Source organism: Alosa pseudoharengus, unplaced genomic scaffold, assembly GCF_046254945.1.
Source record: "Alosa pseudoharengus isolate Yale_2024_CS ecotype anadromous, Long Island Sound unplaced genomic scaffold, YU_APseudo_1.1 YU_APseudo_1.1_scf_10, whole genome shotgun sequence".
Taxonomy (NCBI): domain Eukaryota; kingdom Metazoa; phylum Chordata; class Actinopteri; order Clupeiformes; family Clupeidae; genus Alosa; species Alosa pseudoharengus.
In genome coordinates, this window is record NW_027468565.1 from 37,071,918 (window position 1) to 37,178,188 (window position 106,271).

The 106,271-nt window shown below is 41.1% G+C and overlaps 2 protein-coding genes and 1 long non-coding RNA gene across 4 annotated transcripts; 2 read left to right on the top strand and 1 right to left on the bottom strand.

The window, feature by feature from the left end:
* The first annotated feature begins 10,113 nt into the window (after positions 1-10,113).
* LOC143138785 (receptor-type tyrosine-protein phosphatase beta-like) lies at positions 10,114-73,568 on the top strand. The gene is made up of 46 exons (XM_076299171.1): positions 10,114-10,436; positions 25,751-25,772; positions 27,666-27,707; positions 29,073-29,336; positions 29,432-29,701; positions 35,902-36,165; positions 36,266-36,535; positions 42,713-42,976; positions 43,074-43,343; positions 44,231-44,494; positions 44,591-44,860; positions 45,746-46,009; positions 46,106-46,375; positions 47,261-47,524; positions 47,621-47,890; positions 48,776-49,039; positions 49,136-49,405; positions 50,292-50,558; positions 50,655-50,924; positions 52,872-53,138; positions 53,235-53,504; positions 55,452-55,718; positions 55,815-56,084; positions 56,304-56,328; positions 57,433-57,583; positions 57,993-58,135; positions 59,477-59,606; positions 61,404-61,486; positions 62,379-62,383; positions 62,518-62,781; positions 62,879-63,148; positions 64,270-64,569; positions 64,824-64,961; positions 65,391-65,592; positions 65,757-65,875; positions 65,963-66,050; positions 66,170-66,217; positions 66,284-66,332; positions 66,427-66,579; positions 66,725-66,815; positions 67,135-67,208; positions 67,296-67,430; positions 67,698-67,814; positions 67,998-68,158; positions 68,664-68,799; positions 71,666-73,568. Exons 1-46 carry the CDS (start codon positions 10,368-10,370, stop codon positions 71,795-71,797), a joined length of 8,496 nt encoding a protein of 2,831 aa, XP_076155286.1. The 5' UTR covers positions 10,114-10,367; the 3' UTR covers positions 71,798-73,568.
* Positions 73,569-78,449: 4,881 nt separating this feature from the next.
* Positions 78,450-80,066, bottom strand: LOC143107144 (uncharacterized). Its single transcript, XR_012983761.1, has 3 exons — positions 79,964-80,066; positions 79,789-79,864; positions 78,450-79,689 (listed from the first exon to the last, which is right to left on the bottom strand). It is a non-coding gene; the product is annotated as an uncharacterized LOC143107144 (long non-coding RNA).
* Positions 80,067-82,554: 2,488 nt separating this feature from the next.
* LOC143141246 (ankyrin repeat domain-containing protein 27-like) lies at positions 82,555-98,633 on the top strand. 2 transcript variants are annotated; one of them, XM_076302410.1, is made up of 12 exons: positions 82,555-82,629; positions 84,061-84,183; positions 84,897-85,007; positions 85,358-85,514; positions 85,721-85,881; positions 86,137-86,196; positions 86,508-86,561; positions 89,261-89,326; positions 89,512-89,588; positions 95,246-95,367; positions 96,479-96,557; positions 96,950-98,633. In XM_076302410.1, exons 2-12 carry the CDS (start codon positions 84,082-84,084, stop codon positions 97,098-97,100), a joined length of 1,140 nt encoding a protein of 379 aa, XP_076158525.1. In that variant the 5' UTR covers positions 82,555-82,629; positions 84,061-84,081; the 3' UTR covers positions 97,101-98,633. The 2 variants fall into 2 exon arrangements, with proteins under 2 accessions (XP_076158525.1, XP_076158524.1); XM_076302409.1 differs by having other exon boundaries at positions 82,557-84,183.
* The last annotated feature ends 7,638 nt before the right edge of the window (positions 98,634-106,271 follow it).

Below are 106,271 nucleotides of genomic sequence, written 5' to 3' on the forward strand. Positions count from 1 at the left end.
GGTGCCAAGAGACTGAAGAGGCTGCGCTCGGCGCTCCTGAGATACACCGCTCTCATGTACACAAAGAGGCGCACGCGAGCACACACACACACACACACACTCACACACGCATGCGTACTTGGGGTAGTCTAAGGGTTTCATTTATAGTGCAGTTCACAGACAAAGGAAGAGGGTCCATCCATTTTTAGAAATAAGTAGCTGTTGTTCCTAGCTCTGTGTGATGTGTTTCTGAGGAAGCATGTGCATATTTGTGTTTGGAAGAGTGTGTTTCTCTCAAGCATATAGAAACAGGGAGAGAGACAGACAGAGAGAGAAAAGCACGTGACAAGCTATACACAATGGCCATAGCCTGACTGGATTACATTCTGAGGTTGCCATGGAAACCCTCCAGCTCCACCATGATGGGCATGAGGTCTGTGTCAGTGGATGCTGCTGAGTCTGGCACCTCTGCTGCTGTTACCTACACCTCTCTGCTCCACATAAAGAGTTAAGCTAGGCGAGCCTACAAGGCAGACTGTGCTACTTTGTCAACACTGCCTGGTCTTGATTTGGAACATGGGGGCGATAAGAAAGTGAAGCTCTGCTCCATGAATTTGGAAAACACTGAGTGCAGACCAAGGGGCGAGGCAGTGTCACTTTGGATTAATGTTCATCAGCTCACCTTTTAGTGACCCAGTCACCAGGCAGTACAAAAGCAATCATCTCTGTGTGACACACAGACTAGGCCGGGGAGACAAACACAGAGATGAATATTACACAGAAAGATAAACAAGAGAGGTGAGATCATCTAGGTTACCCATTAACCCTTTAAACCCTCGCTGCCTGCCAAGGCCTACGAGTTATAGCCTGTGGCCTGCGTGTTCTCAGCTGTTACACAACCCCGCTACGCTACCTACAACAGGCCCAGGTGCATTAGTACACAACTACCCTCTGGGACAATCTCAGCATCGTAAGACCAGAGGAGGCGTCTACCTCTAAACCCAGATATCATCTCGCTATTCAGTTAGTACTGACCTGAAAAGGTTCTCGCTACAAATGGAAGCAACCAATATATAAGGCAAATATGAAAATAAAGTGCAAGTCAGATATTCACGTCTTTAAGTCGCTTTGAATAAAAGCCTGAATAAATAATACAAGCTCTACCAAGTAGCTTGTGTGGGTAGTTGTGGATAGAGATGCATTTGCCTAAACCAGGCCATCCACTCAGATTAGCCCATAGGCCTCAGCCTGATCCATATTCCCATCCAATGTGACACCATTAATCTCTGTCTAGCAGTCTCATCCATTCTCTGTCCTCTTATCTCGGTATAAAAAAAAACCTCAGCCCTGGACACACACATCCTATGATCAAAGACAAAAATACATGTCTTTGTTGATAGTACACGGTAGCCTATGTAGGTTATAGTGGTTAGAAAATGTAGGATCAGTCAGCTATTCATAGCTTTTACTGTAGGCCTACCAAGGCAGTCTCAGGTGAAATCTATAACTAAAACAATCGTGTTTAGCCTAAAAGGCATAGCTGGCTAAAACAGCTTTTCACCACCAGCACAACACAAACAAGCATGGCATCTTTCATCATCAAGCCTGCCACTGCCGCTTACTGAAAGCCAGTTGTCCTAGTGGGATGATGATTAACATAGCTCTAAAACGCGGTTTAAAAAAAACATATTTTCGAAAGTAGCCTAATGAATTGGTTGGCTTCAGGAAAATTAAAGGCAATCTGAATGTTATTAACCTTTGTCTTATGGTGTAATTACAATTAGCGCAATAATGGCTGTCAATGTATAGCGTGCAGCATAGGCTACAATGTAGCCTAGTCTGTTTTGTAAGTAAAGAGACGCTATTAGAACAGGCTTGGACACATAGCGCTGAATGGCAGGAGATAATTAAAATTATTAGTCGAAGCCAATCCACGCAAAATCCAGCTCTATAACAACGGTGGTTAGATGACAGCTCTCACCAACAGACGGGCATTAAAATGATTCGGCGCGTCTACCGTTCGATATCATGCCAATCAGAGTAATGTTGGATTAATAGAAGATTCATTGCTTACAGCTGATGTTTTCAGTGAATTTGGGTTCTCCACAGAATTTTAAGAGGCATTCAATAATGGAATCTATGTTATGTATAGTCCAGTTAATTATGTAGCCTATTCCATGGTGCTGCGGTGAAGCGCCTTCACTGAGTAGGAAGGCACGCTACGCTAACGTCTTAGCATCTAAATAAAAAAATAATTTTAAGTCTGACAGAGCACAAGACAACAACATTTACATTCCAGGGACATGCTAGGCGAATACAAAATGACAAAGAGCTACTCACCTCAAGCTCCACAGTCCACGGAATTACCTCCCAATGTGACAGCGGACTCCGACAAGGCACAGCCATTCGCCAGTGAGTGTCACTGTTTACGAATCATAGGGTTGCGGTGCCATTGGGCAGACAGCCCAGATGAGTTCATTCTAGTGACAGTGAGCTATTTGCTGTGCGAAAAATGTATAGCCGGTAAACCTACATATGACTGCGAGCGAGGACACCAGCTACCCTATTTGGTGTGTTTCTTATGTGGGCCAATGTGTGTAGATTAAGTTAGAAAATTATCTGCATTTCCTAGGTTTTTGTAGCCTTCGCCAGAAGGTGCACTAAAAATGAACTAAGGATGAGGTCATGGTTCAGGGGGAAAAATGCCTGACGTCATTCTCGACCAATGAGAGCCGGCGGCTCAGGGGTTAGCTGACGTCAGCCCTCTGATCCCTAGATTAAAGAGACACAAGGATTTCATAGTCTGTATTTACTGAGCCTAGCAGATATTGCCGGTGTGTCGCAGAGTAGTTGTTGTGGGTCAGCTCACCTATGATTCGCTTGTGAATAAATGAGACAAGCTCAGTGAAAATTAAGTGGGTCGATGACAATTCGGTTTTAGAAATAAAAAGAAAATTAAGAATAGAACATAGGCTAGACTGTAGGGGGTTGTCATGACCTACATGTGTGTAGCCTAAGATATACACAAAGATAATAAATCAGCTCTGACAGAGGGCCTACATTACAGACATACTGTAAAGAATAGCAGCGAGTATTTGCACTTGAAAATGAAATGAAAATGAAAGTTAGACGTCTAAAGAAAATGTGGTGGTCCTGGGAATTAGACCATAAATGACACGAACGCCATCTGGTGATGGATTAATGAAAGTAGTCTAGGCAAGGTTACATTTGTGTGAGATCCTATTTTAAGATGCAAAACTAACGAAAACATAACAATCAATCAATATGAAGGTCAAAATAATAAAAATATGCTATGCCTATGCCACGCAATTCAATTGGAGTGTGGAAGTGAGAGTGGGATGAACAGGAAGAATAACTGCAGAATGAGGTTGTTGTTTTCATTGATGGTGGCAGGTGGAGGATTTGGAGTGTTTCACATGCTGCCATCTACTGCTTAAATATAGAAGGTACAAGTTTGGATTTTTTTAAGTGATGAGGTTCCTGGTTTCATAAAACTGTAATGTTGCAAAATGTGTCATAAAAAGTTAGACATTCCTTTTATAACATAGGCTTAATTATCGTTTTTGTCTCATGTAGCTAGGCCTATGTCAAAGGCGTAATTTGGGAGATATCTCTTCTTCGGAAACAAGTATAAAAAGTTAAATGTGTGTGTGGATGGGGGATAATCATGGCTGTTTTTGGTAAATTCACATTTATTTAGCCACCAACACTTTGACACTGTTCTCCAGTGAAGCCACATATCCCCTGCAACAGTTTAGCAGATACTCTAGAAATATCTTAGTTCAACCACTGCAAATGAGATACCAGTGACAAATGAAATGGGTTAAAAAAAACATGAACACTTTATTTTAATCAAGACAGTGAAGAATGAGTCATACAAAATAAACACACACAAATGGACAGGCACACACACTTTGTCATGGACTTGTATACAAACCAAACCCACGCATGCACACAAAACATGCATGCCCATAAATATAAACTAACACACAGGTGCTTGCATATATATGCAAAGTGACCGAAAACATTTTAAGGGTAGGTTCTTTCCCAGGCTAATTTGCCATGCTCCATCTTTAGATGCAAAACCAGTAGGAATCGTTCAGGGGATAACAGCAAACACAGAGAGTTTGGTGGGTGGTTAATGATTTCAGAGAATCAGATAGGCTGCAGCCTTGAGTTGTCTCATTTTAAGATTACACAAGCAGTCACCACTGCAGCAGATGAGAGAGGTCTTATCTTGATTTTAGCATTCCTTTCTGTTTGCATGGCTGGAGTGAACATGCTTTTGTGTCACATATTCTTAGAATAGGTCACTGTCCTCAAAATGTCCTGTCCTCAAAATCAGAAAATCAGAAGTTTATCATACTATGACTACTTCTATTATTATTATTATTATTATTATTATTATTATCCTCTTCAAAACACAACCTGTGAGTAAATTTTGTTGATCAATTGTGTCCAGCAGTTTCCACCTCAGGGTCTGAGTTTCTATTTCCAGTCTTGGGAAACAATCTTGACATAAATATTTGAATTGCATAAACAGCAAATATTTTCATGTTTTTCAGTGACTCTTGCATATGAAGTGAATAAGCCAATGAGCCAGGTGAGCCAATGTAACGCTTTACTATTAACATTTTATTGATGCTTGATTTTGTGTCCTTCAATCTTTTTCAATTTCATTGTGCTTTTCTGTTAATTGTCCAACCTTTTAACTATTGAAAAGTCTAGTAATGATATTTCACAAAATAAGTATATAAGATGCTCAATTATAAGTTTTTTTTTAAGTGTATCAGTGACCACCATTTTTTGACAATATGTTGTTCCTACCACACTTTCAGCTCATGAACTTACTTCTTTTGATGCCACAGAAATGACAAACTACTCCTCAAGTCATAGATAATTAAGGAGTTTCATTTATATAATTCCCACCCTATTGTACGCAGATCATGACAATACCGTTCCTTTGTAATTAAGGTAACTTCTGCAAAATACTTTGTACAGTAGCATTATGATCACTACACAAAAGTTTAATTTGTGATACTCTCTGTGTTATTGTGCAAAGATAATGGCAATGACATCCCTTTGTGACAGATAGCTATAATAATTTGTTGTGCAGGTTACTAGATGCCCATTGTTATGATTTTGGACCATCCTCACTATCCTGACATATCAGAATAATATAGTAAATTGATTAGTTCTTACATCATTTGCTGAAATCTCTTAATTTGCCACACAGCTCAACAACAAAACAAACATACATGTCTTTTCATACAATGTTTATGATTTAACGTTTTGGAAAAGATGAATATGACAAGGAAGATCTTCATGTGGATGTGTATATGTGAGTCTTGTCCCTGTTTATGTGAAATGGCCCTTGACAGGACTGCAGGACAGGAACTGGTCTCTACTGGAGTGGGAGAAGATAATGACGGTCACACCCAGACTCAGGAGATCAACGGCAGGAGTGACACAGTCTAGGAGCATCCTCGTGGGAGGTGATAGCCATCTGCCATATGGTAAAATGACACAGGTCACTGATAGGGCTTGGAGAGATACAACATCATGCAAACATCTTACAGCTGTGAACAAAGTTACATGAAATTGCAAAGAAGAAAAAAAAATAGAAAGTTGATTTATATGACATTACTTGCATGTTTGTAGAGGGAGCTGTGGTGAGCTATAAACAGACCTTTAGCATGATTCATGTGTGCAATTAGGACCAATTTGATGAGCGTAAACAACGCAAAGATAGTAATTGCCAGGGGACTCCTCTCTTTTCTCTCGCTGTTGCAATCATGAGTGTTTGCTTCAAAGCCAAACATGAGTTTAGTTACCCGCAGGGAAATGGGTGACCTCTGTCAGGGTGGTTGTACTGTAATCCCCTATTCACTACTAAAGGGGGGGGGGGTTAATACATCATCAGATTAAGCCGTCTCTCTGGAGCGGACGATACGGAGCAGAGACCTTCCCATGATGATGTTTACACAGTCTGACCTCTAAGAGGGATAGCACAGAGGCTCCTATCCACACTGAATGTGATGGGGCCCAATCACATTCCTCACTGCGCTGATTTCTTGGATGCTTGAAAGATGAGCTACCGGTAGCTACTACTGTAGCTTGATTTGTTCACGTTCACTGTTAACAAGTATGTTCAGGTAAAGACTGGCTACAGTTCAATAAATGTGAAAAGCTCAGGGCAGATGAAATTCAACTCAATTTGAAAAGGAGATTATGTGCAGATGTAGATGCTGATCTTCAAGGATTGCTATAAACCTCACACCAAAGTAGACAGTATGTTGCATGATAGTGGGTTGGCAATGCTAACGTATTAGATGGACATAGCTGAGGATTATGCCAATTCTTTGTTCAAATTATTTTTTCTGCCATTAGTTGTGCTAACATAACAGCAGAATTCTGCATATAACTGCAAAGACGTCCATTCTTCGTGAAGACATTTCATTGGATGAGATCCAGGAGATTCTTGACCCCTTGATTGAAACATAACAAGTAACACATCCTTTCTATGTTCCCTTTTCAAGGAATGTTCACATCTACTAATGCAAGATGTTATCATTTCCTAAAAGTAACCAGACATTATTGTCTTAATGAAAAGACCCAGGCAGGACTAGAGTGAGGAAATGTAAGGATGTTCCACCCAAGAGCACGCAGTGAGCTGCTACTCAGAAAGTCGAAGTCAAATGCTGCCCCTGTCCTCCATAAACATTCCCTCTGTTTCCTGTCACTGCTATAAAACACTATAAAAACTTTTTTTCTGTTTTAAAACGTATTAAGAAGGGGAATAAGTCACTGAAATTAGCTCCATCTCAGGGGTTGTATATTACATTTTATAATGCCAAACATTATATATGATACCAGCATCAAAGTACATTCATCACCTCAGGTAATTCTGCTTATGAATAGTGAACATAAAAGGCAAACAACTAACATTGTAAGGGCACAACAAACGTTTACTAATATAATATATTGTGATTGGAGGGCATGTGCCAATCCATGTGGACTGCATGGAATACCAACTAAATACAGCTCCGCTCCGCATCAGGGTCCTGTTCGTCCTGTTCGTCCTGTTGGGACTTATTTTCCGATAACCGATAACTGACCGGCAGACAATACATTATCCCTTACGTATTATATAAAGCAATACATTATCCCTTACGTATTATATAAAGCTCTATTCAGTGTTTAGGTATATAAAGCCTGGCCTAACCCAAAATATTATTCCCAATAAACCAGAGGTGACGGTTTATTGTCTTCCTTAATTACCGGTATTCATTTTAAATACCATATGAAGACATTGCCACGTGGTGAGGGATTCATGAACTTTTGGAATGTGGCTGTGTGCCAGAGTACACACTCTTGGGAAGTGCCATTGTCTCAACTGTGTGCTCTAGGCAGACCTGGGTCCCGGGTCTCTGTGAAGGACCCTCCTCTCCTGAGGAAGCATAAAATCTGACCAGCCAGCTGACTGTTGTGCTGTTGTGACTGTTGAGCTGAAATGCTCCATACCTTTTTGAGGTGCTGTAATCAGAGATCACTTTGGTATTCAAATCCAACCCTGGCTCACACATACATAGGATTAGTGGTTGACTAACTGCTGTAGGATTGGGGGTTTTGCATCTTCAAAATTCTCTCTTTTCATTTAAATTTGTGGCAACAAACTTGACAGCAAGAAATAATCTTATGAAATGTGAACAATGACAAAGATAGTGAATCTGCAATGAGATGTGAGAACAAGACAAACACAAGCATGAGAGTGAGAGTTGGCTTCAGCTGAAAATAGCATTGAATTGTACAGTATCTGTAGCAGTTTCTTTGTTAATATCTTACCACACCAACTCCCATCCCTCTCTCTCTCTCTCACATACACACACACACATCAATGTTTTTCTTTCATAGCACTGAAGTCCATAAAAGATTATAGTTGCCATAATATTCTAAAGTTAATTGGCAGGTATTTTTTTACATTTATCATACAGTAACATTAAACTTTATAGAACAGTTTTGCATATATTAAATAATTTGCCAATTTAAAATCGAAAGGATTCTACAGCTGTTCCTTTTCTAAATCTAGCTCACGGAGCTTTAGCTGAAAAAATTCTGAATACATCCCACAGTATGTGACTGAAAACGAGAATGCATTAGTTTTATCTGAACAATTTGATCTAATCTAATGGTGCAAAATCAACCTTGATGTTTCATCATCTACTGGTCAAGATATTTACATGCAGCACACATATCAAATTCACAGAGTGTACTAACTTTAAACATAAAAAACATTGTATTTGTTTAAATACATACATTTCAGAAGAAATGTGGTTTGGTTTACCACACATGTCTAAGAACTGTTGTTTAATGCAAATTATGTCTGATAGTGAGTGAAGTTCTTTAAATACCATCTGTGTCAGTGACACTGGGAAGTGTTCATAGTCAAATCGTGTGTGTCCCGTGTTTGAAAGTTCACTTACTTTCCAGGATGCCCAGTGTAGAAAAAATGCTGAATCTATCATGATGACCATGTCTTGACACATAGTGACTCTCAAGCAATGGTGTGAAACTAATTCCTATTAGTTCTCCCTCTGAGAGAGTCTTTAAGAAGAACATAATTTTGTTCATTAAACTCAGGACCCCCCCCCCCCCCCCCATGTCTGTTCACTTATTTCCACTTTAATAATGTGTTTTTTTAAAAGGCACTGGCAACATGTTGTGTTCTTGTCAAAGTGACCTAGCATAATTTCCTTTTAAGAAGCATGAAGAATCACTATTCAGAAGTGTAAAAGATTGTCCATCATATTCAGACACTCTGGCTACCATTTAAAACTGTGACACTTCTCAGCGGTGACTTGTCTGATATTTAACCCCTGTTTGCCATGAACTTTTTACATGTGAAGTTATTGAACAAGGGTCAACAAATGACCAAAATATGGTCGTATTCTGATGATTTGAATTAGCAACTGTCCAGCCCTATGTTCACACCAGCACAGCTGCATACTGGCCATTTACTGAGAAGTTTTTTTCTTTTTTTTGAAAAACCTGAAGAAGAAATGCACTTCAGAGAAATGAATTGAAATGACAAGGCCCCTTAGACAAGGTGAGTCCAGAAAAGTCCCCAAACTCCTAAACATGGAAGAAAAGCTATATGAAGCGGTATGCATTGGATGCTGTCTTACATCAGAGCCTGGAGGCATGTTTTGTGTATTATTGATTTTTCCAAAGGAATAAATGTGAACAAACACCCAGTTTTGTATCAGTCCCTTCACTGCTTGACGTCTATTACACTGGGACAAAACATGCAGTGTGGACCAACACACAAATGTACGTTGCCTTGCAAATTTACACTTGTTTTTAGAAGTTTATTAATATAAATAAATGTATATGAGAGCAGCCATTCAACACATTCTTTACTATTAATGTTTAAATGGGTCGGGGGTTCCAATGCTTAGACTAACAAATCTATTAATCCAGAGGCAGTAGCAACTGAGGTAGGAAGATGTTTTATGGCTTAATAGCTAACTCATTTGAAAGAGTACACAACTAATGCATCATTGTTTTCATAATATACCTATTTGCATTTTCACATAATGTTGTCAGGCAAAGTTACTGAATGAGACACTATATGACTGTACAAAGACTGGACATGGGATGGGTGGACTTGACATCAAAGTTTCTTTTCTCCCAATACAACGAATAAAACAGACTGAGGGCCCTTAATACAATTCTAATCGTAATTGCAATCGCAATTAACTTCCACCTGTCCTAAATGTATTCATATTCCTTTCATTTATTAGAAGATATGATCAATAGGCTGGGTCTTTTCATCGTCACAGCCTATTTACATTAGCCATTCATGGTATTGTTAAGGGACGCGCTTATGCATTCCTTGGTCCTTTCCTGCTAAGTTATGGCAAGAATGTGGGATGGCTTTTTAATTTAAGAATCCTCCAACTTCCTCTGCTCAGGACAACCACTGGTCAGTTAGACAACAGAAAAAGCCAGGAGCAGCGAACGACTGCAGCAATTTGATTACAGGCAGTATAGGATAAAAAGTAGTCTGAATTGTAAAACAGAGTGGAAGTGTAGTGAGGGTACAGCAGTGAAGGCGTAAAGAGCACGCGGAGCAATTTCAAAAAGTGACGCTAATCCGCACACTGGACTCTTCACCGCTCCTCCCAACTAGGAACACAAAACTTTCCTGTCACCAGTAGCGGTTTGTCATTACCGTTGCTGTTGTTGCGAGTTTAAATCCATTGTAGCCAACGTCTTATTATTTACTGCATTCTCATTCGAGTGAATCGGGAAATGTAAATGGCAGTTGCTTTGTAGCGCATGTTAATTTCAGTCATCTATCCAGCATGATTTTACGGCAGTTCTTCACGCGCACCGTACAGTGGACGCTGATATTCACCTGTATCCTCCTCAAGGTAGGTTTTTATTTAATTGCATGGACCTCTTGTGCCTGGCGCGCGGCGAGACATGTAGAATCTTGCCTAGCCTACAACATGAACGTATTTGTTTGAGTTGGCAAATGCACCTGTTGCGCCTGACAGGTATATGTGGACAGTAACCTAAAGTAGGCTAGTTTAATGGTCTGATTGTATACGTTATGTATGTATGTGGATATGTATGTATGTATGTATGTATGTATGTATGTATGTATGTGTGTATGTATGTATGTATGTATGTTTAATGGTCTAATGCTATGCTATGAAAATGCTCTGCTTGGAAAACGTAGATTGTGACCATGTGGACCAACTTCTGAAATCGATGAAACTCTAATGGGTCTGAGACATGTATTGGACTTATTCTGACTATGATGAGACCAGATTTGTTGCTGTTTGGTTACTAAATTTACTTGACTTATTGATCAGTTTATAAAGTAGACCTCACCTACGCCTATAATACTTTTTTGGAGTCGCTTTCATGTATAATTATGTCATGAACAGAACGTGTGTAGGCTAAGCCAACATTATTGTGGTCCCGATGGAAAACAAGTTTTCAGATAAAGCCTTAATGAGGAATGAATCAGCACAGTGAGAAACTGCTTGCTAGAAAGACACCCATCTTAAATACTCAGGAGAATGGCTGGGCACTGCCACCCATCTTAAATACTCAGGAGAATGGATCTTAAATACTCAGGAGAATGGATCTTAAATACTCAGGAGAATGGCTTGGCACTGCCACCAAAAAGATCACAGTGATGGTCAGGACAGATAATGTGTCCTAGTAGAAAAGCTGCAGCTCATGTGCTCTGGAGGCAGGGATACATGAGTGTGTGTGTGTGTGTATGTGTGTGTGTGTGTGTGTGAGAGAGAGAGAGAGAGAGAGAGAGGCAGAGAGAGAGAGAGAGTGAGTGTGGGTGTGGAGCAGCACCTTAAAGGGATTTACATCACCGCTTTCCTGTTATTCTTCTGCCTTCTGCCTTACCTCCTCTCTTCCCTGCTGTGTCTGCCTTCTGCCTTACCTCCTCTCTTCCCTGCTGTGTCTGCCGATGTGGTGGTTCACTCTGTGGTCTCCTGCCACAACATCCTCTGTATCAGGACTTTATGTGTCACTTGTGTGTCATGCTATGGTCGGTACACAGTTTGCCCGACTCTATTTCACATATTCCTGGTGCTGCCATGAATAAAATTAATTAATGTGACACCAAAAACCAGATGTACAAAAAGACCTTAGAACAGGTTAGAAATGTATCATTCACATTTCAGTGGGAAGAAAATGGTCAGCGGCAGTATCAGCTGGTTTATGCCTGCCGATGAGGAAGTTAGGCACACAATAACTAGTTCAGTCATGAGGAACATTTCACTTTTAACAGAGCTTTTGAATCAAAATAGGAAAGGAAGTGAATTATTTATTTTTCGTATCTACTTTGTAATTGACACGGCATCAGTGTGCCACATCTGGTCAAAAGTGGCCTCAATCCATTTTGGGACGTTACTTTGTCCGGGCTTAAAAGCACATCCCCTATAAATATCTTCTGAATTGTAGGGTTGACTAAGTCATTTTAATGCTGTAAATAATTTCAAAAGCAATATTTACTCACTAAAGTATTCTGTATGGATTATTTGCAGATATAATCTCTGTTTGACCTGCAACCCATATTTTAAGTTTATAAGTAAATTAATGTCAAATTGACCTTAGTGAAGTGTATGGGACATATCCTTGAAGGCATAGCCTTGAGATGGCTTTGCATATTATGGGGTGCATGACTATAATTAACAATGGAAATTCTAGTGTTGATTGTTGTAGGATAAGGAAATAAAATTCCCCTGATGCTAAACACAGGTTAACCATTCAAGCTGAAGTAGGCTAGAATTTCGAAAAGGGTTCAGATAAGGCTAGATATTTAATCCACTTCCCAGGTAAGAAAGGGAATGTGGTAGCATGGCGTGTTAGTGCTGTACAACCGTACATTTCTTTTTGATCGAATTTGTATGACACATGTGTGCTCTAGTTAACATGTCCTACAATGCCACAGTGATGCTTTAGGGTTCAGTCAATTAATCAACCAATCATGTATTAATCCTATCCCTTTGATTACTTAATGGACTTCCCACCTAAGAGTGATGTGTCTAGCCACAGAGATTGTTTGCCAAATAATTTTTTTGTTCTAAAGTAGTTTTCTTTTATGGGCACCAGCATGAATTGGATATGCAGATACTTTTCAACCCAGTTTATTGCCGTTTATGCCATACTGTACAGTCCTGCCCATATATCAAAGAATGTAACTTATTTTTACGTCTTGCACACTTGTCATTGTGTCAAACTGTTAGTTGAAGGTTTTCAAGTGTGCTTTTTAAGATTGGTCACAAAGGAAGATGCTGCAGCAGCCGTTGGTTTGTTAAGGGTTGCAGACACTGGCGCCAACACGAGTGCGACGTACTGCCCTTTCAACATTCTACTTACATCCCATTATTATCTACAACGCCGCACACCAGTGTCGACCTCTGCCGCACCTCCACTGGTGTGCGGGGTAGAATTGAGAATAATGTTGTCAGCGTAATCGAATGTCGAAAGCAGAGTGCACCGCACTCATGTCGGCGACGTTTAAATGTTTTTGGAGTTCAATTAATAATAGGCTAAACATGTAATAATAAAATGCCAGAACTCAGTAATACAAACTAATCTCATGTGGAAGAAACCAAGTCAGTCATCCTATTTTAGCTCATCTACCTTATTTTAGACACAAAGACATTCAAGCCATTTACAGTGTTTATTTCTACCATAGGGGCATTCTTAACAACAGCTGTCGTTTGGTGGTATTTTAGACTACAGGAAGTCTACGTAGGCCTTCAAACAGTAGGAAAACCTCACATTGTTCTCCAGTGGAGAGGGAGAGATGGAGGGCCTTCTTGGTCTCTGCTTGTTTCCCATCAGTCCTTGTCCAGACACACTGGCGGAGTTATCATTGCTGCATGCAATATAGACATAGATTTCACGTGCCTTACAGTCAAGACGGGGAAAGCAGCAGGGTTGGAGTATAGCCCGTATTCGGAGGGCCCAATGTTGAGGTTAGGATGGGCCACTGAGCTGATGTGGAAACTGCTTGCTGGGGTTTTTGCTGCAGTTTGGTTTGTGCTTCCTCATTCCCTGAGTTTACCCTGGGATGGATGTGATGAAGTCAGCGCTGAGTCTGACCCACAGCGTCTCTTCCTGGAATAGCAGGGCCTTTAAAGAAGGAACAGGGTCATTCTTTTTTTGTCATTGTTTTGAATAATATGGGATGAGTGATTATATAATAATTAACTATGGAAATTCTAGTGCTGAGTGTTCTATTTAGGACAAGGAAATAAATGCAGTAAATTCAAAAAGTGCCCATGTGGGCTGGCGTATGGGCAATATCGATGAATAGGCTGAGTGACCACGTGGTGTTCTCTTCTCTGCACAGTAATTATACCATCTCATTGTAGCTGTGGTCCAGAAAAGGAAATCAGCAGGAAACGTGAAACACTTTGTTATATAAGAATTACTTTTGTTAGTCAAAAAATCCCCAAAACTGAGCACAGAACATAACATATCCACCTAGACAGACCTAAGCGCACAGAGACGATCCCTATGGTGCGATGTGGCGGTGCCAAAACCCCACATCGTCACAGTATCACATATACATTCATTGTGTAATATACACTTGTGATCCCTATAGTTTACTGGCCATAGTTACGGTCTTTTTTACTGTCTCTTTCTGTATATCAGTGGAACTGTCAAACTAGCAGACGATGCAGTTAAAACATTTGACACATTTTGTTTTGGACATTTAAAGGCGCGGTCAGGGATTTCGTAGGATGTCACGTTGGTTTGTGTTTATGTTTATGTTTATATTCATTAGCAGACGCTTTTGTGCAAAAAAATGTACATTATATTTTAACCATGGACCAAACGAAATATGCCAAAGAGGTAGCTCACCCCTACTTTCAGTATTCCTAGAGAAATTCCCCGCAGGGTTTTATTTTTGTTTGGGGGCAGCTATTTGTATAAAATCCCTGACTGCGCCATTAAACCCAGTGATGTCTTTATTCCTAGTGTTTAGGAACTCAGTCAACAGATGTCATATGAGCTTTATATATGCATAATGATGCAAAAAACGCAAAATTTAAGAGGTTGATATTTGGCGGTTGCAACTTTCTAAGAATAAGTAGCATACATTTGGTTTGCATGCAATGAGTTAGAATACTTTCTACTTGTCATACCATTCCTATTTTGTCCTATGGACTTAACACTAACCACAGTACATTAAGGATTATTATTACATCAAACCATAATATAGTGCTCTAATTAGTATAATTTCAGCGTGACCAGAGAATCGTAATATACAACATACCCATGCAAAGTGTTATTCTAATTTCAAATTTGATCTGATGTCATAGCCAAATCCCATTTGATATTATTTGTAATCTCCCCCCCCCTCTCTCTCAACTAAAAGCTTTATGACAAGCTTCATAACATTCGTTTAGCAGACACTTGTCATCCAAAGTGACGTACATACAGTATGTCAATTCTATTACAAGGGACTACATTGTCCCTGGAGCAATATTAATGTCCATGTAAACGTAGGCCTATTACTCAATGTTAACAATCGCACATTATCAGGTTTCTCTGTGGTGCGTGTCAAGGTAAGGGTTATTGCCAATACGTAGGTGGTACCCAACTGGAAAAGTGAGTTTGCTGCCAGCAGTCGAGTGCCATGATAAGATCTTTTCAAATGCATAAAAGCCATGGGCAAAAGTTTAGGAAAATGTGTACAAGCCAGGACTATAAAGGCTAGGTCTCATATTCCCGAGACATGGTCATATTCAACTTATTTTAATAATTTCAGCAATGCATTATACTGTAGCACTAGACCTCTGGTTCAACCAGGGGAATAACAATGTGGGTACAGTAACCAAACACAACCTGTCCATTGAAGCATTTTTCTGTCTAAAAAAGATGCAAATCAACTGGAAATCCGACATCTAAAAGAGGAAGCACATGGTGTCTTTCTCACAGAGGTAAATTGTGTTGACAGTGCTGATAGCGCTGTGTCTGTGTTTCAGATGTTGACCAAATGTTCAGATGTTGGTACATTCCCTTGGTTGGTACACAAAAACTGACAATATTCTACGTAATATCTTTAGTCCATCATTATTGATTCCGTTTTTAATCCAAATCAGACTTCTTTTTTTTTTACTTTCCCAACAGAATGATGTGTTGAGACACTGATGTACCTTGGAGTTCAGCTTATATCTCTTTGTTTGTTTTCTTTGTGTCTTTGTCATTCGCACTATTCAGTCTGGGGTATTTTCATCTTACTGCCATGTCCATGGAGGTTAATAGTCCCAATGTCCCATGGATCATAAACTTCTAAATCTACTGTAGTCACAGGAACATCAAGCTGCTTGGAGGTAGTCTTACAGCCTTTAATATGTTTTCCTTCTGATATCCTCAGACAGCTCTTTCCTATGCTTTCTCTCGTCCATGTTTAGTGTGATGCGCCAATATGCATGAGTGTGAATGCTTTAGGAGATTAGTTTGTCTGTAATGTGGCTGAGAAGACTCTTCGGCCATACGAGTTTACTGACTGCTTTCCACTATTTAAGAAATTGTTTTGGCCATTGGCCATGTTTCCCTTCTAAACATTACCCCATTCAATTGTCTAACTACACTTGGAATAATAAAGTCACCCTTCTGGAAAGGTGGTACTTCCTGTAGTCTGAATTAGTCATCTAGGTTTTAACCATGAAATGAAATTCACTTTTGAGCATTATGTACTTGTATTTGTTTGTTTGTGCCTAGTGTTGTTGTTTTTGGATATTTAGACAAGGAGAATGAAGAAACTTCATTCATATTTAGCTAATAATTCTGCCCAAAGCAATCCTCACAAAACCTCTTGCTCATTCCCAGTGTAATACTGCATTTGAGTCACAATCACACAACAAGTCTTTACTCACAACATCGGATTCAGAAAGGGTGCTATATAGCCTGCTATAACTATACTCCACTATAAGAGCCACCATATAGTTATTCAGTAGTGTGCTATGAATTAGTGAATGTGTAGATGTTCTGAACACAGAGAAGGGCTTACATACACATGACTAAAGAGCTGGATAGAGGCAATTAAGAACAAAGGAACCAGGAAGTAAAAAGAGTTATGAACTATAGAGCTCTGAAGTTCGCCTATAAGGAACCAAAGCTGCCATCTTTGCCCAAATAAGGAGATCCGGGTGTTAATTGAAGCTAACTACCTATGGCAAGTTGCATTGCAAGTTAGCTCTGGGGTAGCAAAAATCTAAGTTTGCCGTCTTAATGTACCGAACATCACAGGAGTCACTCAATATCAAAGGCAGAGGACAAAAATGTGTTGATAATTCAAAACCCCCATGTTATTTTCCCATAGGAAAATTCACAAGATACCGGATCTCAAAGATGGCAGCTTTTTTGTAGATGAACTTCAGAGGTCTATAACACAAAGATCTACAGGGAACAGGGTTACTGTAACAGGACTAAAAAGCATATGAGTGCGTGTGAGAGCATACGGAGCTCTGTGAGTGCGTGTGAGAGCATACGGTTTTGGAAATAGACACACAAAACTATGAAACTAGATAAATGAAATCCCAAAACTATGACACCCAGATGTGAATTTCAGCAAACATGAACTGTTTCAATTATGACATTCAACTATTTTTAGATGATCAAATTGAATTATTATCTATTGCATTGACTTGGTGCCTGTGTGGATATGAAAATGCTGGTGTCAACGCAGTGGATGGTTCCTGCAATAGGAGCATCTCTTAGTGACTGCTCAAATCTCCATTAGACTGGCCTATTAAAACCAGATAAGTTGGGGAACAGTAAGCTATTCCATTGTTTGTGAGAACAGCTTGTATTTGTGCAGCATAGTTGGTGAGAGCAGGCAAAGTTTGTATGATGATGATGATAGCAAAAAATTCTGACTAAGATAGAAAGAGAGAGTACTGTGTACACATATTTTGACACTTCTACTTTTAAGATAAGGTCTAAGTTAGTACACTGCTTTTAAGCACTGGATTGACTTGAGCCTGTGTTACTGTAACAGGTCGTCTTTTAGAAGCGATCTGCCTCTGGCGTGATGAGAGTGTTAGAGAGGTGAGAAGTTAATAGATGTCAGTGACAGCGCTGTCAGAGAGCTTGACAGAAAGAGAAATGGAAAAGTTCTGGGTGGAGGCTGTGTGATCGCTGGGTGTGTATGTGTGAGAGAAGTGTCAGAAAAGGGTGAGGGTATTCAAGAAACAGTATGCTCTTTTTTAAAACAACACTTTGACACTTTTTAGGTGCCTTTTTTCAGACATCTTGTTTTGGTAGGATTTTGATATTAATTTTGATGGTACACGTATGGTCAGGGAATGGACAGACAAACACATAAGCCGTTCCCACCAGCCATCCAAAACACTGTGCAGTTCTGTGTTCCAGGCTGGAATACACTGCACAAAAAAACTGAAAGAAAATCTTTCTTGAAATAAATCTTGTTTAGTGCCGGTCTCCAGATCTTCAACCACACTTGATCCTTCCTTCTACAGTAAAACTCTCTGACCCGAGTGTGATAAGGGAAAGCTAATGCTATGTCAGTTAGGTACACATGGGAAAAACGGGAAACACTAGTAAACAGAGAAGTGCAATAGAGCAGAACTTTTAACAGCTGATGAGCAGAGAGCAAATCAGTTGCTTCAGCTTTTTTAAATGCCAATAGCAGAGCATCAAGAAGAGGTTATTATTCTCAATGCATCCAGCAGGCTCTGCCGTTTCAGAGGTGAAGTTCTCTTCAGTGGCAACTTCAGGACTTTTCAATCAATGCCCTGTTATGAACAGGTCATATAGAGGTCATATAGAGGTTGTATCTAACCCATGCGGTCACAAGCAGACCATGAATCACACAGAAAGATTTTGTCAGCATCGTGGACATTGTTGCTACACTCAGTTGTTTGTTGAGAAACAGTAAAAAAAAAAAAAACTGAATCTGTTCATGGTTTACGAGAAGTTAGCGAAAGCCCTTCGCCTCATCTTAGTGGGAGGGTTGTCATAACACCATGTCTAGTGTTGGCATGTCACACTTACAAAGCGACAGCACGTCAGCTTTTCAAAAGCGTGCATACTACTATGGGCTATACAAAAAGGGAAAGACAGGGGGTTAAAAGAATATCAAGACTTTTGTTAGAAAATGGACATACAAGTAAACTACAGGGATGAGAAACAGTAATTCCTTGGGGGACACGCTGAGAGCATCATTGGACATTTGCTGCAGGGCAGATACTGCTATCTCACGTCTCTATATCACTAACCTTACTGTTTTATAGTCTTTCTCATGTGGACTAATGCTCTTTGACTTTGGCATCTTACCAGCAAATCATGATCATATCACTGTTGCCATGATGTGATCAGCATTGATACTCTATGGGGCCCTACCTTACACCCGGTGCATCGTGGCGCTAAGCATTGATACTCGATGGGGCCCTACCTTACACCCGGTGCATCGTGGTGCTAAGCATGACGCAGGTCTTGTTCCTATCTTTCACCCAGCACAGTGAGGACTTTTCCGCCAAGCGCTCAAGTTCACACGTTTTTTAAAGGGTGTTAAAATAGCGAAAGTGACCTCAGACTCGCCCCCATGCATCTCACTTCACATGCACTTAGATTGCTATGTCTCAAAAATGCCAGATCACCATGACGATCCCCATGATGAATGTTGTGTGTGTGTGTGTGTGTGTGTGTGTGTGTGTGTGTAGGGGGGGGGGGGGTGATGATTGCATGAAAAACTGTGTGTGGCATTTGCTGTATTAGTCTTTCAGACTCTAACTAATAATAACATCTTAACATACAGTAAGCATCTCCTCAGTCTACTCATTCAAAAACTGTCAGAGAACTGATAGACACTGGAGTGGGAAATGATATGTCCAGTTGCAGTGAGTCCATATTTTCTCATGCCTCAGCTGAACAGAAGTGGGCGGGGCTGCGTGGCAGCCCACTGACCCCCGGCCTGACCCTCCGTCTGAATGGAGGGAGGAGGCAGCGCCGAGCTGAGCAGCAGGAAGAGGCCAAGGAGGCCAGAGGAGCTAGCTCCCAGGAGAGGGGCAGCACCGGAAGGGGCCAGAGTGGGAGCGGGGTGTGTGTGTGTGTGTGTGTGCGTGTGTGTGTGTGTGTGTGTGTGTGTGTGTGTGTGTGTGTGTGTGTGTGTGTGTGTGTGTGTGTGTGTGTGCATGTGTGTGCGTCTCTGTGAGTGTGTGTGTGCATGTGCGTGTGTGTGTGTGTGTCTCTGTGAGTGGGTGTGTGTTTGAGTTGTGCATATATGTGTGTGTGTGTGTGTGTGTGTGTGTGTGTGTGTGTGTGTGTATGCATGTGTGTGTGTGTATGCGTGTGTGTGTGTGTGTGTGTGTGTGTATGCGGGTGTGTATGTGTGTGTGTGTGTGCATGTGTGTGCGTCTCTGTGAGTGTGTGTGTGCATGTGCGTGTGTGTGTGTGTGTCTCTGTGAGTGGGTGTGTGTTTGAGTTGTGCATATATGTGTGTGTGTGTGTGTGTGTGTGTGTGTGTATGCATGTGTGTGTGTGTGTGTGTGTGTGTGTATGCGGGTGTGTATGTGTGTGTGTGTGTGCACGTGTGTGCGTCTCTGTGAGTGTGTGTGTGCATGTGCGTGTGTCTGTGTGTGTCTCTGTGAGTGGGTGTGTGTTTGAGTTGTGCATATATGTGTGTGTGTGTGTGTGTGTGTGTGTGTGTATGCATGTGTGTGTGTGTATGCGTGTGTGTGTGTGTGTGTGTGTGTGTGTGTGTGTGTGTGTGTGTATGCGGGTGTGTATGTGTGTGTGTGTGTGTGTGTGTGTGTGTGTGCATGTGTGTGCGTCTCTGTGAGTGTGTGTGTGTGTGTGTGTGTGTGTGTGTGTGTATGCATGTGTGTGTGTGTATGCGTGTGTGTGTGTGCGTGTGTGTGTGTGTGTGTGTGTATGCGGGTGTGTATGTGTGTGTGTGTGTGTGTGTGTGTGTGTGTGTGTGTGTGTGTGTGTGCATGTGTGTGCGTCTCTGTGAGTGTGTGTGTGCATGTGCGTGTGTGTGTGTGTGTCTCTGTGAGTGGGTGTGTGTTTGAGTTGTGCATATATGTGTGTGTGTGTGTGTGCGTGTGTGTGTGTATGCGGGTGTGTATGTGTGTGTGTGTGTGTGTCTGTTTGTATGGCATTCAGAGTCCCACATCGGAGCTATGTTAGAATGTATTCCCACTAAAGGGTGCACACTTGTCGTTGCCTGCAAGCAATCAGTAGGATGTATTATGTTAGCACAGAGTCAGAGAATGTGTGAAATGTGAAACATACTTAATCTAAGAATCTAAAAAGAATATAGCAGATGTTGTCAACAGATAAAGGAGCCAATATTGTCCTAGTTCAAGTAGCACTTAAGTGTTCTCATACAGTATTGGAACACAAGTTCAACTGGAGCCAATGTCAGAAGTAAAGTTGAATACAATACAAAACAGTGTTCAATGTTTTATTCTTCCCAAAATGTAAAATAGTCCAGACTAGCCAGTGGAAATCTCAATTGAAGGTTTCTTTTAGTGCAGTACTAGGCTTACTCCATGTTTGGGAATCTGCTCAGATAGCTGACACATCTGCTTAGTGGAAAGAGGGTTTTGAGAGGGAAGTTGGGCCTAAACCTGCCAGGGTGTAGTTAGCAACTCACATGCACATTTGTGCGAACACTGGCAACTGAGAATGAGTGGTAGGCCTACTGTACGTACAGTACTTAGTAAATATTTATTTAATATTTATATTATCTGTGGTAGCTCCCAGCCAAAAGGGCTCAGATGAAGTGTCCTGTTGTTACATTTAGTTTTATTTTATTAACAGTCACCTTGAGAGAAAGAGAGAGCAAGCAACGGAGAGAGAGTGAGCAACGGAGAGAGTGAGCAACGGAGAGAGAGCAAGCAACGGAGAGAGAGTGAGCAACGGAGAGAGAGAGGAAGGGAAAAGAAAAGAGCGAAAGAGAAAAAGAAAGACAACAATGGAACAATAGAAGGGAGGGGAGAAAAATTATTGTGCAGACAAAAAAGGAATAACTCACACCGGTAACATATCCTCATGAGAACCAAGAAAAAAAAGTGTCCAACAATTTCTTTTTTGTTGTGATTTCCTTTCTATTTAGGATTAAAAAAACATCTTACAATTTTTATTTTTTTTTATTTATTTTTATTTAAAATTTTATAGCATGTCCCCTGTGGTGGACAAAAGGACCGTTTTAGTATGAAAAGGTAGCCATGAAAATAGACAAAAATGGACAAATTATGCTTTTAGTGGTATTAAATTAAGTGTAAACTTAACCAAATATAAGGGAAAAAGTTATTTATCCTTCTAGACTACTTTATTTGCCTTTTTGGACTGTTGTATTTCTTTTTTCTGGATTGTTCATTTCATTTTCATGTTTTTCTTTCATCTGCGATAATTCATTTTTTAATCTTACTCTTCCTCACTATCTTCTTGAGGCACAGGTTCATAGTCCTCATCTCTGTTTCACTCACTCATCACCTGAGAGCTCCAAATCTGCCCCCCCCCCCCCCCCCCCCATTTATCCTATACAAATGATCTCCTACATTTCCCAAAAAATCTAAATATTTTGGTCCTGGTGTCCATTATAATGGACATTCCTAAAGTCACTATTATTTCAAAATGTAAATAACTTAACTTCTTTCAAAATTAATCATATGATTCCTGACATTTTCATTAACAAGACCATATATTGCCATCATAATGAATGCTTAATAAAAAGACACAATTTGACTTATCTCTCCTCCTTCCATAAAATGTGCTTGTTTTGATGTCAACCATTTTTAAGAACCAGGAAGAGGAGGTTCCCAGCAACCCAGCCAATCACATGATATGTCATTAGAAAGCCCAGGATGTCCTCTTTAAAAGACCACAGGAATTGATAGAATAGCTCAAAGTGGTAAAGGGGTATGCATCTAGAACTTATGTCCACTACAGAGGACATAGGTCTATGGATTGGTTCTCAGGAGTATAGAGGTGACGTAGTATTTACTTCAGCTGACGTCATGGTGAGACTTTTATCCAAATGGATTTGCATTACCATGAATATGGATATTTGTATCCCTGTGTGTGCTCCCTGCACGTTGAGCTCCTGTCTCAGATAAACTGCAGCAGAACAGAGTCATGATGCAGTTTTCCATGTATCACAGTAACTTACTTTACTTACTCCATATTCACTCACATAATAGTCAAATGTATTTCATCTCTCTCACACCCAGATATTTTTAGAATGTCCACTTGCCGGAAATGGGAAATATGTAAAGCAAATCCCTAAATAAAGGAAAGTAGGGAAATTATAGGGAAACCAATAATATATATTAACATTTAAATGTAGTCATGTGGGAATTCAAAGCCACTTATATGGTAAAATACAAGCAATGAAGCTAATGAAGCTTTTCAAATCAACAATTGACTACAACAAACTAATCAATAACTAATGAGTTTCATATTTTATAATCATAGTTAATACAAAAATAAACAGGAAGTGAATAGACAGTAGAGTTGAGTAGAGTTGAAAGACTTAAATACACAGTTCAGTTTTGTCAGTGAGCACAAATGTTGCTCCATAAATTAAATCAGCCTTTGAAGTGGAAAGTATGGTATTGATGCTGTTACACAACCACAGGTGTAAGTGGGTTTAATAATTAGCAGTTTTGTAAACAGAAGGTAATGCAGTTGTGTTAGCTAATGCCTGGAGTATGTGTTCTTAAAACTAATCATTAAAGGGCCCAAATTAATGAAAAACATTTGAGAAAAAAGGGAGTTTACATGCTTACATAGAGTTTAGATTGTGTGCGTGTGTGTCTGTGCATGCATACGCGAGTCTGTGATAGCTTGCGCAAGAACTACAGCATACCACTGTTTCATACAATCAGAGGAACCATTTATTTCCCTTGTCCAAAACATATTATGAACAGATTCAGAGGTTGTTGTACCACACGCACAACTCCACCTCATATATCAGGTGTCATTAAGACAAACAAAAACTCCGCTGGTCTCGTCACCATGTTTTCTATTGGCACTCCACTTCCCCCGAAAGTGACCTGTTTCACCCCTCCTCAAGTCACGCCATCACCAGTTTCTGCTTTCCACTTTGGCCACTATGCGGATGCATGCAAGTCATGACACTAAATGTGTATCAAGTCATTACTACACTAAATGTGTATCAAGTCATTACTACACTAAATGTGTATCAAGTCATTACTACACTAAATGTGTATCAAGTCATTACTACACTAAATGTGTATCAAGTCATTACTACACTAAATGTGTATCAAGTCATTACTACACTAAATGTGTATCAAGTCATTACTACACTAAATGTTATCCCTGAAGTCCATCCTATTGTCCATGTCATCCCATGGTGTCTTCAATTCAGCACCTAATACTGTCAGACTATGATGATGATGATGATGATGATAATGGCAGGGATAATTATGATGGTGATAATTATAATGAATAAAGTAACCACAGCAATGATATACAGCAGGGGAAATAAGTATTGAACTTGTCAATATTCGTTATCAGTAAGTATACTTCCAGTGAGGCTATTCACATGAAATTTTCACCAGACATCAATATGAACTCAGGAAATACTCAGGATACTTTGTGGAAAAGCCTTTTAATGACAACTTCAAGACATTTTCCTGTATGAAAAAAAATTCAGTTGGAGTATTCAGTATTCAGGTGTGATTTAAGCCCATTCTTTTAAACAGATATTTAAATCTTGAAGATTGCAGTGGGGGCCCTCTTGTGAATCCTGATCTTTAGTTCTTTCTACAAATGTTCAATTGGATTTTAGTCAGGGGCTTGATTTTCTTTCTCTGACACCAATTGAGAGTTTCCGTTGCTGTATGCTTTGGATTGATGTCCTGCTGGAAGGTCCACTCATGTCTAATCTTCATCATCCTGGTGGATGGCAAGATTCTCCCAGACAAAAATGGCTCCAATCATACACTTCATACACTCTTTTTTAAGTGTATGAAGTCTGCCAGTACCATGAGATGAAAAACAGCCCCACACTATGATGCGTCCAACTCCAAACTGCACTGTTGGTATGGCATTTGTACAGTTTGATGTACAGTGTCATTTCTCCTCCAAACATGGTGTGTAGTATGACAGCCAAAAAGTTCAATTTTGCTTGCGTCTGACCAGACTATATGCTTTCAGTGTTTCACTGGCTTGTCCAAATGTTGTGTAGCAAACTTTAAACAAGCTTCAACATGTTTTTCTTTAGTAATGCAGTCTTGCGGGGTGAGTGTGCATAGAGGCCATGGTGATGGAGTGCATTGCCTATGATTTTCTCTGTAACAATTGTACCGGCTGCCTACAAATCTTTCTGGAGCTTTCTCCAAGTAGACCTTAGCTCTTGGACGACTCTTCTGACTATCCTTCTGACTCCCTGGTCAGAAATCTTGCGAGGAGCTCCTGTGCATGGCAGGTTGATGATGGAGTGATGTTCCTTCCACTATAATGGCCTCAATGGTGCTTACTGGACAATTCTGAAGATTTGAAAAAAGCCTGTATCCAGTTCCATTGATATGTTTCACAAAACAAGGTTGCAAAAGTTTTGCTAGAGCTCTTTGCTTTTACCCATTGTGTGTCAGGAGAAACCTTTTTATAGCCTATCAATATTTACTAACCCAGCTTATATTAATTTGCACAGATAAGAGGGATAACAGTTGAATAACAGTTTGTTCCTTGCATTTCCTTGCCTTAGTGTACTGCTTTTTCTTAGTGTGTTCAATACTTTTTTCCCACTGTCATTCCACTTTATTACACATAACTCTACTTATTTTTTGAATATGTGTGGATTACCTGACTTAATACTAATGCCTGGTGTAAATTTCATGTGAATAGGCTCACTGGAAGCATACTTACTGAAATAAAAATGTTGACATGTTCAATGCTGATTTCATCCACTATAAAATGTCGCCTCTTTATGGTTGCATTGCATCATCTGAGTTTAATTGGTATATGTATCAGTGTCAGTGTCAAGTATAAATACTGGGTAAGGGCAAAATAAATAAAAGCACATTTTTGGTTTGCATAGGAATGAATATGCGATTCTCTCTATGAATGTTTGAAAAGTAAAGGGAAGTAGATGAGTTGACCATGCTAGCACTGCCCTCTAGAGGCCTTGCAGCAGAACAGAGCAGTGCATTCTGTGTGTGTTTTATTCAGAGTTGTGGTTTTGCCTTCCCTACAGATCTCAGAGGCCCAAAGCAATGGTAAGTAGTTAACTACCTTCTTTTTAGACTGGTAAAGAAACAGCACACATATTTACATAATAATAATAATAATAATAATATAATAATAATAATATTATTACTTGGACTTATATAGCGCCTTTCATGGTACCCAAGGCCGCTTAACAATGAGGGGGGGGGGGGGGGTTAGGGGTCAAAGGACTTGGTGAAAAGAAATGTTTTGAGGTGTTATGCGGTGATGATATGGGGTTTCCTCTTAGTAGTTGTCATCATATACCAACTTGGTGACTTTTCTATAGAACCTTTTGTGCGTAATAGGGGAACCTGAATCTGGTGGACAGTCTTGGTTGGCTTATTAAAGTGGCCTTATTGGGGAGAAGGGTCAGGGTCAGACCATACTTGTGCTTCTGCCTTCAGAAGGCTTCAGCATCTGGCCTGCCTATTTTGTCTGTAAGGTAGTTGATTGTCAGAGCTTGCACAAATGATTGCACACTGGAATTTGGCTTATCTTTGTCTCCTCGTGAAGTGATTCTGCAGTGTATTGTACGGTGTTGTACTGTGCATTGAATTGTTGTCTCTGTGATCTGTTGGGTATCTGTCTTTCATGTCGTATACCAAGGCCGTAGTCATGATGTCAACATTGGGGGGGACCAAATCTGTAATGGGGTCTGAGGGACCCCCAAACAGAAGCCCCCCCCCCCCCCCCCCCCCAAATGTATACTTTAAAAGAAATTACAAACTAGAGTATCTTTTGATAATCTCTATATTACACAGAATGTGGTTCTTTGACTTATTACTTACACCTGAAGATTTTTTTAAACTAAGGCTTAGATTCATAGGTTTGGAGCCTAATAAGATTTTGTCTTTTAATTTAGATTTTATTATGCTGGCGGCTAATCACACAATTTTAACGTAGTTTGAAAGGGACAGGATTCAGGAATAGGCTACTAAGACAGGCTGACTCACCTCATGTTACCCCTGTATGCATTATAGACTGGCTTCTGACAGAAATGACGTTTTGTGCCAACATGTAGAAACACTAGGCCTACTACAGCCTTTAATTGGTGAATGGAGGTGCAAATTCCTTTCTTTGGTTATTGTCCGCGATTCACATTAACTAGGCTATCACGTATTGTAAACGTCGCCAATTTTGATCACGTTTTGCCTGCATGGATGCGCGATTGAGTGCGCATCTAAATAATATGCAAGATGCAACAATCATTTCTAAGAGGCCTATACACGGTAATTTTTGGCATTACTACTAGCATATGAATGCATTAACGACGTGAAAGAAATGACACAGGCTTGCACAAATTCATAATTTAAAATGAAACGTTTCACTTTCGCTATCATTGCGAGAATAGGCTACAATATGGAAAATGTTCCCTTTCAGTCTGATCGGCTCCAAAAATGTATGGGAGTTCCTTAGCCTGTGCTACACCTTTCCAAGAAGTTTTGTGAAAATTGTTCCGGTAGCGTTTGCGATATTGTTGACAGCCCTACCTCACCGCAGTAGGGTGCAGTAAATGGAAGCTTTTGATAGCGCACGCCACTAACGAAAAACAGAAAATTACCAGGACAAACCACTCAGGGGTGTAGGCTACTCTGGAACCATAGGTCACTAAATTGTGCGTTATTTACGTTTGATTACATTTCAGATACGTGTTGGTTTCCTGTAGGCCTAGTATAGCGCTTTATTCTTTCTTTATTTTTCTATGTCCGAATATTGGGGGGGGGGACATTTTGGTCATATTTGAATATTGGGGGGGACACGTCCCCCTCAATGTCTATGGTGACTACGACCCTGTCGTATACATGAGTATTTCAACCAGGCTCCTTTTCCCCCCTCGTGGAACAATACATGTATCTTGTGTCTTAACTTGTATCTGACTTGATTATATTACTTTCCTTCAGTCACTTCCACAACAGCACCACCTCCCTCTGGCTCCTCCACAGGTAAGGAGAGACTCAGCACTTAACTGCGCATCTGGAGAGCATGGGTTCTGCACTGGATGGGTGGCAGTATGTCTGCACTGCTGTTAGTTGAGAAGATAAATACTGAATACAGCAGTAACAATCAAAAACAAAAACAAAGTATTTTTCACAGATGAGTCTCACAAGACAATGGATGTAGTTATTTAGCTACCATATAGGATGTTCAGGGGTGCGTTTCCCAAAACCATAGTTGCTAACTATACTAAGTTAGCAACTTTGTTGGTGGTTGCAATGCAATTTCCCATTGCCAACCAACTAAGTTGCTAACAGGTCAGCAACTATGGTTTTGGGAAAGGCGCCGGTAGTACCATTTTGTATTTTAAGAGGTGCTTTTGTCCAAGATGAAACTCAATGGAAGAGTGCCAGAGTTGACATATTGATCATTCAAGGCAACTAAAATCAGGCACATCACCCCTTTAATGAGACATAGCCATATAGAAATTCATGCCACAGAACTTGTTTCATATATTACGTCTTAATATTCCTTTAACTTCTCTCTATCAATGCAAACAGCATGAGACAGGTTGTGTTCCCCGACAGATATATCAGTAATCTTCAGTTCACCTTCATTTAAATGATGTCCTACCTCTGTTGTTTCAGGTTATGTTAAGGATTTTATCTCTCTCAGGATTCAGTCCTTGTGTCATTGCCTTGTTTGATCACAGTGTATAGTTACCTGATTCTATATACATGCCCAACCGCCCACTGCGGTCTTCTGGTGAGCGTATGTTGTGTCGACCAGTCATAAAAACTGGGTCTAATTCCAGACTCTTTTCTTCAGTGGTTCCATGTTGGTGGAATGAACTGCCCAGTGCTCTCCGTTCCTGTGGTAGTTTTGGGTCGTTTAAGAGGGGTCTAAAGACATTCCTATTCAACATATACTTAGTTGTTTAAGCGCTTATGTGTTATGGTTTATATAATGTTGTTTTTATTTTAATTGGGCTGTTAATTAATTTGACATTATTGTTTATTATTGATATTCTCCTTAATGTAGTCTTAGCATGTTATTGTTTTTATATTATTGATTGAATTGACATTATTGTTTTATTATTGCCTTTCCCCTTTTTTACATTGCTTTTTTTATTAGGCTATTGATTGAATTGATATTATTGTGTACTACAACTATTCTCCTTACTATATTTGACCTAGATTTTAATCTGTTCCCTGTTCATTTTTAAATATTATTATGTTGTTTTGTATTTATATGTCGCTTTGGACAAAGGCGTCTGCTAAATCCATAACCATAACCATAACCATAACCATACTGTATACTGTCCTTTCTTCAATGTGGTTGTGTTTAAATGTTTTTATCTTCCTGTCACCCAGGGCCAGAGACTGTGCAGCAGCTGTCCATCTCAGAACAGTCCAATAACTCCATCACAGTGTCATGGGATGCTCCTAATGGACATGTGGAGTTCTATGAGGTTCTCCTGAACAGCAGCGGCAGGAGCACCAGTAGTGGTCTACTGGACTCAAATACCACCTTCTATAAGTTTCAAAACCTGACAGCTGGGAAGATATACACAGCCACACTCATAACAAAGAGTGGGAGCTTTAGTCAAGAGTCTGAGCCAGTGACCAATGCAACATGTGAGTATTAGAATATATACAGAATTTTGTTGGTAAATAGATTGTTTTCACAAAGGAGAACGGGATTTGATTGTACAAATGAAACCTTTTTTTAGATCCCAATCCTCCAGGAAGTATCACCATAGACCATACAACTACAAAGTCCATTTCTATTGCGTGGGCTCCAGCCCCCTGGATGGAGAACTCAGACAGTTTTAACTACACCGTCACCATCAGTAATTCTTCTTGGTCCAGAGAGTATAATACCAAAAGCACATCCCAGAACCTGACAGAGCTCACACCAGGAATGTCTCACGACATCTCTGTGAGAACAACTGGACCATTTGGCCTCCAGAGCCAACGTGTTGAAGTGAACAGTGTAACAAGTAAGTGCAGCATTCAGGTATGCAGGTGCATCTCAATCTATTTAAAAACAAATATTGGTGTCAGGGATTATGTCTTTGAGTGAAATGGCATCTTCATTGCCTACCACTTCATCTAAACCTTCAACACCAGCACTGTGGAAAATGTTGTAACAAGTAGATAGAGCATTGCAATATATATTTTACTCACCAATGTTTTATTTCTCATTCAGCCTACATGAAATATCTTTCTAGGGAGTAGATTTTACAGTAGCTGTGACTAAATGATGTGTCCTTCTAACCATTCAACACATTCTTGTTAAATGGGCTATGTGTAGGATTTTCAGTTAAAAACATGGAAAATTACCTAGAAAACAGCCGTAAAATGTAAAATTTAAAAAAAAAACTAGATGTACCGCATAGCGGTACAAAATATGACCGCCGCTCAGTCCTGTACATCCGTTCCACGAAAATAAATCACACTTCAATTTGTCTCCATCTTTTACTCCATCCCCCACTCTTGAAACTTTTGTGTATGCTTGTTTGGCATGCCTGAGTGTGTGTGTGCGGCTGCACATAAAGTAGCCTACTGGCGCTGAAAAGGTGAATAGATTGTAGAATAGCCAAACAAGATTAGCATTGTTATAAAACCTTTAAAATCTCTAAACAATCACAAGTAGGGCAGTTCATCACAGTTCATCCATTGCAACTGGATTGATGAAAGGTCACTTACACCTGTAGGCTACAATGTATTTGGGAAAAGCAAAAGGTATCAGCATAATGTTATTTATTTATTTATTTATTTATTTATAAACAAAAACATCTCTGTCAGTTCCATGCCGTTTTCAACAGCTATCAAAAACAAAGGTCATTTTTGGATGAATGGATTTTTTGTGAATGTTTCTTCTTCTACATAAGATTTGAGTCATCTTTAGTTCATGTGATAAGCTACTTTATTGTCAATGCACAAATTAGGTAACAGTAGTCTGAAACGTTATTGTTAATGCACAAATTAAGTAAAAGTAGTCTGAAACGAAATGCTGTTTTACATCTAAACAGTGGTGCAAATAACTGACATATCCAAATGGGCCTTGATGAAATGCGTCGCTAGACTGTTCATACACATTTTAACGGGCCAAAGTTGAAGAGCTGTTGTCCGTTATTGTTCGTGCAAATATAGGCTGATTCATGTTCCCTTGCATTGTGTAACTGAGGTCCATGGCTAGTCTGGCTTTCACCAGACCAAGCTCAATCTTTTAAGAAATCAAAAAATAAATAGCGGGCAGATCAGGCTGGGTTCACCCAGCCTAGTCCATAGGCACCCGAAATTGTTTAATTTTCCGATTGAGATATCCACGCTCTGGCTATTCTAAATGCAAAAATGCATCAGGGAGTTATGACAAAACTGTAACTAACAAACTAGATCCTAATAGAAAGCTGTTAGCTTCCCTAAGCTACAGGTAGGCTTATAAGGTAGGCCTATTTACAACATAAATTGTCAATAGGCTATGCTGGCGACACAAATAAAATCTCCTTTGGAAACCAATGGCTTACGCCTTACAGTATCAAGCGGACTTAAACTGCCATATCGTGGCGAAAAGTTGTAATAAAATTCACGCAGCTCCATGAGTCAAGGAAAGCGCGAATGAAGTAGCCACTTCTAAATGGGACCCACTACACAGTAGCTTAAGGTGTGTTGCTAAAGCAGCCATAATGAAATGAAGGTGTCATTGTTTGGATACTTCACACACACGTGCTTTTTAATCTCACAGACTACAACTACCAAGCTGGAATCAAAGCACATCGATTCCCCTCTCACACCCTGCACGCACTTCAAACAAATAAACAGACGTCTCAGTCTCACGCATGTATAGGCAAAACTGTATCAGACCGGGGTAATGTTGGTAAATCTTCCATTGCACAGAATGATTTTTGTAGCACGTGCAACAAATGACAGTCGAAAGATACAATTACAGTGCTGCTATCAATTTGCTTGGTATAACCGCATTTATAGTTTTCTACAAATGCAATCAATCAAATTGGCCTCCATCACTCAACCAACGCTAACGGTAACATTACCTAGGTCCTTATTGATATTATAAGATTAACGTACCTGCAGTAAAAACCAAGCATGTCCGATAAACATCCTCATTATTATGACCGCCGCTAGCGAAGCTAGCGAAGCGGTCATATAGGGATTGTCAAAGTTTTTTTTTTTTTTTTTCGTCATCTACTTCCTGAAATTTTGGTCAACGATACCCGGGGCACCGAAACACCGGGGCACATGAAATTTGGTGGGTATGTAGCCCCACTAGACTTTTACGGAAAAATTTCGTTTGGTCCCCGTGGGCCACTCCCCCTCCGCGCTGGGCCCCCCGAAACCCAAAAAATGCAGTTTTTCCTAAATAACTACCTGAACCGTGGCACCGAGGATGAAGAAATTTTTATTATATGTTGGTCTCAAGGGCCCACATCAACCTAGCCCATAATCACTCATTTGTGATTTGCACCCCCCCGGTAAAAAATCAAAATGCAATATCATTCTGCTTTAATCGCTCCTCTCTTCAGTAAAGACGTTCAGAACTGCACCAAATTTTATGTGTATGATTAACCTGACATTCTCTGGGGGTATGCCAAGTTTCGTAGAATTTCATCCATGGGGGGGGGTCTAAAAAATTAAGTTATGTGTACATTTAGTGACTGTACACTCATTGGCCTGTAGATGGTGGTGCACACATATACATACACATGCACACACAGGCACCCACATACTATCGGTATTAGAACGGCCGATACATAATTACAAATTCAGTAGGATTAAAAGAAAGCCAAAATAAATATTCATCATCATCATCATCATGGCTGCATTTCCAGTATTGGCGATAAGTAGTCGTTTGTCCACTAGATGGCGCATCATTGCAGTGAGACGTAATTTTGTTGGAAGTTAATCTAAAGTGGGTTGGAAAGACACTACGCTTCCTACAAGGACAAGACTGTAGGCTACAGTAGTTTACCGCAGAGAACGTCATACACATAAATTCGTCAAAGTGAATAATTTGTGTCAACTCGCCGCAATGTAGATTTATTAACGCACCCGTGATGATCTACATCTCCATTTAAACCAGATGTTTTAGAGCGCACGTTGAGATGTTGCACGTGCTACAAAAATCATTCTTTGCGATGGATGATTTAGTACCAACATTACACCGGTCAGATACAGTTTTGCCTATGGCTATTCCGTGAGACTGAGGCACTTTTTGTTTGTTCGAAGTGCGTGTTTAGGGTGTGAGAGGGGAGTCGATGTGCTTTGATTCCAGCTTGGTAGTTGTAGTCTATGCGATTAAAAAACACGTGTGTGTGAAGTATCCAAACAATGATAACGCTTTCATTATGGCTGCTTTAGCCACAGACCTTGAGCTACTGTACAGTGGGTTGGGTTCCATTTAGAAGTGTCCACTTCATTCGCCCTTTCCGTGATTCACAGCTACGTGAAATGTATTACTACAGATATGCAAAACTATTAACTTTTCGCCAAGAGGTGGCAGCTTGATACTGTAAGGTGTAAGCCATTGGTTCCAACGGAGATTTTATTTGGGTCGCCAGCATAGCCTAGTGACAATTTGTGTTGTGTAATAGGCCTAGCATAGGGCCTACCTTATATAGCTTATAGTTTGTTAACAGTCACGGTTTTGTCATAACTCCCTCTATGCATTTTTGCATTTAGAATAGCTCTAAAACCGGGGGGCGAACACGTCGCAGGGGGGGCGCCAGTGCGTGGATATCTCAATCGCAAAATTAAACAATATTTCTATCGGGCGCCTACCATGGACTAGGCTGGGTGAAAATAAAAGATTGCGTCAAAAGATTGAGCTTAACCATGGACCTCATGGTTGCAAAATGCAAGGGAACATGAATCAGCATATTATTTGCACAAACAATAACGGACAGTAGCTCTTCAACTTTGCCCGTTAAAATGTGTATGAACAGTCTCGCAACGCATTTCATGAAGGCCCTTTTGGACATGTCAGTTATTTGCACCACTGGGTAAAACGGCATTTTGTTTTAGACTACTGGTATTTAATTTGTGCATTGACAATAAAGCTGAATATCATTTGAACTAGATGACTAAACTTATGCATATGTAGAAGAAGAAACATTCACAAAAATCCATGACATGACCTCTCTTCTTGATAGCTGTTGAAAACTGCATGGAACTGACAGGGATTGTTTTGTTTAATAATAAATAAATAAATAAATACATTATGCTGCTACCTTCTGCTTTTCCCAAATACAATGTAGCCTACAGGTGTACCTTTCATCAGTCCAGTTGCAATGGATGGACTGTGATGAACTGCCCTACTTGTGATTGTTTAGAGATTTTAAAGGTTTTATAACAATGTTACAGATTGGAGACAAATTCATTAATATGATTTATTTTCGCGGAATGGATGTGCAGGACTGAGCGGCGGTCATATTTTGTACCGCTACGCGGTACATCTAGTTTATTTCGGCTTCAAGAAGAAATGGGAATTACATTTCATGTGACATTGTCCTATCCTTATTAGACGTTCTCTGCGGTAAACTACAGTCCTTGTAGGAAGCGTCCATTGTTTTTCCAACCCACTTTTAACTTCCAACAAAATTACGTCTCACTGCAACGATGCGCCATCTAGTGGACAAAGGACTACTTATCGCCAATACTGGAAATGCAGCCATGATGATGATGAACATTTGGCTTTCTTTTAATCCTACTGAACTTGTAATTATGTATCGGCCGTTCTAATACCGATAGTATGTGGGTGCCTGTGTGTGTGTGCATGTGTATATGTGTGCACCGCCATCTACAGGCCAATGAGTGTACAGTCACTAAATGTACACATAACCGAATTTTTTTTAGACCCCCCCCCCCCCATGGATGAAATTCTACGAAACTTGGCATACCCCCAGAGAATGCCAGGTCAATCATACACATAAAATTTGGTGCAGTTCTGAACATCTTAACTGAAGATAGAGGCGATTAAAGCAGAATAATTTTGCATTTTAATTTTTTACCGGGGGGGGGGGGGGGGTGCAAATCACAAATGAGTGATTAAGGGCCAGGTTGATGTGGGCCCTTGAGACCAACATACCATAAAAGATTCTTCCTCCTCAGTGCCACGGTTCAGGAAGTTATTTAGGAAAAAATGCTTTTTTTGCGGTTCGGGGGGCCCAGCACGGGGGGGAGGGGGGTGGCCCCCGGGGACGAAACGAAATTGTTCCGTAAAAGTCTAGTGGGGCTACATACCCACCAAATTTCATGTGCACCGGTGTGTCCCGGGTATCGTTGACCAAAAATTCAGAAATTAGATGACGGGGGGGGGGGGAAAAAAAAAAAACTTTGACAATCATTATATGACCGCTTCGCTAGCTTCGCTAGCGGCGGTCATAATAAAAAAAAATGTAAAGAAGCATGCTAACCAGCTACCAACAGACTGTTCTCACTCATACCGGTAGTACCATTTTGTATTTTAAGAGGTGCTTTTGTCCAACATGAAACTTAATGGAAAAGTGCCAGAGTTGACATATTGATCATTCAAGGCAACTAAAATCCTGCACATCACCCCTTTAAAGAGACATAGCCATATAGAATTTCATGCCACAGAACTTGTTTCATATATTACGTCTTAATATTCCTTTAATTTCTCTCCATCAATGCAAACAGCATGAGACAGGATGTGTTCCCTGACAGATATATCAGTAATCTTCAGTTCACCTTCATTTAAATGATGTCCTACCTCTGTTGTTTCAGGTTATGTTAAGGATTTTATCTCTCAGGATTCAGTCCTTGTGTCATTGCCTTGTTTGATCACAGTGTATAGTTACCTGACTCTGTCCTTTCTTCAAGTATAGTTTAAGTATAAGTATATATACTCTTTTAATTCCGTGAGGGAAATTTGGTCTCTGCATTTATCCCAATCCGTGAATTAGTGAAACACAATCAGCACACAGTGAGGTGAAGCACACACTAATCCCGGCGCAGTGAGCTGCCTGCAACCACAGCGGCGCTCGGGGAGCAGTGAGGGGTTAGGTGCCTTGCTCAAGGGCACTTCAGCCGTGCCTACTGGTCGTGGTTCGAACCGGCAACCCTCCGGTTACAAGTCCGAAGCGCTAACCAGTAGGCCACGGCTGCCCCAAATGTGTTCAATGTGGTTGTGTTTAAATGTTTTTTTCTTCCTGTCACCCAGGGCCAGAGACTGTGCAGCAGCTGTCCATCTCAGAACAGTCCAATAACTCCATCACAGTGTCATGGGATGCTCCTAATGGACATGTGGAGTTCTATGAGGTTCTCCTGAACAGCAGCAGCAGGAGCACCAATAGTAGTCTACTGGACTCAAATACCACCTTCTATAAGTTTCAAAACCTGACAGCTGGGAAGATATACACAGCCACAGTCATAACAAAGAGTGGGAGCTTTAGTCAAGAGTCTGAGCCAGTGACCAATGCAACATGTGAGTATTAGAATATATACAGAATTTTGTTGGTAAATAGATTGTTTTCACAAAGGAGAACGGGATTTGATCGATCATACAAATGAAACCTTTTTTTTAGATCCCAATCCTCCAGGAAGTATCACCATAGACCATACAACTACAAAGTTCATTTCTATTGCGTGGGCTCCAGCCCCCTGGATGGAGAACTCAGACAGTTTTAACTACACTGTCACCATCAGTAATTCTTCTTGGTCCAGAGAGTATAATACCAAAAGCACATCCCAGAACCTGACAGAGCTCACACCAGGAACGTCTCACAACATCTCTGTGAGAACAACTGGACCATTTGGCCTCCAGAGCCAACGTGTTGAAGTGAAAACTGTAACAAGTAAGTGCAGTATTCAGGTATACAGGTGCATCTCAATCTATTTAAAAACAAATATTGGTCTCGGGGATTATGTCTTTGAGTGAAATGGCATCTTCATTGCCTACTACTTCATCTAAACCTTCAACACCAGCACTGTGGAAAATGTTGTAACAAGTAGGTAAAGCATTGCAATATATATTATATGTTATTCACTCACAAATGTTTTCATTTCTTATTCAGCCTTCATGAAATATCTCTCTAGGACATAGGTTTTACAGTAGCTGTGTCTAAATGATCTGTCCTTCTAACCATTCAACACATTCTTATTAAATGGGTTATGTGTAGGATTTTTATAGCCTGACATAGCCATACTCAATTCTAGTCAGAATATGAGACTGATACTGCTCCATTGGGACATAATTATGGGGCGTGTTTCAACCAATACAGGGGGGGAATGCCTCTGCACTCAATTGGATAGACCTAACCAATCAGAGCAACGAAATAGCTTACCATGAGGTGTAGGAACAACACACGAACCATCCTTCTTCTCCACAAATGCCTTAACATTGTTTTCTGGTCTTTTGTAATTTAAGTTATTGTGCTGACAATATCTCCTACAACACTCATTAGCGAAATCTAAGAGATACGTAGTAGGGTAGGCTATTAGGAAAAAACTGATAGCTTATATCCCCTTCGTTTTTAAAAATAATTCTGTTGAACACTGATGTGCTACAAACATGTTACAAACAACTGGGAAAGGCTGTCGCAAATCCCTCGAACAGGTGGTCAATCAGAGATTTCAAACGAACGAGGGAACATGTCAAAATGCAACACACTGTTTTCCCTTGATGAAACCATGAGTTTTCCCACATCTCAACTTTGGCCAAAGTTTTCAGAAATAATTGTTTTCAGTGATAAAACCTCATTAAAATAATATTGCATTTTCCATATGGGGTCTTAGAAGCAATCTGTCTCCTTCTAGCCACAGCATTTTTGTTGCAAACGATAATCAACCTAAGCATGCTCAGATGACGTGATAGACGAGGCGCTGTTGCTCCCCTGTCCATCATCGTAAATCCCGATTTGATTGGTCCGCCAGATTTAGGGCGAGCATAGTTGCTCTAGAACAGAGCAATGCCAGACCGAACTTCCCCGACCTCAAATATTGTGGGCGGGACTAAGTTCGGCTGGCACTCAGGCTAGGATTTTTAGTTAAAAACATGGAAAACAACCTAGAAACAGCCGTAAAATGTCAAATAAATTTTTTAAAAAAAAGTAAAGAAGCATGCTAACCAGCTACCAACAGACAGTTCTCACTCATACCGGTAGTACCATTTTGTATTTTAAGAGGTGCTTTTGTCAAACATGAAACTCAATGGAAGAGTGCCATAGTTGACATATTGATCATTCAAGGCAACTAAAATCCTACACATCACCCCTTTAAAGAGGCATATCCATATAGAATTTCATGCCACAGAACTGGTTTTATATGGGGCGCCAAATGTAACATGCCTTATTTCGTGGACAGAATGACTTTCGTGTGACGAAATACATATATTCATTATGAAACCATGTTACATCGTAACGCCTTTTGTCCACGGAATGCACAAATTGGTTTGCATTGTGTCCACTGAAGAGAGCACATCATTTCGTGGACGAAATTGACTGGTGGCCTTTTCCTTTCGTGGACATAATGCTGAATGCAGTATTCACTGTCATAGACGAAATGTTTGGTCAAAAGTAATTCTGTGTACGTAAATACGGAATGCACCTACACGCATCATTCTGTGCATCCTATTTCAATTTCGTCCACAGAAGTATTGTGTTGTGTTACAGAAGGCATTCCGTCCACACAATAGTAACAACTTACGAAATGCATTCAGTGACATATGCTTTCATTCTGTGGACGAAATGCATAATAGAATCATGTACAATACATTTCGTGAGTCAGCAGTTTACAAAATGACTTATGTGTCACGATAATTTCATTACGTGGACGAAATGCATAACAGAATCACGAAATCAGTTTTGTGACCTGATGCAATACATTTCGTGAGTCAGCAGTTTACGGCAAGGGCGTAGGTTTGGTCTGAGCTTTGGTGGGGACACTACCCACTAATTCCCCCGAAAAAAAAAAGGAAAAGCCACTCAACTCTTTCACCAGCCACTATAGATATATAAAATGATTAAAATGTGCTACTGTCCAACTACCCATGATTAAAATGTGCTACTGTCCAACTTGATCTATACTGTGTAGCACATAATCTGATTTTAATATGTATACATATGTAGGCTATATTTAACATTTATTTTCTATTTGGTCTGTTATGAAATCATGCATTGACCCATTTAAGCACAGCTCAGTTTTAAGAAACTTAAATACATGCATGCTTAGCATTTTGTGAAAAGAATCATTAAGGCTACATTGACAACTCTTAACCATAAGCTGCCTGTATATTCTCTAATAGGCCTATTTACAGATATCTAGGCGATGTAAGCACAGCTCAGTTTTAAGAAATGCTTAAAGCCGAAAGACCATGTTGAATTTTTCTACAATTTATTTCAAAACCGGATTACTCTGGAACAGCTAACTTATACACGGGAATGCTTTACACCTTTGTGTTTGGTAAGGTCTGCTGTTTATTCTGATATATGGGTTGTCATGTGTTGCGTGAAGAGTGTGTAGGCCTACGATATTCCACCGAGACGAATGGATGTGGAGATGGGCACAGAGAATAATTATTAAATCTCTTGAAGTTAATTTTTCTCGCGAACTGTTTATCACAGCAAATAGTGGCTATAGCACCGTTTAAAAGCTGAGAAAAGGCTCTTTCATGTGACACATGTGTGATGAGTAGCCTACTCGAGAGGTTCAACAGAGAAGAATGGATGAATTTGGACGCACTTCATATGCCTTGTAGTGAAGTGAAGCTGAAGCGCAGCGTCTCCTGCGGCTCACTGGTAGTTATTATAGGTAACTTCAAATCAGCGCGATTTACCCTTATAGGCTACTGCACATTACACGATCTGTACGAGATGATCCGCAGCAAAGTGAGAAAGTATTTAACTCTTTGTAGCGCATGTGAGCGCCCCCCCCAGATCAGTTTTGTAACCTGCTAAAATACATTTCGTGAGTCAGCAGTTTGCGGAATGAATTAGTCAGTGGGTCCCATTTAGAAGTGGCACTCGCGCCTCCCGTTCATAGAGCTGCGTGAAATGTATTGCAACTTTTCGCCTCAAGGTGGCAGCTTAAGTCCGCTGTAGCATTGCCGGTAAACGGGACAGCTGGCTGCATTCAGAGGCTTTGCAACGGCAGTGTGATTGGCAATCCGCGAACCGGTGCCAGGCCGTGCTGGACCTAGCCTAGGTCCGCGAAAAGCAACTGCATAGGCTTTCTCTGAATTATCTATGGTCTATGATCTTCAAACTATGAGCCTACGAGTAGATTGCTGGTCCACTGGACCACGATTTTAGGCTAGATTTGGTCTATGCCCGGTACTTCTGTCTGTTAATTTTGCGGCACAACTGCTGGAACCGTGGACCGAAAGAAAAAGAAACTAAATGTTTCCCTGATCAATGCATAGGCCTACTTCTTAATTCATTAAATATAGAGGCATAACATTAGCCTAGGTGGTAGTGGTAGGCTGTGAGTGCTCATTCAAAGTCTATGCGTGTCTCTGCAAGTTGTAACAAATCGCCCTTATTCAAAAGAACTGATTGCCACTACGCATTTAAGGTTATGGGCGGATCTAACAAGCAGGAAATCATTCTAGCTGAATGCAGACGAAGACCTCAGTTTATCTTAACTTAAACTGGCAAAAGGCCTTGCCTTCTTCTTAATAAGAGTGTATATTAAAGAAAAAACTCTTACAGAAAGAAACCCAAACATATGAGATTGATTCACTTTGTATTGTAATGAACGAACTCGCTGCCACTCGGCGCGCAACTGAAGACCCGACACACAACAACAAAGTTTCACAATGCACGAACAAATACCCCCCAAAGTTCAGTGCCCAACAGTCCCGACATCAAGCAGATGATTCAATCAGTCCAAAACACAAACATGATCCCCGGAATAAGAAAGAGTCGTTGCGCTTACAGTCTGTTGAGAAGTCGTTCCCTAATAGGCTACGGTTGCGAAACGCAATCTCACCAAAACACGCACGTTAGGAAAAATGCTCCTTTGCTTGCTGTAATCCAATGACTTTGGGGGAAAATGAGTGATCGCAGATAGCGAGAAAAAGTCACGGTTCAGCATGCAAGGCCTCTAACGCACGCTACTCATACACCAGCGTCTTCGCACAGGTAACTAGCGGGGGCGAGCGCTCTCCCCGCGCCTACATTTAAACAAAGTGCAATGAAAGTCACTCCTACCAAAAACGCGCGTTTAACGGTCAGCTGACATCAAATTTACATACATGACATATTAAACAGAGAGAAAATACTAATACATTTTCATACAAACAACCATGTAAAAAGGTGATTTTGGCAAACTTTACAAAGTGAAACTGACAAACTCGTGGGTAGGCTAAGCAACGATATTTAAAACAATCAAGAAGTGGATTCCTGTAATGTTCATATAAACAGTATAGCGCTTGGATAGCCTAATAAATCGCGACTTGTTGTAGGCCTAACAGTAGGCCTAGTTTGTCTCGCTGGAGTGCGCGCATAATAGGCGTAATGCCTACTTGCCCATCCAAATAAAGGGCTTTCCTTTGTTTCACGGAGCTCTGACTAACGGCAGGCGCGATTGAAGTGGCCACTTCTAAATGGTAGCCTATAGGCTACCCACTGATTAATTCATTCCGCAAACTCACGAAATGTATTGTAGCAGGTCACAAAACTGATTTCGTGATTCTGTTATGCATTTCGTCCACATAATGGAATTATCGTGACACAGAATTCATTCTGTAAACTGCTGACTCACGAAATGTATTGCAGCAGGTCACAAAACTGATTTCGTGATTCTGTTATGCATTTCGTCCACGTAATGAAATTATCGTGACACATAAGTCATTTCGTAAACTGCTGACTCACGAAATGTATTGTACGTGATTCTATTATGCATTTCGTCCACAGAATGAAAGCATATGTCACTGAATGCATTTCGTAAGTTGTTAAATTGCCTTCTGTGGACGAAATTGAAATAGGATGCACAGAATGATGCGTGTAGGTGCATGTAGGTGCATTCCGTATTTACATAGACAGAATTACTTTTGACCAAACATTTCGTCTACGACAGTGAATACTGCATTCAGCATTATGTCCACGAAAGGAAAAGGCCACCAGTCAATTTCGTCCACGAAATTATGTGCTCTCTTCAGTGTTTCGTGGACACAATGCAAACCAATTTGTGCATTCCGTGGACAAAAGGCGTTACGATGTAACATGGTTTCGTAATGAATATATGTATTTCGTCACACGAAAGTCATTCTGTCCACGAAATAAGGCATGTTACATTTGGCGCCCCATATTTTTATATATTACGTCTTAATATTCCTTTAACGTCTCTCTATCAATGCAAACAGCATGAGACAGGATGTGTTCTCCGACAGATATGTCAGTAATCTTCAGTTCACCTTCATTTAAATGATATGTCCTACCTGTGTCAGGGTAGGCGGATAGGACCCAAATGCATGACTACACCAGGCGGAATTACGAAAAAAAACACGATTTAATTCTTAATACAAACGTTCAAAGACTTACTGACTTACATACATGTGGGCTTTGACAAGACAAACAGAGAGCCGAGCCGACAGGGAACAGAGAAACAGGAGGATAGAAATACACAGAGCAATTAACAGAGAGACAGAGGACTGGACGAAACCAACGAGACAACAGGGAACAGGTGAGGAGGCAGAAATGGAGGGAAAACAAACAAGACAGGACGCACAGACCAAATAAGGAGATGGGGCGGAGACAAAGACAGGTGACAGGCAGGTAACACAAAGCACATGGGAAACAGGCAAAAACAAACACAGGACAATACACAAAATGGCCACCAGGGTGGCACAAATTCAATGGACAGGGCCAGATCCTGACAACCTGTGTTGTTCCAGATTATGTAAAGGATTTAATCTCTCTCAGGATTCAGTCCTTGTGTCATTGCCTTGTTTCATCACAGTCTATAGTTACCTGACTCTATGTCCTTTCTTCAATGTGGTTGTGTTTAAATGTTTTTATCTTCCTGTCACCCAGGGCCAGAGACTGTGCAGCAGCTGTCCATCTCAGAACAGTCCAATAACTCCATCACAGTGTCATGGGATGCTCCTAATGGACATGTGGAGTCTTATGTGGTTCTCCTGAACAGCAGCAGCAGGAGCACCAATAGTAGTCTACTGGACTCAAAAACCACCTTCTATAAGTTTCAAAACCTGACAGCTGGGAAGATATACACAGCCATAGTCACAACACAGAGTGGGAGCTTTAGTCAAGAGTCTGAGCCAGTGACCAATGCAACATGTGAGTATTAGAATATATACAGAATTTTTTTTGGTAAATAAATTGTTTTCACAAAGGAGAACGGGATTTGATCATACAAATGAAACCTTTTTTTTAGATCCCAATCCTCCAGGAAGTATCACCATAGACCATACAACTACAAACTCCATTTCTATTGCGTGGGCTCCAGCCCCCTGGATGGAGAACTCAGACAGTTTTAACTACACTGTCACCATCAGTAATTCTTCTTGGTCCAGAGAGTATAATACCAAAAGCACATCCCAGAACCTGACAGAGCTCACACCAGGAACGTCTCACAACATCTCTGTGAGAACAACTGGACCATTTGGCCTCCAGAGCCAACGCGTTGAACTGAAAACTGTAACAAGTAAGTGCAGTATTCAGGTATACAGGTGCATCTCAATCTATTTAAAAAGAAATATTGGTCTCTGGGATTAAGTCTTTGAGTGAAATGGCATCTTCATTGCCTACTTCTTCATCTAAACCTTCAACACCAGCACTGTGGAAAATGTTGTAACAAGTAGGTAGAGCATTGCAATATATATTATATATGATTCACTCACAAATGTTTTCATTTCTCATTCAGCCTACATGAAATATCTCTCTAGGAAGTAGGTTTTACAGTATCTGTGACTAAATGATCCCTCCCTTTAACCATTCAACACATTCTTGTTAAATGGGCTATGTGTAGGTAATTTTTTGTAAAAAAATATGGAAAATTACCTAGAAACAGCTGTAAAATGTAAAATAAATTAAAAAAAAATGTAAAGAAGCATGCTAACCAGCTACCAACAGACAGTTCTCACTCATACCGGTAGTACCATTTTGTATTTTAGGAGGTGCTTTTGTCAAACATGAAACTCAATGGAAGAGTGCCATAGTTGACATATTGATCATTCAAGGCAACTAAAATCCTACACATCACCCCTTTAAAGAGGCATATCCATATAGAATTTCATGCCACAGAACTTGTTTTATATATTACGTCTTAATATTCCTTTAACTTCTCTCTATCAATGCAAACAGCATGAGACAGGATGTGTTCTCCGACAGATATGTCAGTAATCTTCAGTTCACCTTCATTTAAATGATATGTCCTACCTGTGTTGTTCCAGATTATGTAAAGGATTTCATCTCTCTCAGGATTCAGTCCTTGTGTCATTGCCTTGTTTCATCACAGTCTATAGTTACCTGACTCTATGTCCTTTCTTCAATGTGGTTGTGTTTAAATGTTTTTATCTTCCTGTCACCCAGGGCCAGAGACTGTGCAGCAGCTGTCCATCTCAGAACAGTCCAATAACTCCATCACAGTGTCATGGGATGCTCCTAATGGACATGTGGAGTCTTATGTGGTTCTCCTGAACAGCAGCAGCAGGAGCACCAATAGTAGTCTACTGGACTCAAAAACCACCTTCTATAAGTTTCAAAACCTGACAGCTGGGAAGATATACACAGCCACAGTCACAACACAGAGTGGGAGCTTTAGTCAAGAGTCTGAGCCAGTGACCAATGCAACATGTGAGTATTAGAATATATACAGAATTTTGTTGGTAAATAGATTGTTTTCACAAAGGAGAACAGAATTTGATCATACAAATGAAACCTTTTTTTTAGATCCCAATCCTCCAGGAAGTATCACCATAGACCATACAACTACAAAGTCCATTTCTATTGCGTGGGCTCTAGCCCCTTTGATGGAGAACTCAGACAGTTTTAACTACACTGTCACCATCAGTAATTCTTCTTGGTCCAGAGAGTATAATACCAAAAGCACATCCCAGAACCTGACAGAGCTCACACCAGGAACGTCTCACAACATCTCTGTGAGAACAACTGGACCATTTGGCCTCCAGAGCCAACGTGTTGAACTGAAAACTGTAACAAGTAAGTGCAGTATTCAGGTATACAGGTGCATCTCAATCTATTTAAAAATAAATATTGGTCTCTGGGATTATGTCTTTGAGTGAAATGGCATCTTCATTTCCTACTTCTTCATCTAAACCTTCAACACCAGCACTATGGAAAATGTTGTAACAAGTAGGTAGAGCATTGCAATATATATTATATATGATTCACTCACAAATGTTTTCATTTCTCATTCAGCCTACATGAAATATCTCTCTAGGAAGTAGGTTTTACAGTATCTGTGACTAAATGATCTCTCCCTTTAACCATTCAACACATTCTTGTTAAATGGGCTATGTGTAGGTAATTTTTTGTAAAAAAATATGGAAAATTACCTAGAAACAGCTGTAAAATGTAAAATAAAAAAAATAAATGTAAAGAAGCATGCTAACCAGCTACCAACAGACAGTTCTCACTCATACCGGTAGTACCATTTTGTATTTTAGGAGGTGCTTTTGTCAAACATGAAACTCAATGGAAGAGTGCCATAGTTGACATATTGATCATTCAAGGCAACTAAAATCCTACACATCACCCCTTTAAAGAGGCATATCCATATAGAATTTCATGCCACAGAACTTGTTTTATATATTACGTCTTAATATTCCTTTAACTTCTCTCTATCAATGCAAACAGCATGAGACAGGATGTGTTCTCCGACAGATATGTCAGTAATCTTCAGTTCACCTTCATTTAAATGATATGTCCTACCTGTGTTGTTCCAGATTATGTAAAGGATTTCATCTCTCTCAGGATTCAGTCCTTGTGTCATTGCCTTGTTTCATCACAGTCTATAGTTACCTGACTCTATGTCCTTTCTTCAATGTGGTTGTGTTTAAATGTTTTTATCTTCCTGTCACCCAGGGCCAGAGACTGTGCAGCAGCTGTCCATCTCAGAACAGTCCAATAACTCCATCACAGTGTCATGGGATGCTCCTAATGGACATGTGGAGTCTTATGTGGTTCTCCTGAACAGCAGCAGCAGGAGCACCAATAGTAGTCTACTGGACTCAAAAACCACCTTCTATAAGTTTCAAAACCTGACAGCTGGGAAGATATACACAGCCACAGTCACAACACAGAGTGGGAGCTTTAGTCAAGAGTCTGAGCCAGTGACCAATGCAACATGTGAGTATTAGAATATATACAGAATTTTGTTGGTAAATAGATTGTTTTCACAAAGGAGAACAGAATTTGATCATACAAATGAAACCTTTTTTTTAGATCCCAATCCTCCAGGAAGTATCACCATAGACCATACAACTACAAAGTCCATTTCTATTGCGTGGGCTCTAGCCCCTTTGATGGAGAACTCAGACAGTTTTAACTACACTGTCACCATCAGTAATTCTTCTTGGTCCAGAGAGTATAATACCAAAAGCACATCACAGAACCTGACAGAGCTCACACCAGGAACGTCTCACAACATCTCTGTGAGAACAACTGGACCATTTGGCCTCCAGAGCCAACGTGTTGAAGTGAAAACTGTAACAAGTAAGTGCAGTATTCAGGTATACAGGTGCATCTCAATCTATTTAAAAAGAAATATTGGTCTCTGGGATTATGTCTTTGAGTGAAATGGCATCTTCATTTCCTACTTCTTCATCTAAACCTTCAACACCAGCACTATGGAAAATGTTGTAACAAGTAGGTAGAGCATTGCAATATATATTATATATGATTCACTCACAAATGTTTTCATTTCTCATTCAGCCTACATGAAATATCTCTCTAGGAAGTAGGTTTTACAGTATCTGTGACTAAATGATCTCTCCCTTTAACCATTCAACACATTCTTGTTAAATGGGCTATGTGTAGGTAATTTTTTGTAAAAAAATATGGAAAATTACCTAGAAACAGCTGTAAAATGTAAAATAAAAAAAATAAATGTAAAGAAGCATGCTAACCAGCTACCAACAGACAGTTCTCACTCATACCGGTAGTACCATTTTGTATTTTAGGAGGTGCTTTTGTCAAACATGAAACTCAATGGAAGAGTGCCATAGTTGACATATTGATCATTCAAGGCAACTAAAATCCTACACATCACCCCTTTAAAGAGGCATATCCATATAGAATTTCATGCCACAGAACTTGTTTTATATATTACGTCTTAATATTCCTTTAACTTCTCTCTATCAATGCAAACAGCATGAGACAGGATGTGTTCTCCGACAGATATGTCAGTAATCTTCAGTTCACCTTCATTTAAATTATATGTCCTACCTGTGTTGTTCCAGATTATGTAAAGGATTTCATCTCTCTCAGGATTCAGTCCTTGTGTCATTGCCTTGTTTCATCACAGTGTATAGTTACCTGACTCTATGTCCTTTCTTCAGTGTGGTTGTGTTTAAATGTTTTTATCTTCCTGTCACCCAGGGCCAGAGACTGTGCAGCAGCTGTCCATCTCAGAACAGTCCAATAACTCCATCACAGTGTCATGGGATGCTCCTAATGGACATGTGGAGTCTTATGTGGTTCTCCTGAACAGCAGCAGCAGGAGCACCAATAGTAGTCTACTGGACTCAAAAACCACCTTCTATAAGTTTCAAAACCTGACAGCTGGGAAGATATACACAGCCACAGTCACAACACAGAGTGGGAGCTTTAGTCAAGAGTCTGAGCCAGTGACCAATGCAACATGTGAGTATTAGAATATATACAGAATTTTGTTGGTAAATAGATTGTTTTCACAAAGGAGAACAGAATTTGATCATACAAATGAAACCTTTTTTTTAGATCCCAATCCTCCAGGAAGTATCACCATAGACCATACAACTACAAAGTCCATTTCTATTGCGTGGGCTCTAGCCCCTTTGATGGAGAACTCAGACAGTTTTAACTACACTGTCACCATCAGTAATTTTTCTTGGTCCAGAGAGTATAATACCAAAAGCACATCCCAGAACCTGACAGAGCTCACACCAGGAACGTCTCACAACATCTCTGTGAGAACAACTGGACCATTTGGCCTCCAGAGCCAACGTGTTGAAGTGAAAACTGTAACAAGTAAGTGCAGTATTCAGGTATACAGGTGCATCTCAATCTATTTAAAAAGAAATATTGGTCTCTGGGATTATGTCTTTGAATGAAATGGCATCTTCATTTCCTACTTCTTCATCTAAACCTTCAACACCAGCACTATGGAAAATGTTGTAACAAGTAGGTAGAGCATTGCAATATATATTATATATGATTCACTCACAAATGTTTTCATTTCTCATTCAGCCTACATGAAATATCTCTCTAGGAAGTAGGTTTTACAGTATCTGTGACTAAATGATCTCTCCCTTTAACCATTCAACACATTCTTGTTAAATGGGCTATGTGTAGGTAATTTTTTGTAAAAAAATATGGAAAATTACCTAGAAACAGCTGTAAAATGTAAAATAAAAAAAATAAATGTAAAGAAGCATGCTAACCAGCTACCAACAGACAGTTCTCACTCATACCGGTAGTACCATTTTGTATTTTAAGAGGTGCTTTTGTCAAACATGAAACTCAATGGAAGAGTGCCATAGTTGACATATTGATCATTCAAGGCAACTAAAATCCTACACATCACCCCTTTAAAGAGGCATATCCATATAGAATTTCATGCCACAGAACTTGTTTTATATATTACGTCTTAATATTCCTTTAACTTCTCTCTATCAATGCAAACAGCATGAGACAGGATGTGTTCTCCGACAGATATGTCAGTAATCTTCAGTTCACCTTCATTTAAATGATATGTCCTACCTGTGTTGTTCCAGATTATGTAAAGGATTTCATCTCTCTCAGGATTCAGTCCTTGTGTCATTGCCTTGTTTCATCACAGTGTATAGTTACCTGACTCTATGTCCTTTCTTCAGTGTGGTTGTGTTTAAATGTTTTTATCTTCCTGTCACCCAGGGCCAGAGACTGTGCAGCAGCTGTCCATCTCAGAACAGTCCAATAACTCCATCACAGTGTCATGGGATGCTCCTAATGGACATGTGGAGTCTTATGTGGTTCTCCTGAACAGCAGCAGCAGGAGCACCAATAGTAGTCTACTGGACTCAAAAACCACCTTCTATAAGTTTCAAAACCTGACAGCTGGGAAGATATACACAGCCACAGTCACAACACAGAGTGGGAGCTTTAGTCAAGAGTCTGAGCCAGTGACCAATGCAACATGTGAGTATTAGAATATATACAGAATTTTGTTGGTAAATAGATTGTTTTCACAAAGGAGAACGGATTTTGGTCATACAAATGAAACCTTTTTTTTAGATCCCAATCCTCCAGGAAGTATCAGCATAGACCATACAACTACAAACTCCATTTCTATTGCGTGGGCTCCAGCCCCTTTGATGGAGAACTCAGACAGTTTTAACTACATTGTCACCATCAGTAATTCTTCTTGGTCCAGAGAGTATAATACCAAAAGCACATCCCAGAACCTGACAGAGCTCACACCAGGAACGTCTCACAACATCTCTGTGAGAACAACTGGACCATTTGGCCTCCAGAGCCAACGTGTTGAAGTGAAAACTGTAACAAGTAAGTGCAGTATTCAGGTATACAGGTGCATCTCAATCTATTTAAAAAGAAATATTGGTCTCTGGGATTATGTCTTTGAGTGAAATGGCATCTTCATTGCCTACTTCTTCATCTAAACCTTCAACACCAGCACTGTGGAAAATGTTGTAACAAGTAGGTAGAGCATTGCAATATATATTATATATGATTCACTCACAAATGTTTTCATTTCTCATTCAGCCTACATGAAATATCTCTCTAGGAAGTAGGTTTTACAGTATCTGTGACTAAATGATCTCTCCCTTTAACCATTCAACACATTCTTGTTAAATGGGCTATGTGTAGGTAATTTTTTGTAAAAAAATATGGAAAATTACCTTGAAACAGCTGTAAAATGTAAAATAAATAAAAAAAAATGTAAAGAAGCATGCTAACCAGCTACCAACAGACAGTTCTCACTCATACCGGTAGTACCATTTTGTATTTTAAGAGGTGCTTTTGTCAAACATGAAACTCAATGGAAGAGTGCCATAGTTGACATATTGATCATTCAAGGCAACTAAAATCCTACACATCACCCCTTTAAAGAGGCATATCCATATAGAATGTCATGCCACAGAACTTGTTTTATATATTACGTCTTAATATTCCTTTAACTTCTCTCTATCAATGCAAACAGCATGAGACAGGATGTGTTCTCCGACAGATATGTCAGTAATCTTCAGTTCACCTTCATTTAAATTATATGTCCTACCTGTGTTGTTCCAGATTATGTAAAGGATTTCATCTCTCTCAGGATTCAGTCCTTGTGTCATTGCCTTGTTTCATCACAGTGTATAGTTACCTGACTCTATGTCCTTTCTTCAGTGTGGTTGTGTTTAAATGTTTTTATCTTCCTGTCACCCAGGGCCAGAGACTGTGCAGCAGCTGTCCATCTCAGAACAGTCCAATAACTCCATCACAGTGTCATGGGATGCTCCTAATGGACATTTGGAGTCTTATGTGGTTCTCCTGAACAGCAGCAGCAGCAGGAGCACCAATAGTAGTCTACTGGACTCAAAAACCACCTTCTATAAGTTTCAAAACCTGACAGCTGGGAAGATATACACAGCCACAGTCACAACACAGAGTGGGAACTTTAGTCAAGAGTCTGAGCCAGTGACCAATGCAACATGTGAGTATTAGAATATATACACAATTTTGTTGGTAAATAGATTGTTTTCACAAAGGAGAACGGGATTTGATCATACAAATGAAACCTTTTTTTTAGATCCCAATCCTCCAGGAAGTATCAGCATAGACCATACAACTACAAACTCCATTTCTATTGCGTGGGCTCCAGCCCCTTTGATGGAGAACTCAGACAGTTTTAACTACACTGTCACCATCAGTAATTCTTCTTGGTCCAGAGAGTATAATACCAAAAGCACATCCCAGAACCTGACAGAGCTCACACCAGGAACGTCTCACAACATCTCTGTGAGAACAACTGGACCATTTGGCCTCCAGAGCCAACGTGTTGAAGTGAAAACTGTAACAAGTAAGTGCAGTATTCAGGTATACAGGTGCATCTCAATCTATTTAAAAAGAAATATTGGTCTCTGGGATTATGTCTTTGAGTGAAATGGCATCTTCATTGCCTACTTCTTCATCTAAACCTTCAACACCAGCACTGTGGAAAATGTTGTAACAAGTAGGTAGAGCATTGCAATATATATTATATATGATTCACTCACAAATGTTTTCATTTCTCATTCAGCCTACATGAAATATCTCTCTAGGAAGTAGGTTTTACAGTATCTGTGACTAAATGATCCCTCCCTTTAACCATTCAACACATTCTTGTTAAATGGGCTATGTGTAGGTAATTTTTAGTAAAAAAAATATGGAAAATTACCTAGAAACAGCTGTAAAATGTAAAATAAATAAAAAAAAATGTAAAGAAGCATGCTAACCAGCTACCAACAGACAGTTCTCACTCATACCGGTAGTACCATTTTGTATTTTAAGAGGTGCTTTTGTCAAACATGAAACTCAATGGAAGAGTGCCATAGTTGACATATTGATCATTCAAGGCAACTAAAATCCTACACATCACCCCTTTAAAGAGGCATATCCATATAGAATTTCATGCCACAGAACTTGTTTTATATATTACGTCTTAATATTCCTTTAACTTCTCTCTATCAATGCAAACAGCATGAGACAGGATGTGTTCTCCGACAGATATGTCAGTAATCTTCAGTTCACCTTCATTTAAATTATATGTCCTACCTGTGTTGTTCCAGATTATGTAAAGGATTTCGGGCTATATTTTGGGTCACCAGCGCATGGCGTAAAGTTCGTTATTCACCGGCGCGAAGTTGAATTTGTTATTTTGCACGTTTATTTTTTAAGCATTGCGCCCAGGGGTGTGGCAATTAACAACCTAGGGAGGGACCTGGCGCATTGTCTAAAAATCGCTATCATACACCACCTAAACCTGGTCAGAAGTCAATGGCGAGTTGTTCATATGCTATTTTAAGAGCGCATGTCAACAGTCATATTGGCAGGTGCACGCACCATCCTTCTATCATTCATGAACGCACACCAGCGCACGTCCATGCAAAGCATTACAAATTGCACGATTACAATGGGAAACATAATTAGAATAAAGATATTACGAAATACTGTACATCTCATGATGAGTAGTTATTCACCATCATTTGCAAATTGGTAATGACGGTTAAAAGTGATTAGGGGAGAGGCGAGATACACGTATGGAGCACAGCTGAAGACGCACTGTCACGAGATATAAGCAACTCCTCTGCAGGATAAATGTTGTTTTATTCAGTCATTTGAGCAACATTAGGGTAAGTGTTGCTTTTTCCAGCCTATGTTTTCGATGGTAACCCATTGTCAGTCAATAGTGAAAGTAACTGCATATAACTGTCTTGTTGTTGACTGACTCCTTGGTGAAGTTAGTTTCACTTTGCCAATGAGTTCAAATAATAGACGAGTGCAAATGCGTGAAGGCTATGCTAGGTTTTAGTAAAGCATGGTTTAAGAATGACTATTCCATACGGTCTCGCAAGCAGCCTCCTTCAAATGCGCCGTTGAATGCCAAAATACCGATGCATTTATTTGACATATCGCGCATTGCGCCGTTAAAGGGAATGACAGATGTCATTCTCATTGGTTTAAAATGATGTTACGCCCCAAACACACCCATATGACTGATTAAAAGACCTAGGAACACCTTGTTACGCCATGCGCTCCACTTTTGAGAACGAAACCCCTCCCAATGTGAACTGGACATCCTACTAAATTTGAATAGACTTTTGACGAGTGACGAAGCACTTTAGATTGTCATGATAGGGCCCTTCATCTCTCTCAGGATTCAGTCCTTGTGTCATTGCCTTGTTTCATCACAGTGTATAGTTACCTGACTCTATGTCCTTTCTTCAGTGTGGTTGTGTTTAAATGTTTTTATCTTCCTGTCACCCAGGGCCAGAGACTGTGCAGCAGCTGTCCATCTCAGAACAGTCCAATAACTCCATCACAGTGTCATGGGATGCTCCTAATGGACATGTGGAGTCTTATGTTGTTCTCCTGAACAGCAGCAGCAGCAGGAGCACCAATAGTAGTCTACTGGACTCAAAAACCACCTTCTATAAGTTTCAAAACCTGACAGCTGGGAAGATATACACAGCCACAGTCACAACACAGAGTGGGAACTTTAGTCAAGAGTCTGAGCCAGTGACCAATGCAACATGTGAGTATTAGAATATATACAGAATTTTGTTGGTAAATAGATTGTTTTCACAAAGGAGAACGGGATTTGATCATACAAATGAAACCTTTTTTTTAGATCCCAATCCTCCAGGAAGTATCAGCATAGACCATACAACTACAAACTCCATTTCTATTGCGTGGGCTCCAGCCCCTTTGATGGAGAACTCAGACAGTTTTAACTACACTGTCACCATCAGTAATTCTTCTTGGTCCAGAGAGTATAATACCAAAAGCACATCCCAGAACCTGACAGAGCTCACACCAGGAACGTCTCACAACATCTCTGTGAGAACAACTGGACCATTTGGCCTCCAGAGCCAACGTGTTGAAGTGAAAACTGTAACAAGTAAGTGCAGTATTCAGGTATACAGGTGCATCTCAATCTATTTAAAAAGAAATATTGGTCTCTGGGATTATGTCTTTGAGTGAAATGGCATCTTCATTGCCTACTTCTTCATCTAAACCTTCAACACCAGCACTGTGGAAAATGTTGTAACAAGTAGGTAGAGCATTGCAATATATATTATATATGATTCACTCACAAATGTTTTCATTTCTCATTCAGCCTACATGAAATATCTCTCTAGGAAGTAGGTTTTACAGTATCTGTGACTAAATGATCCCTCCCTTTAACCATTCAACACATTCTTGTTAAATGGGCTATGTGTAGGTAATTTTTAGTAAAAAAAATATGGAAAATTACCTAGAAACAGCTGTAAAATGTAAAATAAATAAAAAAAAATGTAAAGAAGCATGCTAACCAGCTACCAACAGACAGTTCTCACTCATACCGGTAGTACCATTTTGTATTTTAAGAGGTGCTTTTGTCAAACATGAAACTCAATGGAAGAGTGCCATAGTTGACATATTGATCATTCAAGGCAACTAAAATCCTACACATCACCCCTTTAAAGAGGCATATCCATATAGAATTTCATGCCACAGAACTTGTTTTATATATTACGTCTTAATATTCCTTTAACTTCTCTCTATCAATGCAAACAGCATGAGACAGGATGTGTTCTCCGACAGATATGTCAGTAATCTTCAGTTCACCTTCATTTAAATTATATGTCCTACCTGTGTTGTTCCAGATTATGTAAAGGATTTCGGGCTATATTTTGGGTCACCAGCGCATGGCGTAAAGTTCGTTATTCACCGGCGCGAAGTTGAATTTGTTATTTTGCACGTTTATTTTTTAAGCATTGCGCCCAGGGGTGTGGCAATTAACAACCTAGGGAGGGACCTGGCGCATTGTCTAAAAATCGCTATCATACACCACCTAAACCTGGTCAGAAGTCAATGGCGAGTTGTTCATATGCTATTTTAAGAGCGCATGTCAACAGTCATATTGGCAGGTGCACGCACCATCCTTCTATCATTCATGAACGCACACCAGCGCACGTCCATGCAAAGCATTACAAATTGCACGATTACAATGGGAAACATAATTAGAATAAAGATATTACGAAATACTGTACATCTCATGATGAGTAGTTATTCACCATCATTTGCAAATTGGTAATGACGGTTAAAAGTGATTAGGGGAGAGGCGAGATACACGTATGGAGCACAGCTGAAGACGCACTGTCACGAGATATAAGCAACTCCTCTGCAGGATAAATGTTGTTTTATTCAGTCATTTGAGCAACATTAGGGTAAGTGTTGCTTTTTCCAGCCTATGTTTTCGATGGTAACCCATTGTCAGTCAATAGTGAAAGTAACTGCATATAACTGTCTTGTTGTTGACTGACTCCTTGGTGAAGTTAGTTTCACTTTGCCAATGAGTTCAAATAATAGACGAGTGCAAATGCGTGAAGGCTATGCTAGGTTTTAGTAAAGCATGGTTTAAGAATGACTATTCCATACGGTCTCGCAAGCAGCCTCCTTCAAATGCGCCGTTGAATGCCAAAATACCGATGCATTTATTTGACATATCGCGCATTGCGCCGTTAAAGGGAATGACAGATGTCATTCTCATTGGTTTAAAATGATGTTACGCCCCAAACACACCCATATGACTGATTAAAAGACCTAGGAACACCTTGTTACGCCATGCGCTCCACTTTTGAGAACGAAACCCCTCCCAATGTGAACTGGACATCCTACTAAATTTGAATAGACTTTTGACGAGTGACGATGCACTTTAGAATGTCATGATAGGGCCCTTCATCTCTCTCAGGATTCAGTCCTTGTGTCATTGCCTTGTTTCATCACAGTGTATAGTTACCTGACTCTATGTCCTTTCTTCAGTGTGGTTGTGTTTAAATGTTTTTATCTTCCTGTCACCCAGGGCCAGAGACTGTGCAGCAGCTGTCCATCTCAGAACAGTCCAATAACTCCATCACAGTGTCATGGGATGCTCCTAATGGACATGTGGAGTCTTATGTTGTTCTCCTGAACAGCAGCAGCAGCAGGAGCACCAATAGTAGTCTACTGGACTCAAAAACCACCTTCTATAAGTTTCAAAACCTGACAGCTGGGAAGATATACACAGCCACAGTCACAACACAGAGTGGGAACTTTAGTCAAGAGTCTGAGCCAGTGACCAATGCAACATGTGAGTATTAGAATATATACAGAATTTTGTTGGTAAATAGATTGTTTTCACAAAGGAGAACGGGATTTGATCATACAAATGAAACCTTTTTTTTAGATCCCAATCCTCCAGGAAGTATCAGCATAGACCATACAACTACAAACTCCATTTCTATTGCGTGGGCTCCAGCCCCTTTGATGGAGAACTCAGACAGTTTTAACTACACTGTCACCATCAGTAACTCTTCTTGGTCCAGAGAGTATAATACCAAAAGCACATCCCAGAACCTGACAGAGCTCACACCAGGAACGTCTCACAACATCTCTGTGAGAACAACTGGACCATTTGGCCTCCAGAGCCAACGTGTTGAAGTGAAAACTGTAACAAGTAAGTGCAGTATTCAGGTATACAGGTGCATCTCAATCTATTTAAAAAGAAATATTGGTCTCTGGGATTATGTCTTTGAGTGAAATGGCATCTTCATTGCCTACTTCTTCATCTAAACCTTCAACACCAGCACTGTGGAAAATGTTGTAACAAGTAGGTAGAGCATTGCAATATATATTTTATGTGATTCACTCACAAATGTTTTCATTTCTCATTCAGCCTACATGAAATATCTCTCTAGGAAGTAGGTTTTACAGTATCTGTGACTAAATGATCTCTCCCTTTAACCATTCAACACATTCTTGTTAAATGGGCTATGTGTAGGTAATTTTTAGTAAAAAAATATGGAAAATTACCTAGAAACAGCCGTAAAATGTAAAATAAATTGTAAAAAAAATGTAAAGAAGCATGCTAACCAGCTACCAACAGACTGTTCTCACTCATACCGGTAGTACCATTTTGTATTTTAAGAGGTGCTTTTGTCAAACATGAAACTCAATGGAAGAGTGCCATAGTTGACATATTGATCATTCAAGGCAACTAAAATCCTACACATCACCCCTTTAAAGAGGCATATCCATATAGAATTTCATGCCACAGAACTTGTTTTATATATTACGTCTTAATATTCCTTTAACTTCTCTCTATCAATGCAAACAGCATGAGACAGTATGTGATCCCGACAGATATGTCAGTTGTCACGGTCGGGTCTAGAACCCGGGCCGTCGGAGTGGCAAACTGACTTAACCCACTAGGCCACTGAGACTAATGACTCAAGTGCAGAGCAGACAAAGTAAGATTTACTGAGTTTATTTCAGGTTTCAGACACAAAAGCTCAGAAGATCCGAAAAAGTCAAAAACAGTCCAAAAAGTAAAATCCAAAAACATCAATCCAAGGCGTAATCCAGAAAATCAAAGTCCAGGAGCCAAGCCAGTGTTCAGATAACAAAGTTCAGTCCGAGGGAAGAAAGGCAAACAAATCCAATAGGAGAATCCAAAAGAGATACCTTAAACAGTCCGGGTCAACACAGAGGTAAAGAATCCACAGGGCAAAAACTTCCACAAATATCCACAAAGGCTTAGAGCTTGAGACACACAGGGTAATCACGAAGACTTAGCAAAGACACAGACAAAGAGCAGGGTTTAAATACACTGACACAATGAGGAAATGAGACATGTGACCAGAGACAACGAGGAACAGGTTAATTGGATAACAAGAGGATTAGGTAACAAGTGACTAGCTAGGGACAGAACTCTTGTTTTTGGCGACATCTAGTGGCCAAAATAGTTAATGCGTGACAGGACCCCCCTCTCTAAGAACGTCTCCTGACGTTCCCTGGACAATCAGGATGTTGGAGATGAAAGTTCTTTTTGAGATCTTTGTCCAGGACGTCTCGTGCTGGGACCCAGGAGCGCTCTTCTGGTCCATAGCCCTCCCAGTCCACCAGATACTGGATCCCGCCACGAACCCGGCGGGAGTCCAGCAACCGGCGAATAGTGTAAGTGAGCTGACCATCAATGATCCGAGGCGGGGGTGGGGCCTTGGGGATAGGGGCAAAGGGGGAAAACAGGACTGGGCGTAACTGGGACACATGGAAAGTGGGATTGATTTTCAGGGACCGGGGCAACTGGAGACGGTAGGTGGTAACTTTGAATGGGTAACTTTGAATGCGCCGATAAAACGAGGGGCCAGTTTGCGGGATTCCACCCGCAACGGGATGTCTTTAGAGGACAGCCAAACCTGCTGTCCAGGTCGGAACTGCAGTGCAGGCCTCCGACGGCGATTGGCCTGACGCTGGTTCCTCTTGGATGTCTGCTGCAGTGACTGTCGAGCTCGCTGCCAGGTCCTCTTGCAACGCCGGACGAAGTGCAAGACAGAGGGAACACTGACCTCACCCTCTTGTTCAGGGAACAGTGGCGGCTGGTACCCAAACTGGGTTTGAAAAGGTGACATCCCTGTGGCTGAAGACTGGAGGGTATTATGAGCGTATTCTGCCCACAACAGTTGAGAGCTCCAGGAAGTGGGGTTGTCGGACACCAGACTTCTCAAAGTAGTCTCCAGCTGCTGGTTGACCCGTTCAGTCTGGCCATTAGACTGAGGATGATACCCAGATGAGAGGCTGGCTGTGGCTCCAATCAGCTTACAAAGGCCCGCCACACACAGGAGGAGAACTGGGGACCCCTGTCCGAGACGATGTCCTGGGGGAGGCCAAACACTCGAAAAACATGGAGAAAAACAAGCTTAGCAGTCTCAAATGCTGTAGGCAGCTTGGGCAAAGGTATGAAACGGCAGGCTTTAGAAAATCTATCAACAACAACCAGAATAACACTGTTACCTTCAGAAACTGGTATGCCGGTGACAAAATCCATGGACAGATGAGACCAAGGGCGATGAGGGATGGGGAGGGGATGCAGAAGACCTTGTGGACGTTGATGTTGGTTCTTACTCTGGACGCACACAGAGCAGCTGGCCACAAAGGCCTTGATGTCTTTTAACATATCAGGCCACCAGAAACGCCTCTGGAGAAACTCATAGGTCTTCTGGGACCCAGGATGGGCAGTGAGGTGGGATGAATGGCCCCATTGAAGAACCTGGGACCTTACAATCCAGGGCACATACAGCAGTCCTCTTGGACCAGTTCCAGGATCTGGGTGTTTCAGAAGTGCCTTCTTCACAGTTGCCTCAATTCCCCAGCGGATAGGTGCCACTATTCGTTTAGCAGCAATAATGGTCCTTGCCTCATCATCTTCCCGACTAGAGGGAAGGAATTGCCTAGAGAGTGCATCTGGCTTCTTGTTCTTGGTTCCAGGGCGGTATGAGAGTGTAAAATCAAAACGAGTGAAGAACAGTGCCCACCGGGCTTGACGGGGGTTCAGGCGTTTGGCTTGTTGGAGGTATTCCAGATTCTTGTGGTCAGTCCATACCAAGAATGGATGCTGGGCCCCCTCCAGCCAGTGTCTCCATTCTTCTAGGGCACGCTTAACTGCCAATAGCTCTCTATCTCCAACATCATACCTGGTCTCGGTATCAGTCAAACGGTGGGACATGAAAGCACAAGGATGCAGCTTTCCATCCGAAGATCGTTGAGATAGGACAGCACCTATCCCAACATCTGATGCGTCCACCTCAACGATGAATGGCAATGTTAGATCGGGCAGCGTCAGAATGGCGGCAGAGGAAAAGCTTTGCTTCAGCTTCTTGAATGCCTTATCCGCCTCCTGAGTCCAAACAAAGGGCACATTGTTTTTCTTAGTCAGCCTGGTAATGGGAGCAGCCACAGAACTGAAATCTCGGACAAATTTGCGATAGAAATTTGCAAACCCCAGAAATATTTGGATCTCCTTGACAGACCTAGGAGTAGCCCAGTTACTCACTGCTCGTGTCTTCTTAGGATCCATTTCAACACTGCCTTCCCTGATGAAACCGAGGAAGGAGACCTCAGTGGTGTGGAATTCACACTTCTCTGGTTTAACAAAGAGAGAATTCTTGAGCAACCTCTGGAGAACCTGACGCACATGATGGTGATGCTCGTGTAGGGACTTAGAGAATATTAAAATATCGTCCAGGTACACAAACACAAATTGGTTAATCATGTCCCTGAGAACATCATTGATGAGGGCCTGGAAGACTGCAGGGGCATTGGTTAGTCCAAAGGGCATCACTTTGTACTCATAATGACCAGATGGGGTGTTAAACTCAGTCTTCCATTCGTCTCCTTGGCGGATTCTGACAAGATGATACGCGTTGCGCAGATCCAGTTTTGAGAAGATGGTGGCTCCCTGAAGCAGGTCAAAAGCAGTAGACATCAGAGGCAGAGGGTAGCGATTACGAACGGTGATCTTGTTGAGACCCCGGTAGTCAATACATGGGCGTAGACCTCCATCTTTTTTACCCACAAAGAAGAACCCCGCCCCTGCTGGAGAGGGGCGAATAAAACCAGAGGCCAGGGCATCCTTGATGTAGGCATCCATTGCCTTACGCTCAGGTAATGAAAGAGAGAAGATACGGCCGCGTGGAGGAGCGGTGCCAGGCAGGAGTTCAATGGCGCAGTCATAAGGCCTATGGAGTGGAAGAGTAGATGCTCTTTTCTTGCTGAACACCTCCTTCAAGTCCAGATACTCAGCGGGGACATGACATAACTCGGAGGGATCTATAGACTCTGGCTGAAAGGAAGGGCTTGCAAAGAGGCATGTAGCGTGACACATAGGACCCCATTCAAGGATAACACCTCGACTCCAATCTATGTGAGGATTGTGGCGGTTTAACCAAGGGAAACCTAAGACCACTGGGAATTCAGGGGAGCTTATTAGATGCAACGCTATCTCTTCTTGGTGATTCTCAATCATGAGACGCACGGAGGATGTAACAGAAGTCACCACCCCTGGACCAAGAGGGTGGCCATCTAAGGCGGTGATAGAGAGAGGGACGTCAAGAGGGACTTGTGGAACGTTGAGTCTGTTAACAAGGTTGGCATCAATAAAGTTTCCAGCGGCACCAGAATCTACCAAGGCATGGCAAGAGTCACTTTTTCTGCCCAAGAGATTTTAATGGGAAGGTAGACACCAGCACCGGGTAATTCGGGAGAAAAGGTGGCTCCCGTCACAGCCCTCCCTCTGCTGGACGGGACTGGTCTTTTCCCAAGAGATCTGGGCAGGAAGCTCTGAAGTGACCAGGCTTGCCACAGTAAATGCAGCATCTCTCCCTTCTGCGCCGATCCTTCTCAGCCTGAGACAAGCGAGCACGTCCAATTTGCATAGGCTCAGGATCATCTGTGGGGATTGCAGACTGTTGCCAGAGGGGAGGTGGCCCCTCGGATGTAACTGGATAACTGGTACGATTCCGGTTACGTTCCCGGAGCCGGTTGTCTAAACGTATTGCATGGGCAATCAGGGACTCAAGGTTGTTGGGAAGTCAATTGATGCCAGGCCATCTTTCAAAGCTTCAAATAGCCCATTCATAAAAGCTGACACAAGTGCTGGCTCATTCCAGCCACTGTCAGCTGCTAGGGTTCGAAAAGTGATGGCATAATCAGCTACACTGTTCCTCCCCTGGCGAAGATTTAAGAGTTGTCTTGCAGACCCCTGACCTGTGGCAGATTGATCAAAAACACGCAGCATGCCATCAGAGAATGTCAGGGCCTTGTTTCTGCCAGATGGCTGTAGCCCAGGCACAGGTCTTAACAGTCAGGAGAGTAACCACATAAGCAATTTTAGCCCTATCCGTAGGATACATGGAAGGTTGCAATTCAAAAGTTAATTGGCACTGGGTCAGGAACCCCCGGCATTGGCCCAGAGTACAGTCATACCTCCGAGGTGTAGGAAGCCGAGGTTCAGAACCCGGAGGTGGATCTGGAGCAGGAGCAGGTGGGGGACCCGGAGGTTGTGGATCAGCAGGTGGAGCAGTAGGAGGAGCTGATGGTTGTAGTTGAGCCAAGCTCTGAACTGTTTCATAGAGTTGCCTTAGAATTTGGTCATGGTGACTTAAAACATTCTGTTGATTTGCCAGTGCTTGCCCATGAGTGTCCATTGTTGCACCAAAGCTATTCAAGGCAGCCATAATTTTTGAAACTCAGTGGGAACAACGTCAAGGGAGCTTGATGCTTCTGCTGAGTCAGTCATGGCTAAGTCTTCTGTCACGGTCGGGTCTAGAACCCGGGCCGTCGGAGTGGCAAACTGACTTTTAACCCACTAGGCCACTGAGACTAATGACTCAAGTGCAGAGCAGACAAAGTAAGATTTACTGAGTTTATTTCAGGTTTCAGACATAAAAGCTCAGAAGATCCGAAAAAGTCAAAAACAGTCCAAAAAGTAAAATCCAAAAACATCAATCCAAGGCGTAATCCAGAAAATCAAAGTCCAGGAGCCAAGCCAGGGTTCAGATAACAAAGTTCAGTCCGAGGGAAGAAAGGCAAACAAATCCAATAGGAGAATCCAAAAGAGATACCTTAAACAGTCCGGGTCAACACAGAGGTAAAGAATCCACAGGGCAAAAACTTCCACAAATATCCACAAAGGCTTAGAGCTTGAGACACACAGGGTAATCACGAAGACTTAGCAAAGACACAGACAAAGAGCAGGGTTTAAATACACTGACACAATGAGGAAATGAGACATGTGACCAGAGACAACGAGGAACAGGTTAATTGGATAACAAGAGGATTGGGTAACAAGTGACTAGCTAGGGACAGAACTCTTGTTTTTGGCGACATCTAGTGGCCAAAATAGTTAATGCGTGACATCAGTAATCTTCAGTTCACCTTCAGTTCACCTTCAGTCCTACCTGTGTTGTTCCAGATTATGTAAAGGATTTCATCTCTCTCAGGATTCAGTCCTTGTGTCATTGCCTTGTTTCATCACAGTGTATAGTTACCTGACTCTATGTCCTTTCTTCAATGTGGTTGTGTTTACATGTTTTTATCTTCCTGTCACCCAGGGCCAGAGACTGTGCAGCAGCTGTCCATCTCAGAACAGTCCAATAACTCCATCACAGTGTCATGGGATGCTCCTAATGGACATGTGGAGTCTTATGTGGTTCTCCTGAACAGCAGCAGCAGGAGCACCAATAGTAGTCTACTGGACTCAAAAACCACCTTCTATAAGTTTCAAAACCTGACAGCTGGGAAGATATACACAGCCACAGTCACAACACAGAGTGGGAACTTTAGTCAAGAGTCTGAGCCAGTGACCAATGCAACATGTGAGTATTAGAATATATACAGAATTTTTTTTGGTAAATAGATTGTTTTCACAAAGGAGAACGGGATTTGATCATACAAATGAAACCTTTTTTTTAGATCCCAATCCTCCAGGAAGTATCAGCATAGACCATACAACTACAAACTCCATTTCTATTGCATGGGCTCCAGCCCCCTGGATGGAGAACTCAGACAGTTTTAACTACACTGTCACCATCAGTAATTCTTCTTGGTCCAGAGAGTATAATACCAAAAGCACATCCCAGAACCTGACAGAGCTCACACCAGGAACGTCTCACGACATCTCTGTGAGAACAACTGGACCATTTGGCCTCCAGAGCCAACGTGTTGAAGTGAAAACTGTAACAAGTAAGTGCAGCATAGTGCAGGTGGCTGCATTATTCTAATATTTTTCATGTAATTTCTCCATGTAAAAATAGAGAAAGAAGAAAGTTTCACGGTACCCAGTTTACGATGGTAATTCAGTTGGTTTTGTTTGTCATACCAGCTCAACTGGTCATTTTACCACGTGTTGCTGGTCTTACATTGCTGGCTTAACTGACCATGCCAGCCTATATTGGTCATTCTTGCATACCAGCATGACCATCTTATACCAACAGTGTCAAGCTTAGCAGGCTGGTCACCAGCATGACCATGTTACACCACATGACAGGCTGGTCACCAGCATGACCATGTTACACCACATGACAGGCTGATCACAGCAGCATGACCAGCTTCCTCAGATGGTCAAGCCAGCATGTCCACCTGGTGGCCCAACCAGCTACACCAACAAAGACTAGCAAGAGCTGGAAGAAAACCAGTAAAGACCAGCTTAAACCAGCTAATACCAGCTACCAGCATAAGCAATCCACCATCTACCATCAATCAGTCATTCACTCTTCAGTTTCACAGGAAATTTGGCAAACCTGGGACGGTGGTGTATTAGGGATTTGTGTTTTTGTGTGTTCTCAGTGTGACTGATAAAGCTGGCACACTGATCTCACCTTGTCGTAATTAAGTCACCTTGAAGGGTATCATGTGGGAGTGCATCAAAGAATCACGTCAAATGTGTAGTTAAAAGCAGATTAGTCCAGTAGATTTCCCAAAATGTTGTCATACAGGGATATACAGGAGATATCTTCATGTCACAGCATTCAGTCATTCCTTCATAGATAAAGAATGGTAGGGGAGAAATTCTCATTTTATCTAAACTCATTCATCCCAACCTGTACGTAATTTTGTATTTATTCACCATATACACTTGGCGGCCGTATTATAAACCTAATGGAGGCTAGGGGATACACTGGCGAACTTGGCTGTGAAAATTCATGGAAATTCCATCCAAGGTCAATGAAAATGAATGGACATTTCATCCAAGGTCCTTGAAAAGTCATGGAAAGGTTTCGATTTTTTTGTGAGTGAAAATGGTGTATGATGAAAATTGTTTGGGCTTTAATTAATTCTCTTTTTGATTACCTATGTTTTAAAAGACACTATGGGACTCAGAGAAGATGAGCTTAAATGTGATGGTCCAAATCGTGCACTGCACCCATTCCTGAATCTGACCTGGAAAAACCCTAAAGGACGCAACACTGGATTCAATGTTACAGTCAAGACACTCATAAACACTCGCATAGTCCATGATGAGCTTGAGGACACCTGCAATGGACAATGTGTCCACCTCATAGAGAAAAAACTTGAATACGACACTGAATACAACGTGACTGTATTCACCGTTGGACATGGGAAATGGGGAAGTGTCAGCAAAACTTGCAAAACAGGGGTCACAGGTACAATATTTGTTTTATATGAGCTCAGTCTATATTGACTTCTGTCAAATCATCATGCTACTCAGTGCCTGCAATGTAAGAGTGAGGCCTGTCTTTTGCCAGTGGAGGTACTGAGTAAAGGAAATATGGTAGAACAGAGTAATAAAGTGTAATAATCGGTAATAAAGTGCTAATGCATGCTTTAGCCTGTTACTAATTGTGAACAAATGATGAGGTTAGAAATACTTCCTGTGTACATCTCTCTCCCTCCCCAGAGCCACCTGTTGTGTCTGACGCAGGCACAATAAAGATTACTGTGATTTCCCACAATGAAATCCATCTGAGTCTTGCCCCTAGCATCTTCAATTCCTCTAATGGGCTAATAGAGGAATATGGTGTCCTTGTGTCACAGAGTATGTGCTTGTTTTACTCTGACTTCATAATGTGATTCCTGTGCTATTTTCGCTTTGACTTAATAATAACTTTGATTTAAAGACGGTTTAGATGATCATCCTAATTGCTGATATCCAATGACGTAACAGTGCCGTTTTACTTTGACCTATAACTGAACACATGATGTCACTCTACAGTACATAGCATGCTTATAGGTATACAGGTGCTTATAGGGAACATTTAACATGATCAGAGCTTTCTTGACAATTTATGGTAAAATGTTATTGTTACATCACTAGGTACCAACTGCAATGACAACTTTTGACAATGCATACTAACCCCTAAGGACATGTTTATAACATGATTATATCAATGTTATGATATAATATAAATATGATATTCGGTATGATGTTATGAGTAATAAATTTGATTTGTCACCTTTTGTGCAGGTAACAGTCCCAATTTCACCAACCTTTACTTAAATAAGAGTTATAGTGATTGGGAGAAAAATAAGGAGTTAAGCTACCTTTCTGTTTTAAACAAAAATGGAAACACGCGTAGTCAAATGGACTGGATAGATGTCTTTGTGGGAGACGGCACTGAACGGGGAGCATACAAAAACGGCCCACTGACCCCCACTAAAACATACAGGTACTAGTGTGACCAAGTCAGTGACTGACGACAACTGACAATATGGATAAGTGATACTGTATCCTCTGCCTTTTTTACCTATCATGATTTTACCCTTTGTCTGTCTTTCAGTCTGTTTATGATTGTCTTCCTCTTTCATTTGTTACTTTGTCTTTCTTTGCTAGGTTTGCCATTGTCACCTTTACTTACCTGGAGATGGCAGGTGGCTGTGTGGACATTTACAAATCTATTTACAAAATATCTGAATTCACAACCTGGTCTGGAAATCTCCCTGAAAACCCATGTATGTCCTCATCGTGTTAATCACATTCTGATTATCTCTGTTCTGTTTATGATGTGTAGTCTGCCTAACAATGACCTTTGCCCCTAGTGGTCATCACAACAGCTGTGGGGGCAACCTGTGGGATTTTGATCCTCTGTCTGTGTATTGCTATAGCTGCATTCATCTTCCTCAAGAGGTGAGGAGTCTTTTGAGTTGCATACATCTGTTCAACCTTCTGGCACAGGTGAAGGATTTTGAGAGAGGAGCTGTCTTGGTCATTATTATTATTATTATTATTATTATTATTCCTTCCAGGAGACATTCTGGAAGACCTTCTTCTGACATTCCAATTAATACCATCAGGTAATAGTTAAATGTCCAAGGTTGATACATAACTGCCTAAGAATGCATTTTGTTGTGCTGTTGAAGAGTTGACATGCTTTCTTGTCCTTTTTTGTTGTTGTTACAGAACAAAAACGTAAGTCCCCATCTATTCACCTATCTTTCAGTACTACATATGTTTAATTAACAGAGATGCTTGTGGGTGTAGTTATATCTGTATTTAACAGCAGTTTGAAGTAAAATGTTCATGTGTCACCAAGAGCCATAATTCAATTCTGTCTATCTGGTTAAACAGTAGTGTGCCTGTGCGGATTGAGGAGTTTGATGCATACTACAAGAGGCAATGTGCTAACAGCAAATGTGGCTTTGCAGAGGAGTATGAGGTACAGTCAATATAACATCAAAGTTTCAGCGGCCTCCTGTGAGACACTGACCAAAATAAAACCTAAAATATCAGAACTTTCAGAATTAATCGTTTTGTCTGAGGGAACTGGAATTGTAAACGGCTGTGTGTCCATTTCTGAAAAGGATCTTAAACCAGTCGGTACGGCCCAGTCTACAAACACTGCCAGGGCTTTGGAGAACAAATCAAAGAACCGATACAGCAATGTACTGCCTTGTAAGTGAACATTTAACCACATAGTATCTCCTATTGCCAATTGTAAAGTCTTCAGGCCTGTGGTTCTTTGTGTCTCAAAGCATGTGTTTCAATGAAAACAATATCAAAGATGGTTAAAACTCTATAAATAAAAAAAGTAATGTCAGTATATATGACCAGTTTGGCAAATGTGTCTACTAGGAATAATTTTAATCGGTTGTATGGTGATTATTTGCTTGAAAAATCAACAAGTACAACCTTGTGTACTGTAAAATTATACAGTCCTGGTGCCGTCATCCAATCAGATGTTAATTTAATCTTATGTGTTCTTGCCATGCAGATGAACCATCCAGGGTGAAGCTATCCATCCTCGGCAGTCAGTTTGATGACTATATCAATGCAAACTACATCCCGGTGACCCTATATGCAGCTTCCTCTATGTCATTTGCTTATGTTACTGGTAGGCAGTGACTTGAAGTGACGCTGAGCATTGCTTTGCAGGGTGAAAACTCCAGGAAGGAGTTTATCGCGTGCCAGGGTCCTCTGCCTGCCACAGTCAATGACTTCTGGAGGATGATCTGGGAGAAGAACGTCAGGTCCATAGTCATGCTGACCAGGTGCAATGAGCAGGGACGAGTGAGTACAAGCACAGCTCGAAACAAAATACCCACTGAACACAGAGGCATGCACACATACTGTATGGTCACACACACATCAGCACTGTAGATTGAGAGCAATGGAAGTCTCTGAAATACATGGACATTTGTGTTCTTACATATTTGTAAACAACATAACTATGAGACATAGTAGTTGTCTCATGTGGTTGTCTCATGTCATAATTATGATGAAGTGCTCATTTATATTGTGTTTGAACTGTAATTGTAATACCCTTCTGTCCTGCAGGTGAAATGTGAGCAGTATTGGCCACCTGAAAGCAAATCTTACAACAACATCATCGTCACAACAACTTCTGAAATCACTCTTGATGACTGGACACTGAGAGACTTTGATGTCAAAAATGTGAGTTAATCCTATGCACACAGATGTAGATATTTATGGGAAGGTAAGGGAGAGTTACCTGTTTCACACACATACACACACATACACACACACACACACACACACACACACACACACATTTTTATTTTCAGGGTGTCTACAGTGCATAGAGCTAAAGCATACATACATTGTGTCTGATTCTAGGTGAAGACAGCAGAGACTCGTTCCGTGCGTCAGTTTCACTACACAGCCTGGCCCGACCATGGCGTCCCAGTGACCACCGAGCTCCTCATTAACTTCCGCCACCTCGTGAGGGAGCACATGGACCAGTACTCACTCCACTCGCCCACCGTGGTGCACTGCAGGTGGGTCCCCTGGACACACACGCACCTCAGACTGCATCCTGCACCGGAACTCAAGACTGCTTCTTTCTGGATTAGATAGATAGATAGATAGATAGATAGATACTTACTTTTTTTAATCCCTAAGGGGAAATTCAAGGGTTCTAAATGAGATGTTTGGGAGGTTGCTCTGGAATGTACAGCCAAGGCTTTTTTGATCAATTCCCCATTTGCCTTATTCCTGTTACGTTTTTCACACCCTTTACCCCCAATGTCTGGTGTTTTATTGTGATTACTTGGGTGTTTATGTAGGTCAAAGCATGATCCCTGCAAGAGCTTTTCATTTCCTTGACATACTTTCCTTTTTAATGCTGAAGATTTCCTATAATCATCTCTTGGCAATGTGGCATGTGCGTCTGCAAAAAAAAGTATCGTCCTAAAATACTGGTCTCGGGCTACCGTTACTAAAAACGTACCTACAGACTCATGAATTGTGACTGTGTTCTTTATGTTTCTGCCAATTCCACAGTGCTGGAGTGGGCCGCACAGGGACCTTCATCGCCATCGATCGCATCATCTTCCAGATTGAGAGGGAAAGCGTAGTGGATGTGTTTGGCATCGTCTATGACATGCGAATGCACCGTGCACTCATGGTGCAGACAGAGGTAAGAGAGGCCCTATCACAAAAGACCTGAGGTGGACAACTCCAGCTTCAGAGAGTTCACTGCACCTACAGAACTATCTGTTTCAACTATTCACTGAACCAGTTGATTCTGCTTAGCACAGCTCTTCACCCAGGTACATCAGCTAATTTGTGAAATCACATGTGTTAAGCACACAGCTAGAACAAATAGATGGTAGAACTTCTCCTATTCCTAAATGACACACCAACTAGATTTATTACAGAGGTCTGATTTATGCACCGTTTAAGCAATGGGACTTTACAGTACTGAGAGTGGGGCAGACCTGTGACTCAGCTGACAGTCAGCTGTGTACCCAGATGGGGAACGAAGATTGGTACATTTATAATGCTTTACACATGCAGCATGAGTCTCTTGTAGATAGTTAGTTAGTAGTCAAGAATCTTTGCTTGTACCCCGATGACATTTACCCTGGGAATCCAGAGTTCTCGTGGGAGCACAATATCATTTTGCTCAGCAAGTCACTCTGGCAATGAACAATGATTCACGTTACTTTTGCCCCTTGTATTGCAGGGAACCGATCACATCTGTGTATCTGATATAGGGGGGCCAGAGGCGAGCTAAACAGATGACAGTCGTAGTGTTATCCAACTGCGTCGAAGTCCAGAATCAGTCAGTAAACATTGATCATAAAGGGCTGCATTTTGGGCTCCAGCGCATGGCGTAAAGCTCGTTATTCACCCGCGCAAAGCTTAATTCGGTATTTTGCACATTTATTTTTTAAACATTGCGACCAGGGGTGTGGCAATTAACAACCTAGGGAGGGGCCTGGCGCGTTGTCTTAAAAACGCTATCATACACCACCTAAACCTGGTCAGAAGTCAGTGGCGAGTTGTTCATATGCTATTTTAAGAGCGCATGTCAACAGTCATATTGGCAGGTGCACGCACCATCCTTCTATCATTCATGAACGCACACCAGCGCACGTCCATGCAAAGCATTACTAATTGCACGATTACAATGGGAAACATAATTAGAATAAAGATATTATGAAATACTGTACATCTCATGATGAGCAGTTATTCACCATCATTTGCAAATTGGTAATGACGGTTAAAAGTGATTAGGGGAGAGGCTAGAGACACGTATGGAGCACAGCTGATAGTCACGAGATATAAGCAACTCCTCTGCAGGATAAATGTTGTTTTATTCAGTCATTTGAGCAATATTAGGGTAAGTGTTGCTTTTTCCAGCCTATGTTTTCGATGGTAACCCATTGTCAGTCAATAGTGAAAGTAACTGCATATAACTGTCTTCGTTGACTGACACCTTGGTGATGTTAGTTTCACTTTGCCAATGAGTTCAAATAGACGAGTGCAAATGCGTGAAGGCTATGCTAGGTTTTAGTAATGCATGGTTTAAGAATGACTATTTCATACGGTCTCGCAAGCAGCCTCCTTCAAATGCGCCGTTGAATGCCAAAATACCGATGCATTTATTTGACATATCGCGCTTTGCGCCGTTAAAGGGAATGCCAGATGTCATTCTCATTGGTTTAAATGATGTTACGCCCCAAACACACCCATATGACTGATTAAAAAACCTAGGAACACCTTGTTGCGCCATGCGCTCCACGTTTGATAACGAAACCCCTCCCAATGTGAACTGGACATCCTACTAAATTTGAATAGACTTTTGACGAGTGACGATGCACTTTAGAATGTCATGATAGGGCCCATAGTGTTATCCAATTGCGTGCAGTGAGATTTTCAAATGCATGCTTGGTGCCGCTAGCCTGACAAGCCAGACCCACATTAAAATGTAGGGTCTGGGCACTCACCGTTCACAGTGCTCAGTCCGAGGGGCGGGATAATCGGTTGTCTTTCAAATTCCCTCTGCACGCAATAGGACAGCGCTATGAGTCCCATGCGTTTCCATCAGCGGAGCTAGTTGGCTATTTCAAACTTTTGCCAACTTAATAAAAGCTTAACTCGTGTCACACTGTTCGCCAACAGCAACATCCATCTCATTTGTTTTCAAGTAGCAGGGAATTCAAGCCAAACTGTTGCAACTCTGCCATCAATCATTATGTTAAGCCCGCCTAACGACTCTATACACGATTTGATTGGCCTGATAGAAGTTTAATTTTTCGAGCTCACAAGCCAACGGAGAGTTGCTAGGCTAGCCCTGGCAGCAAATTTAATTTGCTGCCGCTAGGGTGCGTCTAGATTTCTAGGCTATGGTGCCGCCCCTCGAGTTGGGCCATTACATTATTTGTGGCCAGACCCTTAATCTTTCAGATTTGGGTCTGGAATCTCCAGACTAGGTGACAATTACATACAGAAACAGAGAACAGATAAGACAAAACATCCAGATCATGATACTGTATATCAGGAATTAAAGGTGCTCTGAGCGATGTTACACGATTTCTAAGCTAAAACATTTTTTGTCACATACAAACATCTCCTCACGCTCCCTAACTCCCTGTCCCCTGAATACACTGTAAAAAATGTGGTCTCTGTAGACAGCCCAGGCTCCAAAAACGGCAACAAAAACAGCCTGGTCCAGCCTGGATCGTGAAACATAACAAACTATTCTAGCCAATCGCCGACGATATGCGCATTCATGTCAGTTTCAATTGCACGGGAGGGAGGGGAGAGAGAGGCAAGCTGGCTCGCTGTTTTGTTTGAAATATCAACAGAAGTGACCTAACATCACTTTAAGATGGAATGGCAGCAGAATAGCAGAACATCTTAAGCCAAACATGTTGTATAGTTGGGATGAATTAAGATGAATTAATTACATTCATTTGAGAGGGTCCTAAAAGTAAAGCCTAAAATTAAATAGACATGAAGTTGATAAAGGAAATTGTTTGCTGTTTTGTGCCCAGGACCAGTATGTGTTTCTGAATCAATGTGCTCTGGACGTCATAAAGTCCAGGATGGGCACCAACGTGGACCTGATCTACCAGAACACAGAAGCAATCAACATCTATGAAAACGTTAAGCCTGGCAAACTATAAGTTGAGAATGTTGATGTAGGGTCATTTGCTGGAGGAAAGGATACACAGCTAATCATAAAACTGCCTTTGCTCCAGCCAGATTGTTTTTTTAACAAGTGACCCGATTTTAAATGCTGGCCAAAGTCTGAAGTCTTACTAATGTTTGCTTAATAATTACGCAAGATGTATTTGCAAATCTAATACCATGAGAAAGATCCTAAGCACAAATAATGGTGGGTCAGCTAAAAGCTGATTCACGCCACATGATGCCATTAATTCATGCACAAGAAGAACTTTGCCCACAGGCTCTTTGCACTTTGCCCAGCATTTAAATTAGGGCCCCAGGGCTCGTATAAATGCAGGGATGTAGGATGCAACAGCTGATGGGCATCTGATATTTTTAGTTTAACTGATGGATGAAATCAAATTATACTGTTAGCTGTTTAAAAATGTATGATGGGCATCTGTTTTGGTATAAAAACCAAACCAAAAAAAGAGTGTTTTTTTGTGAAAGGGTGGCCTGGCCTGCCATGAATAGTTTGGGAACCACTCATTTAACAGAACTGGATGTCTGATACACAACTTACACTTCTTTATTCTATACTTCTAATTTGTATTTGAGAGAGAGAGAGAGGAGGGTGATGCATTGAGTGTAGACTTATTTTTGAAGACAATATCGTATAGCAACATGCCATATTATATTTGAATAGCAACATGCCATATTGATAATGGTATGCCATTGTAATCCAAAGGGATAAATCTACTGGATTCTGAAATCTCTACTTATAACCACACAAGATGTGATTTTTAATGAAGTTATAAATAATTTATCATATAATTTAATATTTCTGTTGATAATGAATAAGTTCACTGTAGGTACACTGTTGTTGTCTCTCAGAGGTACAGATAGAGCACATGTCTGTCACTGGTCATGTTATTTAAATCACTGTTTCAGTTGTATTTATGTTTTTTAAGTCTCAACATGGAGACATATTTATATGTTTCTAAATTAACTATTGCTCCAATGACTCCCAAGGTATGACTCCAACTAATGTCTGATAAATGTTCATGCACATATATATTGTAGAATAAAATCATTAGTAGACATATGCAAGCCTGAAACAGTGAAGTGTTGAAGGACCAAAAAGAATTCTCCAAAGAGAACAGCTGTGCACACGACACTTCAAAATGCCTGTGGTTCCACAAAATAACATACCATTGAAATAAACAAAGGTACCAATAATGTTGCAGAATAACGTCAGCCTTCAGGAAGCTATAGCCATCTTTTTTTATATAGAAATCCCTATCCTGGAGTAATTATCTGTATAAGGATTAAAAATCCTTTAAAAAGTTCATAATGTTAGTGTTAAAAGATACTGTTCAGCATAAGTGATGTTGGGCTTATACGTAGAAAAAAGATGGCCACAGTGTTTTGTTCCCTTCTCATTTGTACTGTACCTGTGTGCTCTTCAAATTATGCTGATTGTACTTTTTATTTGTTTTCATGTTTTGTGTGTGATAGAGATACTGCTGGAAAGTTTGCTTTTTCTTCATATTTTCTTTTTGATATAAAATGTGATTTTGGTAAATGGCTTTATTGTACATTTCTTATTTGTATTCTTGCTTTCGCTTTAGCTCTATGCACTGTAGACACTTTAGAAATAAAAAATATATTATTTTTAGGTGTTAATGCCCTACAGCCATTACCTTTTACTGTTTTTATATGAGAAAAGCATACAAATATACTGTATTTCTTTATATAAAACGTAATAAAATTCAGAAGTGATGTGGATGTGTGATATATATTTTGGACTGTTGCGTGCATGCGTGTGTGTTTTTTGTGTGCCCATTCTTTCACAAATCTCTACCACTCCCAGTCAGCTTTACAAAACCAATTTGAGTTTACCCCTTTAAGGGTGAGGGCCATCATTCTAGTGATATTTCAGTTCAGGAGCCAATCAAATTAATTCCCTCCATACCGTGCTCATGAAGCAATGTGATGATTGGCCCAAACAGGGCTCGGCCCGAGCCACTTTGGGTCAATGTGCCTGAAGGATGTATATAATTCTCTGAGTGAGTGAGCATGAGTGTGTGTGTGTCTTATTTGTATTGATGAGTACAGACCAGCTTGGTTCCTTTCTAAAGGTCCCCTGATGCCTTTCTAGACCATCACAGGATGAAGAATTAAAACCAGTGAAGACTGGCTATCATGTTGCATCTCAATGTTACATGATATTAAGGCCATCATGTTGCATCTCAATGTAGGCTATGCTGTCCTGATTGATAAAGCATTGACTAAGCTGGTAAAATTATTTGTTTTTTGTTTTTATTATAGATGCACACACTGTCTCCTTTCTGCAGTTACATTATAGTCGTACAGTATGTACAGGTTTCACAGAATGTGGTTACTCTTCATTCAGTCCATCCATACTGTATTCAGCATGTGAAAGGAAGCTTGTTTCTTTGTCCTGGGATAACTGTCCATCTTGTCTAGATTTCCAAGCTTGGTGAAAGAAAATGAAACCTTCTATGTGTGTAAGAAGACAGAAGGTGTGTGTGGGGGGGTCAACATGTGAGGGTGTGCAGTTTAAGGGGCACAGGAGACATTTAACTTAGTTTGCTACAAAACAATATTGTACCTTGTACCACAATCTACCTTGTGACACAACTCAGCTGGAGCAATACTCCACCCCACCCCCACGCCAAACCATCACGTCCCTCCAGCACCTTGGAAAGTACCAGTCAGCCTGGTCTGACAGAACATACCTCCCACTTTCTTTGTTTGCAAATATAAGCTACCTCAATTTATTCCCTTTTTATTCCCTTGCACTTCCCTCATGTCCAGCCCTAATACAAACCAGCTGATCTCACTCAAGATCTGAAGTTTGTGGCAAAACTGGCAATCCGCCCGTGCCTTCATCACAGATATCAGAAAGTGACTATCATAACTCTTTATTTGAATACATTTTTTAAATTGTTGGATAATAATAAACTCAAGTCATTCCTTTCAAGTCGTTAAATATTATGTCCACAACAATTTGGGTTTTGAACTAACCACAGCACTATCACAGCTACCACATTAGTTACTAATAATATAATATATGCCTTAGACATTAAGAAACGCTGTGCTGCCCTTTTTGTTGATTTGTCAAAAGCATTTGATACAGTTTATCATCCCTTACTATTTCAAAGATTACATAATATTGCTTTGGATGACAAGGCATGTGAATGGTTTTGGAAATATTTGTCTCAGAAGTTTCAGTGTGTAAAGTCAGGAAATGTCAAGTCAGAGTCAGAGGGCCCTATTTTAATGGTCTAAAACGGAAGTGTCTTTGCGCAAAACGCTATTCACTTTGTGGGCGGATCTCGGGCGCTGATGCTATTTTACCGGCGGGATATTTGACTGTTGCGCCCGACGCAAATCTAAAATGGGGTTGTCTGAAGTAGCTACATTAATCATGGGTGTGGTTTGGGCGTAACGTGCAATAAACCAATCAGAGCGTCATCTCACATTCCCTTTAACAACAGGCACGCTTGTTCCATAGCTGATTGCTATTATGGTGGCGTATTTGCCAGGCGCAGCCAGGAGCGTTCACAGCGCTATAATCACTGTTCAGTTGGGAACAGTTAGCTATTGATTTTTCATCTTGACAAAATGTAATACAGAATTGTCACAAAGACATACTTTCCGATGTTTTGGGATCATTCTCACTGAATCACGAGGTTATGAATGCATGGTGCTATATTTGCAATGTAGCCTACAATGTAATCTAACATTACCTCTCTATAGACAATGCATATCTTCTGTCAGTTAATCTCTTCTCTCCCGTGCTGCCGCTGGGGCATTTGGGTTAAATGGCATCGGCATGCAGTTCAACATCACGTCTCCTTAAGTCCTCTAACATTTCCTAATTTATGTCATCAACACATCAGTGATTCGTGAAAATGTGTAGGCTACGCTAGATTTATGCCTATTTTTTCACATGGACACCACACTGATTTCCCTCGAGTGGTAATATTTTTCTTTGAAATTTTGTATGGTTTACAGAAATGGGAACTACATTGTATAGATGAGAGGAGCTAAGTGTGCGTTGCGCAGCACAGGCGGCCAAGCAAGGGCTTCGTTTAAGTTGACCTAACTTTCAACTCTGCACAGTATCCCATTAACTGCGTGACAGTAGACTATTTACAATATTTTCTGTAAAGCAGAGTTTGTAAACACGTTATCATCAACTTAATTCACGCACAACATTTATTTGAGCAGGAGAGAGAATAACAATGAATGGATGCAGCAACTACAGAAATTGTACAGAAATTGTAACCATACTTGCTGCTTTCTTGTACTATCTGTTGCTGGTTAACAGCACATGAAAAGCTGATTTAAGCTAATTCACTAACTCAAGACTTCAAGGCCATCATGGATATAAAACGTTTTTTGAAAATAACGAAAGGATGGAGGGAACATAGCAAAGCTTGGAGTTATTTCAGATGGGCTACAACAAGGTAGGCAAAATTATGGTGCTTAAAACCTTACACAACGGTAAATTGGAACAAAACTAAAAGTAACTTTAGCCTTTATAGGGCTGTAAAGTTGTCCAGATTAATAGGTCGCAATTAGGCGTTGTTGTAAAGATATTGCATGTAGATGTTGTACTATATAGGCTACTAAATATTTAGGTCACCAATGCACGAACAAAACCGGGAAATGGACAAATATTATCAAGGCTTTGAATGTTTCCGTCTGTGCACGGGGGTGTCTGTAGATTGGTGTGCAACGCATTCATTCATGCAGGCCTGTGGTCATGCATGCGCCCTTAAAATAGCATCTGCATTTTCGCCACAGACTTTAGACCAGGGAGTTCCTGGTCTGTGGCGGAATTGTTTTCTGAAACTGCAAAATATCAACAGTGAACGTTTGCGCCGGAACACGCCCCGTCTTTTCGCTGAACCGCCCCCGTGGGCGCAATCGAATTCCCTAATTTACAGGCATGTACCTATGGAGGGAAAATTCCAATATGCGCTGACTGCAAAATAGGAAAGACAAACGCGCGAGTATACAAAGTCAATTGCGCCGGGACGGAAGATAGAGCCCAGAGTGTCAATCACAAAGGGCTGTATTTTCGGTCACCAGCGCATGGCGTAAAGTTCGTTATTCACTGGCGCGAAGTTGAATTCGTTATTTTGCACCTTTATTTTTTAAGCATTGCGCCCAGGGGTGTGGCAATTAACAACCTAGGGAGGGACCTGGCGCATTGTCTAAAAATCGCTATCATACACCACCTAAACCTGGTCAGAAGTCAATGGCGAGTTGTTCATATGCTATTTTAAGAGCGCATGTCAACAGTCATATTGGCAGGTGCACGCACCATCCTTCTATCATTCATGAATGCACACCAGCGCACGTCCATGCAAAGCATTACAAATTGCACGATTACAATGGTAAACATAATTAGAATAAAGATATTACGAAATACTGTACATCTCATGATGAGTAGTTATTCACCATCATTTGCAAATTGGTAATGACGGTTAAAAGTGATTAGGGGAGAGGCTAGAGACACGTATGGAGCACAGCTGAAGACGCACTGTCACGAGATATAAGCAACTCCTCTGCAGGATAAATGTTGTTTTATTCAGTCATTTGAGCAACATTAGGGTAAGTGTTGCTTTTTCCAGCCTATGTTTTCGATGGTAACCCATTGTCAGTCAATAGTGAAAGTAACTGCATATAAACTGTCTTGTCGTTGACTGACTCCTTGGTGAAGTTAGTTTCACTTTGCCAATGAGTTCAAATAATAGACGAGTGCAAATGCGTGAAGGCTATGCTAGGTTTTAGTAAAGCATGGTTTAAGAATGACTATTCCATACGGTCTCGCAAGCAGCCTCCTTCAAATGCGCCGTTGAATGCCAAAATACCGATGCATTTATTTGACATATCGCGCGTTGCGCCGTTAAAGGGAATGACAGATGTCATTCTCATTGGTTTAAAATGATGTTACGCCCCAAACACACCCATATGACTGATTAAAAGACCTAGGAACACCTTGTTACGCCATGCGCTCCACTTTTGAGAACGAAAACCCTCCCAATGTGAACTGGACATCCTACTAAATTTGAATAGACTTTTGACGAGTGACGATGCACTTTAGAATGTCATGATAGGGCCCAAAGGGTGTTCCTCAAGGGTCCATTTTGGGGCCAGTTCTCTTCATCATTAATGATATTGTCTCTTCTTTAAATAGTTGTCCATTTAAAATCCACCTTTTTGCTGACGATACTTTTGTATTGTATTGCTGACTGTTCAACTTGCCATTGAGAATCTACTAGAAGCTCTCATTAATCTTAAATGAGTACTAAATTAAAAGAAAACGAATTATATCTTATTTACTAGAGCAAGGAACATTGTCTGAGGTTAATGGTGTGCAAATAAACACTGTAAATTGTTCCAGCATTGATAGAGTTTCTGAATACAAATATCTTGGTGTCACCATATAGCCATCCTAGTAAAAGAAACTGGCAACAAATTGGTTGTTTGTGTGGCAGAGCTGAGGGGTTATTGATTCTAGACGACTACGCCATCTAGGGGATTGCGCCCCAAGAAGTTTAGTTTTAAAGGGTGGTTACTCTCAACCAATGACACAGGTTCGCATACATCAAAAGACTGAAGACGTGATTTACAAAAAAATACAAGTCTTTTTATTAAGAGATTGACAAAGTACTAACAGAGTGATCACTCCTTAAAACAAGCGGATATGAGCAGTTATAAGATGTTATAAGATGTGTGGACCATGGGGGCGCAGGGCCCGGAGAGACTACTCAGCTGGATAGTGTGGGGAGAACAGGACTGTAGCTTACCACGGCAGGGGTAGACTGAAGAGGAGGGGGACGGGTCCAAAACCACACCACACGTGAATACAGCAAGAGCAAAATACAAAAGAAAAAAAGAAAAACCCTGGATGTGCACAAAATAGAAGACCAGTGAGGAAAGGGCTCCACCACCGACCCACTGCTCGAGGTCAAACAGCTCCTGTCTTCCACACACACCAAGGGAGAGAAAAAGAGAAGGGCAACAATGTTTAGTGAGGGCAGGGAGGTCACAAAATGGCTAGTTGGACATAGCATACAACAATGTTTAGGACACTTAGCTTTTATGCACACAGAGCCCTGGGCCTTCCACTTAGTACTAGGCGGGAGGTCCCTGCATACTGCCCCAATGGTCCACTGCAAGACACAATCACAAGATTCCAAGGCCCACGCACACACACATGCACATGCACCCTAAACCGCAGACGAACACACACAAACATGCACCTCAACCGCAGACGAACACACAAGCATGCACCTCAACCGCAGACACACACACTCACACACTCACAAGCACATGCACCCCAACCACGCGCACACACACGCGCACATACAGTCAACTCTCCTATTTAGGAGAGTGAAATGAAAAAAAGAAAATAAACAAACAAAACACACAGCGTGAAGACAATGGACACAAAAGTAGGCCTAAACCATATAGCAACAGGCGGTGGTGATAGAGGCGAGTACAGTCTAGCCCAGTATCATTTGGACACGTTAGAACATGCAGTCATAACACATAGAATACACAGTATACTGTACGGCAAGCGGCTTCCCAGGTGGCACGGCCGGGGGGGAAGCTACCTGACTGGACAGCAAAGGTTAGCCTACGGTAGAATTTATGTGGAAACAAAGCAGCAGCGGCGAGGCCTATGTGCAGCCACAATCTGGAGCACCGCACAGGCTTCAGTTAAACTTCACCATCTGGAATCGCAGAGGAGAATTAATACAAGCCAAATACCTCTAAATGCAGAAACTGAAATTAAGAGTAGGCTACATACCTGGAAGCACAGCTAATCCAAGAACATGACAGGAAGGGCTACCGAAAAATGCTAAAACCAGACAACAGGCAAACAAGGCAGATTAAACCCCCCGGAGATAATCAACGGGGTATAAAAAGCGTCCGACATAAATTAAGAAGATCGGTATACCTTAATGGCACGATTCCAGTGAATAAACGCCCAAGGCTGGACGTGCAAACAGTCCACTGCCAAGCGAAGATGCGCTCTAAAGCAAAGAAGCATAAACTAATGATGCGGTCGCACAAAAGCATGAACAGGTGTCACGACCGCACCAAACCCCGTGTGAATTTAAGAGAAAGCTTACCTTGTAGTAGAACGATGCAAGAGACCCAAGCAGTAAACCTAGCTCCAGCAAGGCCAAACCAAACTGCCCACAAGCCACCCAAACACGGAAGCTAGCTCCTCCAGCGACAATGGAAGAACGGAAGACGCACTGTCAGCTGATATCTAGCCGTATAAATATACTCAATGTAGGGGCCGCCCCCTTCATTAACGTACCCACCTCCAATCTGGCAGCTGCCAGAGGGAAACAGGGAAAGCACAAGCTACCCTGCTACATTTGGATTGAATGAAAACCAATGGAGCTGCACCGAAGTGGGGAGCAAAAAAGGCCTAATACTAAATCTTTGAACAAATGTGAATAAAAGGCACAAAATAAGGTTGGTGTGAGAGTCATCTGTGTGTTCATGGGATTAAGGAGACCATTACATTCCTATGTTGTGCTATTTCCAGTTTACTAACAGGAGTGTCATGAACGTAGTCACAGCTGCCTGTGGCTGATACTGTATAACTAAGTTCGGTCCGGTTTATTACGGGACAGAGTTGGAGTAGCCTAGCTTAGAGACTTCTTTGACACACATACAAACATATGGAGCTCTTATAATGAGTTAAATGGTGGGTTTAGTGTTAGGCGACTTAGGGATAGTGCCTTCAGCTGTCAAATGTGACCAGGGAATAATTTAATCACGCGTGGGTTTGTTTGTAGACAAAAGTTTAATCTCACATGGGTTTGTTATATCATTTGTTCTGATCAAAATAGGCATTTTAAAACGGAAATCAAATAATCCTTTGTTTTTTTTGTGTTCATTTTTATTTTCGAAACGGAAATCGATTGGCCAGAAGATCCACTGACCAATCAGCCTATATTTGCACGAACAATAACGGACAACAGCTCTTCAACTTGGCCCGTTATAATGTGTATGAACAGTGTATGAATGTGTGTCTAGCGACGCATTTCATGAAGGCCCTTTTGGACATGTCAGTTATTTGCACCACTGGTTAGATGTAAAACTGCATTTCGTTTCAGACTACTGGTATTTCATTTGTGCATTGACAATAAAGTATCACATGTCATGAACTAAAGATGACTAAAATCTTATGTAGAAGAAGAAACATTCACAAAAAATCCATGGCATGACCTTTCTTCTTGATAGCTGTTGAAAAATAAATACCATATTAAAATAAAAAACATTACGCTGATACCTTCTGCTTTTCCCAAATACAATGTAGCCTACAGGTGTAAGTGACCTTTCATCAATCCAGTTGCAATGGATGAACTGTGATGATCTGCCCTACTTGTGATTGTTTAGAGATTTTAAATGGAATCTTTAATACGAAGGCACACTAAAGCAAATCATGAAACAATAAGACTAATAACCGACAAAGACAGCGGAGACAGAGGGTTTACATACACAGGGGTAACAGGGCACAGGTGGACAATGATCAAGGTAAAACAAGACAGGTGGAAACCATAATTAAACTAACAGTCTAATTAACAGAGGACTGGATGAGACCAACAAGACAATAACAGGGAACAGGTGTGAAAACAAACGGAGGGAAAACTAACAAGACAGGAAGCACAGACCAAATAAGGAGATGGGGCGGAGACAAAGACAGGTGACAGGCAGGTAAACACAAAGCACATGGGGAACAAACAAAGGAGCACATGGCACCGGACCCTTACAGTAGGCTACTTTCTGTGCAGCCACACACACACACAGGCATGCCAAACAAGCATACACAAAAGTTTCAAGAGTGGGGGATGGAGTAGAGGATGGAGACAAATTAGTATGATTTATTTTCGCGGAACGGATGTACAGGACTGAGCAGCGGTCATATTTTGTACCACTATGCGGTACATCTAGTTCTTCACACTTCACACTCTGAGGCCAAGTGTCATCTCATATTGCCAAGAATTAGGCTTTTTTTTCTAAGAGTTATGTTTTGAAGATAACTATATTTATTGTTTAGGACCACACTGATAATGACTACATCATCTTTTGCCACATAATTAGGCATAGGCTACTGATGAAGTGTGTGTGTGTGTGTGTGAGAGACAGAGAGAGAGGCAGGGGTTTTGACCTCTGTGGATAGTCTGGATAGGCATTCTTGGTCCGCCTTCTCTCTCTTTCCTCCCTGCATTCTATCATTCTCTCTTCTCTCTCTCCCTCTTTATCATTCTCTCTCTTCTCTCTCTCCCTCTCTATCATTCTCTCTCTTCTCTCTCTCCCTCTCTATTTCTCATCACGAGTGAGGACTTTCCCCCAACTGGGTTCAGTCTGCTCTGCTGGACTAGATCACATGGTTGCATTCTTGAGGGTTTCAGGCCATCATGCATCCCTGACCTTGTGAGAGATGAAGACTGCTGCTGGGGTATGATAGCGTGGATAGGGGAGGGGTGGGGTGTGGTGGGGTGGATAGGGGAGGGGTGGGGTGGGGTGTGGTGGGGTGGATAGGGGAGGGGTGGGATGTGGTGGGGTGGATAGGGGAGGGGTGGGGTGGGGTGGATAGGGGAGGGGAGGGGTGGGGTGGGGTGGATAGGGTAGGGGTGGATAGGGGTGGGGTGGCGTGCCATCCTGCACCACTGCTGTTCCCCTCACTTCTCTCCATGGTCAGTCTCCAACGTGGACATCTCCACTGTATGTCCAACTCCTTCCATCCACACAGGCCTTCTTTAGCTGCTTTCTAGAAGTGAGTAATGAGAGGACTATTCTCCAGGAAGGATCTAGAGTCGGCTCTGCTAGACCGTTCATGGAGGCTGCGTTTGTGGGGGAGTGGTGCAAGCTGGGACCTGACTGGATGCAGCAAACAGTGGATTATTTTTTTATTATTATTATTATTTTCTTATTTTATTCTGTGTCTTGGCTTGAAAGCGGAAACATGGTGCAATTAATGACACCGATCTGTAAAAAGATGTTGTCTCGTAAAGCATGCAGATTTGATATTTCCCCGAAAGTGCTTTTTTTCACTAGCAGTATTCTGCCACTTCTGCTTACAGTATGTAGTGAAGTTTTTTCAAGAGTGTCAACAATGTTGTGTCATTTAATGCTGTAAAGTGCTGACTGTATGGTCTGTTCTGTACTGTGTTCTGTATGGTCTGTTAAGTTCTTTGACTTCATGATGGGTTTATTCTAGATAACATCATTTGATCTCTTTGACTGACTTTACTTAGAACAATAGTTACTGTTTTCATGCTGTGTGGAAGATGACAGAAGTTCTCATGTCTCTTCATAGGGTCTTTTGCGCTTCAGGTCCTTCAGACGATGCTCTGTGCATAATGCTGCTGCTGCTGTTTGTGCTGTTGTTGTTGGCTACTGTACACTGGACCACGCCGGTCTAATTTCATTTCCGAGGGATGCTAACGAGTTCAGCTGAGGAGCAGCTGGCCAAGGGCAGCACTGGCCGCGGATGGAACAACATCGTTGTTGTTTGGGACGGGAGGGCCAGCATGTTTTGATGTGCGCTGTGGATGGTAGCAGATGAGGCGCCTGTGCTCAACTGGCTTGTTTACTGGTTATGATATGAGGGCTAGTTGAGCCCTGACAACCTCTCATCAACCCTCCCCCCAACACACGTACACTTGTGTAATACTCATGCCTATTTACAGCTTGGACTTCAGAGTTTGTTGGGCATTCTAATGTTACAAGCTTTTGGATATCATGGTTTTGCTTTGTGTGGTGGTACTTGTGCTTGATGGGGGGGTGAAATTGATATGTAAGTTTGTGTTGGAAAATTCACAGGCTTTGCTTTTGACATGCGAGGTTGAACAAATATGAAGACACATATATCATACTAATCGGTTCTGTGAAATTCCTAAATGTCTTTCTTTTTAATCTGATTATCTGCTCTGCAACCTTCTCCCTCATTCTCTCCCTCTCTTGCACTCTTTTTTTCTTCATCTCCTCATTTTCTCTCCTCCTCCCTGACTGCATACTTGCTGTCTCCCTCCGCCCCCCAACTCATTCATTCACTCTCTCCATCTTTCTCTCCTGCCATTCCGTCCCACCCACTCAAATCCCCCCATTCTGTCATTAATCCAAATCTCCCCCTCCATCCACCTCTTTTTCACTTTCTCTTCTCTGGCCATCTCTCTCTCTCTCTCTCTCTCTCTCTCTCTCTCAGGACACTGAGTGTGAGTTCCCTATGGCTGTGTATGATGAGAACCTGCTGAGGAACCCTTTCTACCAGGCGCTAGAGAAACAGAGGCCAGACCTGTGCAGCCGCATGGCAGAGGTGCATGGAATTGTGAGTGGGCTCTCTCTCTGTCCCTTTCTCTTTCTCTCTCTCTCTCTTTCTTTCTCTCTATCCCTTTCTCTTTCTCTCTCTCTCCTCTTTCTCTCTCTCTCTGTCCCTTTCACTTTCTCTCTCTCCTCTTTCTCTCTCTCTATCCCTTTCTCTTTCTTTCTCTTTCTTTCTCTCTCTCTCCTCTTTCTCTCTCTCTATCCCTTTCTCTTTCTCTCTCTCTCTCCTCTTTCTCTCTCTCTCTGTCCCTTTCTCTCTGTGTCTGTATATTGATTCATTCTTTTTCTACTTTTGGTTTGAGGTCTGATTTTGGCCTAGTTGTTAATGTAGTGGGTGGAGGGGAAGAGTGTAAGCAGGTCAGACAGCAGTCCTCCCCGTCCCCATGTGATGGTTGTGGTGACTAATGCTATGAAAGAGAGGCCCTATCTGAGGCCCAGGGCCCTGAGTCCCAGTGTGACTGTGCTAAATTCTGCCCTTGTGGATACGGGTTTGACACAGCTGACAATCAGACAGATAAAAACATCCAAAGGGCAGTTGGAAGTTGTTTTAAAAAAAAAGAAGAAAAAAAAACATGACATTTTGTGTGTATCTTTATATTCTAGGTGATTGTGTGATTGTGTAGTTGTAAACATCTACTCTGTGTGGTGGTGACCTTCTAATTTCATAATTTGTGTTATTGTCATTGTTTATTTGTCATTGATTGTTTGCTGTGGTAGATCCTGGTGCCGTGTCAGGGAAGTCTGCATGTCAGTACATACACAGCAGCCCAGTTTGAGGGGTACGTTCTACAGCCCTCAGAGCAGGGGTACCAGACCCTCGATGGGAAGGTAAGGCAGCCTCTCTTAGTTCCTCTAAGATCGGCCTTTTTGTTATACCTTGCTTTTCTGAGACTGTCTTTTTCATAGACTGTCTAGCTGTCATCAAGTCACCTCCATCATCAAGGTGTTTCTCACATATATTACTAAAATTTGTATAGAGGGGATTTTGAGGGTATTTCAAAGAGAACTTAATCCATGTGTGGGAAATGGTCGTATAGATTATAGGTTTATGGTAAAGTGTTTTTGTTTGTAGTGATTTTGTGGCATGATTCGTATAAGGATTCGAGTATTACCAGTATTCCAGGAGCCCATTATAATTCTGTGCCCCACCCCCCCTCCCCATTTTCCTGCAACCTCAGGAAGTGTCCATCCAGGACAACCAGGTGACACTGGGAGCAGGCTTCCAGTGCACAGCCTCTGTGCCCATCCTCTTTGAAGAGACCTTCTACAATGAGAAGGAGCAGGCCTACAGCATCCTGTGCATTGCCCGGCCCCTGGAGGCCCACCAGAGGCCAGGTAGGCCCAGCCATGCCCAGCCACGCTCCTCAGCGCCTGGGCCGCAAGGCCTGTTACAGAACCACAGGAAAGAGACATGACAAATGTTGGCACTTGTACTGTTTGTATTTGGTTTCCCAGAAATTGTATTGTTATATAGTTTGAATTCCCCATTTTATATTTAGCAAGATATGTATGCTGTGTATGTGTGTGTGTGTTCATGTCAGTGGACACGAGTGTTGTCCAGACACAGGCACAGTACTGTTTGAAGAATGTGGAAGACGTTAAGGAGTTTCTGGGTCGCCACGCAGAGAGGCTGGACAAGTTCATCGCCAGCTTCGGCCACAGCTTCAAGGAACAGGAGAGGAAGGGACTACGCTACCACATAGTAAGAATACAGCAGTACAAAACCATTTAATAACGATACATGATACAAACATACAACTGTTATCCTATGATATGCAAGTTAGGAACAGTGAATAGAAATAATTGTTTCAGAAGACATTTTGCAGAATGGAAATAGTTTGTTTGGGGAGGAGGGAAGACATTTATCCACGCTATCGATTATGTTCATGTTTTTTTTTTCTAATGCCGCATGATTTTACTCACCTCGTTTCGGTGGCATCTGTCCCCTTACCTGCAGGACTCGGTGAATGCGCTGTACACAAAATGCCTTCAGTGCTTGTTGAGGGACTCACGTCTGGTAGGTGAAGCTGTAGTATCTTTCATTACTTGGTATAATGTCTAATGAGGTGATGATATTTGAGATATGTTGCTGGGCAATCACATAACCGGTTCCATGTGTTCTGATTGGATGTTCACAATCATTTGATTACTGATGATTAAAGTTCTCCAGAAAGAAAATGATTCCCTTGTAGCACCTGTCAGAACCTGTCAGAACAACAATACGCAGCAACATTGCTCAAAAGTGGTGTTGGGCATCATCTTCATCATCATCATCTTTACTCTCCTGCTCTAAGATGAGTGTAATGGAGTTGATTGTGTGGGTTTCAGAAAGTGCTCGCCAAACAGGAGCTCCAAATGACCCTTCTGAAGCAAGCGGTGGAGGTGAGGGCCTCACAGACTCACAGAAAACATTTCTTCATTTTTAAAAATGTTTTTTTTAGATAGGATGGCGAAGAGTGACAGCAAGTGAGTTGGTGAAGCGGGTCATAGACTGTATATGTAGTTCTATATAGTATAGTTCTATACGGTCATAGACTGTATATGTAGTTCTATATAGTATAGTTCTATACGGTCATAGACTGTATATGTAGTTCTATATAGTATAGTTCTATACGGTCATAGACTGTATATGTAGTTCTATATAGTATAGTTCTATACGGTCATAGACTGTATAGTTCTATATAGTATAGTTCTATACGGTCATAGACTGTATATGTAGTTCTATATAGTATAGTTCTATACAGTCTATGAGCGGGGTGGGTTCTGGAAATGATTCACGTCTCCAAGGGCAGTTGCACCACAGCTCTTCAAACTGCATTTCTTCAGTTTTAACAGCGTCTTTACGGACTCTTCACCATGTGTGTGGTACACTGGCCCAGAGAGGTATACAGGTCGGTCTCGGACCACAGGGGGAGGAGAAGGACTCGTAATTTCAGACCGAGTCCTCGAGACCAACGCATTTTTTATATTCATATAAAAAAAAACACACAACAATAATAACTGACTGCATTTCCGGCGAAAGTGTGCTTGCCCTAACCTGACATTAGCCAGATGGATTTCGTTCCGCTTAGCTCCGCCTAGCTTCACTCACATCCATCTGGGACCTCTTCCATTGAGAGTGATTTCTGCAACCGACTTTATGGTTCAGCCAATCAGGACGCAGGGCGGGAGTTTCATAGATGTGACATAGCGTAGAAGCGACTGTGAGACTGTTATTAGCGTCACGGGTTGGCTTCGATGTGAGTGGTTGAAGTAGCACGTCAATAGATGACAGACAAGTGGCTTATTCAATCATATGCAAGCATTTTTTGATTAGGCCCAGCCTTCTGAAGCAACACTTCAATGGATCGGTTCCAGATGGATGAGTGGAGCTAGGCGGAGCGAAATTCATCTGGCTAGGGTCAGGTTATGCTTGCCCTGGTCCGGTCACCAATATAAGCAGACAGTGGCATACGCTATGCTAAACCTGGCTTGATCCAAGCATTGTAACAGTGCCTTTCAGTGTTGGAGCAGTGGCAATATCTCAAAAGCTCTAGGAGAGGGCTATTCAACTATTGGCTTGCGGGTTGAATGCGGTTTGTTGGATTTTACCTGTGGCCTGCCTACGAATTTAGCTTCTATGACTAAGATCAAATCAATAAAATAAAACGACAGCAGTGATTGGCTGCAAAAATAAATAATGTCACGCGTCTTGCGCCTCTCAAACTGGGCTATCAGGTAACCTACAGAAGAATTGAAATTATGAAATATGACCAAGGCATTAAAAAGCTGCTTGTTTGTCAGGATACTTTTTCACTGATTTATTTTTTTAAATATGAGCTATGAGTGTGAATGTTATATATTCAGCATGATTGCACCTTCCTTACTTGTGAAGCTCACACTAATGATTCCACCGTATTTAGTGAAATGTAATACAACGTTGCCACCTAGCATTCAGATGTATTAACATTAACGTGACATTTCCTGCTTGTTCTGTGGTCAACTCCATGCTTTGAGGAAAACAATCTTTTTATCATAGTTCCCTCTTCAGTGAGCGATTACCAGCTCGTTTTTGCAACAGAGATGGCTGTTTATTGTCCCTAGGTTTACAGAAACACCTATTCATATTAATACGTATGGAACGACCACCGCCGACCACTGTTTATTACATGGCCCAGAATACCTTGCATGTCTTTACAACAAAACAACACACTGAACACCTGAACACCTGCCATAGGATTCTAATTGCTTAACGGCCGTATCATGATGTCACAATCGGCAATGTTAAGTCTATGGGGATTTTTTTAAAGTTTTTCTTTAATAGTTTAAAAAGTATAAAAGTTTCAAAGTTGAAAAGACATAGCAGCTTTGTCCGTTTGAATACCTACGTTACAAAGTTTGAATGAAGTTTCTAAGTTAAACTGTTCAAGAGAAATAGCGTACGGAAAAAATAGCGTAGGAAGAACAGTACAGTGCATTTTCATGCACTGTAATAAGAAGTTTTCGGATTTCAATAGAGGGGATACATATTAAATATAGCCTAGATATCTGTAAATATTAGATGATCAGATGATTTACAGTTCTTTGTAATATGTCATGTTTCATGTTTTTGTAATGTTTCATACAGTGAAGCAGGTCTACTGCTGTGAATAGGCTAAATACAACTTTGATCATTTTTATAGCCTACTACTGTATAGTTAACTTTGGCCTTGGTGCCCTGACATGTGGCCTTTGTGCCCCCCACCAAATATGCCCAACTGAAGGCCAAGTGGCCTTGCCCCTAAAATGGTGAAATGCCAAGCCTGGGCCTCACTGTTGATTATTAACTGGGGTGATAATAAATCATGAAAACTGCCATGTTTTATGGTCTTGGTCTCGACTTGGTCTCGACTCCTAAAGGACTCTGTCTCGACTCGGACTTGCTTCCTCAAAGACTCGGTCTTGACTCGGACTCGACTGTATTTGAAAACCAACGGACTCGGTCTTGACTCGGACTCGGCATAGGCGGTCTCGTCCCCATCACTACTGGATGCTTATCATGCAGTCACATGGTTTGTTTGTTTTTTGTGTGGATTTAACATGGTGTCTCCCCTCCTTCTCAGATGTACATACATCATGGTATCCATGAGTTCATCTTTAATTATGTGGGAAGTCTTGAAGCAAGTCAGGTACTGACATTCACATTTCCTCTCTCATTTAAAATGAACTTTAGGACCATTATGGTGGTTAAGAAACAACATAACTGTAGCCTCTCTGAGAGCAGTGTTCAGAGAGAATCTTGCTTTAGCAGTTCACTTTGTTGTTGTTCTTAAGTATCCTATATTAATGTATCTTGTTGTTTGTGTGTGAACAGGACACTGCGTTTAACAAAACCATGCGAGGCCTGCAGGATCTGCAGCAGAAAGACCTCGGTATCAAATCTGAGTTTAGGTGAGAGAGCGTCTCAGAAAACCAGCTCACTTCCCCTTTCCAGAGAAGTCTGTTAGCCAAACACTCCTCAGATTGTGTCTGCGGTGGATACCAGAGATGTTGGAGTGTAGCAACACTAAAGACAACACATACAGTATGTAGTCTCTCACCCACCATTTATTATGACCGCCGCTAGCGAAGCTAGCGAAGCGGTCATATAGGGATTGTCAAAGTTTTTTTTTTTTTTTTTTTTTTTTTTTTTTCAATAGTCAATAACTACCTGAACCGTGGCACCGAGGATGAAGAAATTTTTATGGTATGTTGGTCTCAAGGGCCCACATCAACTTAGCCCATAATCACTCATTTGTGATTTGCACCCCCCCCCGGTAAAAAATGAAAATGCAATATCATTCTGCTTTAATCGCCCCTCTCTTCAGTAAAGACGTTCAGAACTGCACCAAATTTTATGTGTATGATTAACCTGACATTCTCTGGGGGTATGCCAAGTTTCGTAGAATTTCATCCATGGGGGGGTCTAAAAAATTAAGTTATGTGTACATTTAGTGACTCTACACTCATTGGCCTGTAGATGGTGGTGCACACATATACACATGCACACACACACACAGGCACCCACATACTATCGGTATTAGAACGGCCGATACATAATTACAAATTCAGTAGGATTAAAAGAAAACCAAAATAAATATTCATCATCATCATCATCAGTGTTGGGAGTAATGCGTTACAAAAGTAATGTAATTACTGTAATATATTGCTGTTTGCGGTAACGGGTAATGTAAGGCATTACAAAAGAAAAATTGGGTAATATTTACTCGGTACAAACTTCAGTAACGCGCGTTACAATGCATTTTAACCCAAAATTAAGCGCTTGTTTTGGTTTGATACATATTCGCAAACACCATGCGAGAACAACAGACGAGGAAAAATCCGCGCAAAATAGTATAGAACGTATCTCCTGATACTGGTTGAAGATGACTGTGGCTGCAGCAGACTCAAAGTCGGACTCTATTTGCGGGATGGACATACGCTCATTATTTTTAGCTTGTCAGAGACAAGGATATGAAGAACATAATAGTTAGTGCACTTTGTGTGCGAAACCGAGAGATCTCACTATGCCTTGCGAAATAGCACAAGTAATTTAATGAAACATCTAAAGTGGTGCCACGCTAATCTTTTTTATTCTTGATAAAACACAAACTATGTTCTTCTAGTGCATGTCAGCTTTGAGCTGTGAACTTGAATTAAAGAGAATAAAGGGATAGAAATGGAGAAAAAGATTGTGTAGCCTGGCAGTACCACCGCTCCCACCACGCGCATCACGCACTTTGCGTAGGGCAACAAAAGGACAGAGGGGGCACCCAAATGTAACCAATGAATAGTAGCTTTACTGCAAACTGCGTTTCACTCTTCATCAATAACGTTTACAATGTCAGAATGCACTAACACCATGGTACATGGAAGTTTGATACTTTTTGGGTTCTCTCAATCTCCACCACGTAGTTCTAGTAGAATGGAATTGGTGGGTCTTCAATAATTCGTTTCCCAAGCATTTAGGCTACATGAAGCACATGATATGCCAAGTCGACAAAAAAATCCATTCAGATAGCTAGGTGGATACCAGGCTCATAATTCACGTTTATTTGCAAAACGAAATGTGAAGCAACATGTCATTGCATACTTTCCAAAGCAATGAAGGCTGCTTAAAACAACTTAACATTGTGAATATTATTGTTAATATTGTGCTATCAATGTAACTCAACAAACAAGGCTTGTAAACGAGCTGGCAAAAGGGCATTATGAGAACGTAAAGATCAATGCTCTTAAAGTGACCGTGAACCATTTATAAGAAAACAGCATTTCTTCAGAAATTAATGTTAAAAAACACACAGTAATGGTCTGTATAATAGGCCGTTAAATTTTTCTTTAGGTGTTTGAGTTATCATTTAAATGTCACTCACTCAAAGCCACTCACTTAGGGCACCAAAATGGCCAATAGGCCACCATCTTGACATGTCTTTATTAAGCTTTGATTTACAATAGGCTCTCTATTGAGCAGGCCTAGGCCTTAAAGTTACAGTATTTATATCACAATTTACCAGACTTTGACCTTTTGTCGTTTTTAACAAAATTCTGACTATGATTGTTCCTTGTTTTGCATCATGAGCACTGCGCCTATTGCATTCTTACTGTATGTTGTTAGCCTTAAGCCTAGCTCAGTCATTATACTATACCACATCTCTCTCCATTGGAAGAGCAATGAGCTGCATTGAGCGTAATAAACTGCATTTAGAATGGCAAAGCCATATTTCTAGATATTTTGGTGAAAGTAACTTAAAAGTAATGCAATAGTAGTGTAATGCCTTACAATTCAGAGACAGTAATATTATAATGTAACAAATTACTTTGAAATGACAGTAATAAGTAATGCATAGTACATTACGATTTTGAAGTAACTTGCCCAACACTGATCATCATGGCTGCATTTCCAGTATTGGCGATAAGTAGTCGTTTGTCCACTAGATGGCGCATCGTTGCAGTGAGACGTAATTTTGTTGGAAGTTAATCTTAAATGGGTTGGAAAGACACTATGCTTCCTACAAGGACAAGACTGTAGGCTACAGTAGTTTACCGCAGAGAACGTCTAAGGGCTCTTACAGAGTCAACGCATCGCTACGCATACGCGCCCGCAAGGCTACGCATCGCTACGCTTCGGCCGCCATTATGCGTCGATGCGTAGCAAAATGTGTCATCCCAGTTTTTGATACGCGACGCACTGACGCATGCAATACTATGCGTTGTCGGTGGGGGCGACACTGCGAGTATTGTACATTATGTCAAGTATATGTTATATTTACAGAAGAAGGTTTGAATACAATGGCCAGAGAAGAGGAAAAATTATGCAAGCTTCTCTTTATTTTACGGTCTATGGAGCTCCACATTGTAGGTTACATGCTATTCATTGTGTATAGCATGATTGTCACTTGGAGGAGACTTCAGACTTGTAGATAACTTACGTTAGTATAGTTAGCTAACCGCTGCTAACGTGCTAGCATCGTCACGTCAGAAAACCATGGGGCTGTGCACATGTGTTAGTGTACATTTATTCACCATATATTAATAAAGTTTAAGTGGCTCTGCAATGTAGGCTATGTTTCCGTTTATTTACAGTACCATGTTCCTTACATGACATGACCCAGTGTCCTTGTAACATGCAGTCAATCTAGCACAGCGAATCACACTCACCTCCCGTCTATAGTTTGTCACCCAACAAAGCTAGATATTACTTTTTATACGTGTCTCCATGTCATACTGGAGTCTTTTTGAGAATTCTAAATTCAATATGATCCGTGGCTCTCCAAAAGAGCCTCTTGGGATGTAACTTTTACAGACAGCTTGAATATCACTCAGAATGTCAGTCACCAGTGACTGCTACCCCCTGTTGCGTGAGCGACGTATAGCATTTCACTTATCGGCCGCGTTGCTTGCGTCCACCGTGTAAACTATGAAAGGGAGCACGTCGCTCGCGTCGCTAACGTTGCTTGCTCGCGTTGCTCGCGTTGACTCTGTAAGAGCCCTAAGGGTAGGATGATTTCTGCATGACATGTAATTCCCATTTCCTCTTGAAGCCGAAATAAATCTGAGAATGTTTATCGGACATGCTTGTTTTTTACTGCAGGTAGGCTACGTTAATCCTATCAATAGCAGAACGTAGGTAAAATAATGTTACCGTTAGCATGGTTGAGTGATGGAGGCCAATTTGATTATTGATGTATTTGTAGAAAACCATAAATGCGTTTATAAGCTACCAAGCAAATCGATAACAGCACTAATTGTATCTTTCGACTGTCATCTCATTTGCTTATGACCATAACCTAGGCTACTAACAGGAGCTAAGTGAGTTAGCCACAACACGTTCGCTACGTGATGGTTTTTAATGGAAAATATATAGGCTACCTGAAAGATAACCTGTCTATGATCCCGTGATGATCTACAATCTCCATTTAAACCAGATGTTTTAGAGCGCACGTTGAGATGTATTCAGGGCAGGGCTGTACCTACACATATTTGTTGCACGTGCTACAAAAATCATTCTTTGCGATGAATGATTTAGTACCAACGTTACAAGGGTCAGATACAGTTTTGCCTATGGCTATTCCGTGAGACTGAGGCGCTTTTTGTTTGTTCGAAGTGCGTGTTTAGGGTGTGAGAGGGGAGTCGATGTGCTTTGATTCCAGCTTGGTAGTTGTAGTCTATGCGATTAAAAAAACACGTGTGTGTGAAGTATCCAAACAATGATAACGCTTTCATTATGGCTGCTTTAGCCACAGACCTTGAGCTACTGTACAGTGGGTTGGGTTCCGTTTAGAAGTGTCCACTTCATTCGCCCTTTCCGTGATTCACAGCTACGTGAAATGTATTACTACTGATATGCAAAACTATTAACTTTTTCGCCAAGAGGTGGCAGCTTGATACTGTAAGGTGTAAGCCATTGGTTCCAACGGAGATTTTATTTGGGTCGCCAGCATAGCCCAGCGACAATTTGTGTTGTGTAATAGGCCTAGCATAGGGCCTACCTTATATAGCTTATAGTTTGTTAACAGTCACGGTTTTGTCATAACTCCCTCTATGCATTTTTGCATTTAGAATAGCTCTAAAACCGGGGGGCGAACACGTCGCAGGGGGGGCGCCAGTGCGTGGATATCTCAATCGCAAAATTAAACAATATTTCTATCGGGCGCCTACCATGGACTAGGCTGGGTGAAAATCAAAAGATTGCGTCAAAAGATTGAGCTTAACCATTGACCTCATGGTTGCAAAATGCAAGGGAACATGAATCAGCATATTATTTGCACAAACAATAACGGAGAGTAGCTCTTCAACTTTGCCCGTTAAAATGTGTATGAACAGTCTCGCAACGCATTTCATGAAGGCCCTTTGGACATGTCAGTTATTTGCACCACTGGGAAAAACGGCATTTTGTTTTAGACTACTGGTATTTCATTTGTGCATTGACAATAAAGCTGAATATCATTTGAACTAGATGACTAAACTTATGCATATGTAGAAGAAGAAACATTCACAAAAATCCATGACATGACCTCTCTTCTTGATAGCTGTTGAAAACTGCATGGAACTGACAGGGATTGTTTTGTTTAATAATAAATAAATAAATACATTATGCTGCTACCTTCTGCTTTTCCCAAATACAATGTAGCCTACAGGTGTACCTTTCATCAGTCCAGTGGAATGGATGGACTGTGATGAACTGCCCTACTTGTGATTGTTTAGAGATTTTAAAGGTTTTATAACAATGTTACAGATTTTTTGGCCCAGAAACAAATCTATTCACCTTTGCAGCGCCAGTAGGCTACTTTGTGTGCGGAATGTGTGCAAACACACATTTCAAACAAGCATACACAAAAGTTTCAAGAGTGGGGAATGGAGTAGAAGATGGAGACAAATTCATTAATATGATTTATTTTCGCGGAATGGATGTGCAGGACTGAGCGGCGGTCATATTTTGTACCGCTACGCGGTACATCTAGTTTTCCCCTCATCTGTCTCTCTCACTCTGTCTCTATTTCTCTTCCTCTGTCTCTCTTTCTCTCTTTCTCTCTCTCTCTCTCCCTCTCTCTCTCCCTCCCTCTCTCCAGTATAAATATCCCACGAGCGAAGCGTGAGCTGAGTCAGCTCAACCACTGCACATCCCCTCTGCACAAACTCCTCTGCCTGAGGAAGGTGGCCCTCACCATCATGCAGTCCCCCAGCCCTACAGGTGTGTGTGTCTGTGTCTTGTTTGCCCGTCTGTCTAAATGTGTCTATCTGCCTGTCTCTGTGTATGTTTGCAGGTGTTGTGTGTGTGTGTGTGTGTGTGTGTGTGTGTGTGTGTGTGTGTGTGTGGTGGGGGGGGGGGGGGGGGGGGGCTTTTGTTCTTGAACATTCTTTCCTTGATTCAGTGAATTGCCATAGCACCTTTTAGTTTTGTGCTTTTCTACTGGGTAAAGAGTGCAGTGGCACGTTGCCCAGTTGCCTCAGTGTGTATAGCGAGGCTGTTCAGTATACTGTGTCCTTGTGTGGGTGGGTTCTCACCAGTGTTGTAGTCAAGTCACTATGCCTCCAGTCTGAGTCCAGGTTTGAGTCTCCAGTGCTCAAGTCCAAGTCCTAAAAAAAAAAATCAAGTCAAGTCTGAGTCGAGTCTACTACTCATCCGAGTCAAGTCCGAGTTGAGTTACTATTAAATGCAAAACGGACAACCTTCGGGGCATTCATGTCTACAGGCATTTGGCGTCATTAAAGTTAACGTCCGTAGGAACATGGCGTGACGTGTGATGTATGACATAAAGCAGTAACATTCCATTGCAAAATCATATAATATTCTAAAGACATATTCCAATTATAGCCTAATGACATTGCAAAAAAAAGTCGAGTCCTCGTCTCAATTTCCAAATCTGTATGGTCTGAATGTACGAGTCCAAGTTCGAGTCATTCAGTGCTCAAGTCCAAGTCCAAGTCAAGTCACGAGTCTCTAAATTTAGCTCATGACTCGAGTCCGAGTCCTGGACTCGAGTACTACAACACTGGTTCTCACACACAAGCATACACAAGCATACACACACACACACAAACACACACACACACAAGCACACGCGCGCGCACACACACACACAAGTACACACACACACACAAACACACACACAAACACACACATACTGTAAGCACACACAGGATCTACTGTGTTTCAGAGGAAGGCATTGCTTGTGTTGTTATGTAACCTTAACAGACTCTTCCACTGAACCAGACTCTTGCCGTGTTTGTGTGCCGAGAGCTGCGTCTTATGCAAATGGAGTAACTGGTGTCCATGTCCTGCTGGGTATTTTCCACTGCAGTAAGCCTAGATGCCATCTGTGCAGATGATCTGCTCTCGGTCATCCTCTATCTGCTGCTGAAGACAGAAATCCCAAACTGGTGAGCTCTTGCCCTATCACATTATTGTCATGTAGAACTGTGTGTGTGGTGTGTGTGTGTGTGTGTGTGTGTGTGTGTGTGTGTGTGTGTGTGTGTGTGTGTGTGTGTGTGTGCGTTAGTGCAAGCGCTTGATAGCAGTGGGAGAAGAGGAGATGAACAATTACTCAATTGTTATAACAGACAGCAGTCACTTTCGTAACAAAGGATCTCTTTTTTTAACTAAAGATCTCTGTAAGACCCAACACAGTCAGAGTGATGACTGTGGTGTTGCAGTTTAGAACTCTGTTATCAGAAGTCATTGATAAACCGTCATTTCTACATTTGTTCTCATTTGTAGCCTGTCCTGAATCCCATCTGTTTTCTAACAGTGCTATATTATTATCTTCTCTCAGGATGGCCAATCTGAGCTACATCAAGAACTTTCACTTCTGTAACTCCACCAAGGATGACCTGAGCTACTGCCTGACGTCGTTTGAGGCGGCCGTGGAGTACATCAGCCATGGCAACCTCAGCCAGGGCCTCACGGATGGAAATAATGATTGAAATAAATAATTGTTTGAATGTTAAACCCCCCAGAACATTAAAATTGATAATAGTTGGGGGCCTTAAGCACATAAATTCATCTAAATCATTAAATTTGGCACAGATGTAGCTCAGGTCATACTGAAATGATTTAGCAAGGGTGCCGGAGCCAGCGACCCTTGGGGCCAAGATGGTGGCCAAATCCAATATGGCCGCTGCTCGAAAAGGGTTCTGACTATTAACTTTTGAAACACATGAGCTACAAATACAAACTTGATGTCTTTTTCAGCTTAATTGATCATGGGAAACACATAGGAATGTTTATATTTATGAGTCAGTATATCTGGACCCCTTATTATGACCGCCGCGCAGCGTGTCCGCATGTCCAAATTTCCGTCAAGGATTCCCGGGACACTGTAAGACCGGGGTACACGAAACTTGGTTGGCATGCAGTGTTGGGCAAGTTACTTCAAAATCGTAATGTACTATGCATTACTTATTACTGTCATTTCAAAGTAATTTGTTACATTATAATATTACTGTCTCTGAATTGTAAGGCATTACACTACTATTGCATTACTTTTAAGTTACTTTCACCAAAATATCTAGAAATATGGCTTTGCCATTCTAAATGCAGTTTATTACGCTCAATGCAGCTCATTGCTCTTCCAATGGAGAGAGATGTGGTATAGTATAATGACTGAGCTAGGCTTAAGGCTAACAACATACAGTAAGAATGCAATAGGCGCAGTGCTCATGATGCAAAACAAGGAACAATCATAGTCAGAATTTTGTTAAAAACGACAAAAGGTCAAAGTCTGGTAAATTGTGATATAAATACTGTAACTTTAAGGCCTAGGCCTGCTCAATAGAGAGCCTATTGTAAATCAAAGCTTAATAAAGACATGTCAAGATGGTGGCCTATTGGCCATTTTGGTGCCCTAAGTGAGTGGCTTTGAGTGAGTGACATTTAAATGATAACTCAAACACCTAAAGAAAAATTTAACGGCCTATTATACAGACCATTACTGTGTGTTTTTTAACATTAATTTCTGAAGAAATGCTGTTTTCTTATAAATGGTTCACGGTCACTTTAAGAGCATTGATCTTTACGTTCTCATAATGCCCTTTTGCCAGCTCGTTTACAAGCCTTGTTTGTTGAGTTACATTGATAGCACAATATTAACAATAATATTCACAATGTTAAGTTGTTTTAAGCAGCCTTCATTGCTTTGGAAAGTATGCAATGACATGTTGCTTCACATTTCGTTTTGCAAATAAACGTGAATTATGAGCCTGGTATCCACCTAGCTATCTGAATGGATTTTTTTGTCGACTTGGCATATCATGTGCTTCATGTAGCCTAAATGCTTGGGAAACGAATTATTGAAGACCCACCAATTCCATTCTACTAGAACTACGTGGTGGAGATTGAGAGAACCCAAAAAGTATCAAACTTCCATGTACCATGGTGTTAGTGCATTCTGACATTGTAAACGTTATTGATGAAGAGTGAAACGCAGTTTGCAGTAAAGCTACTATTCATTGGTTACATTTGGGTGCCCCCTTTGTCCTTTTGTTGCCCTACGCAAAGTGCGTGATGCGCGTGGTGGGAGCGGTGGCACTGCCAGGCTACACAATCTTTTTCTCCATTTCTATCCCTTTATTCTCTTTAATTCAAGTTCACAGCTCAAAGCTGACATGCACTAGAAGAACATAGTTTGTGTTTTATCAAGAATAAAAAAGATTAGCGTGGCACCACTTTAGATGTTTCATTAAATTACTTGTGCTATTTCGCAAGGCATAGTGAGATCTCTCGGTTTCGCACACAAAGTGCACTAACTATTATGTTCTTCATATCCTTGTCTCTGACAAGCTAAAAATAATGAGCGTATGTCCATCCCGCAAATAGAGTCCGACTTTGAGTCTGCTGCAGCCACAGTCATCTTCAACCAGTATCAGGAGATACGTTCTATACTATTTTGCGCGGATTTTTCCTCGTCTGTTGTTCTCGCATGGTGTTTGCGAATATGTATCAAACCAAAACAAGCGCTTAATTTTGGGTTAAAATGCATTGTAACGCGCGTTACTGAAGTTTGTACCGAGTAAATATTACCCAATTTTTCTTTTGTAATGCCTTACATTACCCGTTACCGCAAACAGCAATATATTACAGTAATTACATTACTTTTGTAACGCATTACTCCCAACACTGTTGGCATGTAACCCCACATGGATAGCATGGAACCTCCTTTTTTAGTTTTGATCTGTAGCCCCCCCCGCTGGACTGAAAGGAGGGTAGGGCAGACACAGTTTTCTGTGAATATCTCGAGAACCGTAGGGTTTAGGAGGACAATTTTTTTGTGTGTTGATCTCAAAGGGCCATGTCAACCCATTCCATAACCACTCATTTCAAAAAAGTAAAAATGAGGTGTTGTAATCGCAGGTATCTGTGACCTAACATAGTCAAAACTGCACGAAATTCCGTTCATGGGGGGCCACACAATAAATTAATTTATGTTACTATACACCAACTGGCCTGTAGGTGGCCGGAGACAGTTTTCTGTGAATATCTCGAGAACCGTAGGGCCTAGGAGGTCCACCTTTTTTGTATGTTGGTCTTAAGGGGGCATATCAACCTATCCCATTACCACTTATTTCTTGTATAGCGCCACCTAGTTAAAAATTAAAAAGCAAAACTTTAGGTGTTTTCATCACAATATCTCTGGCTGACATGGTCAAAACTGCACGAAATTGAAAGTGTAGGATCATAATGACACCCTCCGAATGCATGCCAAGTTTCGTGGACTTTCGTTCATGGGGGGCCTTACAATAAAATAATTTATCTGTACATTTAGTGACCGTACACCAACAAGGATTCCCGGGACACTGAAAGACCGGGGTACACGAAACTTGGTGGGCATATAACCCCACATGGATAGCATGGAACCATCGCTTTTCGTTTTGATCTGTAGCCCCCCCGCTGGACTGGACCCCCCGAAAGGAGGGTAGGGCAGACACAGTTTTCTGTGAATATCTTGAGAACCGTAGGGCCTAGGATGACCAATTTTTGCGTATGTTTGTCTCCAGGGGTCATGTAAACCCATTCCATATGCACACATGTGCATAAACAGATACACACGCACACACATACATTCACAGTAATCCTACGTATGACACATACTCACACAGTAGACATATATACGCATGCATGCACATGGCAAAACACACAAGCACATGCACATGCATGCACACACACCTACCCACCCACACACACATAAACATAAACATGTGCACGCACACATGCACACAATTCAAGAATTTCTCAGAATTATGAACAGGCAAGATGGGGGTGGGGTTGTATAAAATGTATTTTACATGTGAAATCTATGAACTAATCATGTTTTGGTACTTGTTGTCTAGCACAGCGGTTCCCAAACTTTTTTCCCCGCGGACCACCTTCTACATCCTGACTCGGCTCGCGTACCCCCACCATCCAACACATAACAAAGTAACACATTCTATTGACGCATTCCAGGCATCGTTGTTTAATTAGCCGCCCTACATGATAACATAATCAAAATGTACAACTGGTCTATGAGCTCTCACGTTAAAAAAAAACTGTGGAGAACCACATTAGAATGGTTAGGTAGCATCTCACTGCAGACTACGCACTGTGGCTTTGGGCAGTCTGTCTCCCAATCCACGTGAAGCCTAGAACTATACTGTATGCCTCATCATACTTTTGTTTTCTTCGCGCAGTCTTTTCTGTCTCGTTCTTTCTTTTATTCCCCTGCGCTCCATTTCCACCTTCATTAGTCTGCCCCCATCCCATCGTTACCTGTGTCCTGCTCTGTTTCTCTTACTTCTCCTCTTCGATCACTTTAATCAGGCCTTTTGGACAGTGTACCTAGCCTGGCAAGCCAGACCCACATTTACATGTAGGGTCTGGACACTCACCGTTCGCAGTGCTCAGTCCGAGGGGCGGGATAATCAGTTGTCTTTCAAATTCCCTCTGCACGCAATAGGACAGCGGCAGCGCTATGAGTCCCATGCGTTTCCCACCAGCGGAGCTAGTTGAGCTAGTTGGCTCAACTTAATAAAAGCTTAACTCGTGTCACACTGTTCGCCAACAGCAACATCCATCTTATTTGTTTTCAAGTAGCAGGGAATTCAAGCCAAACCGTTGCAACTCTGCCATCAATCATTATGTTAAGCCCACCTACCGACTCTATACACGATTTCATTGGCCCGACGAAGTCTGGAGATCTGGAGCTCACAAGCCAACGGAGAGTTGCTAGACTAGCCCTGGCAGCAAGGGACGCGTCTAGATTTCTAACCTGTACCAGTTTTTAGCCACTTTTCCATGTTTACGCAGCGTTCTACCTAGCCTATACTTCAACGAAACTACGCGCCAGATATTTTGGCTGCCCGCAGGAAATGTATTGTGTGTAGCTTCTTTTTTTAATGAAGACATAGCCTATTATAGAGTTTACAAATGATTTCCTTTAATTTCACGTTTCCATATCATTATAACCCGATGTATTATGTATTATTTATTAATTAATTAGAGTATTAATTAATTAATCATTTTTAACTCCTTTCCGCCATTGCCCTTTTCATCTCGCGTACCCCCTAGTGGCAGCTCGCGTACCACCAGGGGTACGCGTACCACAGTTTGGGAATCCCTGGTCTAGCAGATACCAGTGAGAATTGAGTGTGCATAATGCAATTCAGTGAGACAGTTAGAAACAAATATGCCTTTCAGCGTGACTTATTTTTGTGGAAAACATGTGCTGGACTGGGCGGCGGTCATATTTTGTAGAGCTCTGCGGTACATCTAGTTCCTCCAATTCCAAAAAGCAGGTTTGACTGTAGTATGGGGCCTTACAACCCATTGTTTTTCGCCAATTTATCCACAAGCACCAAATTTGGCACAGATGCAGCTGAGGGCATACTGAAATGATTTAGCCAGGGTGCCTGAGCCAGTGATCCCTGAGACCAAGATGGCTGCCAAATCCAATATGGCGGCCATCTGAAAAGGGATTAGGCTGCATATTTTGAACCAGATGAGATACAAATGTAAATTGATAAATATTTCGCCTTTTCTGGCTATGGGAAATACAAAAATATTTATATTCATGATTGGGTATATGTGGACCCTCAATGTCCCCAAGTCCAATCTGGCTACTGTATGACAAAGGGTTTTGACTTTTGAACCAAATAAGCTACAGATGAATGTTTTCAACCTATTGTTTTTACCATGACAAACACATTGGAATGCTTACATGTTTGATTGCCTATGTTTAGACCCCCAGTTAGAAAGCAAATGATAATTCATATGTTCCAAATATTCCCACCAATTTTCTAATTGAGAATTTAAGGAAGGCATATATGAGGGAGAGTCAGAATTCCAGCATAGATTTGGGCAATGTTGAGAAGATATTGAGATACTAGTTGACTGCACTAGTTGACTCTACTAAGATACTAGTTGACTGCATGAACTGTGGTGGAGTAGCTGTTTAGTGCTACTCCATGCTTGTGAGCAAGATGGACAGCAACAGTGAAAGATGAAGATGACCAGGAAGGATGAAGATGGAGGTGGAACTATAGTGGACAGCTACAAATATCTCGGAACGGTACTGGATAACAAATTGTGTTCCCAGACTAATGCAGAGGCTATATATAAGAAGGTCCAACAGTCCTAGAAGGTCCTCTACTTTTTAAGAAAAATGCATATTTTAAATGCAATACATTTAATGTATGCAGAAAAATGATGACACTGTTTTATAAATCTTTTATTGAGTCAGTAGTACTGACTTTATTGTATTGTTTGGTAACCTTTACCTTGCGTGCGAAACAAGCTGGGTCAACTTGTCAGTGTTGCTGGCAAGGTTATAGGGGTGAATCAGACTCCACTCCGTGACTGATTTGACCGTCATGTCATCAGGAAGGCTCTGGCAATTTTGTACTGTGATGACATTCCCCTCTATAGAGTTTGTGCATATACCTTCAGGTAGAAGGTGTAGAGTTCCCACACATAGGACTAAACGTTACCAACTCTCTTTTGTATGTACTCAGCCATTAACATGCTGAATTTGTTCAAATTATGTCACCTTTTCAATCTTCTACTTCTTTGAACACTGGACTTTTGGGCTGTTGCTTATCCTGGCCTCACCATGTAGTGATCTTGTATTTTATTTACAGTTTTTCTCGATTGCTTTTACCTGCTTAAATAAACTAGAACCCACTTGGTATTCATGACTACTTTTTTTGCACAGCAGAAGTCATCTCTTGCGAATGTGTTCACACATTTTCATTGGGTTCACACATTTCTCACACCCTTTTGCAAAACAGTTAACACAGGTGTCATTCAAAAGCCCCAAACTATTGGTTTTCCCATGCTAAACAAAAGGAAAACATCTTTTCACAGGTGGTATAGATTCCTTGCATAAGTATGAATTTCTGATACACCTGTGTGAAACTCCTTTGCACAATTCTTCAATCAGCAATCATTCATTCTACATAAGAAATGTCTGTTCTGTGTTGCTATTTGCAAGTATGGATCTAATGCACATTTAGACAAAGTACTGTATTGCCTATTTGGTGGAGAAAACAGTACAAAAGGTCTTTACTGTATGTCTATTTCGATGAAAGTTTTAGTTCAATGAAATTTACAGTATCTTGCTAGGTGTTTGCTGTATGTCTTACATGTCAATGACAGTTACATCTTGGGAGGAATGAATAATTTGTTTTTTTATTCAGTACATTTTGTCTTTTCAGAGTTTTTTTCTGACCAGAAAAATTAGAAAGTAATGAAACAGACATAGCAAAAATGCTCATTTTGAGAACTAGATTTTGCATTTTGTTGCCCAGTGTGTAATGATTGATTAAAGAGTGTTTTTGAATTGGCAACAAGTTTTAGTGTTTGAAGGCAAGATTTGCTTTTGCTGCATGTTTTAAGTGTTTTGAGAGAGTAACAGCCTTTTGCAAGTAAAATGTGTCATTTTGTCCAGAGTGCTTTTGTTCAGACACAGGTGTTAACTGTTTTGAGAATGTGATGTCATAGTTGACACAGGTATCAAAACGATCGAGACAAAACTGTAATGTACTGGTCCTTGTCAATTTGTGTTGTAATACTGTCTCCATTGTAATTTATTATCTTGTGTGTTGTGTCGTTGGTTGTGTTTCTTGATACCTGGCTGCAACTTAATTTCCCTCTGTGGGATAATACATTTGACTTGACTTGACTTGATAATATAAATATTTCCTTGCAATAATAATTGTGTCTTATTCTTTCTTATATGATTACACTTTGAAATGTATTTGAAAAAAATTGAAAGCATTTCACTTTTATAAGGAAATGAATCACCATTGAGAATAACCTTGTTGTGGTAAACCTGAATTTGGTGGTCCTGATATACCCAATCATAAATGTAAGTATTCCTATAGGTTTCCCATGGTCAAAAAGGTGAAATAGACATCAAGTTTGTATTTGTATCCCTTTCAGGCGACGGCCATATTGGATTTGGCCGCCATTTTTCTCAGGTACCATTGGCCGCCGTCTCAGGTACCATTGGCTCAGGCACCCTGGCTAAATCATTTCAGTATGTCCTCAGCTGCATCCATGCCAAATTTGGTGCTTGTAGATTAATTTGCACGATAGGTGTGTACGAACAATGGGGGTGTAAATGCCCCATACTACTAGCCTGACGTAGTCATATCAATTCTAGTCAGAATATGAGTCTGATACTGCTCCATTGGGACATAATTACGGGGCGTGTTTCAACCGATACAGGGGGGGGAATGCCTCTGCACTCAATTGGATAGACCTAACCAATCAGAGCAACGAAATAGCTTACAGTGAGGTAGGAAGAAAACACACGAACCATCCTTCTTCTCCAGAAATGCCTTAACATTGTTTTCTGGTCTTTTGTAAAAGTTAGTGCCGTCAATAACTCCTAGCCTACAACACTCATTAGCGAAATCTAAGAGATACGTAGTAGGGTAGGTTAGGCTATTAGGAAAAAACTGATAGCCTATATCCCCTCCGTTTTTAAAAATAACATGTCGCAATGCAACAGCGCTGTTTTCCCTTGATGAAAGTGAAAGTGATATCGTTTTCAGTGATAAAACCTCATTAAATAATATGCATTTTCCATATGGGGTCTTAAAAGCCATGTATCCTTCTAGCCACAGCGTTTTTGTTTCAAACATAAGACTAATCTAAGCGTGCTCATATGACGTGATAGACCAGGCGCTGTTGCTCACCTGTCCATCATCGTAAAGCCCGATTTGATTGGTCCGCCCGATCTAGGGCGAGCATACTTGCTCCAAGCAATGCCAGACCGAACTTCCCGACCTCAAATGTTGTTGCCGGGACTAAGTTCGGAATGGCACCCAGGCTACCATACTACAGCAAAAACTGCGTTTTTGGACAGCGGCCATACCTAAGCTACCTAAGCCTATACATCTGTGCCAGATTTAGTGCTTTTAGATGAATTTGTGCGAAAATGTGCTTAAGGCTGCCAACAAAATCATCTATTTTGTACATCGTTTTTCTGATATATTTTCCGCTGTCCATGACTTGTCAATCAACCGTTAATTAGGCTACTTTACTACTGTTGTTATGTCAAGTCAAGTCTAATATTATTTCTATAGCGCATTTACAGGCGGCTGAGCCGCACCAAAGTGCTTCACAATAAAGTGCTTTGGTTACCATTCATAAGCGCATTGATATGGAACAGTGATTCATTTTTTTTTGGAACTACTCAAAGGTAGCCTGTTATACAAAGTTAATAGCCACCCCAATAGCCAATCAGAGAAGATAGTAGCATTTATTAGAGAGAGAGGAGTGGTGCGTGTGGGCCTGCAAGCGCATCCAAGACAGAGCATCCTGGTCTGTTTTGCTAAATCAACCAATCAGTTTTCAGTGTAGGTGGGCTTATATCTCTTTTCTCTCGAACTTAATTAATCAATTCAGTTAGTGTATCTAGGTACAGGAGCGTCATGGCAGAGTCAGTACCCCTCAAAAAGGAACATTTAAGACCCATGTCACATCAGACTACACAAAAGTGTACCCAATTGTCTCATAAGAGTAAAACATAATGATAGTATTGCACACTGCACTGTTTGTAACAGTGACTTTAGCATTGCTCACGGCGGGTTAAATGATTGCAAAAGACTTGTTGA

Coding starts and splice junctions, on each gene's coding strand:
- LOC143141246 (XM_076302410.1), top strand. CDS start 84,082: ATGGCTGTGTATGATGAGAACCTGCTGAGGAACCCTTTCTACCAGGCG. Junction 85,882..86,136: donor AGGGACTACGCTACCACATA/GTAAGAATACAG, acceptor CCTTACCTGCAG/GACTCGGTGAATGCGCTGTA. Junction 89,589..95,245: donor GGTATCAAATCTGAGTTTAG/GTGAGAGAGCGT, acceptor CCCTCTCTCCAG/TATAAATATCCCACGAGCGA.
- LOC143138785 (XM_076299171.1), top strand. CDS start 10,368: ATGATTTTACGGCAGTTCTTCACGCGCACCGTACAGTGGACGCTGATA. Junction 36,166..36,265: donor GCCAGTGACCAATGCAACAT/GTGAGTATTAGA, acceptor CCTTTTTTTTAG/ATCCCAATCCTCCAGGAAGT. Junction 66,051..66,169: donor GCATTCATCTTCCTCAAGAG/GTGAGGAGTCTT, acceptor TATTCCTTCCAG/GAGACATTCTGGAAGACCTT.